This window comes from Meriones unguiculatus, chromosome 6 (genome assembly GCF_030254825.1).
Source record: "Meriones unguiculatus strain TT.TT164.6M chromosome 6, Bangor_MerUng_6.1, whole genome shotgun sequence".
Lineage (NCBI taxonomy): Eukaryota > Metazoa > Chordata > Mammalia > Rodentia > Muridae > Meriones > Meriones unguiculatus.
This window is the reverse complement of record NC_083354.1, coordinates 89045847-89167742: the sequence shown is the minus strand read 5'-3', so window position 1 is coordinate 89167742 and position 121896 is coordinate 89045847. Positions and strand designations below refer to the sequence as shown.

Genomic DNA, 121896 nt, shown 5'->3' with positions numbered 1-121896 from the left:
CTACTTAGAGGCCTGCTCCCAAAGGATTTTTTTTTAATGTCTCAAGCAATAGCAAGGACCGTTTTTCCAGACTGGAAAGTGGGGGTGTGCAAGCTCCAGGGCAGCGGATCTCAACGTGTGGGTGGGTCATGACCCCTCTGGGGGTCCTAAGGGACTGTGTCAGAGGGGCCGCCCAAGACAACCGGAAAACAGGTGTTTGCTTTACGATTCATAACAGTAGCAACATTGCAGTCGTGAGGTAGGAGCAAAAATAAACGTACGGGTGTGGCTCACCACAACCTGAGGAACTGTCTCAGTGTCAGGAAGGCTGAGAGCCGCTGCTCTATAGGAAGAGTTTTGAGTCCTACCGACTCTTTGTACTTCACACCTGTTCTGAAATAAAACATTCACTTTGGAAATGAACAATGCCCCCCCATACCCCTCTGGAGTGCAAAAATAGTACCTCGGGAATAATCATAGCTTGAGAGAGCAGCTCTTTCTGATGACTTAGCGTCAAACCCGGTCATTCTGAGCTTATTTCTGTCCCTCTCTCCACCCACTCAGGAAAAGCGGAGAAGGGCATGCACGTCCAGGCCGGGAGCTGCAGCTCGGGTCTCCTGGCTCCTCTGCTGAGCCCTGGAGGGTAAGCCTGGTACAACTGCGCTGGGGGCCTGGCTAGGAGTGTTCTGTGTACAGAGGTGAGGTCCTGCGTTCTCCGGTCCGATGTGCTAGGACAGTTTGCTACAGGGAAGGAAAGGCCACCAGGCTGGGGTCCCATCCGCCCTGTCTGCAGGACGCGAGGGTTGAGTGGGCGTCGCGGGGTCTACGTGCGGCTCCCAAGAGGAGCTGCAGAGCCGCTGAGGGGCTGGGCTCTGTGGGGCGTGGCGGGGCAGATCCAGAGTTTGCCCAGGCTGGAGGGGCGGGCAGGGGCGGGTCCTAGCTCAAGCGCCGCCGCGAGCAACTTTTCCTTGCTCTCATTCAGGACGGAGCGGAGTCCTCCGGACAGCTTCAGCAAAGTCAGACTTCTGGGAGTCCTGCGCCAAGGGTTCCGTGCGCACCCCGGGGCACCTTAGATTCTCCAGTGCAGACCCAGGATGGGGCCGGGACAGGCAGGGGGCGCGCTTCTGCTGTGGCTGCTAGCGCTCACTCAAGGTAGGTCCGAACTCCACCGTGAGGCTGGCGGGACCCGCAGTGGTCCTGCGACAGCGGGGAGAGGGGTCCGGTACAGCTGGGGAGCGGCTGCGGAGTCCGCTCTGCAACCAAGTGGACTCGGGATGCCGACCGCCTAGAGCCGCTTGGGCACACAGGCGCGCGCGCGCACACACACACACACACACACACACACACACATCCGCATTAACTCGAGTTTCACCCAATCTGGCACACGTTAAGACGTTAAGGTCTTCTTTAAACACTCTCAAGTTTGGAGCGGTCGTGGGTGGGCGGCCCCGTAGACCGCGCGTCCAGCCTCCCAGCTTTCCGTAGATCTGGCAGGTGCTGAGCTAGCCTTGAACCAGCGGGGCTGCAGCTTGCAGCTCTCAGAGGTGGCTTTGCAGGAAACGCTGATGTGTATTTTCACCCCGCAACGCCCCCTATTCTTATTTCAGGAAGGAGCACTGATGTTTCTTTCCAGAGGAGGCAGAAAAGCCAGTCACCTCTTAAATACTAGGTAGAGGGGAAGGAACTCTTCCTTCCTTCCTGACTTCCTCTTACTGTTCTAAAGTCTTTTTTTTTTCCAAAGAAGGTAAAGTTAGGCCAGTTCTCTCCACTTTCTTTATCTTAGACAGGTGAAAGGATTAGCTGAGGCCTGAGCTAGGCTGCCTCGCCTTACTTCTTTGCCCTACGTGAGGAGGGAAGGGTCAGGATCCAGTCTGATGGGAGACTCGGAGAACTTCCAACCTTTATTTTATCCACAGCCTGGCCCCGCCAAAGATGCAGGATTTTAAGTTCCTGAGGGGAGACAGGGCCACTGTATCTGGATTCTAAACAGCTAACAACAACAACAACAAAAACCATTACGGTCATTTAAGTTTACAAAGAAGGAAAGCATTCCCTAAACTGCGCCACTCTGAGGCTGATATTTCTGTAACGTACAGAAAATGTAGTTCAGGTTAGCCTGTGGAATTGGCAGAGAGAAGAGAGAAATTGGCCACTGTCCCGACTCTCTAGCAGACACAGGGCACCCTTAGGTTGAGATGCTACCTTGTACCCAGTACTTCACCTATGCTCTGTCCTAGTCCACACACAGTTGATTTGAGGGGACATCAGCTCTCAGCTACTTGTGTTGGATTCTGAAACTCAGACTCTGGAACTCTCCTAAGGGGCACTAGAAACACAAACTCGGGCCTTTCATCTCCTTTTACTCGTTGGTGTTATTAAAAGGAGCCACTGAAGCACAGATAATTTTCCAATCTGAAATGTTGAGGCTTGTTCTGGGAGGAGACATGAGAAGGACCTTGCTGGAATGTGTAGCCGAAAGGCATAAAGTCAGGTACCCGGGTTTTCTTCCGTACTTAATAAGGATGACTCAGTGTAAGCAGGCAGGATTCATACAACATCTGTAAAAATTATCCTAGGCATTTAAGTCCCTGCTTCTAGTTCAATTATTTGTATACTCAAGGAGCATATTTTCTCTTGATTTTAATCATCTAATTAAATAAAATCATATAATAAAGTTTTGCCATTGAGAGATCAATGAAGATTCTTAGCAGAGTAGCATTTCTGATGCCTTGGATATCTAAGGTTGACATTCAGTTGAAAGCTCTAGGTCAGTAAAGCTTTGAACTTTTATTTTACCCTACTTGGATAAACTTTTTTTGTTGTTTTTTGTTGTTGTTGTTTTGTTTCTAATTTATTTTATGTATATTAGTGTGAGGTTGTCATATCCCTTGGAACTGGAGTTACAGACAGTTGTGAGCTGCCACGTGGGTGCTAGGAATTGAACCTAGGTCCTCTGGAAGAGCAGACAATGCTCTTAGCCACTGAGCCATCTTTCCAGCCCCTGTGTAAACAGTTTTTAACTTAGCACTAAACAGACACATATATTATTCTTTATAGATCATGGGCATGCACATTTGTGATGCAAACATATCGAAAAGTTAGAAACTCAAAGGCATGCAATGTGTGTTTCTACCTCTCACATCCGCTCCAGCACACAGGCAGACCACCTCAGAAGCAAGTTCACCTTGGATCTTACTTTAACACTTAGATTCGCATTTGCTCTAGCCTCACTCACCTTTTGAGTTCAAACCACAACATTTCCCTTCCTAGGTGGCCTATTAACACCCCAGGGTCAATATTTTCTAGGCTGAGTTCACTGCCTGTCTTTCGGGATTTATCCTTTACAGTCCACTGGGCCTTAGAGGCAGTGTGCCGTGCAAGCAGGAAGGCTGGGGAGGCCTCTCTCAGGTTTTCAGTCTCACACCCACACTCTGGGTTCTGTCCTTTTCCCCACCAGTCTACGCATCCTCCACCACCATCCAGTTCAAGCTCATCTCCTCGTGTCCAAACACCTGTAACTCTTGAAACTGCCTTTCCCATCTTGTTTCTTGTCCTTTCAGTTTATTGTTTTCACTGCTACCTCTCTGAAATACTTATCAACCCCCACCCTTACTTCAAACATTCAGTGCTTCCCACCACATCTAATATAGGGCAAAGTCCAAATTTCTTAGCATTCATAAAAGTCCTCTACCATCTTACTGTAGTTTCCTTATCTAACCATTTTCCCCCTCCACTTCCCAATTCTACATATAAATACACACAGGTGCTCCACACCTGTACACACTTCAGACCTTATAAATACACATTCATGCACCATTTTGAGTACAATGGATGATAATGAATTTATATTAAGCTTTTCCCAGGCTTTATTACCTTGACCTTCACTAGATTGTTGCTTCTCTTCTCTCTTTGCAACCGCCTATTCCAAAAAAAAAAAAAAAAAGGAAAGTCAGACTCCTATCCACTTCAGCCTCTCAATGGCTTCAAGTCACCCTATCCCTCAATTTCTTTTAAAATTGTTATAGTTATGTTTTATATAGCTGAGAACTGTAACGTGTTTCTGTGACATAATAAATATCACATTTGCATACAGTTAATGGCTGATATTAAACAAAATGTTGAGCTTAGAGAAAGAAATATCACATGACACTAAAAGCCTCCAGGGAAGAAAGGCCTCATTAGAGTTTAGATCTTCCATGAAAGACTGTGAAGGTCATGGGGTCCAGCCCATCAGCTTATGTGGATGGAAGCAGTATCATGGCAAGATAAGATAGACAGAAAGGTTCCTAGTTTAATTCCTAGGTCAGAGAGGAATACTGACACAAGGAGGGTGGCTCACTGCAAAGAGAATACAAGTCCATGGTGTTAACGGATTGAAAGGTAAGAGGTCAGCAATCATCTGGCCTTAAGGATCAGCTAAGGCAGAACTAGAATCCTATCTGGAGGATGGGGGAAGGCCTCGAAGGCACTGAGCCAGGAAGTGACATTCTCCTAGCTGCTCACTGCAGTGAAAAGGAGGAGGACAGAGAGATAGAGACAAGGTAGAAGATGTCATACACATCTAAGAGAGAACCAGTTTCAGTGTTAGTTTACTACACAAGGAGAGAGATAATGATAACAACTTAGTAGCAGTAGGGGAAGAAAGTGAAGTACAATTTAAATGCTATGAAGAAGATGAGCCAGGATTCAGCAGTGGACTTAATTTTGCCACAGGGCGAAAAAGATACAGCAGATGTTTAGATTTCTGGTATGACCCGTGATAGCTCAGTAACCAATTGGTTTCCCAAAGTGAGGGGAACAAGGACTATTTCTAACAGGAACTCAATGACTGGCTCTTTGACCTCCCCACCTCCCAAGGGAGGAGCAGTACTGTTAGACCACAGAGGAGGACTTTGCAGCCAGTCCTGAAAATACCTGACAAAAGGGAGTCATATGAAAGGGGAGGAGGTCCTCCCCTATCAGTAGACTTGGAAAGGGGCAGGGAGGAGATGAGGGAGGGAGGGTGGGAGTGGGGAGGGAATGAGGGATACAGCTGGGATACAGAATTAACAAAATGTAACTAATGAGAAAAATAAAATTAGAAAAAAAAAGACAATGAACAGCCATTTATTGAGGCAGGGAGCCCTAGAAGATGCCAGTTGTAGGAGAGAGATGATCATTCTGGAGAGGTTGAGTTAGAGGCATCGAGGGATAGCCTCTAGTTAGTTGTACAGAGACCTGAGGATCAGTCAAGTGACTGAGAAACGGAGAGATATGGGAGGCATTACATCTGGAGACAACTGAACCCATGGGGCTGATGAGTCAGGCAAAGAGAGAGGAAGAGGTCTCGAGCCAGCTTGGGTGCTACCATAGAGGGTCAGATGAGGAACAAGTGGTAGGGGAAGAAAGCGAGAACGATGGTTGGAAACACATCCAGAAGTCTGTGGAAAGTGAGGAATCACAGAAGGACTTGGAGACAGAGTACAAGATCACGCTATAGAATGGGGGTGGCTGCTTGGCTAGCAGCAGTCTCCTTGGAGTGAATAGGTAGAAATGAGAAGTAAGTGAAGGGAGGTTGTGTGAACAGTGAGGAGCACCTGGTAGAAAAGAGGAGGAGCACACAGAGAGAGGGGCAAGACAAGGAAAGTCACTTTATCCTTCCTAAGCTGTGAGCCTTTAATAAAGTTCCTCATGTGTGGTGACCCCTAAAAATTAATTTATGTGACCATAAAATTATTTTCGTTGCTACTTCATAACTGTAATTTTGCTCCTGTTGTGAATCATAATGTAAATATTTTCAGAGGCAGAGGTTTGCCAAAGGGGTCATGACCCACAGTTGGAGAACTACTGATCTAAACAAAGATAGAAACACTCACATATAACATAATAGTCAGATTCCAAATTTTCTATTCATAATCCTACATGGTGCATGTATAATTTTTTCAGAAGTGTGCTGTGGCATCTGTGCGTATCAGACACCCATAACCCAAGACTGAAGAGGAACAACTTCAGCGTCTTTGTAAAGACCTTAGAGAAGGGAAAGGAGGGAGACAGGAAACCCTGGTATTTCTTAATTGAGTGTATGTGGTGTGTGTGTGCGTGTGTGTGTGTGTGTGTGTATACATATAGGCACAAGGATGTGTTTGCTTGCCCATGTGTTTATGTGTGGAGATCAGATGTCTATGTTGACTGTCTGCTGTTGCTCTCCACCTTTTTGTTGTTATTATTATTTAGGTTTTTTGTTTGTTTTTTCTGAATCTGGAACTCACTTTTACATCTAAAGTGGCTAGCCAGCCATCTCCCTGGATCTACCTGTCCCTGTTCCATCTTCCACCTCCGGGCTGGGCTTATAGATGTCTGCCACCATGCCCAGCTTTCATTACATGGGTACTAGGAACCCAGTTAGGTCCTCATGCTTACAAAGCAGGCCCTCTAACCACTGAGCCATCCACCCCTGCTCTCCTCCTAGTATTGTTAGAGATGTGGGTACTGCAAATTGCTTCTATTGAAGGTTTTTATCTGCTCTATGCCTGTTGATTCATGTACAGAAAGATTATATTCACTATGCTGTACAAACTTCAATCACAGATTTCTTCAGTCTTTTCAGTTCACAGAAGACCATGGCAGCCAATCATTTTAAATACATTGTAGCTTCTCTTGGAAATTGGTCTGTTTTCATTGTTCAAATAGTTAAAAGAAACCGTAGAGCTGTAGGCAAAGACTCCTGCCTACCATCCTGTGCTCTAAACCTACAGCTGCAATTTTTGCTTTTATTAGTTAAATATGAGTGGAGACAGCTTTTAGTACAGAAGTTTTCTGTATAAAAATGAGGTTAATGCTTAAACATAGCAAGGCAAGTAAGAGCACATGAGAGGCTGTATTGCCAGCATCTGAGATTGTTTCATTGTTTGTTAAAAAGCGTGAGAAAAGCCACTGCTCCAATGGCCACCTTGCACACTGGCAGCTGTCATTCACCGAAAAGTGGCCTTTGTCTGTCTTTGTGCAGGGCCGAGTTCATTTCCATGACTACCATGTAGCCAGCTGGAATCTGGCCAGGGTATCCAGACAGCTCTGTTACAATTGTTTCCAAGATACATTCAGTTCCTGTAGCCCATAACTTCTTGGATACTTGGTGGTATAAGAACTGTCTTGGGCATGTATAACCCTAAGTCTCATAGTGAAGGCTGAGTGCATGAAGCAGGTATTTTGCAATTATTGATTTGGTTATCTGGTTGAGAGGGAGGCTAAAGAAAAGCTTCAGAATTTATAAATAACAAGTAATAACTCCATAATAAAGGGAATTATAAGACTTATGTGATTTTTTTTCATTCTATTTTTTAATTATTTTGGTTTTATTTTTAAGGGTGTTGTTTCTGTATATCTGTGTGAGGGTGTTGGATCCTGGAGTTGCAGACAGTTGTGAGCTGCCTTGTGGGTGCTGGGAATTGAACCCATGGCCTCTGGAAAAGCAGTCAGTGCTCTTAACTGCTAAGCCATCTCTCCAACCTGATCTTTTTTTTTTTTTCTTGATGAGACCTAATTGACTAGGATCAGAAAAGAAGTCCTCCCCTATCAGTGGACTTGGGGAGGGGCATGCATGCAGAGGGTGGAGGAAGGGAGGGATTGGGACTGGAGGAGGGAGAGAACCAAGGGGGGATACAAAGTGAATAAACTGTAATTAATAAAGAAAAAAAGATTTCCTAAAAAAAAAAATAGTAGAGTCCTAATGAAAATATAACCCATGATTGAAATGGTCTATGAAAATGTCATAGTAATTAAGAAATTCCTTCATTACTACAATGCTTAATATTTGCTCCCAAATAACAGGATGAAATAGTATCATTGTATTAGTAATAATAAACATTAATTATCAAAATCAATAATTACTTATACTACAATTAATTACACTACAATTATTATATAAAATTAATTGCACAATGCTATAATTATTAATGTTATTAATTATAGATATTGTGTTATAATAATATAAACACATTTACATATTATTATAATAGTATTATAATAATATTACAATATCATAATATTAATTCTGGCTATTGTTTGAAAGAGGGTCAACGATTTATTTGTTGTTGTGGTTGTTGTTTTTAGAATTTATTTTTTTATTAAATTTTTATTTTTTATATTAATTACAGTTTATTTATTTTGTATCCCAGCTGTGGCCCCCTCCCTCTTTCTCTCCCAATCCCACCCACTCTCCCTCATCGCCTCCCTGCCTCTCTCTAAGTCCTTTGATAGGGGAGGTCCTTCTCCCCTTCCATCTGATGCTAGCTTATCAGGTCTCACCAAGACAAGCTGCAATGTCCTCCTCTGTGGCCTGGCTAGGCTGCTCCTCCCACGGGTTGGGGGGAGGTCAAAGAGCTATCCACAGAGTTCATGCCAGAGACAGTCCCTCTTCCCCTTACTAGGGAACCCACTTGGCTACTGAGTTGCCATGGACTACATCCGAGCAGGGGTTCTAGGTTATCTCCATGCGTGGTCATTGTTGGAGAATCAGTCTCAGACAAGCCCCTGTGCCCAAATATATTTGGTCCTTGTGGAGCTCCTGTTTTCTCCAGGTCTTACTATCTCTCCCTTCTTTCATATGATTCCCTGCACTTTGCCCAAAGTTTGGCCATGAATCTCACCATCTGCTTTGATACAGTGCTAGGTAGAGTCTTTCAGAGGCGCTCTATGGTAGGCTCCTGTCCTGTTTCTTGTTTTCTCATACTTTCAATGTCCATCCCATTTGTCTTTCTAAGTAAGGATTGATCATCTTACCTGGGTCCTCCTTCTTGTTTAGCTTCTTTAGGTGTACAGATTTTAGTATGTTTATTCTATATTATAGCTCTAGTATCCACTTATAAGTGAGTATATACCATGTGTGTCTTTCTGTTTCTGGGATACCTCACTCAGGATGATCTTTTCTAGATCCCACTATTTTCCTGCAAATTTCATGATTTCCTTGTTTTTAATTGCTGAGTAGTATTCTATTGTGTAAAAGTACCACAATTTCTGTATCCATTCCTCCGTTGAGGGACATCTGGGTTGTTTCCAGGTTCTGGCTATTACGAATAAAGCTGCTACAAACATGGTTGAACAAATGTCTTTATTGTGTACTTGAGCCTCTTTTGGATATATGCTTAGGAGTGGTATGGCTGGATCTTGAGGAAGCACTATTCCTAATTGTCTGAGAAAGCACCAGATTGATTTCCAAAGTGGTTGTACAAGTTTACATTCCCACCAGCAGTGGAGGAGGGTTCCCCTTTCTCCACAACCTCTCCAGCATATGTTGTAAATTGAGTTTTTGATCTTAGCCATTCTGATGGTGTAAGGTGAAATCTCAGGGTCATTTTGATTTGCATCTCCCTGATGGCTAAGGACATTGAGCATTTCTTTAAGTGTTTCTCTGCTATTCTACATTCTTCTACAGAGAATTCTGTTTAGCTCCGTACCCCATTCTTTAATTGGTTTACTTGATTTTTTGCTTTTTAACTTCTTGAGTTCTTTATATATTGTGGATATGAGCCTCTGTCAAATATAGGGTTGGTGAAGATCCTTTCCCAGTCTATAGACTGTCGTTTTGTTTTGACGACAGTGTCCTTTGCTTTACAGAAGCTTTTCAGTTCCATGAGGTCTCATTTATTGATTGTTGATCTTAGAACCTGTGCTGTTGGTGTTCTGTTCAGGAAGTTGTCTCCTGTGCCAATGAGTTCTAGGCTGTCCATCTTCGTGTTGATTCATAGGGCAATATCAGCCAGTTATGTGTGATCTAAGGGCAGCCTTCTACTCTGTGGATTTTAGTCTGTTAATGATGTGTATGGATGACATTCTTAAGGGGAATGCAGTGGAACTTAGATTTTGTGCTTAGTTGCTTTCATTTTATTTTAAATATAACTTCTGGGTCATAAAGATATCATCCTGCATTCCCTGAAACAGTATTTATTTCGTATTTTCATGTAGGCCTATGTTTTCCTATAGTGGATTTTTGTGGATGATGAAATAGAAGTTAAAAATCATACAAACAACCTATAATCTTGGTAGCATTTGTTCATCCTGCAGTCCCTACTTTATTACAAGTAATGTAGGTACTTCCTTCTAGCCCTTGCTTCTCTGCTGTGTTCCATGATCACTCTGTCTTAATTAGAGCAGTGGCATAACTCCAATAGGACATTTTCCCTATCAGTTTCTTCTTCAGGAGTGTCTTGGACTTGACATTTTAATATAGCATTTGGAATTAGTTTAATACCAATGCACTTCTTTAACTTTTAACATATTTTGAATATGTAACTGCACTGGGTCTGTAAATTAATTTTGGAATAGCTGAGGTATTTGCAATAATGAGTTCTCAACCCACCGTTCTAACAAATTCCTCCTTTGCTTAGGTCTTTCACCTTTCCAGCAATGATTTCTAGTTTTCTGTACAGACAATGCTTGTAGCATATGTTAGACTTTGTTAGGAATGTGATACCTCTGATATTATTATAAGCCTTGACTTCTTAAGATGGTTTTCTAAGTGATATGAGGGTATTGATAAATTGGAATGCAATTTCTGTATCATTATTTCATGTAGTGCATAGGTCTCAAAGCCTGAGTTCTGTCCCAGCATCTGACAGGATGGGAGGAGAACTTACTTTCTGAGAGAGTTGTTTCCTAATCTCCAAACAAATAGCATGGTGTGTTCACATGTGTGCTTGTGAACATGCACACAGACACACACACAAACACATGCACACATATGCCATGGTGGGTGCTCTTAGGTCTAACATCTTTTAATCTTCTTTAGTTTTCCTTGTTCATTATCCTGTCAGGTACGCAGTATTTCCTTCGCAAGGGTTTTTGTTTGGTTGGTTGGTTTGAGTCTTCTGCTTTTTTTGTTTTGATTTTTACCTTTTATAATCTTTTCTTGACATGCTGAGCTAAACAGAGCCTCTAATATAACGAATACTGTGCTGACTATTGAAAAGAAAAGGCAAGGGGAGACTCATTATCACGAACAGATTTCAGCATCTTGGTGTTCTGTGTGACGTTTACTGTGGGCTACTCAAAGACATTCTTTCATCATATGATTCTCCTTCCCTATCACTTTGCCAAGACTTTTCAAATTGATAACTGATTTGACTTTTATAGAAATTTTTCTGCATCTTGATGATAATATAAATTTTCTTCTAGAATCCATTAACATGGTAAATTACATTAATTGCTTCTTAAATATGATGAAGGCCTTGTATTAGGGGACTGATCAACATTCATAATGGGTTGTTGGATTACAGTTTTAGTATTCAGGTTCAGGGCTGGGATTAGTTTTTGATTAGATTTTTATGCACTCTTCCTTTGGATTTTGATGTTAAGACTGAGCTGTTGCCATCAAATGGAAAACAATTCCTCATTTTTTAATCTCTCTCTCTCAAAAAAAAATTCTATGATCTCACAAGATGGTTCACTTGCTGCCCAGGCTGCCTTTGGGTTCCATGCCCAGCGCCCATGGCAAACCAGATATAGTGGCTTGCGTCTGTCTTCAGCACTTCCACTGGAAAACTGTAGGTGGAAATAAGAGAACTTCCTGGAAGCTTTGAAGCCAGCTAGCCTGGAGTACAGAGAGCAACAGAAACAGCAAGATAAGTCCTGCCTCTGCCCGGGGAAGGAGCAAACCAACTCCTAAATGTTGTGCTCGGACTCCCCTATTCTTACTGTGTCACGTGTGTGCAAGCGACACATACACAAGCACTGCATTAAATTTAGCTCGTATTTCCTCATATTTTAAATATATGTATACATTACTGTGTGAGTATGTGTATGTGTATGTGTGCAAGTGTGTCTGTGTGAGTGTGTGTGTGTGTGTGTTTCTGTGTGTGTGTATACCCTGGAGGCCAGAAGGGAGTGTTGTATCTCCTGGAGCTAGGGTTGTGGGCTACCCTATATCTTGGAAACTGAATTTAGGTCCGCTGGTTGAGAAGTAAATGTTTTTGAGTCTTTTTATTATTGTTATAATATATGTATTACAGTTTATTCATTTTGTATCTCGGTTGTAGCCCCCTCCCTCATTCTTCCCCAATCTCACCTTCCCTCCCTCTTCTCCTATCATGCCCCTCCCCTAGTCCACTGATAGGGGAGGTCCTTCTCCCCTTCCTTCTGGTCCTAGTCTATCAGGCCTTATCAGGAGTGGTTGCATTGTCTTCCTCTCTGGCCTGGTAAGGCTGTTCCTCTCTCTCAGGGGGAAGTAATCAAAGAGCCAGGCCCTGAGTTCATGTCAGAAAGTCCCTGTTCCCCTTACTAGGTAATCCATTTGGATATTGAGCTGACATAGGCTACATCTGTGCAGGGGTTCTAGGTTATATCCGTGAATGGTCCTTGGTTGGAGTACCAGTCTCAGAAAACACCTCTGTGTCCAGATTTTTCGGTTCTGTTCCTCTCCTTGTGGATCTCCTGTCCCCTCCAGGTCTTTCTATCTGCCCCTTCTTTCGTAAAATTCCCTGCACTCTGACCAAAGTTTGGCTATGAGTCTCAGCATCTGCTTTGATACCCTGCTGGGTAGAGTCTTTCAGAGGCCCTCTGTGGTAAGCTCCTGTCCTGTTCCCTGTTTTCTTCCTCTTCTGGTGTCCATCCCATTTGCCCTTCTGAGTGAGGACTGATCATCTTATCCAGGGTCCTCCTTCTTGCTTAGCTTCTTTAGGTATACAGATTTTAGTATGTTTATCCTATATTATATGTCTCATATCCACTTATAAGTAAGTATATACCATGTGTGTCTTTCTGCTTCTGGAATACCTCACTCAGGATGATCTTTTCTGGTTCCCTCTATTTGCCTGCAAATTTCATGATTTCCTTGTTTTTAATTGCTGAGTAGTGTTCCATTGTGTAAACCACAATTTCTCTATCCATTCCTCAGTTGAGGGACATCTGAGTTGTTTCCAGATTCTGGCTATAATTAATAAATCAGCTACAAACATGGATGAGCAAATGTTCTTGTTTACTTGAACAAATGTTTTTAACAGCTAAGTCATGCCACAAGCCCCCTTTTAATATAGTTGATAGGAGGCTCTGGGAAAATTGTTTCTCTTTATATTTTTGCTCTGAAAATGTAAATAACAGCTTAGATATTTGAATTAGTTTTAGGATGTTTAACAGTTTTTTGCCCAATACATTTTTTTATCTTTCCATTACGTCAGACTTTTTTTGCTTTCTTTTTTTTTATTTTTATTATTAGTTACATTTTATTAACTCTGTATCCCAGCTATATCCTGCTCCCTCATTACCTCCCAATTACATCCTCCCTCCCTCCTCTCCTCCCTTCCCCTTTCCAAGTCCACTGATTGGGGAGGACCTTATCCCCTTTCATCTGACCCTGTTTTATCAGTTATTTTCAGGACTGGCTGCAAAATCCTCCTCTGTGGCCTGGCAGAACTGCTTCTCCCTTGGGGGGGTGGGGAGGTCAAAGAGCCTGCCATTGAGTTTCTGTCAGAAATAGTCCTTGTTACCCTTACTAGGGAAAACCAATTGGTTACTGAGCTACCACGGGATATATCTGAGCAGAGGTTCTAGGTTATAGCCATACATGGTCCTTGGTGGAGTGTCAGTATCAGAAAAGACTCTTGTGTCCAGATATATTTGGTCCTTGTGGATCTCCTATCCTCTCCATGTCATCTAACTTCCCCTTCTTTCATATGATTCCCTGCACTCTGCCGAAGGTTTGGTTAAGAGTCTTGGTATCTGTTTTGATACACTGCTAGGTAGAGTCTTTCAGAGGCCCTCTGCGGCAGGCTCCTGCCCTGTTACTTGTTCAGTGGCGCACGCATCTAATCCCAGCACTCGGGGAGGCAGAGGCAGGTAGATCTTGGTGAGTTCGAGGCCATCCTGATCTACGTCAGATTTTATTAAGTAATAATACATTCACAAAATGTTCAGTTTTGTTGGCTGTAGTTTGCCAATTCCTCTGAATAGTTGGATAGTACCAAACAGTGGTTTCAGGGTTTGTTTATTTTTTAATTATTATTCAAATTGTAATTATTGACTTGAACCCTCAAATGTCTTAGTTACTTTTCTTTCATTTTGACTAAACACCATGACCAAAGCAACTTATAGAAGAAAGAGTTTGTGGAGGAATCATAGTTTCGGAAATTGTGTCTATGACTATCATGTCAGAGAACATGGGAGCAGGCAGGCATAGCATCAGAGCAATAGCTGGGAGTGTGCATCTTCATCTACAAGCACAAAGTGGAGAGAAAGACATACCTCGGAATGAAATGGGTTTTTGAAACCTCAAAGCCCACTACCACCAGTGACACACTTCTTCCAGCAACCCCACACCTGTCATGCTTCCCAAACAATTCTGCTATCTGGAGACCAAGCATTCAAATATATGGAAGACCAATCTCATTCAACCACCACTACATACTACATATACTACATACACTCATACTACACAGTAATTATATCTATATATGTATAGGTGTATGTTACAGAGTGTGGTTAAAATGCTTCATCAGAATTCAAGGCTGCTTTCCAGGAGTCAGAGACATGCAACCAGGATTTTTGTGAGAGGTGAGGTAGTGAACCCTTTGGAGGAAATGCTGGAGATGCTGCTGCAGAACCGAGCTGCACATTCACAGGCTTGAATTAAATGCTAGGGCTGAGTTGAGCTGCAAAAACAAGGTACAGAACCATGGAGACAGCAGAGCTGAGTTGTAGGGCTAAATCCAAACAGATGAGCACCTGGCCTTGTATTTACAAGTTGTTCTTATTTATGAATCTGTTCATTTAAAATGTCAGTGGACACAAAATAATTTTCATCACCAAAGCTTTTTAATTAGTGTAAGATTTATAGTAACAACTTATTGACTCTCCTGTTCTTGATCATTCTCACCAAAAGGTTATGAAATTCATAAATGCTGTCAGGGACATTTTCAGTTTTACTTATTATTTACATATTACATTTATGTCCATTTCAGTAATTTAGGGTCTTATTTTCATAGTTTTCCTTGTCTTCCTCATGAAAATTCTCAACCAGCATGTTTGAAAATGTCAAAATATTCCTTCACCTCACTTTTTATTTTTCATTTTATTTGATTTCAGTCACACATAAAATTGATGTCCATTTCTCACATTTTTATGTAGAAATTTACCTAGTAATTAATGGGGGTTTAAAGTGTCCTCTGTCATCCTCAAAGGTTATATTTTATCTCCAAGAGATGTCTGAAACTACACATATTACAAAACCTTTTATGTACTGTTTTCCCATATACATATATACGGCAGTTTTTATTTATAAAACAAGCACAATTATGGTGGTATACACCTTCAATCCCCAATACTCAAGAAGACAGAGAATTCATTCACCTTAATCTAAATGACATATCGAGACCATAATATCTTCTTGCGAACAAACAAGAAAATACGCACAGAAAATGCTAAAAACTTAAGAACGGTGCCTAATAATAAAAAGAAACAATTATAAACATGATATAATAAAGGTGTGTGAATGTGGTCTCCCTCAAAAGAAAATGGCATCACTCTATCTTTTCCTTTGTGGTGACGCAATGCCTATGTGACAAGTTGGTGGTACATGACTAACACAGACCTTGTGATATGGCATTAGACTGCTCAGGTAAGGACTACCTGAGCACAATCTGCCAGACAGTCATGGATAAGAGATGGCTACTGAGTGGCTAACAGGAGAGCAGCTTGGCTCTGCTTGAGAGAGGGATAATTTACACTCCTGGAGTGTGGAGGAGCAGAGCTCACGGGGCCACGCAGGCTAGCATGCAAACTGAGAATTGTGAGTTGTTTCTAAGAATTCCCGTTTACCATTCGGATCACGGCTCACTGTGGGAATCTGAAACTGTGAAAGAGAAACTACGGAAGAGGGCGAGGTGCTATATTTAGAAGCCCAAAATCAATAGTAGAGGAGCTTCTGTGGTAGAACAGGAACTCGGCAGCAAAAACATGGGGTTTTCCCAATGCCCATTTTCCCAACTTAGGTCAGTAGGCAGGAGAGCTGCCTTTCTGTCTCAGCTGCGCTGGCCTACGCAGAAAGCATACTCCAGTCACTATTTCTTTGTTGTTTGACTTTGTTGTTTTAAAACTGATGCCAGACACAGTGCTGACCTCTTACTGGATGCTAAGTGTGAAAGAGTCCATGCTATGGCTGACAGAGAAAATCTGTATGTTAATCAGTGTTTCTTCAGGCAGGAATCAATGTATCCTGCCTTCTCCTGGTTAGCTATTATCCCATTGTTACATATTTAGATTCTTCCTGCGGGATTTCCCCTCAGCCTCACTGCTGTATATATGTAGCTATAAGGTCATTATACAGGAAGAATTTTTCCTCTGGTTTCCTTCTGGATCATTCTTAAAGTGGCATTGCAGTTTCAGAGAGGGTCTGTGTCTCTGTGTGTGAGTGTGTGTGTGTATATGTGAGTGTATTTTTGGGTGCGTGTGTGTGTGTGGTGTGGTATGTGTCTATGTGTGTGTATTTGTTCCTGCCACTTATTTTGCATTTACTTTTCTGCAATTTGTTTGATAGAAAGTGGTACATCACCCTCTTTATTCACAAGGGAGCACTGCTTCCAAGCTACAATTGTAGGTGTATATTTTGTGGAAAATATACCTATAGATTCAGGTTAAAGAATTAGAGCCAGGGCTTTCTGATGTGAGCCTAAAATAAATCTCAAAAGCTTTTCTAGTTCACCACCACCCTTCATTTTTACACATTTCAAAATACAAAATGACTAAAGCCCAGGAGCTCAACCTACAGTGTTCTATAGGTGCTTTAAGATGCTTTTTGATTACCCTGTGAAAATTTGTTTGACAAAACCTCCTTTTTGTCTCTTTCTTTTGTTACAAACAGTCCCAAAGCTGTCACAGGGAGGGCAGACATTGTGTTTGCTACAGCACTTCACTATGACCGACAGTCTGTAGATGTGCCCTGTTTACCTATCCCTGTGGGAAGAGTCACCCGAAGCCAGTGTCTTCACATGTCAGTGATTATGTCTTGTAGTTTCTTAGGTTGGAATTTTAAGTGTGTCTGGCTCAGGACGCTGGCCATTTGCTGCTCTCAGAGAGCACCCAGCGTCCTCTTTCTGTGGAACATCCTCAGTCTCCATAGCACGGCACCTACTGTGTAACCTGACTCCATGTGTGTTGTGCCTTGTCTCAGAAAGATATTGGGAAAGAAGTTGAGAGGCCTGGGTTGGCGAGGTAGAGCACATTCTCAGGCCTGTGCAGAGGGCCTGAGTTCGGCTCCCAGCCTCCCTCTTGTGAGTGGGATGGCTCACAGGCTTACAGCCACATGTGTCTCCAGATCCAAGGAGACCTGACACCTCTAACCTCCAAGGACTCTGCATTATACATATACATGTACACAGAGACACTCGTATACACATTCTCAAAACTAACAGACACTTTAAAGAGATGCTGCAGTCAGTTCATGGTCTTCTGTCTCTGCCTTGGTAATCACATCCTTGCATCTATTCGTCCAAGCAATGAGCAAGTTCCACTTCCCATCAGGGCGAGGAGGATGAGAATCAGCCTCCTGGTGGAAGCATGTCAAAATAGTCCACCACGGAAACTTAAACAACCTGATGTTGCTTACAAGACCTCACTCACTGTTTAGACTACAGTCCAGAGATCAGCTTTACTGACTTCTGAGGCTTGATAATTCTTCTAGAGCGGGGGCTGGGGTAGACTGGAAAGTACAGGATGCGTGCCTGACCTCCACCCACTAGATAAAGCAGTCCCAGTGTGACAATCCAAAATATATCTATCAGACATTACCAAACATCCCCTGGAGGGGAACCACCAAAGAAAGCAAGCCAGTACTGAGAGCATTTCCAGCTCACGGCCACATGGAACTGTAGTTGTGAGGACTAAGTGACACGCCATCACTTCTGTACGTAGCTTTGGATAATTCACACGCAGATTGTTTTCTGCTTTGTTGAGTCACAGGGAGGATCAAGTTTAGTTAGTATAAAGGAGAGAGCATTTTGCATATCATAAATCTACAGACTGGAATTCATTAGTTTTTATTATCATTTATTTACGTATGGTGTCCCTATCATATTCCACTTGACTGTCAGACACTGGGGAACTGGGAGAGCCAAGGCAGCCTCTCTCTCTCTCTCTCAAATGCTAAGATGAGCGTATGCAGCTCTCTCCCAATGCAATTTTCTTTCCTCATGAAAGCCAAGAACAGGCGATGCTGCCACTTTCATGAGAAGTTGAAGGGATCATTTCCCACATTTGGCTTGTATACTTTTTTGTGCACATCATATCTTCAGCCAAACATTACAGAAATTCACTGAACATGCCATGTGCTCATTTTCATAACCTAACTTGGTTGCTTTTGTGGGAAGAAGGCACCCTCTACCTCCATTTATGACCCTTTTCATCCTGAAGACAATTCTACCAAAACCCAGATCTCCTATAGTTGTGTGTGTGTGCAGAAGATCTTCTGTCATCAGTGACTACTTCCTGTAGCCATTCATATCCTAGGTAACGATTTAGATGAAGTTAGAGTTGAAGTCTGTTTGCTTAATTCCATAGTAGGGTCTGCATCACCACTTCCTGCCCCTGTGGCTTCCTGGGAGGGTCCAAGGACTGACACTATTTTCTTGGGTTTTATGGTATGCTTTTTCTGCCTGTCAGCAAAATGCAGCCACACTATCATCCAGCTGCTCATGGTGCAGCAGGAAAATGAAATGGAAATTTGTTCAGGATATGCTCTTTTGTTGTGTCATAAGTGGACGTGTCCTGTTAAGTGGTATGGTTTGTGAAATTTCCCAAGAAGCATGTGCTAGCCTCAGTCACGCTCAGTGATACTCCAAGTAAACTGGCTTCCCCGTGTATCCATCTGGTCAAGTGCTTGGTTTAGAGTTTCCCATGCATTTTTCGATGTACGGAAGGTACATATGTTGACCTATTGTAGGGTGAGAAGGAAGCAGCTGTCACAGATGAAGAAGCTTGATCACAAAACTGCTCAAACCTCACAAGCTAGGCTCTTAGACACCTGGACATACTACTGCCCTTGCTCCACCAGTAGATTTCTTTTAACATTAAAAATAATTCACTCATATCCTCAGCATAATCTTGCCATCCTACCACGGTCAAACAATCTTCTTTGTGGGATTCTTCTGCAACTGCATAAGAAGAAAGATGTTCTATAGCAGTGGTCCTCAGCCCGTGGGTCACTGCCCCTCTAGGGGTTGCATGTCAGAGATCCTGAACATCACATATAACATCAGACATGACAATTCATAACAGTAGCATAATAACAGAAGTAACCACAAAATAAACTTATGGTTTGGGGGTCAACACAACATGAGGAACTATATTAAAGGGTTGAGCAGTAGAGCAAGTGAAAAAAAAACCACTCTGTTTTATAGATTTCTAAATAGAAATAAACTATGCTAATCTGCAAGAACAAATGAATATGCAGTATATACTTTTAATGCATGCATTTTTTGTATTTATACAAAAAAATATGTAATGCAGAGTCATTCATGTACCTACTGATCTGTCTCTATAAATCATCTCAGCACCCCGCATTCTCAGCCCTTGCTTTGAACCAGCCAGAACTCTTGAGTCATTTCTTAATTAAACATGTCTTTGTTGCCCATCCACTGTTACATAAGCTACAGGAAAGCAAAATAATTGGGTTTTGTTCATTCAGCAATTACAACTGATAGTCACTACTCTAAGTTCTGGAACGTCTGGCATGAGCCCCACTCTTATAGACAAGGGACGCTAAGCATAAAACATGAAGCTATTGTTTTAGGGATATCTGTACAAGCCCTGTCCCGCACATTCACACAGCCTGATATTTTTGTTAAAAATGAAAAAGTTAAATTACTGTCTCTCTTCCAACATATTTCAGCAACAAAAACATCAATCACAAGCTAATGATTGAGTTTTGGAACCTAGAATTCTGGATTAAGCCCTATAAAAGAAAACTTAAGATGCCTTGTAACGTCCTAACTTACATATGATTGGAAAACAATCCCAGGCCCTTACATGACATTCAAAATAAAATGTACAGAGGAAGGGTATATACTTTTTTCTGTTTTGTTTTGTTTGTTTGTTGTTAAGAAAGGGACATACTTAAATGGTGTAATCACACCATGCTAAAAGAAAGGAATGACCCTTTCACAGTGGTTTCCAAGACCATCAGAAAATAGAGGTCTTTACAATTCTCTTCATTGACAGTAGCAAAATTACAGTTATGAAGTATCAACAAAAGTAATGTTATGGTATAGGGTTTAAAGAGTCGTGGCATTGGGAAGGTGGAGAACCACTGACCCAGAGGTAGAGGGTGCCTGAGTATGAAGCTGAGAAACAAACTACTTCCTGAGATGCAGGTGGAGAGGACTGAGGGCTTATCAAGGAGATACTAAAAAGGTGTGCAAAGGAAGGCTCAGATGACCAGGAAAGACTTCATGCAAAATGCAATCTCAATAAGGATGATACCAAGAGGTATGAGAAAGTGGATGGAGAAAAACCCATGAGGCCTCAGTTCTACACAAAGAACTGTGGGCAACAGCAGACAGCTGGGAGAGGAAGAAGTGGTTTCCCACAGAAGAACACACCAACTGATTGTCCAGTGCCAGAGTCAGCCCTGAAAACACACACAAGCAACGTTATACAGCCTGAACCGGCTATGTTTAGGAATTTACATATATATATATGTAAATTATATTACATATACACACACATATATGTATGTGTGTATAATATATATGCAATGCAACAACAATTAGTGGAAAATACAAGCCATGAATTTGAAGAATGTGGCGGGGGTATATTGGAGGGTTCTCAGGAAAGGAAAGGGAGAGCTGCAATTATAGTATAATCAGAGGAACAAAATTAATTTAAAAAGACTGTAGAGAAAGAAAGGGTGTGGAGTTGGGTAGGAGGGGAAGTGGGAAGCATCTGGGAGGAGGTGTGGAAGGGGTGATCAGAATATATTGTACCAAAATGAGTTTTAAAAATACTTTAGAGAAGTTCCCTCTGGACAGAGAATTAACAAGCAGTGCTCATTTTACATAGGATTGTTTACATCATGTACTATGTGAAGATGTGTGAAACTCAGTTTGTGATAAGCACGTTAGGCCCAGCTTGCCAACTGTAGGAAGCAGAGAGAGGTAGTTGGGAGACCAGACAGGAAAGGGGTTCCTCTTTCACACAGAAGGCATTTAGGGAGAAGACAAAAACAGACTTCAGTGAAGGAAGTTCAAGGAGTTCTCCCAGCATGACTTGGGCCAGTAAGATTATTTCACCGTCTCCAGCTCAGCTGTCAGGAGACAGAGCGTATGCCAAATGCAACCCTCCCTCCAGCATCCCTTTTGAAAATGAAGAAAATCTATCAAGTTGCTAGACAGCACCTACTTACAGTGAATGGATGCAAGGAACAATTAGAGTGGAATTTTTGAGATGGTTTTGCCTTCAAGATCGAACCGTTGAAACGTGAAAAGGCCTTGAAATGCCCTGAGCACATGAAGCCATTCTCCAGGATTTGATGTAATTTCTCTTCTCTTTCTCCTCCCTTGCTACCCCTCTAACTCCTGTAAACACACACATACACGCGCGCGCACACACCTTTGAATTTTTCACAAAATATGAACTTTATGTGAAACATCTGGAAATCCGGAATATATTTATATCTTTCTTCATATTTGTATGTGTGCCTATATGGACAGAACCTTTGCAACCTAGAGCCATAGGTTGAAATTTTCTGCTAGAATTAGACTTCACCCTCACTGGTCTGCTAACGCTTCGTAACAAATACTGCAGACAAAGTGGCTTAAATAACAGAAATTTATCTGCTAATAGTTACAGAGGCCAGCAATCTAAATGCTTTGGGGACAATTACTGAAGTGGGTAGGATTCTTGAAGATGGCCTTCCTCTCCTCACGTGTTTGTGTGGTCCTCTGTATGTGTGTGTGTGAGAACAGTAGCCCTGGTTTCCCCTCCTCGTCTTGGAAGGACATCGTGGATTAGAGTTCCTCATTCAGTTTGAGTCACTTTCTGTTAGTCCCTGACAACCTCTAATTGCACGCACACTGAGAATGAGGGCTTCCCTGCAGGGCTTTGAGCAGAGCCCACGGCACTTCCTGAGCCAGCCAGGATAATACACTTGATCGTTGATTTCTGATTATGCAGGTGATGGTATTTTCCTTGTGTGACATGGGCTAATTAATTGCCTAGTATGTGTTATATGCGTTCATTGCAAACAGATATTTGTGAACCAAAGAAAACAGATGTCACGCCTCGCAGTTTAGCAAGTAACATGAGTGTGCTGACCTCGGCTCCCCTTGGTGCACTGCGCGTCCAGCTAGGATCACAGTGGCGTGTGAACAGGCTAGGCCAGCATCTATGTGTACAGCGAGCTGCTCAACAGGAAAGAGGCAAGGAAACTGTGAAGCTGGTTTTTCACCGCAAGGGTTTGCAAACCTATTCTTTGTCCTGAGGCGATATATTCATCTGCCGGTGTCGCTCAACGTAAGCAGAACCTCTGAAAAACAGTGCGAGGGTTCTCCTACATCCTTACCATACCAGTTTTATTGCGCTGAATGGTGACTCCTCAAAAAAATAAGTCACCACGAGGTCTCTAAAACTACAGCCGTTGCTGCACTGGCCGGTTTTATGCCAGTTTGGCACATGCTGGAGTCATCTGAATGGAGGGAACATCAATTGTGAAAATGGCCCCATAAGGCTGGGCTGCAGGCAGGCCTACAGGGCGTTAGTGAGTGATGTAGTAGGGCGCAGGCCGTTGTGCTTGCTGTAAACCCTGAGCTGATGGCCTTGGGTAAAAATGCAGGCTGCACAAGTCCTAGCAAAGAGACAGAGATAAGCAGCACTCCTCCATCGTCTCTGCATCGGCTCCTTCTTCCGGGTCCTGCCCAGTTTCACTTCCTCTCCTGACTGCCTCTGAATGTGAATACGTTATACAAAGTATAAGCAAAATAAGCCCTTTCCACCCCCAGTTACTTTTGGCCATCACAGAATGGAAACCTTAATAAGACAACCGCTTCATCACAGCAATACAAATCCTAAGACAAATGTCTTATCTGGCAAGAAGCTCTTTATAGAGCACTTTGAGGAGAGTGTTAAATGTCTTTTCCTTGCTAACCATAGCAACTGTGAAAAGAAGAGACAAGTTAAAGAAGAAACAAAAAATCATCATCCTTGGTGATCCAGAAAATCCTCAGCCTGTCCAGATTGCAAAACAAAACCCAGCACAAAACACTCAGAATGGTTGTGTCTCTACACACTTTGTGTATTGAAATCCTCAATGGTAGCATTTAAAGGTAAGCCTGTGGAATGTAGTTAGGTTATAATACAGGAGGCCTTGTGCAAGGAACTGGTGTACTTGTGCAGAGACCAGACATCTAGCCCCCTCTCTTTGTGCCTAGTAAAGCAGAAAGAACAAGAATTTGGCCCTCTGTGAGCTAGAAGAGGGCAAACTGAAACTTAGCCATGCCAGCACCCAGACATCAGACTTTCAGCATTTACAACTATGAGAAATAAGCTCCCAGGCCAGTGCCTTGTAGAAGTCCAAGCAAAGCAATATTGTGAATTTCACCATTACAAAAGCATATCTAGCAAGAGGGCCAGTTTTTGGCTAGACAAAGTTTTGCTAAATGGACTAAGATATTCATGTCTTGGCATAGCCTGGTTATTCAGCACAGAGGATGTTACCCACAAAATGTCTTTTCATGATTGTTTAACTATTGGCACATATCAGGTGACATGTATTACAGGTTTACAAGGTTTGGAAGGACCCTGTTCCGGTAGAAATGCTACCATTTTAAATGGAACCAGCAAGGACCCAAAGACCATTGCTGTGGGTAGCAAGGACTAGAATGCCAGTAGTTCATGTGACAGTCATGAATAACAGAATTATTCACAGACCGGAGATCTAATGAAAACTTCCCTTCTAAAGTCAAACTTCGTTGAGTCTGGCAACTCCTTTATTCTCATTTCTGCCTTTGAGAGGAATTGACTTCCTATGTCTGTCCCACTATCCTATTTTAGAAATAGATAACTGATTTGATAAGTTTGGAAGCCTAGAGATGAAAAGAAATTATATTCCAGGATACAATACTGAAACTTCACTCATATCTAGTTTAGATGAGAAATTTGGGACTGTGGGTTGATGATAGCTGAGATTTGGGGCCTGTAGTTAGTGTAGAATGGCTTAAGGATTCTGGACAAATATGAGGTATTTTACATGAAGCATGGATGTGAGTTGGCAGGGAAGCAGACAACAGAGCATAATAGACTTGGAGATCAATTCTAAAAAAAAGTGTCAATGTCCTAACCACTAGAACTAGAGACTGTTATCTTATTTGGTAAAAGGCTTCTGCATATACACTTAGTTTGTGGCTTTTGAAATAAAGCATCCTTTTTTTACTTACCTGGGAACACATTCCTGTTGTGTTAAGCCATTGGCTTCGTAGTAATCTTCTGCAGTGGCCACTGGAAATTAGTATATCCATTAGGATGTGCACATAGAACAAGAGACCCAGAGAGACTGTTTCCCCCAACGCTAATCCTCTGCTAGTAGCCTTATCTTGACTAAAATCTTGAGTCATTTACCACAGACTCTCTCACTTAGACCTTTCCTGTGTAGCTAGGTAAGATAAAAAGCAGGCCAGTGACACCAACACTGACTAAGCCACAGTGTGTGACAACCCCCTTTCTATACCATTTCACACCTATCACCCTATTGTTGTCTTTTCTTTCCCTTTCTTCTACGCCCTTCTCACCAGCTCCACAGTCCTGGTGGCTGTGTCTTCCCTCGCCCTGCTTCTACCGTCACTGTCCTACAAATGTCATCTTCTCAGCAGTTAAGACATTGCCTAAGCAAAGATAGTTTTCCCATAAGGTATATAAGCATTCCTCCATTAAACAGCAATTGGTTGCAGCATTGATATGTTACAGTTTTTACTTATGTATGTGTGTTTGTATGTGTGTATGTGTGATCTTACATACAGTGTGCATGCAGGTACCCTCAGAGACCAGAACGGGGCCTCAGGTTCTTAGGAACTGTAGATGCAGGTGTTTGTTAGTTGTTACCATGGATGCTGAGGATGAACCTTGGGTCCTCTGCAAGACAGTATTTCTTTTCTTTTTTTTTTTTTTTTTTTTTTTTTTTTCTCGATGCAGTTTATTCAGGAACCTTGAACAATCTTCTGACCCTGGGGAAAGCCAGCCCACAGCTTAAATAGCCTCTGGGTAGCCAACCCCAGCGTGCCACGTGGGCAATGCAGATAGGTCCACATACACGGAAGCAAGCCAGATCCTCAGCCTTAGCCAAATATGGAGTTGTTTGTGACAGAGAGCACTCACCATCGGGAAGGTGGAAGGCGGAAACCAGCTCCATCTTTAAGGCGCGGCATTACGCAGCTCTCTACAGTTCCCCCTTTTTGTTTTAGACACATCAGGCAAGAGTAGAGGTCTGATCTCTGATATTAGAAATAAATTGGGACTTTGTACCAATGTTCATTGAGGTGTCATGCACCCAAAGAGCATCAGACCCGTCAGATACCTTTTTCTCAGAGGCGGGACCTGGGGTATCAACCCGCATGCAGTAAGAAATGCTCTTCTCTGGGTCGAAAGCGGCTGACCCTGAGTGCAGTGCTTAGCCTCGCATCCTGAGCATAACATTTTAGCTCCCATGCTTGAGGAGACTGTCCTGCTTCAATGGCTGTAAAGGCCTGAATGATCGTGGCTGCATTACACTGTTGTGAGACTCTAATCTTGCATAAACACCACAGGCAAACCAAGGAGACCAACACCAGAAGGCCTGCTAACGCTCCTATGCCTGCCCATTCCTTCAGATGATTCATGGCTGCAGCAACCCATGATGATAATCCTGTGGCTAGTCCTGCGTCCACTCTGGTAGAATTTTCCGTAACAATGGCCACTCTCAGCTGCTCCATCATAGTATCGAATTCTCCAGTCCAATTACCTGAAATATAGCTACACAATTGTTTAGACAGATTTGCAGCACGGGAAAAATTCTTATATTGTATGCTAGTGACACAAAGTCCAGCATACTTCCATTGACAGCCAAGTTGAGTGATTTGCCATAGGGTATCAATTTGCTCCTGTACGAGGTCAATCCTCTGATTGAACACCATCAAGCCTCCTTTTAGTTGAGCATTAATTCCTTTTTGTACATCTAATGCATGAGCTACATTGGCTAAAAAATTATTTAGGGTCTGAGCAGTCTGCACAGTATGACTCATGGCTAATGCCGCGGTGGTAGCTCCAACAGCCGCCAATGAGATGGCAGTAACAATGGCAGCTGTAATTCCAGGATCCCTTTTCTGTCTGAAGAGAGTCATAGCGTGAGGGGTATCAATGGGCACAGGCACCCAGCGAGGCATGCGAGTAACCAGGGCATACCTAAATTCACTAGCATTCCAGCATTGGGCAAAAAAGCAAGTATCATTACCACAATTACTTGGCTCTATCTGGCTAACAATGAATAAAAATGGGGGATATAAACAAATGGGTGTGGACTTATAGGAAATATTATGAAAAGCCATTTCTTTTTTTTTTTTTTTTCAATGCAGTTTATTCAGGAACCTTGAACAATCTTCTGACCCTGGGGAAAGCCAGCCCAAAGCTTAAATAGCCTCTGGGTAGCCAACCCCAGCGTGCCACGTGGGCAGTGCAGATAGGTCCACATACATGGAAGCAAGCCAGATCCTCAGCCTTAGCCAAATGTGGAGTTGTTTGTGACAGAGAGCACTCACCATCGGGAAGGTGGAAGGCGGAAACCAGCTCCATCTTTAAGGCGCGGCATTACGCAGCTCTCTACAGTTCCCCCTTTTTGTTTTAGACGCATCAGGGAAGAGTAGAGGTCTGATCTCTGATATTAGGAGAAGCCATTTCTTAACCACAGAAAAATCTCTTTAACCCCCAGCACTGGCATTTTAAATCATATCAGACATATAATAATGTTTAAAATAACTTTATTGATTGAAAACAGTGATGGTGCATATATGAGGGAAAGATGAACAAGGGATGATAATGAAGAAAGTTAAGCTGAGACCAGGAAAGCCAGGAGATGGAAGAATCTTGGAAGAAGACCTACTCAGCTCTCAAAGGCAACCTCTTCAAGGCTGAGAACACAGTCCCATGGGTTTGGATAGCAGAGTCAAAGAGCAGGATTGGCAAGTACAAACATAGCTAGCTGCAAGTGTCACCACTGAGTTGAGCAAAATTGTGAGTGGAGTACAATGAAAGCAAAGCAGAACAGTTTTTAGAGTACTTGAACAATAAATGGTTGTTTATTACATTATTTGTATATTATTATAGTGTTATATTAATATATAATTATAGAATATTGCAGTGTTTTATAAGCATGTAATTATAATAATATAGTATAGAAGAATATAAAATATCACATTATTAAAAATTATCATTACAAATTTAGGATGTGTGAGAGCTGCCTGTTCTTCCTTCTGTACCATGCACAGGAGCAAGGAATCACAGGCTGAGATCTCTATTTTGAGATTCATTGATGGACTGAAAGTTTCTCTAGGGTAGGAAAATATTTTACTACTGTGACCCTCTTGTTGGTGATTTCTGTTGTACTCAGGATGTACTTATAATTTATTCAGATTAATTTGTTTATCATGTACATGACATGGGTTTTGTTTAGTTATTGGTACCAGGTACTAATATTAAAAATAAATAAATAAATAAACAAATAAATAAATAAATAAATAATAGAGTCCTGGAGTTTTGTTTGTTGGTGGGTTTGGACAAATAATCCTGTCTTAAATATTCATATCCATTGCTTTCAGGCACTGTTATTTTTAGACATTATTAAGGCTTGGATTTGACGATGAGGTTGTGCTAACTCTGCTTAAATTAGTCATTATACTTAACATTCTCCTCAAAACATGTGCCTTTGAATAACACAAGAGCATTCAAAGAGTGTTCTAGAAATTTGAAAACCAGGGCAGGAGTGACTCGGTGATTAAGAGCACGTGCTGCTCTTGTGGAGGGCAGGAGTTCATTACCAGTATCTATGTCTGGTGGTTGGTGACCACCTATCACTCTAGGGTATCCAATGGTCACATCTGACCTCCATGCACATATATGCATATATATATATGTATTAATCCTTTAAAAAGAAAACATGAAACTATATTTAAAATGGACTCTATTCTTGCAGGATTAATTTCTTTTTTTTTTTCTTTTTAAAATCATTTATTTATTTATTTATTTTACAACCGTAGGCACCTTTCTCCTCCTTCCAGCCCTACCCTCCTTCCCTCTTCCTCGTATTCCCTTCCCTTTCCCCTCAGAAAATGGGACCTCCCAACCCCACCTACTCATCCTAGCACATCAAGTCCCATCAGGACTGAGCACAAAGGCAGCCACCAGGGGCAAGTGATCGAAAAGCATGCAAGAGATTTCTTGTCAGAGACGGTTTCCACTCCCCTTACTAGGGTACCCACAGGAAGACCAAGCTGTCCATCTATACATATGTGTAGAGGGTCTAGGTCAAGTCCATACATGGTCCTTGGTTAGGACATACCAAATTCTTTTTTTTTTTTTTTTTTTTTTTTTTTTACCTTTTCATTTTTTTTTTTAATGCAGTTTATTCAGGAACATTGAACAATCCTCGGACCCCGGGGAAAGCCAGCCCAATGCTGGAAGCTGCAGGATTAATTTCTTACTTTCATGCCCCATTACCGTGTAATACACCCTGACAAAAACTACTCAAGAAAGAGAGAGTTATTTCAGTCCCCAGTTCCGGGGTGCAGTCAGTCACTGCAGTGGGAGTTAGAGGGACCTGGTCACATCACATCTACACTCAGGGAACAGAGTCTGGTAAATACTTGTGCCCCGTTTCCTGTCTCCTTTATACACAGTCTGCGACCCATGCTCAGTAAACGGTCCCACCCCCACACTTAAGAGGAGTCTTCCCACATTACCTAATCAATTCCTCATATTAACCTAGTCATGACAGTCCCTCGCAGGCATGCCCAGAGAATAAATAACCCTTCACCTTTCTCTTAGGTGACCCCAGATCCTGTCAATTAAGACTAACTACCAAATATCAAAAAATTGCTTTTGAAATGTAGCTTTAAACTATATCTAATCATTTAAATAAGGAGGCAGTTCTCCAGGAGCAGCAAAACATAAAATGAGAAATTCATATATAATAAGCATCTCCAAATTACTTTGTATTATGAGAAAATGCATTAGTAAAATTTCTATATTTAGAAGAAGTCTTAGACTAAGTCTCTCTGTTTTCAAATATTAAAATTATGAAGCTTTAAAAAGGAAGTTTCCCTGCACAGCATAGCAGGTGATAGATAAGTCTCAGGCTTCCTTACTCCCTGCACTGTCTTCTTTTATATGACTCATCTACAATGCTCTCAGCTGCGGAATGTAACTCAGATGAGCAAGCTGGGCTGAGCACTGAGTTATCAGATTCACTCCAGTCTGTTCCTTCAGAGATATGCTGGAATGTGAGGAGGAAAGATGTCTCCTCTAACGAAGGACCAGCAACAGGCAGGCTGCAAGGCCAGGATCTCCAAATCTCTGGGTGCAGAATACCACTGTTTTAGGAAGATGCAGCCCAGCTCTTAACTCCTGGGAGTCCTGGCTGGTAGAGGCTGCAGATGGTTTTTTCAGGAGCAGAGGGAAGTCACTTGTGCGTTGGGGTGTTATGTCCACAGCTCACCGCCTCTGTGAGAAACTTAGAACAGAGGTTGTATTTCATTGTTCTCATCTTTTGTGGTTTAAATGAGAATAGCTCATATATTTAAATGTTTGCTGCCTAAACAATAGAAACTGTTTGGGGGAAGGAGAAAGAGGTGTGAACTTGTTGGATCAGATGTAAACTCTTAGCTACTGCTCCAGGACCATGCCTGCCTGTCTGCTACCATGGTCCCCAAAATGATGGCCATGGACTCACCTTGTAAGACTATATGCAAACCCACAATCAAATGCTTCTTTGTATCAATTGCTTTAGTCACAGTGTCTCTTCACAGCAATAGAAAAATTAACTAAAACACTACCCTATACAAAAAGTGGTGTGAATTATGCAGTAAGCATTTAATAAATGTTTGTTGGCTAAATTAAAAGTTTATTCAAGTGAGATAATGAAGTCTGCTTAGTAAGCATGGGTGTAAATAAATCCATCAGTTTTGTGTCATGCACACCTGTGACTAGGGTAAACCAAAGGTCAGATGGATATGACCAAGTTTTCACAGAGCAATATGTCATAGACTTGCAAAGAACTGAAGAGTTGACATATAGGCTTTTGAACTATAAAAAGCATTTATGTTTTTAACTACTGTCCTTTAAATATGGTTATGAGACACCATGTGGTTGCTGGGAACTGAACTCAGGACCTTTGGAAGAACAGCCAGTGCTCTGAACCTCTGAGCCATCTCTCCAGCCTCAACTATTGTCCTTTAAATATGAAGACACTTATTTAAAAAATCTGACCCCTAAATCATACCTATGACTAAGAATTAAAGTCACTCCGGTGGAGTCGAACTGTCCTTTACATTTATACCTGATATGTACAAGGGTATGATGCTCAGATGAGACGCTGACAGTTGAGGAAAACTGTTCATGTGTGTAATTCTTACTGTACAGAGTAGGAATGGAAAGAACTGTCTTGTCTCAACCTTATAGTAACTTATTTCAAGAACCTTATAATACAATGCTGAAAACTTGGACAGCCGGCAACCTCATTCACAGTTCTGTTACGTGCTATGTTAATATATTGTAGACTTTTTAAACATTTCTATTCTATCCTGAAAGTCATTTTACTCTATTTTTCATTGAGCATTTCCATTCCATCTTTTAGTCTTCATGATTATTGTTTTTAAATAGCAGTATCAAATTCTGTCTAATATGCTACAATTTGCATTCTCACACACTTTATTTTGAAAATTTTAGTTTTTTAATTTTAATCTTATTGCATGTACATTAGTGTAAGGGTGTCAGGTCCCTTGGAATTGGCATTACAGACAGTTGTGAGCTGCCATCTATCACTCGGAATTAAACTTGGGTGATTTGGGAGAGCAAACAGTGTTCTTAACTGCTAAGCCATCTCTCCAGTCCCCAAAATTTTAGTTTTGATGACGATTTTTTTTATTTTAGTAGTGTGTGTGTGCCTAAGTGTGTGCATGTTTGTGCATGCATGTGTGTGAGTGTGTATATGTGTGTTGTATGTGTTGTATGAGTGTGTGTTGTGTGAGTGTGTTTGTGTGTATGTATAACTGTGTCTGTGCATGTTCATGCAGAGGACAGAAGAAGTCATATCCACTGGATCTGGAGTTATAGGCAGTTGTGAGCCACCTATGGGAGAGCTGAAAACATAACCCAGATCTTAAACAAGAATACCAAGTGTTTTTAATGCCTGAGCCATTTCTCAAGCTCTTTAAATACAATTTTAAAAATGAATCCTTTTGATTGGTAGAAATCATTAAATGCTTAAGATTCACAAAATACATTTGCTTATATCACCTAAGAAATACTATAAAATACAAAACCATGATTACTAGCCCAGTACTTCTGCAGTTCAATCATAGTACACAAGGGAACATGGGTCCCTCGGCACTGAGTTTGCAGAATATCTCTCTGAACCTTGAATACTGTTCAAGAGGGTCCCCATAGCTTAGTCATTGCTGGTCCTTCTTTGGACATAAATATTGATACATCACTTGCTTCTACAGTGGCTGGCCATTGGGCTCCTCTGGCATCACAGAACTGTTCCATCTCATTAGGACATTGGCAGTCTGTGCTTTAGAATTCATGGAGAGCTGGATTTATGGTCCTTCTGTTGTTAGTCATCCTTTAAAGGGATCAGCTCTGCTCCTGAAACATCAGCATAGCTCTGTAGGAATTGCTTTGGTACATCCAAAAAATAATTGTGAAAACAGCTTTGCTGAGTCTAAGTTCATCTCTCACTTCCAGTCTTGATTCCTTTCTTCACTTTTATTATTCCTGTACATTTCTTTGAGTCTTCCTTCAAAGGATCCCTTCGGTGGAATCCCTGCCCCACTTGTCCTTCAGTGCCCATAAATAGTCTTAAATCCATATGGTTAGACTCACCTGTCAATCACTGCTATGAATGTGTATCCATAAATTCTGCAAAGGACATCAACAGAGTCAAGTGAGTTCCCTATGAGGTTAAATCTACTCAATCCCCAACCACATTCAATTATCTGGTCACTTAAAAATTGAGTTCTGGAATACGGTAAAAAAAAGAAATTCCTCATTTACCAAAACTTAATTCTTAAATAGTTGTGGTTTCTAAGAAAACTATTTCAGTAGTGGTTGCAAACTTTCAGCGAAGGAGGCCTCATAAAAATATTTAAATGCGAGAACAAAATCTGCATGAGTTAACTTATGCTTAACTATCTGGCCCACACTTTCATATTAAAACAGCAGCATGACAAATAAAATTCAAGGATGGAACAGTATCACCTTTTTATTGAATGTAGGGGAAAGCAGTTACCACTCCCCCATCCCTCAACCCGCACATGCCAGAGAGAACCTGTTGATATCTGTAGTGCATTTTGATGAAATTTACATGAATGCTTTGATTGGTTATTGTCAACAATTAGCTAACAGGGTCACCTTTGCTTAATGCTCTGAGAATTCTTCTTGGACAGGAAAGATTTATAGTCTGGTAATAATACGCTCCTGGTAGGACAAAGTTCAAATTTGGTTTGACACCTACTGCATCTGATGGAGAACTGGAAACATTTGTGTAAATGAAGTAGGTTATGACTTTCTGAGCCAGACTATCCAACACTAGCAGTCTTCTTTTCCATACCTGTCTGGATGCTGAACACAGTGGTCCTGTGCATGGAGTGAGTTTGTCTTCCTTTTCATGGAGTGGACTCCCACTCATCCGTCACCACCCAGGTTAACTGCCACCACCTCAGTCTTGTCACAACATCTAAGTTATTTCACCTGAACTGAGGATTGGTATACCTTGCTCTGTTTCTACATTTATCATGTTACGATGTAATTTGATTGTCAACTTGTAAGAACGGAAACTTAGAGAGAGTAGCGATAGTTCTTGTTTTCTTTAGCTGTTACATCCTCAGGATGTGGATAAGTTCATGGCACAAAGGTGCTACATAAGTGTTTGTTGAATAAGCCATTTCTTAATGGGTATACACGTGTAGACATGGTTGAAAGGGAAGTTCGAAATTAATTAAACACGGTTCTTAATATCCATATGGTCCTAAGGAGGTAGTAGAAAAACACCATTTCAAATGCTGGGATTACAAAGAAGAAATAGACATTGAGTTGACATAATATTATATATACAAGTATTAAACTGAAAAAAAAATGATAAGGTAGCTTCTGTTCAATGTTAATTGATGGCACAGATGATGAGATGTAAATATATTTCAGAAGTGAAATAAGAGCATTTGATAATATTTAGGATTACCAAAAGAAGCAGAGTCTCAGGGGAGTTATTTAAAAAGCAGAAAAGGAAAGTTTTAGGATCAGTAGAATGAAGGGATGATGAAGAGTGACATATTTTGTGAGAAAATAAGCAGATTACTTATTAATAAAATGTCTAAATGGAAGTACTGGAGAACATGAGCCATGCCAAGACTCAAAGAAAAAACTTAGACATAAGCAATAAGAACATTTAAGCTTCATGAATTTCACTTTATTTGTTAATTGGTGGTTATAGGCTTTGCAGTCATACGAGGTTATTCTGGAGTTCCAATAAATCAGGATAAGTCTGCCATTGGCGTGAAGACTTAATCATTAGGATGTAGCAGGTTTCGGTGTAATCCTGGATACAGTGGGATAATGAATAATATGATACGTCTATGACTTAAACTATAGAGAGAAAAAAGTAATTGTACTTACTTGAGGAATATGACTCCTGATTGTCATTTTTGTTTATATTCAAAATTGTCGTTGAGAGATATGTGTTCATTTGAACTATGTTTTGTTCAGTAAACTATGTTTTGTTCAGTTAAGTGCTGAGGTCGTAAAGAGAGCTAAGCGGGTAAAAAACACTTCTTGTGCAAACATGAGGGTTTGAGTGCAAATCCCCATGACCCATGTAAAGCCAACACAAAACCGGCCATGAATCCAATTTCCCTCACCAAGGAGGGAGTGGAGACAGGAGAATGTTGGGCCTTCATAGCTGCTGGTCTAGCTCCAGGTTCAGTGAAAGACTTTCTCAAGGGTGTGATACAATAGGATCCCTGACGTTGTCCACTGGCCTCCACATGTGCATGAACTTGTACACTAGCCATGTACATCACCCGTGCGCGTGCCTGCACACACACACACACACACACACACACACACACACACACGCATTACCTTAACTGCTGAGAAATATGGGTTAGCAAAAACCAGGCCTGTTCTCTCAAGGAGCTTGCATTTTAGTTGGCAGAAGCAGAGACAAAGAAATATCAACACATGAGAAAACTGCAGGTAATTGTCATTGCAGGGGCATAGCATTGGAGGAGGATGCTGTTGCTAAATAGAGTGATCAAGGAAGTCCCTACCAGGGGAACAGAGACTATTTGGCCATAGGTAAACACAATGAAGGATTTCCAAAACATAAATCTAGAGTTTGGAGAAACTATGGTCAGGAAGGCAGGTAGCAAAGGCCATGACCAGAATGTTCTGGACAAGGTGTGTTCAAGGACAGAAGGAAAAGGGATGTATATGCCTGGGACTCAGTGAAGCAAGGGGAAAGCTGAGGGATGAGGTTAGAAAGCTACATGAGCACCAGGTAGGGAAGGACCTTAGAAGCTATGTGCAGAAACTGGATTTTGTCCCTGCTACAAGACCTTGGGGAGTTTTAAACAGAAACATGAAATAATTTCTTCCATTTTTGAAAATTTTGTCCAAAAATGTTAATATATGTACATTGACAATATAGACTGCTAACATGAACTCCAGTTTCTTTATTTGTAAATCAATCATAACATACACTTATATGCATATATAATAATGTGCATGCTATATGTGTAGATGTATATGTATATACTGTATAACAGCATTTTATTAAACAACAACTGGATAACATAGAGTAGGGTGGACTCTTAAGAGAGAGGGAAGCCAGGCATGGTGGCTCATGCCTGTAATCCCAGTACTCAGAGAGGAAGAGGCAGTTGGATCCCTGTGAGTTTAAGGTTCAAGGCCAGCCTGGTCTACAAAGGGCAGCTAATGCTACACAGAGAAAAACCTGTCTCAAAAAAATCCAAAACTAAAAACAAAAACAAAAGGAGAGAGAGAGAAAGAGGAAAGGATGGGTAAAGAGATGGAAAGGAGTGGGGAAAGGAAAGAATATGATCAAAATATATGAAAAAAAGATAAAATTTTGTAAATAGTTTGTTTGCCAAGAGTGTAATAGTGATCTTGCATGTTTATTTGAATTTTTGATTGCATAGTAACAAAATCACAGAACAACACATTTCTTAAAACATACACTTGTCATTAAGTAAAATAAAGCTGCTTATACACACAATATTTCATAAAATTTAACACTAAGTAACAAAATGAACTCCATCCTGATTCTTTTTCCTAGTACATGATTTGTTAAAGTTTAGTTTAATAGTAGGACACAGTTGCATTATTGCGTGTCCAGCTACATACATTCTTTCCAGCGGTAGACATGTTTAAAATGAGAAGAGCTTGACATCACGTCCTCAAGCTTTAACTGATCTATTTAAAAACTGACTAACATTCAAACAGCATTTGCTAAGTTCTGCCTAGCGGGGTGAAGACGAAGTACTTATCAGAAACAACAGCATTCTGAATGCCAGTTTCAGTGTTCGGCTTAATTTGTTGTGATTTTCTTCGGCATTTTGTTTTCTCAGTAAAAAGGAACAGTGGTGCCTAGGAAGAGACGGAAGTTACAGGTCAAACTTGCAAATGTGCAGATTGTGTCACAGAGCATTTCAAAATTAATGCTTGCCCTTTTCTTCCTGGCAAGTTTGTATTTCTAAGAAATAATGAGCTGGGCTTTTTTGAGTGAGCGAACGCCCAGCAGAGTATTTTTGGCACTTAAAAAGACACATTGACTACTCCAAGTCCCCAGAGTTTGGATGCTGACTTCACTTTTCCTTTGGAGCTGTCTAGAGGATCCCCTCCCCTAAGTTCAGAAGCACAGTGGTAAAAAAAAAAAAAAAAGCCATTTTGGCTCTGTTGCTCTCCTTTTGGAGCTCCCGTCCCTTCCAGGTCTTTCTGTCTCCCCCTTCTTTCATAAACTCTACCCAAAGTTTCGCTGTGAGTCTCAGTCTCTACTTCAATACCTTGATCAGTAGAGTCTTTCAGAGGCCCTCTGTAGTAGGCTCCTGTTCCCTGTCTTCTCCCTCTTCCAATGTCCATCCTATTTGCCCTTATGGATGAGGACTGACCATGCATGGAGAGGACCTAAAACCCCTGCTCAGATGTGGCCTCACTTCAGGTGGGTTTCCTAGTAAGAGGAACAGGGAGATGTGAACTCAGTGGCTGGCTCTTTGATCACTTCCTCCTGGGGGGAGTAGCCTTACCAGGTCACAGAGGAAGACAATGCAGCCGGTCCTGATGAGACTTGATAGGCTAGGGTCAGATAGAAGAGGAGGAGGATCTGCCCTATCAGTGGACTCGGGGAGGGACACAGAGGGAGAAGAGGGAGGATGGGTGTGATTGGGAGGAGATGAGGGAGGGGCCCACAGCCTGGATACAAAGTGAATAAATTGTAATAAATAACAAATAAATAAATGAAAATTTAAAAGCCATCTCACCCAGGCTTTCTGTGCCTGGAACAATAGACCACACAGCTTCAGGCTGTCCCAAAAGTAAAATCTTCTGAGGACACGGGGTACAGGAACTGTGTCCACTGGAAGAGTTCACTCTTTTTTAGGCTCTACAAAGATTAATGTTGATGCCATGCAAAATCCACAAAGATCTGCTTCTACAGAGCAGAGGACTCCCAGCATTCATGCTTCCAGTGCCAGAGGAAGTTAAATCTACTCTTCTCTTCCTTGCCATCAAAAAAAAAAAGTCTATCAGGTGTTGTCTTCTTTGGTCTTTGTTCTATTTTTCATGATGTCAATTATGGATCATTAAGGAAGAAAAATCAAAAGACAAAAGTGCTTTTGGCAGCTTACACTGGAATAAAAAGATAATGCACCATTCTCTTGACCTTAATCTTGCAAAGCATCATTTTCTGAAAAACAAATGATACTCATTTTTCTGGGCTATGACTTCTCTCCCTCGCCAGCACTATGTCTCTAGCACACATTTCATATGAAGCCATGTCAAGAACAAACCCTGTGCATGATTAGCTTAGAGTCTTGCTCTGTGAGAAAGGACAAATAGAATTTAAATCATTTCATAAGTCTTAGAGACAGTACAATAGTTGCAGAGCCCAGTGTCTTGACCAAATCCTGGCCTTACCACTGACTTAAGAGACCCTCAAAAACCTCTGTGAAGTGAAAGTATACTTGGTGACTGTCTCCTGGGACTGCTTTGAGGATGAGTTGTATATGTGAGTATCTAGTCTGTTGCCAGGGCCCACAGAAGTAAGTAGCTTAGATGTAGTAGCTATTCTTATCAACATTGATAATGAGCATAGTTATCAAGTCAAACAAGGTTTTTCTTCCTTTTCTTTTAATTAAACATGTTCCTTAACAAACATATACTCGTTAAAAAATGTAAATCTGGACTATGTTTTCAATTTGAAATAGGTATTTTAAGTTGTCTGGCATACAATGTTGGCCTCCCAGGAGCAAAAATATTTTCTGGATCTTCAAGGGAGCAGTTTGGCTATGCAGTGCAGCAGCTTATAAACCCACAAGGCAACTGGTAAGACTATTCTCTTTCTTATTGTTTCAAAAGAAATATTGTATAAATGTAATATTTTAATCCATTTGTTTATCCAGATGAGTGAATATAATGTTGATGGGTAGTGCTTTGAAATTGTTCTTAGACAGTCTCTCTGTGTAACTCTGGCTGGCCCAGACCCCACAAAAATGTGCTGGCCTCTCCACAGTGTGTTTGGGTGGAGTGAAGGGCACATTTAGTTCTCTCATTTGCTTTATTTTTTTATATTTTTTAATAATTTTTTATATTAATCACAGGTTATTTACTTTGTATCCCAGCCTTAGCCCACTCCCTCATACCTTCCCTCCCTCATCTCCCCCCCCAGGGGAGCTCCTCCTCCCCTTCCATCTGTCCCTAGCTTATTATTCAGGACTGGCTGCAATGTCCTCCTCTGTGGCCTAGCAAGGCTGCTGCTCCCTCGGGGGAGGGATGGTGTCAAAGAGCCATCCATTGAGTTCATGTCAGAAATAGTCCCTGTTCCCGTTACTAGGAACCCACTTGGATACTGAGCTCCCATGGGCTATATCCGAGCAGGGTTTAAATGAGAGTTGGTTTTTTGTTTTTTGTTTTTTGTTTTTTTTTTTAACAAGTTGATTACTGTAGACTTATAATGGAATACTACAATGGCACTTTTTAGTGGGGAGAAAGCCCAGATAGAGAACTTTCTCTAAAAATTCTATTGACAATACCAATGTTAAACCATTAGCCTGATAGATCAATAATAGACAGATATTGCCTTCATTCCTTACCATTTGAACTAACCTTCCTTGAACTTTAAAAATAATCATCTTCTAATATTATTTTCTTATATATGTAATGATATTATATATCCCCATTACTATTTTTCCCGTGAAAGTAATAAAAAGTTATATATATGAAATACACACACACACACACACACACACACACACACACACACACATATATATATATATATATATATGTTTCCTGTGAAAGCAATAAAAAAAAAAAACTCAAGGAAATTAGATGACTCTGAAAATTATATTGAGGATGGCAAGTTCCTTCCCTGTTTACTTTGATGCCCATTTGTGGAGGACAAGTTCTTGGAACCTACCTCCCTGTTGTGGCACAAGGACTTAAACTCTACAAATGCAGCCCAGGGCTTTGGGGCCTAATCTTCACCTTCTAGATGCTTTTGAACAATAACATGGACTTCAGGTGACTTTCACATGAGAACTGCTATTCATAACCTTCACGTTGTGAACTGATGTTAAATTCTTTAATCCACCGAGTTAAAACCAAAACACAACAAAACAAAACAAAAATAAAACAACAACTCCTTTAAGCCATGTCGTTTCTACATAGGGGCATGCTTATCTGTGAAACTAGGAAACAAAAAGCTATCATGGTTCATCTTAGAAGGCACTTAGAAGAATCAACTATTGAGCTAGGATTAAACTGATGGAGACAGGTGGGCTGGAGAAGAGCCTGGACAACTTCCTGTGAGGGCATCCAGAAAGCAGTCGAGGCTGGAAATAGTTTGTCATCCTGAGAAGGAGAACAGTCAAGCTAAACATACAAGGCCTAACACTTACTGCAATCCCTTGGAGTACAGGAGGGAGCCGCAGTCCTTCCAATTATAATTTTTTTCTTTGATTAACATAGAAAAGAAGGCAAGCCATAAAGGTGATACAGGTCAGTTTTTGACCTTTTTATACAGTTCATTGTGTTGCTAATGAACACCAACATTGAATCTGCTCCCAAAGGAATTCATAACTATTTTGGGGAATGGAGAGATGCTTCCAAAGTTAAGAGTGCATACTATTCTTGAAGAAGACCCGAGTTTGGTTTCCAGTTCACACACGGGATGACTGCCAACGGCATATAATCCCAACTCCAGGGATCTCTGACTTCTCCACTCACATGCACATATTTGAACACAGATATAAACACATAATTAAAATACATCTTAAAAAATTTTAAAGAATAACCATTTGGTGCATGTCTTAATAAAAGGCCTACTTCCAAGTTATTCGCCACAGATAGCCTAAAAGGTAAGCTATTTGAGACTACTTTGAGATGTATAGGCTAAAGAAAAGATCCTGTGAACTCCAGTGGTCGTCAGGAAAGGCACAGTCTAGCTAAGAGCAATCTGGCATTGAGTTTGAGGTGTGTTTTTTTTTCCACCCAGTATCAGCTTTGCTGGGGTATAATAAGTCTAAGGGGGAAAACCACCATCTGTAGTAGATACTATTAGAGATGATAAGTCAATTGGCTTGGAGAGTAACTCAACCACTGGCTACGTGGTAGAACTTGAACAAGACTAAAATGACAAAGAGCGGACAGGGACCTAACAGGCAGAATCCTGGGAAACTGAGTCATCCCTGTGGTTTCTCTCTGTAAGAATTGAAGACATTGTTAAAAGGCATTGGTCCTAGCAGATAATATTGAAATTCTGGTGCTGCTGACCTGGTGACATCAAAACCCGGGACATCGGATGATTTTAAATCCTGCCTTAGCCTTCCTGCAACGTCCCTTATAAACATGAGACAATGGCTTATTGGTAAGCAAGGCTTTTCCAGGACTGCTCAGATTAATGCCTTACCAGCATGGAGCTTTCCAGTAAGGTGAAACTTTTAGCTAAGATCAGGGCCTTCCTTCCCTTTAACAGGTATCTAACCGTCAGCCTGTACAGATACAATGCACCACACTGATAAGACAGGACTTCTGTCTGAGGGGCTGAATCCTAGGAAGGTAAGAATGAGAGAGCTGGTGGGCTGGCTTATGTGAATCGCTCACTGTCTCAGTCGTACCAAGAAAAGAAATAAAACATGCCAAGCCATGGACAAGAATTATCCAGTCCATCGTGGACTGGACACTGAGCCTATATGGGGTACAGAAAATGCAGAGCATGGGGCTCACGCGCCAGAGTAGAACAGTCTAGGAGGAAGATTTATATGCAGAATAGGAATGTATGAACAAGAGAGAAGGGGCAATCCAGTGCCAAGCCTTGTAATTGCTAGTGTTTTTGTTGCTCTCATGCCTCTACCTCCATTAGCTCAACAGTAATGGAGCATTTTTTTTTCTTTCCGAGGCCTAGGACACTAGTGATTAAAGATTTCCTCATGGACCACGTCATTAGCCTGACTCTGCCGTCGGGTCTTCCTAAGGACAACGTGCTAGTGCTCAGTAGTCCTCAGTCAGGGCAGGTGACCTTCACGGCGAGGAGGAAAAATAATGTGAAACCTGGGCTGTTTGTTTTGACAATTGGCGCTGGGCCCTTCCCCACTCCTAATTTATGACAATTGCCCAGACGTTATGGAAGTAGCAGATGTGGAGAAAACTGTTTAAACATTAACTTTCCTTCTGATCCTAATGAAGTTAACTTTTGCTAGGAATTCTTTCAATAAATTGTGAGTCAATACATCACACACACACACACACACTCAGGACCTTTTAACTCATCTGTCTCTTACCACTTACTCTGAAGCAAGTTTTACCACCTTTTTTCTTTGCTTCCCTTAACTTTCTTTACAATCTGTTTCACCCTGGACTCTAGCTCCGAGCCCTTTTCTTCTAACATGCTGAAGCCTCTGGAAGGAGTGTTCCTAAATCACACTTATTTTAGAACACAGTTTGAGCTGTCCCGCATGTCCTGCATTGCCAAGAATATAAGCATGTTTTACTTCAAGATCTACTAGATTTCGATGAAGCAAACGCGGCTATCTTAGTAGCTTTATTTATTAGGTTTTTATTGCACTCTAGACTACGTTAATTACAGAAGTAGCCTCTCTTTATTACTTGGTGAGCCTTTTCTGCCATTTCCTATGAGCTGCACAGTTTTCAAAGCAAGGTGACCTCAGAGCAGAGCTGCTGTGCAGCCCTCTGGCTAAGAGCAAAGCCTCTTCCTTCTGTGTAGGCAGAGGAGGGCCAGCCTGCCTCCAGCCTGAAGTTCATACACAGGATGTTCAACATAGATGATGCAATCCTTATCTGAAACAAATCGACAAGGGCCCGAGCCACGTTTAAGATCATTTCCTGGAACTGGTTGTGATATGCACTGTTTCTCTGTGTAATCTAAAGGCTTGCCCCAAGAATAATATGACTTCATTACATGATTCAAAGTCATTGTAACTGAAATCACTTGTGAGACAAAGACTGACTAAGAATGAGTGTTATTTCCAGTCATGGAAATATATTTTCTTGTTGTGTAAAGAATGGACACATTCTACTTCCTTATAAAGAGAGGACTATGGATGAATATAGCAGCAAAAAGAAAAACCAGTTCATGTACATACAGGCACAGACTATTGCTTTAATTTTTTTTTTGTTTGAGAGAAATTTTAGTAAAGTTCTATATTTACTATACATGTGATAGCCTTCCAACAAATGTCTCTGTAGAAGAAATTTAAATAAAAGTCAGATAGAAAGAAGAAATGTTCAGTTTTGTAGCAAACATCAAAGTGTGTGTGTGTGTGTGTGTGTGTGTGTGTGTGTGTTAAATATTCCTTGCTCTAACTTGCTTCTCATATCATCCATTCTTGAGATGAGTTTGTGGTGCTCATACACACACAAACACCCCACATATTTGGGACTCACACCTGGAAGATGCCTACTGATCTAGAATGCTTGGAATAGATCATATCAATGAGTTGTGTAAAATCTTCTGCACTCCCAAGAAATCCTGTCAAATACTCTCCCATGATAATTTTGAGTGTTGCTCCAGAACAAAGTTTATTTACAAGAATATAAAGAGCCTTCGCATACATACCTTTCTAGCACCCAGCCATCTCCAACATTTTCCTCCTTCAGAACATGGATGTGGGAAATGCCAAGTGGCATAGATAGGAGGTAGTTGCTAATGACTTTAGTTTCTCTATGATGAGCAAGCATTGAGTTCTTGTCTAGAGAGTTCTATGTGGACCCAGCATGACAGAATTGTGGATTTAGAAGGAAAGGAAAGTGCCACCGAGAGACTGTACTCATAGCTTTTCTGTTACTGTGGTAAAATACCACGACCAAGGCAACCTAAAGAAAGGAGTTACTTGGGTGATATTAACTGAGAGGTGAGTCCATTATGAGGAGACATGGCAGCAGGCAACAAGAGCAGAAAGCTAAGAGGCCATGTCGCCATCAAAATCAGAGAGGAAAAAAAAAAGCAAAGTGGAATTAGGGTGGGGCTATACATTCTCCAAGCCTGCCCCTAGTAACATACTTTCTCCAACAAGGCCACACTTCCCAAAATTTTCCCAAAGAGTATTACTAACTGGAGACCAGGTATTCAAATGCCTGAGTGTGTTGAGATAATGCATATGAGTCCTTTATAAAACATCATGTGATTTTACGTTGCTGTTACTATTCTAGTGTTTATCTCTGACGAAAGAAAGAAAGAAAGAAAGAAAGAAAGAAAGAAAGAAAGAAAGAAAGAAAGAAAGAAAGAAAGAAAGAAAGAAAGAAAGAAAAGCTGCTGAAGCACCCAGAAGAGAGCTGGGATTTGTTGTCTGAAATGTAGCAACCTTAAAAACTATACTTGTTTCTGTAGTATGGGTAAAAGTGAAGGGCTCTGTAGCATCATAACGCTTTATGGTGAGTATCTCAGCATTACTCACCATAACATTTTTAACATTGGAGGATGAGTTGCAGCAATAATCAGTGTCTCATTGGCTCCTTTGTTTGCAGTAAGAAAATTAACTTCTAGGAATTTCATGAAGCAGAACAAGTTTAAGATGCTTTAGCCATAGGGAGGTTGGTAGACTCTGTTGTGACCTTGAGAGACCTTGAGGGCCTTGCCATCTCACCACTTCGGGAATCAATTTGGAAGCTGAAGAGTCTGTGGTCACAGCAGGAGGCTGACATGCTAACTTTGCTTTTAACTTATGCCAAAGAGCTTGATGCTGAGTTTGGAATAGCAATACTACTACCTAAAAGATGAAGTCTACCTGCATTCCCCTTTCCCTGAGGGGCAGCATTTCCTGGGTGACGTCCTCCATTCACAAACACCTTTTCCATTTACTAGCAAGAAGCAAGGATCTATTTAGAACTTGCCAGATACCCTGTATTGTCAATAACCTTGAATGATAAAGGAATGATAATCTTATTCATGCACTGCGGGCTTTGAAATAATAGTGTTGATACAGATATGACATAGAGTAGGCTTCTAGTCACAAGCAAGGAGTCCCCTTTGGGGTTACAGAGCTTCTTCATCTCATAATCTGCCTCTGCTGACAGTATCCTTTTGATGATGATGCTTATTCTTAGTTCTTAGGGACTTTTCTTGATCTTGGGATCATCTCTTAACCCCTCCTTCCTCCTGTCCTTCTGTCCCTCTTTCTTCCTTCCTCTGTGTAATTGTTCTTTGAAAGACAACCTTAAGAAATCCTGCGGGCCCTACTTTGACCAACTAGTTTAAATGAGACAAGTACTCACCACCTGCAGTTTTCTGAGCCTTTCTGAGCCTCCATCACCTTTTACCTAGGAGACTGCAGAAACCTTCCAAACACTTGGCCCATTTCCGCATGGCTCCAATGCAATTGTTTCAAAGAAGCATCTATTACAGTTCCCAAAAATATATCACGTTGTTCGCTCTACTCAACCCCCTGAAGCCTTTCTTACTGAGCTAAAAAACAAAGAGAGAGACTTTCTACTTGCACACAGTTCTGTATGTGATCTGGTCCCTTGAGGGCTGAATCTGTCCCCTGCTCTTTTCCCCAGCCATGAACTGTTATTCTTATTGCAACCCTAGGCTACTCTTTCACCGAAGTCTCCTGACTTTTTTTTTCTTTTAGTCTTGAATATCACCTTTTTTTTTTCCCCAGTGAGTCCTTTTCTAGCAATTCAAATAAAGGTTACTCTCCATCCCACACTTCTAACTTTATTCCAAACATCTTCCTTCCAAAGCACCAATCTCTGCCACCACACGGTTCCCTTACTAGATTTATTATCTATCTTCTCCCTAGAATGTAAATCTGAGGCCAGAATTTCTTTACGGACTTATTCACCAACGTGTCCTTAGTACCTACAATTGAGTACGGTCCATAGTAGGTGTACTGGCTACTTTTATGTCAACTTGACACAAGCTAGAATTACCAGAGGAGAAAGCCTCAATTAAGAAAATGCCTCCACAAGATTAGGCTGTAGGCAAGCCTGTAGGGCATTTTTTAATTAGTTACTGATGGGGGAGGGTGTAGCCCATTGTAAGTTGGGCCATCCCTGGGTTGGTGGTCCTGAGTTCTCTAAGAAGGCAGGCAGAGTAGGCCATAAGGACCAACCCAGAAAGGAGTATCCTACCATGGCCTCTGCATCAGCTCCTGCCTCCAGGTTCCTGCCTTGTTTGAGTTCCTGCCCTCGTCCTCCAGTGATGAATAGCAAAATGGAAGTGGAAGTCAAAGAAAACCTTTCCCCCTCAGTGTGCTTTTGGTCATGGTCCTGTATCATAGCAATAGTCACCCTGACTGAGAAAGTAGGTCTTGTCACCATTCACAGCCTCACAGATGGTCTGCTGTACAAGGCAAGGACATACAGTTTACGTAAGAACGGTGACTCCTGGAGTTGTGTAACATGTCCATCCCAAAGGCACTCAGTAAACATTCTTCGATGATACTATACTATTTTCGGCAATCACTATAAAAATCTGTACTGTTAAATAAAGCCTGAAGAGCTTAGAGACCCAGAGACCAATAGAAGGCATTTTTAGTAGCTCCTCGACTGTCGGTTGGAAATTGACCTACACCTCCATAAACAATGTTTACTAACTAAACAAAGCGCTTTGAATTCCACTGGAGGTGGGCAAATTGGCTGCATTCTGGGAGTCTGCATAATGACTATTTTACCATGATGTAATTGAACAGTAAGTGTTAGTTAAGATAGTCTTGGAAGAATTCCCAGTTTCACTGCAGGAAAGGAGACGTTTATATCCTGAGCTTTTGTTTAATTTGTGGAATCATTGTGGTTATTTACACAGCTCTATTCTTTTTCTGGCTGAGACTCAATGAAATCTACAACTACGGAGCGGTCTTGTCATGTTTCCACACGGTTTTCCCACCTGTGGATGCCGTACCTCCCTTTGTAACATTTGTCCCGGTGTACCTCTCCCTCTTACAGCTAGAGGTCCATAAAATTTTATGGCTGACAGTGCTGGTCTCCTTAACTTCCTGTCGGCTACTTTAAGAGTGTCATGATTCCCTGGGAGTGGCCTCTGGTGATGTCATAGCCTCCCCTCATGAGGGTGAGCTGTCAGGAAGAGGATTCCATGAGAGCCCGTGGGTGTGAGGAGATGTCTGCCGCAGAGTGGGGGAGTGTTTTCAGTAAAAGCTGTGGAAGTGGTCTAGACCCTTCCCTGGAATTGCTGGCTGTAGGTGAACTCCAGGTGTGCTACAGTGTTTATGAAGTGAGTCATGTGTGAACTGGGGACCAGGACTCCTTTGTGTTTCAGGTACCCCTCAGATGGCAGGTTTCGTACTGTTTCCTCCTGTCCTGTGTTAAGAATTTGAGAGAGCGAATGAAGCAGATGAGTTTATCTGTGGTATTTGTCTGCCATTCCACTCCTTTTGTGGACTCCTTATTGAGTGGCACACAGCGGTACAGAAGGAAGCCTCCCCCTCCTCCTCGTGTCTGCTCACCTTAGGAGAGCCACAACAGTCTCCGTATCAATGGTGGTGGTGACATCTTAACCCCTCTGCAATTTCAAGGTTAACCAATCCAGAATCCTCAGAAGAGGTAAAAGCAGGCGAGGGAGCTGCCCATCAAGGTGCTCAGTGGGGCAGGAAGCAGCAGGTATCTCTCGCTTCTTCTCATGGAGATTAGCAAAGAGCTGGTGCTGTGTGCTTGCTGCTGAAGGCACTGGAAGACAGAGCAATGAGAAACACTTTACTTTCTCAGTGTGTCTCTCATGGGCTTTGATGAGGCGATGTGGAAATGTGCAGAACAGAAATCATCAGTATGATCAAATCTGGCATGTACTGAACATACTCTGTCCTTGACACTCTTTGCAAAGAGCATGGCCTGGGTCTTGGTGCGTGCGTGCGTGCGTGCGTGTGTGTGTGCTCTCACAAGGATGACCCTGTCAGGGATCTGAATTATGACTCCCTTTAATACAACACAGCCTTTTACCTGTTCCCAGTGAGTGTGTCCTGGCCCTCTGCTTCCAGTTTCTACCCCATCCAATTTCTAGAGCTTATCTCATCTGTTCAGATAGATTTCCCAGACTTGTGCTAAGACTCCATGCATGGAAGAAAAGCGAGTGCTGTCTGGAGGTGAACAACCCGGCCGTCCAAAAGGGCACAGTTGACCTGACCAAGCGTTTGATAAGGGTCGAATCACTCATGTCTCTCTCTCTCTCTCCTCTCTCTCTTTCAGTGCTTCCATTTGTAAAATGCTGATCATGTATTCTCAGATTTTTCTTGAAGATTAAATAAGATAATTTTTTTTTAAATCCTCACGTAAATTCCAAAATATTGTAAGATTTACTAGAGTTAACAGAAGTTCCCAGAGTGGCAAGGCCCAGAGCCACACTTCATGTAACTCGTTGTCTTAATGTATTTCTGTTAGTTACTTTTCTTGCTCTTGTGACAAAATTCCTGAGGAGTATCTTGAGGAACAACAGATCATTTTAGCTCACGGTTTGAGGTGACAGCCATCATGGTGAGGAAGGCTCGGGGGGAGGGAGAGGAGCATGAGGCAGCTAGTCACATTTCTCTATGGTCAGGAAGCAGAGAGTAAGGAGTACATTTCTCTTTTCCATTGGCTCGAAGGCCCTGGCCATCGATGGGTGCTGCCCATCTTCAGGGTGGATCTTCCTGTCTTAAGCCAACCTTCTGGGAAATAACCTGTGCAGACACAGCCAGAGGTGTTGTTCCATGGTGACCCTACATCCAGTCAAGTTTGACCGTGAAGATTAACTATCATGGGTTGTTTTCTCCCTAAACAGACTATGCAGTCCATACTCCTTTATGCTTTCAACCTTGACCACCAGAGAACCTTCTTTTCTTTTTTGCAAGGAGACTCATAACTGGTCAAAGTGCCAGGTGTAAATAACACTGAGTGCTGAGTTTCTCATGGGTCATTTACATCAACATCTCGACATGAAACTATGCAGACTGGGGAGGAGACAAAAGAATGCAGCGGCCAAGGGGGTGGGGGAGTTAAGCTGGGAGATGATGGCTTCTGGATGTGCGTAGTTACGGAACACATCAGCCCCCAGCAGCTGTGTTCTATCTCCACATGATCTGCATAAGATCAAGCCAGTTAACACTCCATCATGGATGGGGAAAGACACATGAGAAGCCCCTCCTAGCTGGGGAGCTATTGGTAACTGCTGGGAAGGAAACATCAATTTTCTTCAGGGATGTGGGCTCCACACCCATGTGCCTGTGGGTAGCTCTAATTGGAGTCAGTAGGTTACTTTTAATAGGACACTCGGGAGAAGTACTGGGGGATAAAGGTGTTGGCTTGGGAGTGGAGGGGGGTTAAGATCAAGACAGGTAAAAAACACACTGTTTGCATGTATGACATTTGCAAAGACTAAATTTCAAAGATTATATTTTTTAGAAGTATAACTCTGATGCATTGTAGAATGAGGACACTGAATCTAAAATAGCTTAAAACCAGTCAGTATATTCCTTTCTCTTGGCTCTGTATATTATATACAATATATTCATATATAATTATTATTTTTTATTCATTTGTTCAACAAATATTTAGACCTCCAGGCACAGTATCTTTGGCCTTCATCAAACTTTATATCTACTGGAGAAGCTAGTCCTCAGGGTTTGGAGAGTCAGATGGCTTTCTGGAGGGAGGGTTCCCCAAGAGAATGGATCTGGTGGATAGACCCTGCCATGGGTGGAATTGGCATGTCATGTATGAGGGTCTGGAAGCAGAAGAAATTCTGGTCTGGAGAATTGAGTTCCATAAGACCAGACTCTTCAATCCCAGGATAATACGGGAATAAGACAGAGCTGGACAGGAAATCGGGGGCCATATTGGCTGCTTCTTTAAGATATCTCTGTGCACAAAAATCAGAAGAATGCTGTGTTCTTACCCCGTAAGTGAACAATAGACTAGTAAAAGCGGAGAAGCCTGAGCTATTGTAAGACACTTTTCACAGTACAAATGAGACCCTAATTTCTTCTGAGTGGTCATGAAGAACACCAGATCTGCTCAAACATGCATGCCAAATTCTCCCAGCAGCCTCAAACCATTAAAGTGAACATGGTAGCAACTTTATATCCATCACTCAGATTTCTGACTGTTCAAGAATCTATGTGCTTAATGTGATTGAAATGTTGAGTACAAGTAACTTTTTAATGGGTGATGCTAAATTATTTGTTTATAAGAGGACTAAAATCTTTCAAAACTTAACTGAATTAAAATATCCAGAATGTTATCTAAGAATAATTCTACACAATGAATAAGATAAGTTTACTATTGAACTATAAATTGTTTTTTAGCCTTCATGTCTGATTTTTTTTTCTTTTTGCATCCTTTGACCATTTTAAGTTTTGTTTCACAGAAAAGCTTAATTCTTGTCCTTCATCTCTCTCTCATATAATTGTTTTGTTGGTTGTCTTTGTTAAACAGTTTTGCTGGAGATAGTAGGTAGCAGTCTTTCTTAGATTTCTATGTATCTACTCTGTAACATTTAGCATGCAGCACAAGTGTAATGGATAATGACAAATTATCAGCAGAGAATGGAAAAAAATTATAGATAATCTTTTTAACTAACAGTATAGCAAATGTACTTCCTTAGCAACTGGGTGTTTACCAGAAGTAAACTGCTCTGGCCTCTGAAGATCAACCTGACAAGGCTGGGCAACAGCTCTAGTGGTAAAGTATTTGTCTCCTAGCATGACCCTGATCCCCAGTCCCCATGTGAAAATGCTGGGCATGGTGGCTCCCTTATTTCCAGTGTTAGGGAGGCAGAAACACGTGGATTCATAGGGCCTCCTGGCCAGCCAACACAGCCTAACTGAGGATCTTCTAGCAGATCTCAAAGCAGGTCAGTAGTGTTTCAGGTCACCCTCTGGCCTTAACATGCACACATGCCCATAATCACTCGCACACGTGCATGCATCTGCACACATGAACACACATGCATAAGAGAAAAATGGTTAAGCAGCACATGGCCTCTTTCTAGTCAGTACCCTGTGAGCATAAACATCCAGTGTACGTTTCTGTGGGGAGGAGAAGCCGTCTCTAGGAGGAAGCGAAATTAACCAGAGGAAGGATGTGAGCACCGCATTCTTCCTGTACTGGAGATGCGCACCCGGTATTCCACCCAGCCAGATCTCCAAGGTGCTAGCGCTCAGTACTTCTGCTAAGTATCCTCTTTACAAAGGCAGCAACCGTAAAGCCACCTCGGTAACTCACTCACTGCCTAAACTACGAAGGCTGTGACAGCACTAATGGCCTAGAAAGAACTCTAAAAATGTCAGTTGTCACTCTTGGGTAGGAATGAATATGATGTCATTCTTCAGCATACGCCAACACAAAGAGGAGCCTCAAGCCCCACGTGCCCTTTGGCTACTTAAAATGTAGCTTGCATGTACATATGTGTTCCCAGTACAAAACATGCACTAGATCTTAAAGACATTGTGGGTGTGTTGGGGGGGGGACTAAAAGTACTTTTATTGAAAATTTTTATGTTGACTACACACTAGTTTGTATCATGGGAAGTTAAAATACTTCATGAAAATTAATTTTTCCTGTCACTTTTATTGTATTAATGTGGCTGACTAATAGAAAACTTGAAATTTCTTGTGTGGCTCATACTGTGATATGCATTATGCTTCTCTGGCTGCTGCAGAGAAACATCTCAGGGTGCTTTGTAAAGTAGCCATACCACAGACATGCATTAAGTGTCCTGGTTGGCTGTGAGGACAGGAAACCACTCAAATTATAAATGAATGCCTATGAACTGAGCATTTGTATAAGACTGAAATTAAATGTGATTTTTTTTTTGCCAACCTTTAATAAAATGTCCATACCATGATATGACTAAGGAGAACATCCTCTTTCCAGGCTACTGGTTGGTTCCCCATGGAGTGGCTTTCCCGAAAACCGCATGGGAGATGTGTACAAGTGCCCTGTGGACCTACGCACTACCGCGTGTGAGAAGCTGAATCTGCAAAGTGAGTTGTATTTAGCAGCGTGATCTTTCTACAAACAGCAAAAGCTCATGGGTCAGAAACTCAGTCAAACAAGGACAATAAAAATAGGTCCTGATTTTGCCGTAAGAAATGCAGATAGCCTTATGCCTTTGTTTATTTAATCGTATGGACACCAGTTCAAATCCAAATTTTTAAGCGAGTTTGAACACACACATGCGCATGCGTACATGCATGCACACTCATCTTAGATCAAAAAGCAGAAGCACCCCCTATAGACTCTCCATGCCAAATTTGTAACTTCATTTCTGACTCAATAAGCGTAGGTACTTAATAAGCGTATTTGCAGTGAGTCGTATGGTGAGTGATGGCAAATGCTACAATGAAGTATGAGGACAGAGCAAAAAAATTTCAGTTTACTTAAAAGGGGTGTGGTAATAAAAGTCCTGAACAGTCACGGTACATGGAATTGATATTCAGCATTTTTATTATAACAACTGGGCATGTAGCTGAATGGTAGTTCCAAAAGTCTGAGAGGGGCTAGGTTTAATCTTCAGCACTACAGGAAAAAAAAAAAAACAACCCACTAATTTTATTGTATCACCTCAATCCACCGTGTCATGCTAGTGTTTGAGCACTTCGGTGGTGGCTTTCTAGTAAGTTTTCTTCTCAGAAGCTCGCTGCTCATTCCTCTGGAGAGAATGTGTGGCTGGTGTCTTCCCAGTGCTACTCTTATTAAAGAATCTGCAGATTTAAACACTGGGGTTTGCTTTGGGGTCAATTATAGTTTAGACAGCAGAGGAAAAATAACAGTGTTGATGTGTAGCTGGATATTCAGCAAAACAATCCTAAAGTATGTGCAGTAAAATGTGAGGAGTTAAGAAGACGGATACATGTATTTAGTTCTAAGCTAACACGTGACCTGGCACACTGCCTTATTATCAAAATGTTTACATAGAAATAAATTTAAAATAAGAGGATATACATAGGCGTTCCCTTATATTCTTTCTGTACTGTTTCAAATCCTATGTAATAACATAGTTATAAGTCCAAAGGGGCTGTGTGTGGGGGGGGGAGCAAACAAAAGAAATTAGAAAGAAACAAGTCCAAGGAGTGAGGGACAGCCAGCCTCCATTTCTAGAAGCCAGTAGTGCAGGAGACGTGGGAGGACATCTGTACTGGGCAACAAGATTAATAACTTTCCAGAAAGAGACAGTGTCCACAGCGGGGGCAAGAAGGAAGCAGATACTGACAAGGATAGTGCAGCTTTCATCTCGCCAGTCATTGGTGCCTGGGAGGATGGATCTGAGGAGAAGGTCTCCTCCTCTAAGGCAGAAAGGAAGGGGGGTGGGATGAGTTCCATCAGCGAGTGACCCTCACCCTCAGTGCTCACAACCAACCTCACTAGAAAGTGTGATTCCTCACCTCAGAGTGCAAGCTTCTCGCTGAGACTGAGAGAACGGGGGTCAAATTGAAGTTTTACAACAGTTGCCCTGGGAAATGAGGGAAGCAACCCAGCTAAGGAGTAATGAAAGTGATAGTAATGGCTTGCCTAAAACTGGAGAACATGAGTAAGTCATGCTACCAGGGAGAAATGTGGGGTTTAATGGCTCAGGAGAAGAAATAGTCAGGTAGTTGCTTGGTGTCTTGGCTTAGAGGGACAGATTCATTTATTATTTCACCTGGCTGGTCCAGCCCCTTTTCTCTTTTAATCCTCCTACTACTTTGAACCAGAGACTATCAAATGGTGTTCATTAAGAGCATTTCAAACACTCCTGATTAAAAACAAAACCCCTGAGTCAGGATGACAAACGGAAGTGTGTGGTGCCTGCATGGTGTCCTCATGTCAGGACACTTTGCTTTTAAAACTACCTATTTAAATTCCCTGGCAGAGCAGCTGTTCCATAGCCTCATGTTCAGGGGTAAGCTGTGAGTGGCTGCAGGCACCACAGCCTCACTCATCATTGTACAATAATTGTTCTGGGATATGTTATACTATACCCCAACCTATGTAAAAACATAAGTCTGCCTGTTTGCTTTATTACGGCCTTACGTAAGTGGTAATTATTTTTTAAATCTCTTTCTCTTTGAAAGATTCAGCAAGCATCTCAAATGTTACTGAGATAAAAACCAACATGAGCCTGGGTTTGACCCTCACCAGGAATTCGGGGACCGGCGGCTTTCTAGTGAGTGTTTCCTCTCAGCTCCTCACTTCTCTGGAGAAAATTTGTGGTCAGTGTCTTCCTGACATCACCCCTATCAAACATAATCTGCAGACTTAATCACTGAAGTTTGCTTTTGGATCAAGTTTGCTAGCTGAGTGTTCATAGACAGCCTTCTTGAGTATTAATCGAAACAGTAGAATGCTTTGAGTGAGGTGGGGAGAGTAAAAAGCCTTTTGCCCTGGAAAGTTGTGCTTAGTGGGTGTGGAAACCATCAGAATCCCAGGTCCTGTTTCTGCCCCCTCAAGGAGCATGCGTGAGGACCTTCCATCCCTCGGACAGGGCTCAGAGCCAAGGTCTGGCTAATGTGAACCTCTGTAAAGTGGGAAACTCTCTCTTGTGTCATATATCTGCTTCCTCTCTGACTTATTTCCTAATACATTATGAAAGGAAAATTTCTGAAGGGAAGAAGAATTTCTGGGCTTAGATTTAATACAGAAAATTGTTGAAAATATTTGTATAAATAGTGAAAAAAAATCACATACCCCACCCGCTAAAAGTCAGAAGACAAGTAAAAACTAACTCATATCTGAAATTTCTTCTGGCTCATATAAGAATCCTCTAGTTCAAAGGTTCTCAACCCATGGGTCACAACCCCTTTAAGGGTTAAACAATGCTTTCAAAGGGGTTGCATATAAAATATCCTGCATATCTATTATTTACATTACAGTTCATAAGAATAGCAAAATCACAGTTATGAAATAGCAACAAAAATATTTTTATGGTTGGGGGTCACAACCAAACATGAGGAACTGTATTAAATAAGGTCACAGCAGTAAGGAGGTTGAGAACCACTAGTCTAGTTAAGACAGCTCTGCAAAACTTATCTTCAAAAGCCCAGGTTGTCTTTGCTAATGACATACTGAACTAAAATCTTGCTCTTTTTGAACTGGATTTTTTTAATGTAGCCAATATTATCATTTTATTTAGACTAACAGATATTTACATTCAGACCACTTTATTTCCACTAAAAAAAATTTAAATGTTGGTTATCATATGTGTCATATCAGTATACAAAAGCATACAAATAACTTGCTAAGTGTCCTTGTTACATTCTTTGATCTTTATAATCGGGTTGATTTCATGCTTTTTGTTTATTTTTTGTAGTTGGCTAAGTCAGAAGAATATCTTGAGAATTATGGATTGTGGATGTACTTTAAAAGTTTTAGTCCTTAATTCTAGATTTAAAAAAAAAATCCTACAGGAGAATTAGTAGTCACTGCAATGGAGTTGGGAGGAAGGAGAGACCAAGCTCTTTACACATTTAAAAGGTCAGAGACTTGAGATCCTCTGAAAAATTATGTGGAAAAGACTGACAATCATCACATATTTCTGAACCTTCTTAAGTTCTGGGCTTAAAGCAAGAATGTTTTGGCATTAACAATTGGCATATTGTAACTTCAACTTCTTAATGCTCTTTTCCATTGCTTGTGAAAAAGAGCTTCTATTCTTGCATACTTAATGTGTTATTTTCCAAGGTGATAAAACAATTGACAGTGCAGAAATGGCATCAACGATTGTCATCCTGTGCGTGTGCGTGTGCATGTTCATGTGCATGTGTGTGTGTGTGTGTGTGTGTGTCTGTGTGTGTATGTGTACTTGCCAGAAGCAACAATGACTTTACTTTTTCCTAATTGGCAAAATGTTCCAGTTTTATGGGAGGAAAACCATGCTTGCTCACTGAGCATGAAATATGAGCACAGCTGCTAGGATTAAGCCTCTAACAGTGGGTCAAATAAATTCTTTTTGTTTTCCAATCGCTTCCTATAACTCCACACTTTTCTATTCAGTTTTAATAACTGATGTGTTCAATGTTCTATGTATAGATCACAGCTTTACATAATGTGAAACTCTTTAGGTAACTTTTAATATCTCTGGACTTGACTTCTCTTTCCTATTTTTCATCCAGAAAATTTAATATTGTAGAGTCTAGTATCTCCTGTGTGCTTTAATCATGATTCATTCAGCAGCTCTCAGCATTCATCAAAGAGCTGTGGAGGAGAGAATGGGAGCTGCGTACATGGCGCTCTTAAGAGTTAGAATATGTATGCTATGAGCAAGGAAGCGAATACCAGCCAGCTTTGCTGACCTGGTAGACAGAAAGTGGAAATGAAAGAACTTGAAACTCGATGTAAGGAAATAGTTTATAGCAAGGTTGAAGTTCACAGCCTCAGTTGTGCTGTTTAGTGTGTTAATGTGCTTTACAAGTGTAGTTTTTCACTCAGATTTTTCCTTTATAATCTCAGGGTCAAATACACCAGGTAAATAGGAACACAGTGGCCTTCCCTGGAATGCAAGAAATGTGTTGTTTGTTTGCCACGGTGTCTACATGGCTGAGGCACTCTGGAGGATGCCTCCTGCCTGTCCTTAGAGGTAGTTGGGTTTTTGGTTTCCATTAAAAAAAAAAGTCCTGGATGGAAGGGATAAGAGGTTATGTGATGCTCAAACAACCACAATAACAATACCAACGCAGCACGCTCTTCCCCTGACTGCATTCTGAGTGTTTTATGTTTATGGATCATTGAATAGTCAATCCTCACAGCATTTAGCTGCCCATTTAGCTGCCCATTGACAGTTACCCCCCAATGGTCCCATCTCTGCTCTTGAAGGCCCATCATGTGGGTGCACATCTGTTCCCTTCTGTTTGTCCTCACAGCCTTCCAAGAGGATGGTCACTCAAAAGCATTTTAAGAAGACTTTTGAAAGTGCATTATTATTTCAACCACATGAATGAATCTCTGCACACCAGGTGCATACCAGGTGCCTATGGAAACCAAAAGAAGGGGTCAGATGTCCTGGGACGGGAGTTAGAAGGTTGTTAGCTGCTGTGTGGGAAATGAGAGTTAAATCCAGGTCCTCTGGAGAAGCAGCCAGTGCTCTTAACCACTGAGCTATCTCTCCAATCCTTCAAAGGCATTTTGGACTTGCTAGTTTTAAAAGCTGGCTAAGCAGGTGCTATAAAGATGTCTCACTGATGGAGACCACTGGCTGCTCTTCCAGAGGACCGAGACTCAATTCCCAGCACCCAACATTCTCTCCTGGCCTCCAAGGACACTGGGAACAAAAGTAGTACAAAAACATGCATACATGTCAAACACACACATACATATTTATATATCTTGTGAATCTTAGCAAAGAGTGGACAGGTTGTTTGTTCCGTAAATGGAGAGGTAGAAAGTCACATTTTCTGTGTGTGTGTATTTTATTTTCTCCTTTCTTTGAAGACCTGTGGTCCTCTGTGGGCCCATCAGTGTGGAAATCAGTACTACGCAACTGGAATTTGTTCTGACGTCAGTCCAGACTTTCTGTCCTTGACCAGCTTCTCACCTGCAGTTCAGGGTAAGTCATGAATGTAAAGGAGGTCTGAGCAAAGTTAAGGGGGGAAGGCTCCAGGATCCACCCATCCTCTCTGTAGGTCCGAGGTTGACATGGCTGTGAGGTTTGACTTACCTTTGGAAATTGTGTTCTCTTTCATCTCTTCCTGTGCAGCTTGCCCTTCACTTGTAGACGTTGTGGTTGTGTGCGATGAATCAAACAGTATTTATCCCTGGGAGGCCGTAAAGAATTTTTTGGAAAAGTTTGTACAAGGCCTGGATATAGGACCCAAAAAGACACAGGTGAGGACATCATAAGTAAATTAATGAATAAACAAACAAATGGATAAACAAACAAATCAATGAGCCCATGGCTCACTTTTGGAGAAAATAATGTTAGATATGAAGTTTTAAATTTCTCATTTGTCAAATATTTATCTTAAATGAATTAAATGGTAACCTGGATAATTAATTGAAATGTATACTTCTTTTTCCTTTTTTGCATTTTTATTAATTATTATTATTTATTACAATTTATTCAATTTGTATCCTCGCTGTGGCCCCTTCCTTCATCCCCTCCCAGTCCCATCCTCCCTTCCTCATCTCCTCCCATGCCCCTCCCCTAGTCTACTAATAGGGGAGGATCTCCTCCCCTTCTATTTGACCCTAGCCTGTTAGGTTTCATGAGGACTAGCTGCATTGTCTTCCTCTGTGGCCTAGCATGGCTGCACCCCACAGGGGTGCCAGAGAGCCAGCCACTGAGTTCATGCCATAAACAACCCCTGCTTCCCTTACTAGGGACCTCCCTTGGAGAATTAGTCTATGGGTTACATCTAAGCAGGGGGGTTTAGGTCCCTCTCCATGCATGGTCCTTGGTTGGGTATCAGTCTCTACAAGTCTCCAGGGCCCAATTTTTTTGGTTCTGTTGGTCTCCTTTTGGAGCTCCTGTCCCCTCCAAGTCTTTCTGTTTCCCCCTTCTTTCATGAAATTCCATGCATTCTTCCCAAAGTTTGTCTATGAGTCTCAGCCTCTGCTTTGATACCTCAATTAGTGGAGTCTTTCACAGGCTGTCTGTGGTAGGCTGCTGTCCTATTCCCCTGTCTTCTCCTGCTTATTGTGTTTGCCCTTTTGAATGAGGATTGAGCATCTTCCCTAGGGTCTTCCTTGTTGTGTAGCTTCTTTAGGAGTATAGATTGTTGGGAAAAGATCATCTTCAGTGAGGTAACCCAGAAGCAGAAAGACACACATGGTACATACTCACTCATAAATGGTTATCAAACACATAAGATAGAAATGTATATTTCTTAGGTCATTATTGTGCCTATGACTTGTGTTGTTAATTTTATAGTTTTATTTTTGACACAAGCATCAAAAATAGAATACAGCACTGAAGTCTCTTTTAAAAGCTGCTTATTTTAATTCTTTAACCCATGAGTTTAGTAAGAATACATTTTAAGGGAATGGAATGATGGTGCAATGGTTAAGGACACTTACTGCTCTTGTAAAGGACCTGGGTTCAGTTCCGAGCCTTCAGCTCCAGTTCCAGGAAATAGAAAGTCCTCTGGCCTCCACAGGAACCTGTACATACTATATGCACATAAACTCACATAGGTACACACACACACAAATAAAAATAATAATTTTAAAATTGAACACATATTTTTTCTTTATTTTGCCCAATAGTGAATTCCTCTTTTTTATATCTTTCTAGTAATAGAATTACCTGAATTCTGTGAAATTTAAAAATAATCCTATAAGCATAATTCTAACATTAGTTTACATCCTTTTGTTTACATTCTAGTCTAGCCTGCCTTCTACTTTTACATAGGAGCAAATGTTTTCAATAATTTGAAATTCTTTCCTCTATCTTCAGAAGCCTGTAATTAGATGCTATTACATCTTCTTAATGTAGGTACCTAAAACTCAGGCATAAAAGTTTCCAAGACTGGGTAGCTTGTACTTTGAAAAGTGACAGCTACTCAATAAATAAAGGCAGAAGCATTTCTGGAGCCCAGGATCCTGAGACTGGCCTGGACAATACAGCAAGACCTGGAAGGAAGGAGAAAGTGGGAGGAGGGGAAGAAAAGAGAAAAGCAGGGAGCAATTCCTACATATTTTAAATTGCTTTTTTCATCATCACCCTCTTTTTTTTTTTTTTTTTTTTCCAAATTTCTGATTGGACCTACTGCTCATAGATCCAACTGGCTGAAGCAACAGTATCCCAGGGTGCAGTTCACTGATTTCCCAGCACATGTTCTAGGTAGCTTCTGATAGGCGAATACCTTGCACCTAGTAACAACTATTGGAATCGTTTTCCCGATTCTTTGTAGCTATCTTTACTGAAACCTCGCTTTTCTAGGTTCCTTGAAAATACAATAAAATTTTGACTATACTATAAAAGGTTGCTTTGCCATAGCAGGGGAGTGAGCAAACAGTGGAAATTCCATTGTGGAGTTTTACTAGAAACTTCTATTAATGAAGACTACATATCACACTATTTTCCGGAGAACAACACATTTAAATCTCTTAAGGAAGAAAGCTTCCCCATTAATCTGTTTCTTCTTTTTGTCTCTGAATTAGTTACCACACGTGATTTAACAATCTACAGGATTCATCACTTTCCTCTTGTGTCTTCTCCCACAATCTACAGTTTCCTTGTCTAGGAAGAGCTGAGCTCAGTCTCTCTTCCTACAGCCCATTCTTCGTATACACCTAATCTTTACACCCTACTCTCCTTGCACTCAGATCTGTGGCTGTGTCACAGGGACCATATGTGGCTGACATCCACAGTCAGTTTTGAATCCTTGCACATCTTCGAAAGAGCATCAAAGGATGATCACTGTGTTTTCTCACTCCTTCCCAGTGGCTGTCATACCACCTCCCAAACAGAACCACAGACTGGACTCAACAACCAAGGCTGTCCTTCCAGTCCCCTTATATCCTGACCTCAGGGAGTCTTGTGTCTTTCAGAGAGCCTCTTGGCACTCATTTCCTATTTCCTGCTCACACAATCCCATCTCCTGGGCTGGGAGAATTCTTTCAAAGCTCAGGAACAGGCCTATTGATAGAAAGATGTAAATTTCTTAATCTGAAGGAGAAAGCACCCATTCCCCATACCATGTTCAGAAGTTTATCTTTCTGTTAGCTCTCTCAAGTAAGTTTTCTTCTGATGGTGTGTCTTCTGTGGGCCCAGAGTTTCCTGTGCCATATCCAACAATGCTCATGCCCACAACAGGGGAAATCCAACAATCATTCAGGCGGAGTACACAGTTTAGGAGTACATGACCTTTTCTTCAACTAAGTTCTGATACTGTTACATAATTACTCTCAACTAACAAGATGTTACCTTCCATCTAAGATTGCTTATAGCTGTTTTCAAGCTAGTATCCACTGACACTTAGAAAGCTTATTTATTTGTATCTGTTTTAATCTTTGTGTTGGAAATCTGAGCAAATATTCATTTGCATTAAATACCCTAAGTGCTTTAAGGATCTATAGTTACTTCTGAACCAACACTGTAAGCTGTAAGAGGTTGTCTTGCTTGGCAGTCATGCCCCTGTCCCACACTGATGGCCTCGAACAAAGATCATCCCACAGAAAGAATAAGAATTGTCAAGCACAGAATTAAAAGTAGTCCCTTGAAGCTCTTAGCCCACATTTAAATTCGCCTCAAATTCTTATTATATGGGCTAAACATAAAATTATTTATAAGCTAATGATAGATAATAAATAAACGTCTGCTCCTTTGAAGGTGGCGTTAATTCAGTATGCCAATAACCCAAGAGTTGTATTTAACTTGAACACTTACAAAACCAAAGAGGAAATGGTTGCAGCCATGTCTGAGACCTACCAGAACGGCGGGGACCTCACGAACACCTTCCAAGCAATCAAGTTTGCAAGGTAAGCTTTGATGCTATCTGGTCAAGTTTTTGACAATATGGAAGTGAAAAAAAATAAAAAATAAAATTTTAAAGGAATGGAATCGAAGAGGCAAAACAAAAGTAACAAGGGCAGAAACAAGCTTGAGATTTCTGTGACATGTGTACCCTGGCAAGGGACAGAGAAAATGAATCAATCACAACAGTTCTGGGACTTTCAGACATAGGAAATGATTTTACATGCTCTTTCATGAATTACGTCAAACTCAAAGATCTTAGGTTAAAATACAATAAAATGGAAGACTCTCACTGTTTGTTAATCCTGGCTTTAAACAAATAAAACTGATAGGGTACTTTGTACACATTAGTGAAGGTCATGGAATATTATACACAAACATCTGAACGTTGAAGTTATCGGGCCTGCTGCCACCCACAGGGAGCGTGCCTTACAACTTCATGGCACCCACACCCTTCCTCCCTCAGTTTCTCTTTTTCAGTACGTAAGCTAAATGTTTGACTGTCATTTTTGAAAAAATGAGAATAAATGTGCCTGCCCCCCAGCCTTTTCCATCTTCTGGTTTTATTCTCTCAAAAGCCATCAAAACAAGTTGTCTTCTCACCTCTTCCTTAAAACCTGTAGCTCTTCCACTAGGCGAACATAGGCTCTGCCTCAGCTAGCCTAATGTTCCTGCCTCAAGCCTCACTGTCCCTAGCTCCTCTCGGCATTTGATAAGGACGCACACACACACTACTATGAACCCAGTCTTCACTGAGGACCATAAACTTCTGAGATCCTCACCAATATTGGGTCAACAACTCTGGTCTCTTCGCTGGCTCCTTCTCTTGGCTTTTGTTCACTGAACAAAGACCCTTCCCCTCTCTTCCACAGCCCTCTCTGTTACAAATAATGTCACTGCCCTTGCTGTGAGTGTCACCCCTGTATGGGTTGCCCATTGCTTTGTATCATCTTTTAATTCTCTCTTCAAAGTCATCAGGCAAGTTCAGCATCTTTATTGGGAGTACCATCTCACTTAGCAAATTCAGTACGTCCTAAACAGCCTTGTTCCTTTCCCACGCTGCTCATGATGCAGGCGTCTTGTTCACCCGTTATCAGACAAAAGCCTCATTGTTATCTCTCCTCTTTCCTCAGATATATACATGGCCATCATCACATTTGCCACTTCCATCTCTTCATTCCCTGTTTTATCTGTCCCTTCGTCTTCTCTTTCTGTGTACTGAAGTTGCTGCTTTCATCAGCTGGTGAGATCTTCTTTATATGTATCAAAAGAGACTGTCCATAAGAGAAGACAGGATTGGTTTCATTCTCCTGTGTCTCTAGCTCTTTGGGGTCTTGACCATCTCATCAACTGCAGGCCGTAAAAATGAGTCACCTGTCATTAAACAGAGACGTTTCCCGTCAGACTGAGGAAAAGAATGTTGTCAAGATAACGCCGGAAAACTCCTGTCTTTAGCAGAGAATGTGTTTGGGGCCTATGCCCGAGGAAGGAATCTGAGTTCCCAGCAAGCTTTCTTCTCAAAATAGGGCATGATCACTGCCTGTTTAGGTGTGGCTGTTTGGCTTTTATAACCTTTTTAAAAACCCCGGATTTTTCCCCTACCACCATAATTTTCCAACGAACAAGAATCAGGACTCACCCAAATTCTAATTAACACCCAGAACACACACACTTATACACTATAAAATTATTGAAATACTGCTAAATATGAATTATATTTTATATTTTTGTGAAGATGCTACTAATAGAAGAAGGCTCTTAAATATGGCACTGGTGTTGACACAGACAGAAATTGACATGGAAAGTACAAAATGGTTTGTGATTGATGCACTTAAAGATGCTAATTTCCCGTTTCTATTTCAAAGCAAGGGTCTACATCTTAGCTTCTGTTAATAATGAGTAATCTGATCTGTCACAGAGACGATGCTTATTTACCAGCTTCTGGTGGGCGCCCGGGTGCTACAAAAGTCATGGTAGTTGTGACTGATGGTGAATCCCACGATGGGACAAAGCTGAAAACTGTGATCCAGCAATGCAATGATGACAACATCCTGAGGTTCGGCATAGCAGTAAGTGGCTTCATTTGGGTTTGGATGGCTGTTGAGGGCTATGCATCCCTGCGTGCTGTCGCTTTCCAGGGCTGCAGTTCATCTTGTCCCTCTGCTTCCTGCCGATTTTCAGTCCTGCCAACTAAATGAACGGTTGCGGGGTATGTCTGCAAGAAGGTTTATAATGACCGGAAACACAATGAAATGACAGACAGGAAAATTCAAGTAGAAAAGGAATGACCTTTTTTTGTTTGTTTGTTTTAACCCTGTGCTCTCTCTTTCTCTCTGTCTTTTTTTCCAGGTTCTAGGGTATTTAAACAGAAACGCTCTTGATACCAAAAATTTAATCAAAGAAATTAAAGCAATTGCTAGTACTCCAACAGAGAGGTACTTTTTCAATGTTGCTGATGAGGCAGCTCTTCTGGAGAAGGCTGGGACTCTAGGGGAGCACATTTTCAGTATTGAAGGTAAGTCCTTTCTAGGATTTTTCTTTCAAATACTATTTTTTTAATAGAATTTGTTATTTTATATAATATAGGTGCTATATGGATATTGAGTCATAGGCCAGGCAGAAAAACTAACTCAGGTATGTCAGCAAGAAATGGTAGACAAGGTACATGAATACATAGCTCATAAGAGAAAATGAGGGTGGTTAGCAAGCAGAGCAAAAATGTGAATCCAACCACGCTTGTGTTTTGCCTGAAAGATGTCACATCAGTATTGTTTAATTTCCCATAATTATCTGAGGTGCACAGAAGCTCACACACAGTTGATGAGGTGATAACACTTTTAGTTTTTGAGAGAACCATCCAGCAACATCTATCATAACAATGTTTTTTTTTTCTTTTTATGTTATATAGTTTCAGAAATTCTTAAATTTGTTTATAATAACTAAATGTGTCTTTAAAATAGCGAAAATACAGTGATGGTCTCCAGCAGTTTAGTTGGGGGGAAGGCTTTCCTTATTGCAGCTCTAGTAGTGTACTTCCACAGGCTTGGAATGTCCTCAGGGCAGAACAGCCACCCACTCAGACACGCAGAAACTGGAGAACTGAAATACTCTTTATAGTTGGTTAAAAAAGAGGTAACATGAGACTCAAATCCTGGTTCTAAGTGCCTAAGTTAAATAACTCTCAGCAAAAAAGCTGGTGTCTAGATATAGAAGAAGAGGGAGATAGAAAGACCTGGAGGGGACAGGAACTCTATCAGAACAACAGAGCCAAATAAAACCTGGGCTCAGGGGGCCCTGCAGAGACCAATACTTCAACCAACGACCTTGCATGAAGAGGACCTAGACCCCCTGTTCAGAGGAAGCTCATAGGCCACTCAGATTCCAGGTGGGTTCCCTAGTAACGGGAACAGGGGCTGTCTCTGACATGAACTCAGTGGCAAGATCTTTGATCACTTCCACCTGGGGAGTGCAGCCTTGCCAGGCCACAAAGGAAGATGATGCAGCCATCCTGATGAGACCTGATAGGCTAGGGTCAGGTAGAAGGGGAGGAGGACCTCCCCTATCAGGGGACTAGGGAAAGGGCACAGGAGGAGATGAGGGAAGGTGGATGGGACTAGGAGGAGAGGAGGGAGGGGGTTGCAGCAGGAATACCAAGGAAATAAATTGTAATAAATAAATTAATTAATTTATAAAATTTTAAAACACTCGTGTTTAATTGTGCACCTACATATCAGGTGCCTTAGAAGCTGGGTGCAAAGGTACTGCATAGGTGCCTGTTGCTGTAGTCTAACCTGTCACTGCACTAGAAATTTCTATCCCACCACAAATTTGATTATGTGAGTGTAGTGTTTTCAAGTTATTTAAATCTTCACCAAAAACTAAGGCCTCTGGCAATAATTTGAAACTACTAAGGCATCTGTACCAGCATGCTCGCTTGACATCCGTGAGTAAGAATAATTACAGTGTAATTTAAGGATACGGTGAAATTATTTTGGACATTTTCTACTGTTGAAGACTTTCAAGGAGCACATTCCTCCCCCAACTTGTCTCTTTGGCATCTATGTAAATTATGATATCTCCTACGGAAGAGTACACCTCACAGCGGTGCATTCTGTTATTCTATTAAAGTTGCCTATGCAGGAATTTGGCTTGCTTCTGATGAACATTATTGAAACATGCCTACCAATAGAGTTCCACAGCATTAGACAGTGACAGATACTTAAGTACAGTTAAAAACAAACTTCCCAGCCAGTAAACTCTTTAGTCTTGAGTCCTGGTTGCCAACAGAACACGGATTCCCTCCATCCAGTCTATGGGGTGGAGTAATCACCTACTGTTCTAATGCACTGAACTATTTGTACATAAGGAACACCAATATTAAAAACAAAACCCAAATGGATTTTTAGCTAGTCATGGTAAATTAAAAAAAAAAATATCCTGATCTCAATTTCCACATTAACTAATACTCTTCCTTCACTGGGACTTATGTGACATCAGGAATAGCATAACTAGTACATTAAATTAATTGATGCATAATTAATTAAGGCCAATTTTGAACACTGCTCTGGAGACTTTCTTCCTGATTTCCTCTTCCTAGAATCCTCCAAATTCTAGTTCTACATTGACACAAAAAAGTGTGTGTGTATGTGTGTGTGTTGTATGTGTTTGTATACTACTTTTATGCCCAGTGCCCTTGGAGACTGGAAGAGGATGTTGGGTGCTGGGAATTGAACCTAGGTTCACCGCATGTGTGAATGCACATGCATGTATGTGTGTGTTCGTGTTTGAATGTTTGGTTGAAAATCACTGGCAATAACAGAATTTTTGAAAACGATACTTTCTAGGCACTGTTCAAGGAGGAGACAGCTTCCAGATGGAAATGGCGCAAGTTGGATTCAGCGCAGATTACTCGCCTCAAAATGTATGTATATCAGATACGTTTAAGCCATACTGTCACTTGCCAGAACACACACATGCACAATAGCTTAGACACATGGTAGGAAAAACAGCCATGATTCAGCAATGATTCAAATTCCTGGGCCCAGTGGCAAAGGCAATATACTAATCCAGGCATCACCCTTGCAAAAATGTCATGGCAATCAATTACCTACCTGAACCATCTGTCAAAGAAGCTGCCCTTTTTATCCCTTACACAGCTGAAGTCTACATTGCCATAGTACGTCCCCAAAGGACAGAGACAGTAAGTTGTTGAAAATGGAGGATTTGTGAAATCTGGGAGGGGGCTGGAGTCCACAGTCTTGTAGCTTAGGGAGTCTGTTCATCCAGTGTTCTCAGAAACAACCTCTAGGTCTGGACCCTAACTTTGCAAGGACATAGAAGGACGAAAGACACAACAATACCAGATTCTGGGAAATCTTTAGGAATTGATTTGAAATCAGATGGTCTAATAAACAGATTAAAGGATCAAGAACAGCTCATCCTCTGTCTAGAGCAGCGGTTCTCAACCTTCCTAAGGCTGTGACCCTTTAATACAGTTCCTCGTGATGTTCTGTAACCCAACAAGAAAATTATTTTTGTTGCTACTTCAGATATGTAATTTGGCTACTGCTGTGAATCATAATGTAAATATCTGATATGCTGAATAGCTAGCTGATAAGCAATTCCTGTGAAAGAGTCATTCAACCCCCAAGGGGGTCAAGGCACAAAGGTTGAGAACCAGTGGTCTGGGATAAAGGATGCTAACTTTACCTGTTCAATTACCCTTAGAGATGTTGACAGGTCAGAAAGCTTTCCCATGGCAAAAGGTGAATAAACACAATACTATAGACATATTTTCACACAATTACATGAAGAGACTCTATTTCCTAGAACCCATTCATCCTCCCTAATCTGTGCTTACATCATGCTTATTCTCAAAATTTTATATTTGTTTTTTCTGCAGAATGGGACATGTTTTTCCCTATTTTTTAAATTTATTTATTTATTTTTATTAATTACAGTTTATTCACTTTGTATCCTAGCTGTAGTCCCCTGCCTTGTCCCCTCCCAATCACACCCTCCCTCTTCTTCTTCTCCTATGCCCCTCCCCCAGTTCACTGATAGGGGGTCCTCCTCCCCTTCCATCTGACCCTAGTCTATCAGGTCTCATCAGGACTGGCTACATTGTCTTCCTCTGTGATCTGATAAAGCGCTCCCCCCTCAGGGGGAAGTGATCAAAGAGCCAAGCACTGAGTTCATGTCAGAGACAGTCCCTGTTTCCCTTACTAGTGAACCCTCTTGAACACTGAGCTGCCATGTGCACATCTGTACAGGGGTTCTAGATTATCTCTGCCCATGGTCCTTGGTTGGAGTATCACTCTCAGAAAAGCCCCCTGGGCCCAGATTTTTTGGTTCTGTTTATCTCCTTGTGGAGCTCTTGTCCCCTCCAGGTCTTTCTATCTCCCCCTTCTTTCCTAAGATTCTCTTCATTCTGCCCAGTTTGGCTATGGGCCTCAGCATCTCCTTTGTTACCCTGCTGGGTAGTCTTTCAGAGACCCTCTGTAGTAGGCTCCTGCCCTGTTCTTATTTTTTTTATATTAGATGTTATTTATTTCTTTTTTATTAAATTTTTATTTTTATATTAATTACACTTTATTCACTTTGTATCCCCCCTGTGATTCCCTCTCTCCTCCCGTCCCAATCCCTCCCTTCCTCCCCCCTCTGCACGCATGCCCCTCCCCAAGTTCACTGATAGGTGAGGTCTTCTTTTCCTTCCATCTGACCCAAGCTTATCAGGTCTCACCAGGACTAGCTGCAATGTTCTATTTTGTGGCCTAGCTAGGCTGTTCCTCTCATGGGGAGACGGGAGGAAGGTCAAAGAGCCAGCCACTGGTGGATCAATGGAACCAAATAGAAGACCCAGAAATAAACCCACACACTTACAGATACTTGATTTTTTGGACAAAAAAGCCAAAACAATAAAATGGAAAAAAAAAAAGATAATTATCCAACAAATGCTGCTGGTCCAACTGGATGTCTACATGCAGAAAAATGAAAATAGATCCATATTTATCACCCTGCACAAAACTAAAGTCCAAGTGGATCAAAGACCTCAACATAAACCCAGACACACTATATCTGTTAGAAGAAAAAGTGGGGAAAAGCCTAGAACTCATTGGCACAGGAGACAACTTCCTGAACAGAACACCAACAGCACAGGCTCTAAGATCAACAATCAATAAATGGGACCTCATGAAAATGAAAAGCTTCTGTAAAGCAAAAGACGGCCTACAGATTGGAAAAGGATCTTCACCAACCCAACATCTGACAGAGGGCTGATATCTGGAGTATATAAAGAACTAAAGAAGTTAAAAGGCACAGTGCAGGGAGGGACACGTGGCTGCCCATGTGTCCTTCACCCTAGCACTGTGGGGAACACAGAGATAGGAGGTCCATCTCTGCTTCAGCTTCAGTGAGAGACTCCAAGGCAAAGAAACAAGGCAGAGAGTGAGACAGCAGTGCACCTGATGTCCTTCTTTGGCCTCTGTGTCCACAAGCATGTACATCCAAACCTGCAATACATACCACAAACATACAAAGAAGAGAGCTGGAAATACAATCTCAGATTCCTCATGGGCCTTTCCTGTAAATACGTGGGAGAGAAGCTCTCACCTGATTCTTCTATAAGCTCTGAAGGCTCAGCCCTTGCAAATGATGCCTTTGAACTGAAGATGATTAAGCATTCGTCCTGTACCATGGCCTATTGCAAAGATTTCTACATACTGCATTATAAAAAGTTCTTCAAAGACAGAGCAGCTCAGTGGCTCTCAACCTTCTCAATGCTGCGACCCTTTAATGTAGTTCCTCATGTTGTAGTGACCCTCACTCAACCATAATATTATTTTTGTTGCTCCTTCATAACTATCTGATATGCAGGATGGTCTTAGGTAACCCTTCTGAACTGGTTGTTTGACCTCCCCAGAGGGGTTGTGACCCACAGGTTGAAAACTGATGCCGTAGCTCATAGTAAGCTTGTTCTCCAGGAAAATCAAAACAATTCTAAGATAGATAGATAGATAGATAGATAGATAGATAGATAGATAGATAGATAGATAGATGGATAGATAGAGATAATTAGCTTACTATGCAAATTTCCTTAAATTTTGATAGTTTACGTCAATGTTTTTACTAAGCTGAATTCATTTGCATTAAGGGTGGTTTGTTCTAATCTTCACTTCTCCAATTATTTCAGGATGTGCTGATGCTAGGTGCAGTGGGAGCTTTTGACTGGAGTGGAACTGTGGTCCAGAAGGCATCTCACGAGCACTTGATCTTTCCTAAACAAGCCTTTGACCAGGTTCTGCAGGACAGAAATCACAGTTCGTTTCTAGGTGAGGCACGGCAGCAGTGGGCACACACAGTTCTCAGGTTCTTATGCATTAAACGCTCAGGTCAGCTCAGCCTGTAAACTGTCCTCTAGTTAACTTGTTTGTAACCCACAGCTGTTACCTCTTTGCCAGTCAGGCCTCATCCCTTAAGTAAGAAAAGCTAAGTTTTATACAGAGGTCTCTGTAGATGTCTGTTAAGCTCATATGATCTACGATGTTGTTTAAATCTAGTGTTTCTAAAACAAGCAAATCTGCTCAGGCAGATATCCTTGGAACATGGCTGTTTCCCTAAAACAGAAGTTGTTCCTCAAAGGCAATACAATAAATAGTGGCCTTCTATTGTTTTAGACTCCTTAGGGGGTTTTGTTTGTCATCGCTGATGTTCATATGATAAGCATCCAATGATGTTCATTACTGCTGTGGGGTATTCTGTCTACACAAATCCTCCCAAATCCTTTGAAAGCCAGTGACCCCTCCAACAACCTAGCAAATTAAAAACCCAGAGCACAAAGCTAGACCTCTGTAACTCCAGGGCCTGCATTTTTTTCCATGAAATAGCATTAACATTTCACTTATTCATTCATTAAGCAATTGTTAAAAGCCAGTGTATTTGCTTTATTTCCTGTTGCTATGATAAGTTACGCTGACAAGGGCCACTTAAAGAAGACAGGGTTTAGTTGGCTCACAATTCCAGGCCACAGTCTATGATTGTGGGAAAACCAAGGCAACAGGAACTTGACACATTGCATACACAGTCAGGAGCAGAGAGAAGTGATTTAAGGGATACATGCTTGCTCTTAGCTCACTTCCTCTATCCTTATCCAGTTCAGGATCCCTTCCCTAAGGAATGGTGACACCCACAGTGGGAAGATCTTCCCACCTTAATTACTCATTTAATGTAATCAACCTAATTTCTCACAGCTATGCCTAGGGACGTACCTACTCTAGCCAACACCTCACTGGGCCACTTCTCCCAGGTAGTAAGAGATTGTGTCAAGTTGACAATTAAAATGAAGAGTTAGCTAGGCTTGTAAGTAGCTGAGAACAACCCAGGACCAAGGGACAGCCTTATAAGTGGAATTCCTGTCAATGCTACCTAGAACTACCAAGGAAAAGGCACGAAGACTCATCTCAGCAGTATGAGTAGTCATCACAGCTAATCAAGACTTCCGAGCATCTCGGCTACCTCTGAAAGGCCTCTCTGGCAAATCCAGTGATGCTCTAACTGCTTCTCCCCTAGGTTATTCTGTGGCTGCAATCTCTACTGAAAACGGTGTCTACTTTGTAGCTGGTGCTCCTCGGGCAAATTATACTGGCCAGATAGTGCTGTACAGTGTTAACAAGCAAGGCAATGTGACAGTGATTCAGTCTCACAGAGGGGACCAGGTAAGCATCATTACTAAGCAAGTGAAATGAATTTTATAGATAACAGGGGTAGGCGGACAGCTGAGTGAGCAGAGACTAGTATTTACTGAGCGGTTCCTCCGTGTCTGAATATGTCACCCTAATTGACTCATGTCTGTGTTAAACCCATACAATAGAAGGCTCACTGGGATTAGGTCTGATCTGCTTTTGCCACTGATTTTCTAGGAGTAAGGGGACCAGAAACTAGCCACAAACTACCTATCAGATCATACTTTTGCCTTCTTTTTCATAGTTTAAAGAATGGTGTGCCTATTTTGAGAGAAAAACAATGACAGCATTACAGAAGAGATCACTCATTAATCTTAAATCCTTAATAGATGTTTACACAGGCACTCAACGTTGATGGATGGGATGGCCCTCAGATGCCCTCAGATGGCCCTCAGATTTTACTTTACCTCTACCTAATTCTCTCATCTTTTCTACCTGGCAACATCACTTTGCTGGACTATGACGCTGGCATCACAGCATTCATGTTTCTCTTCACGTAGGAAACTCCTTTGGTCCTTAAGATGCTATTCAAATGACACTTCTTTCCCTGAGTTCCCCACCACCTCCCTACACTCTGACATGGTCCCTTTAATGCACTTTCTTTTGTTTTTCATGGTAACATAGATGTTTGCTGTCCTTGGCTGGCCCCATTCCTCCTCTCTTTCTCTAAATCACAGCTCACATAGCTTTTAGGCGTTTCCCTTCTGAATGCGGCCTCTGGGTCATTACCATCAGTAGCATGTGCTAGGATACGTTTGTGGTTATATAACTCCTGAGATGAATTTGCTTTAATACCCCAGATCGGCTCCTATTTTGGTAGTGTGCTGTGTGCAGTGGATGTGAACAAAGACACCATTTCAGATGTGCTCTTGGTAGGAGCTCCCACGTACATGAACGACCTCAAGAAGGAAGAGGGAAGAGTCTACCTGTTCACAATCACAAAGGTAAAAATCAACAAACTAACAGCATGAATGACTCTAGTACTAATAAGTAAGTTAATGTGAACTTTGAAGGACAGTCATTATTCTAGAAATACAGCCAGTTTTAAGGCATAGTATATCATATATTTAATAAAATTCAAAGTGTTGCCATCATTATAATTTTTAAATCATTAAAAGGCCCTGAGTTTAATATCTAATGTATCCCATTTTCCACAAGAGGTCTATGGATATATGTTCCTATGCAAATAAAGCCATTATAAGCACAAATAATTTTTGGCATACATGTATGTATTAGTTCATATTCTAAGCATCTTGTGTCATTCCTGTGAAATGATAATACTCACAGGGCCTCTGACCTCTTCATTTCACAGTAAAATCCACTGTCCCAGCCACTCTAGCAACCTCCAGATGACCTAGAGTGCTTTCTACATTAGTCTGTCAGAAAATTCCAGTGTTTAGTGTCACATTGAGGTACACGTCCAAGACTTGGAATTTCATATCCTTGCCATAAAGCTGAGCTTACTCAAAGAGAGAAGGCACAGCTTTTCTAGCGTGGAGACAGAACTCTAAATCCATTTCAGCAGGAATCTGGAGCTCAGTGAGGACAGGAAGAACAGCAAATGAAAGCCAGGGGTGGACACGGAAAACCAGACAGGTGTAGGGGAAGAGAAGTCAAGGCAGGGAAAGTTCCATTTAGTTGTTATGACAGTTTGTGTGTTTGGTGCTTGCTATACATTATTGTAAAAACTGACCCTCTAACATAAGCAGTTAAAGTAATTGTAATTCTACATGCACGCCTGCAAAGAAAGGAAATAGTTCCTTCTTGAAGGGTTTTTTTTTTTTAATCTCTAGTTTCTTTAGTGTTTCTTGTTTGCAAAATAGTCCGAACTATAATTAATCGTTGGAGATAAAAATAGCTCTTTAAAATTTGTTCTAGTTGATATTTTGATATGAATGATTGCTTTGCCTGCACGTGTATATTATGTTCACCACATAGCACCTGGTGACTAAGGAGATCAGAACAGAGTGTTGCATCTGCTGGAACTAGATGTAGTAATGGTTGTGAGCCACCATGTTGGTACCGGGCAGTGAACACAGGCCCACTGCAGAAGCAAAAAGTGCTCTTAGCCAACTCTCCAACCCCAATAATCCTGTCTCTTAATATTTTCTCTAACTCATGAAAAATTAATCTTCATACAATTACTATAAACTAGAAAGAATCAATACTCACAGTTTCCTGCTTGAGGCACTTCGCTTGCTTGCAAAGCCATTAATTATTTCCATACTTGAATATAAAATCTGAAGGAAAAAAACATTTATAAGAAAATGTCTTTTCTTCTGCACAGAATCATTAAGTATTGCTTGTTATAGAATAATACAGATGGAATTCATTTCTACCTCTTACCCCGTTACAGTTATGTTATTGTTCAGCCATTTTTAACTAAAATCTAGATTATCATGTTTCATTGTGTTTTGTACCTATCCTAATTTCATTCATGATATTAGAGTTCCACCAATTTTAAATTTTAAAGGTTTGGAAAGAGGTGATGATCCTAATACTGAGAGACAGTAGACAGAGAGAGTCGGACATTTTATATAGGTTTTTTGGGCACAGAAAAGAGAATTATTACCTCATATAATGTTGGCAGGAGCAGATATCTTGTTACTTTAATTAATGAAATTCTTATTTGTAACTCTCATCATATATCGAGAATTATACTTCCTAATATTAAAACCCTATCCACTTTTCACATTTTGAAATCTTGTCTGGACATGGTTGCTGTGGTTTTAATGATACACACTGAGGGTTTTGCTGTAATGGCTCCTCTCCCTTGACCAGGGCATCCTGAATCAGCACCAGTTTCTTGAAGGACCTGAAGGCACTGGAAACGCTCGGTTTGGTTCAGCGATTGCAGGCCTGTCGGACATTAACATGGATGGCTTTAATGATGTGATCGTTGGTTCACCTGTGGAGAATGAGAACGCTGGAGCTGTGTACATTTACAATGGTCACCAAAGTACCATTCGCACGAAGTATTCCCAGGTAAGCCAGGGACAGTGTGGTGATGTATTGTGTACATAAGTGCTAGAGCTGAATTATATCATCCAATTAATTCCATGCCACTTCCATTACATCCAGATTCTTTTCATCAAAAAGCATTTAGTGAAACCTGACTACATGTCAAATGCTATTCTAGCTCTGGGAAAGCTGTACAAAACATTCTTCGCAGAACAGTCAAAATCCTGCTTTTTGTTGATCTTATATTTCAATAGAGGAAATATGAGAAAAAGAAATGTTGCCACGGTCAAGGGCCAAACATAAACTCAACTAAGGTAAATTTGCAAAGATAATGGGTTTGAGATTGCTGAAGGATGATGAAGGATTTCTCACTAATAGGAAAATTTGTGCCAGTCCTGAGGAAAGCCAGGTAGGATAAGAATCAAGACCTGAACTGTTCTCAGCCCATTCTCCACCTACAGACATCTCACCATTTTGTGATGGTTTATGATTACACATTAAATGTAATTACACATTCTTTTCCCTTGATGAAAGAATCATTGTAAAAAAACAATACAGAGATCATATTAAAATGTGGTTAAAGAAAACAGTAGAATTTCCTGAACCAGACAACCTGAAAAGATGACCACACGGAGAATGTAAGGAGCAAAACGAAGGCTGTTGTTCTATGACTCCACTGTGTACTCTACAACTTCGTGTTAAATTTGCTCTTTCAGAAAATCCTTGGATCCGATGCAGCCTTCAGGAGCCGTCTTCAGTTCTTTGGAAGGTCCCTGGATGGCTATGGAGATTTAAATGGGGATTCCATCACTGACGTATCCATTGGTGCTTTGGGGCAAGTGGTTCAACTCTGGTGAGTCAACAAATGCAAGACTCAAACTAGCTAATTAAAATTACCTGCTTTATTGTGTAATATGGGTCATGCCCAGTGTGTTATATAAGACTGTAGATATGTGTCTATCGTGGTTTGCATAAAGGAAAGAACATTCATGGTTTTTCCTGAGAGTTGAATATATATATATATATATATTCTTTCTCTCTTAATATTAGTTATGTTTTTTATCCTTATATGAAAAGATTCAGTGTACAGGAAAAAAAAGCCCTTGAAATGGTATCCCACCTATTTCTGAATGTTACCTTCTTATAAGCAGCCTCGTTTCTCCAGTCAGGAAACCTCATGAGAACACACTCATAAGACACAAAGTGAAACACCGTGTGCTTAAAGGGCATATTTTAAAATCATTTAGTCATGAGCAAGAACCATTATTTTGGCTTAGCTGACCTCTTCACTGACCTGCATAGATGTAAAAGTTGAGGGAACAAGAAGGGATTCAAAGACAATGTGGCTCAAGAGTTTAAAAAAAACTAGGTGTAGAAAGGGCTTGGAAAGATAGGCCTGTTGGCCGAAGAGCCTGCTGTGAAAGAGTGAGTCCCCAGGAGCAGTCCCCAGAACCCACGTGAAAAGCCGGACATAGCCAAGCAAGGTAGCGCATGCCTTTAATCTCAGTACTTGGGAGGACAGCAGAGGTGGCTCTCGGTGAGTTTGAAGCCAGCCTGGTCTACATAGAGTGTTTCAGGTCAGCCATAGCTGAATGGTGAGACAATTTGAATGAATAAACAAATAAAAAGCCAGGCATAGAGGCATGTGCATGTAACCCCAGTGATGACAAGGCAGAGAAAATACCTGTGGCTCACTATTGAGCTAGCCTCGACTAATTATCAAGTTCCAGGGCAGTAGAGACCATGTCTCAAGCAACAGGGTACCTGAGGAATAACACCCAAGGTTGACCACAGGCATCCAGATGTACATGCACACACACGCACACACACACATACACACACACACACCACATACACACACCCGTAGATGTATTATCCAATGAGATACTGGTATTGAAAAGAAATTGATTATCCACTCAGGAATACTCATGTGTTCATTTTTTCTGTTGAAAATACATGCTTTACCTGTGGAGACATAGCAGGAACAGAAACACACCCACCAGCATTTTATGATTTCTGGGCCTGATGCTACCCTGTACACACCCGAACTGTGCTTTTCATGAGTGAAATGCACCTTTTGACAAGTCAAACTATCATGTGGAAACTCAAGGATATCTTCAAGACTGAGAAGCTAAAAAATACCTTTACTGAGTAAAGTCAGTTAAAATAATTGGAGACAGGCAAACTCAGAGTGTTTCAGAGTTGCGTGGCTTTGTCTGAAATACTGCACGAGAACACAGACCTGACAGAAAGCTGCTCTGTGTGAGCCTCCGGGTAGGTTTCCCATGCGGTGCCTCTACATTTATTAGACTCTGACATGCTGGTTTAGGCACCACTCACTGTTTTAAAAGGTGGGTCTAATTCTTCAGAAAAGTCAACACATGTGGCATCAAATGAATGTGCTGAGCCGAGCACACAAGCTAAGCTAATATTCTGTGGTCACGTTCCTACAAAGTGCTGACCCGCTCTCTCTGGATAACTCTGAGAATAATGTGTGGTAAATTTACCAAACATGCCAGTCGATGTCAACTGTATAAGAATGAATGCTCTCTTAAACAGTTGCCCTAAAATACACGTAAGCATTTTAGGTTCTAAACCTGTAGGCATGCTACATTTCTTATCAGACATGACGTGGTTGCTTATTAAGAGAAATCACAGATACATAGTCACTTTTGAAGTTGCCTTCCCAGCGATGCCTAAAAAGAAAAGAAACGTTTTTCTGGACTATCTGTGGGACTTTTCAAAATGGTGAAATCAGTGATCCGTGCTTGCTGCCTTATAAATAGCGGAAGGTCGCACAGGGCTCACGGAGGTGAAGTTCAAATACTAGCAATGGAGGAGCTCAGACTGTAGGTTCCACTTCCTCACTGACAAGTACCCAGGGAAATTTAAGCCTCCAAGTACCTGTGTCTCGGGTATTTTCATTCATAAAATGGAACTAGTGAGATGTTACCCGTGATAGCTCAGTAATCAATTGGTTTCCCATAGTAAGGGGAACAAGGACTATTACTAACAGGAACTCAATGACTGGCTCTTTGACCTCCCCACCTCCCAAGGGAGGAGCAGTACTGTTAGGCCACAGAGGAGGACTTTGCAGCCAGTCTTGAAAATACCTGACAAAAGGGAGTCATATGAAAGGGGAGGAGGTCCTCCCCTACTAGTGGACTTGGAAAGGGGCAGGGAGGAGATGAGGGAGGGAGGGTGGGATTGGGGAGGGAATGAGGGATACAGCTGGGATACAGAATTACAAAATGTAACTAATGAGAAAAATAAAATTATGGAAAAGAAAAATAAATAAATAAATAAATAAATAAATAAATAAATAAATAAATGGAACTAGTGTTTGTTTCACTTTCCACCAGGGTTGAAGGAGCAAATAATGCCTTGGCTATACAAAGAGCCACACCAGGGTCGAGAACTCTGGTACCCAGGGATGGACATTTCAGTCATATTCTGCCCTCACGCTAGTTGCCACCATCGTGGACAGGTGATGTCAGTCACGGAGGTGGCAAGGCATGAAACATGGTGATATTCATTAGCTCTGCCACCCCATCTTCCTACCTTCTCTCTCTCCTGCCATTTCAAGGAGTGAGATTAACACTGACCCCAGCTGGGAAGATATAAAAGATATAAAGGATATAAAATGACTTAACATTTCGTTTGCAAAGAGGTTTCAGGCTTCTATTCTGTATAGGTTCAAGTGTTATTAAGATAGGTGGATGGATAGATAGATAGATAGATAGATAGATAGATAGATGGATGGATGGATGGATTCTGTACGCTACACAGTTACCAACCATCCATTCACCCCTGCTGCCATCTTTTGCTTTCAAATAGAAAATACTGCTCTCAAGTTGTAGACAACAGAAAGAAAAATTCAACAATACTGGCCCCAGGCAGTTTATGTAAAGTTCATATGTGTGTTAAACAATAATGTGTGTTTGTTTCCATTTGTGTCTTTTAGGTCACAGAGCATTGCTGATGTGGCTATAGAAGCTTCATTCACTCCAGATAAGATCACTTTGCTCAACAAGGATGCTAAGATAATCCTCCAGCTCTGCTTCAGAGCCAATTTTAGACCTACTGGGCAAAACAATCAAGTGGGTGGGTAGACCTGACGATGGGTTGGCCATGATAGCTTTTGCTAGAGGTTTTGGTTTGCAGAGCAGAGGAAATAAGGATCTTTACTGCACATGCTTAAATTGCCATGAATTCAGTACCTAAGAGTAGTTCATTAGGCATGGGAGATCTGTCTGGAGCATCCTTGCTCGGGCCTAGATGGTGGCATTCTTCTATAGATTACTGGAATCACTGTGGTATTATGATGGGCTCTGCCTTTGAGTCTCTCTTACCCACAGATCCCTTCTGTAGATCCTCGACTGTGCAGAGTTCTAAATGAGTGTGTCTACACCATTGCCTATATATGTGTGATTAGTAAAAGCGCTGAGTATTATTCCTGTTCTCAAGGAGAAAGAAAAATAGAAAGGAATATGTAATTTGTAAACATTGCTTTACCATTTCTATAGTAGGAATCTGAGAGCATCCTCTCAGATGGGAGAAAGCAAAAGTGCCTACTGGTACTGAATTAAATTGCAAACAAATTAACTTAGAGGCTGAAAACAATCAGGTCAGTTGTTTGTCATGATTCATAGCAAGAAATACATGAGCATGGAGACAAGCCAAAGTGAGGTTCACAACTGGCACAGTTTCCAGGTTTTCCTACTTTTGGGTATTCAAACATTGACCTACCTTTGAATAGCATACCTCACAGGCATGGCCTAGAGCACACATCCACCTGAGTAGACACCATAGTTAAATAAAAAACCACCACTGAATGAACATTTTTTAGTCTGCTTAAAAGATTAAAATGGAAAATGTGTTCTCTGGCAGACATGGCTGGCTGCCCAGCTACCTTGGCCCAAAAGCATGAATTCATGCTTGTACATCTTCCACATTTTGAATGCTCTTCATATATTCTGTTGGCATGCACTTAAAAGTCTGTACTTTGAGAGAATTCTCTTTACACTGATTGGATGGTGAGGGCTTGGGGCCTTTCTTGCCATTTGGAACCTTTTCCTTTGACTCTATCCTACTGTGCTCAGGTGCATGCTGAAGAGCTGGTCATAATTTCTCACTTCATTGCTTGGCAATAACAGCACATAAGAAATAAATCCCATCTTTAAAACTGTGTAATCTATAAAACTATATATCTATTTCACCAAGCTACTTACAAGTGAGAGAGAGAGAGAGAGAGAGAGAGAGAGAGAGAGAGAGAGGTGTGTTCTAGCTTCATCCAGTTTACAGTGACCTGGGCCCACTATGTGTTTTGTATCATCTATTTTTAGTCGGGCCATTCAAGTGTTTCATGTTTTCGACATGTTTATTGGTCTCGTTAAGTCTCTGAGACTCAGAAATTCCACATTTCTTTAACAGATACACTAAAGATGATATAGATAGATTGTCTTAGGAAATATACTCAACTTTAAAATACTGAATAAATCTAATAAAACAATTGCCAGTAAGGCAGCTGCTGTAAACATCACGGAATAGTCTGAGTTTCTGAGTGGCCAGCGGGCTTCCTTAAAGACAGCTGGCCCGATTATTCAGACTTTAGTTGCTGTCATCCTTCTTTATCATACAGAAGTTTTCCATCTCCACTCTCCTGAGCTGATATTCATAATTTCTGCTTGCTTAAGAAACAGAGATTCAAAGGCAGTAGGACAGTGCTCAGAGTCAATTAGGACATAAACTGTGGAATTACTGCTCAGCCTAAGAATGTCTGACTCAAGTGTCGGTGCTGCCATGTTGCATGTCTTTGTCCACACAAGCACCCAGAATATGCCAGGCACAGGACACACTCTCTTAGACAATCACACTTGATTATACTAACAGCTAGTCCTTGTAGTGCATGGGGCGGGGGGGAGAAAGAACATGACCATTCTTTCAAAATTACTCAGATTTTATTTCTGACCTTATCCCAGCTGGGTGAACTCATGCCAATTATTCTGCCTTATGTAATCTAGTTTGTTATCTCAAAAATAGCATCATGGTTCCAAGTGTCCAGGCTTATTGTAGACTTGATAGCATACGAGGATGTGTTTGGGTGGAAGTGTTTCATATGACAGTCTTCCCTGTGTGTGGCCCGTGATATGGAGGATAAAGCTAATACACAGGAAAGGATCTGTTTGCCCAGGTTTATTCAATAGATTTCCCAAAAGTTGTTTTTTACTGCTACAAGCCACATTTCTCTGGCTCACTGTTTGTTTGTTTGTTTTTTCTTTTTCTTTTACTTTTTTTTTCTTTTAGTATTCACAATCACTTAGGCCAAATCCCAAGAAATTAAAAATGCCAGACCCTCCTCCTCTGTGCATAAACCACCAACATAAAGCCAGTTTCTTCATCTTCTTGATATCAGGGGCTTTTCCCAATAAGACACAACGAAACAGAATGTTCTTCTTCAGAGCTCACTTGACTCGTTTCTCCGTAATTTTATTACAGCCATCCTGTTTAACATGACGCTTGATGCTGATGGATATTCGTCCAGAGTAACCTCCAGAGGGATGTTTAGAGAAAACGGAGAACGGTTCCTGCAGAAGAGCACGGTTGTGAACAAAAACAAGAAGTGTTCTGAGTACCACATTAACATACAGGTGAGGGCTCAGGGTTTCTGCCCCTCTGCTCTCAAAAGACTACTGAGCACAGGAAGACGGAAACGGAAGGCGTACGTCAGAACACACTGGTCTTTCTCATGACTGCATTTCTTGTTCTAACTCTGTGAACAAGAAGCACATTTCTTCCCTGTTAATGCTTATGGTCACATTCCTATTTTAGAGGTGTTAGTGACGTGACATGTTATTAGGAGTTGCAACCGAAGGGGCTAAAATACCGGTAAAGAGACTAAGGACTCGGCCTAGAGGGATGGCTGAACAGGAAGGGCACCTGCGGTGGAAGCATGAGGGTCTGGGTTCAGCTCTCCAGCACCTAGGTTAAAGAGCCAAGTGTGGCTGTGTGTGTGCCTGAAACCACAGTGCTTTGAGCATCAGAGACACGGTCTCTGGGACTTCCTGGCTGCAGCCTAAATTCGGGATTACCTAGAGCTCTGCCTCAAGGAGAAAATGTAGAATATGATGACAGAGAAAACCTGATTTTCTCCTCTGGCCTCCACAGGTGTGCGCACATACAGCATACATATGCATGTCTGTAGGTGAGCATACACGCGTGTGCATACACACGTATACACACACATTTAATAAAGAAAATAGATTAATAAAAAAATACTTTTTTAAAAGATGAAAGAGTGTTTTCTTAAGTGACTAACAGGGCAAACTTACCACTGACAACCTTATTTTGACATCTTTTCCATCAGGTAAAAGTTGTATTCATCTTTTGAGATTTTTTTCTGTGCTGTCTCATGGCCCATTTTTTTTTTTTTTAATTCTTTATTAATTACACTTTATTCACTTTGTATCCCCCCTGTGGTTCCCTACCTCCAACCATCCAATCCCTCCCTTCCTCCACCCTCTGCACTCATGCCCCTCCCCAAGTCCACTGATAGGGGAGGACTTCTTTTCCTTCCTTCTGATCATAGTCAATTAGGTCTCATCAGGAGTGGCTGCACTGTCTTCTTCTGTGGCCTGGTAATGCTGCTCCCCCCTCAGGGGGAGGTAATTAAAGGGCAGGCCAATCAGTTCATGTCAGAGATAGTCCCTGTTCCTATTACAATGGAACCCACTTGGATACTGAACTGCCATGGGCTACATCTGTGAAGAGGTCTTAGGTTATCTCCATGCATGATCCCTGGTTGGAGTATCAGAAGAAGAAATGCAAATGGCTCAGAAACACTTTAAAAACTGAAAACTTTTTTTTTAATTACCAGAGAAATATAAATTAGAACTATTTTAAGATACCCTCCCAATGTACTCAGAAGAGTCACCAGGAATATCAATAAAAACAAATGCTGCCATGGATACAGCAAAACAGGAAGTTTCACACACTGATAATCAGGGCATATAGTATGTCACCACTTAAGAAAGTAGTTTGGACAGGAGCCTACCACAGAGGGCCTCTGAAAGACTCTACCTAGCAGTGTATCAAAGCAGATGCTGAGACTCATAACCAAACCTTGGGCAGAGTGCAGGGAATCATATAAAAGAAGGGGTGTTAGTATGACCTGGAGAGGATAGGAGCTCCATAAGGACCAAATATTTCGGGGCACAGGGGTCTTTTCAGAGACTGTTTATCCAGCAAAGGACCATGCATGGATATAACCTAGAACCCCTGTTCAGATGTAGCCCATGACAGCTCAGTATCCAAGTAGGTACCCTAGTATGGGGAACAGGAACTATCTCTGACATGAACTCAGTGGCTGGCTCTTTGACCTTTCCCCCCTCCACAAGGGGAGAGCAGCCTTGCTAGGCCACAGAGGAGGACATTGCAGCCAGTCCTGAAAAAACCCGATAAGCTAGGGTCAGATGGAAGGGGAGGAGGACCTCCCCTATCAGTGGACTGAGTGAGGGGCAGGGTGGAGGTGAGGAAGGGAGGATGGGATTGAGAGGGAATGAGGGAGGGGGCTACAGCTGGGATACAAAGTTAATAAACTATAACCAATATAAAAAATTAAAAAAATTTAAAAGTTGTATTCATTTTAAGCTACTGAAAAACGAAAAATCTCAATTTTGGTTTCTACCATTGCTTTCACACTAGGGCTGTGGTTCCCAACCTTCCTAATGCTTCGATCCTTTAATACAGTTCCTCATGTCGTGGGGACCCCCAGCCATGAAATATTCTGTTGCTACTTCAGAACTGCACCTTTGCTACTATTGTGAATCATAATGTATCCATCTGCTATGCAGGACAGCTGGTCTGTGAACCCCTAAAGGGGTCATGACCCACAGGCTGAGAACTGATGTACTAGGGGACTAACAGTAGATTGTGTAGTAAACACCGAGTGTTCTAACATCAGTCCAGAATTGCTGGAGCTCACACAGTTTGGGAAATTTTTAAGGTAGGAAAACTGCTTCTTGGGAGAAACTTTCCAGCCAGAAACTTAAGTTATATAGAACCCCCTCAGCAACTGTGTAAAAATACCTGATAGAAGAGGACACCTAGAGTGGAATCCTGACCTGTGTGTATACACACACACACACACACACACACACACATATATATATATATGAGAAGAAACGTTGCCCCATTCTTTCCTGACATTGTCTATTAGGGGATCAACCATGGAATTACAGATTTCCAAGGAATGAAGAGAGAAGATAGCAGGCAAGGCCACCCAAGGAATCTGTTGAAGATGAAAACTAGCCATGTCATCTAAACATTTATAATTACTTCTTTGTAAACAATGAGATTATTTATCATCCCAGTAAGAATTGCTGCTTCAGATTTTTGTTGTAACAGAGTCTTTAGGTTTCTGAATTTCGAGGCTAACAACAGAATTGGTACTGAAGAGAAAGTCTTCACCATTCAGAACAAGATGATTCCCTGAAATTGAAGCTCCTCTTAATTATAAACACATTTGTGGATTTTTGTTTTCAAGTTACCCTGACTAAGTAATCACTCAACTCCTCCTTCCTTCCTTTAGAAGCCCTCTGATGTTGTCAACCCTTTGGATCTCCGTGTGGACATCAGTTTGCAAAACCCTGGCACTAGCCCCGCGCTTGAAGCCTATTCCGACCCTGTCCACGTCTTCAGTGTGAGTGTGGCTTGCCCTTCTCAAACGCAGTTTGGCTAACAGCTTCAGGAGTTGCTGTGGGTTACAGGCGTTAAGGGTGCAGCCTGGATGCAGTGACACACCCAGTACGCTGGCATATCCATTCCACAAAGCAGAGCTTCCTCCTTCACGCCTCTGTCGCTGGCCCCAAACCTGGGGCCAAGCCACCATAGGTGTTCAACAAATGCTTCTTGCAGAAATACGTAAGGAGAAAGCCTGCCAGATTGCTTGTGCTCGCAACCCTCTTAAAAAATTCAGATGGCTGTGAAACTGCCTGTCTCTCTCCATCATATCTGCTTTAATTTACCTTGTAGCTTCCTACACAATCTACTGTTAGTCCCCTAGTACATCAGTTCTCAGCCTGTGGGTCATGACCCCTTTAGGGGTTCACAGTAGCTTCCCTACTTTAATTTACCTTGAATTTTGTATTTTTCAATATTTTTTATGATTATGCTCACCCTGTACAAGCTCTGAAAACTTTGTTTGGCTTCCCATAGTTTTGACCTTTGTGTAAATGGGATAAGGCTGTGTAAACTCTTTTACACTTTGTTCTTAACCAAGAGGATGATGGGTTTTCTTTTTTCCGTTTGTTGTAGGTCCCCTTCTATAAAGAGTGTGGCAGCGATGGGATCTGCATCTCTGACCTGATCCTGGACGTCCAGCAGCTGCCAGCCATTCAGTATGTTTGACTTTGCAGCTCTGTGTGAAATGCAGATATAAAAGGCACATTACACCCCCCCGTTCAACAGAAAAGTTTGGATTTTTTTTTCTAAAGAGGAAATACTCAGAACATAGTTAAGACATTTTTTTTTAAACTGAATTTCAACTTCTGCCATTCACCTAAGAGTAAAGCAATGAGAAATACAAAGCTGCTGGATTTGTGGAGGTCTCTTCCCTGCCATGCCATTAGAGGCTACAAAGAATGTGATCCAGCAGCTTTTGCTTACTTGCCAGCATCATTTTCCTGTGAAGAGAGTCTTGCATTATTAAGTAATCTTCAAGTAAATGCAAAGAATATCTTGAATCAACGAAAATTCTGAATAGTGGGGTAGTTCTAACTTCAACGGCTTTATCTTTCTTTCCTTGCTTTAACAGAAATCAACCTTTTATTGTCAGCAACCAAAACAAAAGGTTAACGTTTGCAGTCACACTGAAAAACACAGGGGAGAGTGCATACAACACTGCAGTCGAGGCTGAGTTCTCCGAGAACTTGTTTTTTGCTTCTTTCTCCATGCCGGTATGTGAGAACAACCCCCCAACCCCCCAACACACACACACACACACACACACACACACACACACATACACACACCCCTACACTCCCTTATACATCATCTCTGCTACCCCCAGACCCCCTCATTCCCCAAACCCCCTCAACCTTCCCCTCCATCCTCCCTGACAATCACCATCTCTGATTCCATGTCCTCCAAATTGTCTGAAAAAATCAGTTGATCTGGAGCATGGTTTGTCCTACCCTGTGGCTTCCAGTTAGTTAAGCCTCCTGAGAACACAGCCTGGCTCCAAATCCAGGGCGGCTCTGCTTCCAGTGAGGGTCACTTTTTCCTTTACCCCAGGCCTTGGCGGTGGCAGCTCATAACCTTTGCAGCCATCTGTGTGAGGAGGCCGCCTGTCCTTGTGCTAGACAGATGGAGTGCACTTGCTCAGGGGCATTCCGACTCCCACCGCGTCATTCTCAGGTTTGCAGACACTGCTGCTGCTGCCGCTGCCAGGAAGACACATTCCTGCAAAGCTACTCTATCCAGCTGACCTCATCACCGAGCCAGCCCTAATTCCTATGCTCCAAGGCATGAAGAGACAGAAAAAAAAAAAAAGTAGAAAAAGCTATTTTCCAAGTAGACTGCTTGATTAAAGAATATAAAAAATAGTTTCTTCCTATTGCCAGTAAAGGTGAACATTATAGACTTAGAATTCCAAACTTCTACTGACCTCCTGTTTAAATGGCCTGTGCCACATGGAACCTTGTACGTTAAAGACAAAATGAACTGAGGAAAATTGGCAGAGTCTGTTAGATACTTAAAAGACAAATGCTGCTGGGAAATGGTGGCACACACCTTTAATCCCAGCACCCAGGGTCAGAGCCAGGTGGATCTCTGAGTTACAACACAGCCTGGTCTACAAAGTGAGTTCCAGGACAGCCAGGGCTACATAAAGAAACCCTGTCTCAAATGAATGAATGAATGAATGAAGCAAACATGCTTTTTTCTTCTTTTGAAAATATACATTTCAAATTTTTTTCCTTTTTTCCTTTTAATTTTTATTAATTATACTTCATTCATTTTGTATCCCCCCATAAACCCTTCCTTCTTCCCCTCCCAGTCCCATCCTCCCTCCCCCTTCTCCACGCATGTCCCTCCCCAAGTCCACTAATAGGAGAGGTCTTCCTCTCCTTCCTTCTGATCCTAGTCTATCAGGTCTCATTAGGAGTGGCTGCATTGTCTTCCTCTGTGGCCTGGTAAGGCTGCTTCCCACTCAGGGGGAGGTGATCAAAGAGCAGGCCAATCAGTTCCTGTCAGAGACAGTCCCTGTTCCCATTACGATGGAACCCACTTGGACTCTGAACTGCCATGGGCTACATCTGTGCAGGGGTTCTAGGTTATCTCCATCAGTGTTCCTTGGCTGGAGTATCAGTCTCAGAAAAGACCCCTGTGCCCAGATTTTTTGGTTCTGTTGCTCTCCTTGTGGAGTTCCTGTCCTTACTATTTCCCACTTCTTTCATAAGATGCCCTGCACTCTGCCCAAAGGTTGGCCATAAGTCTTAGCATCTGCTTTGATACCCTACAGGGTAGAGGCTTTCAGAGGCCCTCTGAGGCAGTCTCTTGTCCTGGTCCCTGTTTTCTAAAGAGAATATATTACTAAAGATAATACTTCTGAATATTATAGTTAAAATATTTGTGCTTCTGGAATACAAAAGTTGATTTCCATAGTGCATAATTCACCAATCCTTTGGCTTCTTGAGTATATCTTTAGCCTTGACAGTAAAAACAGCTAACCATTTGGATACTACAAGATATTCAATCTTATTCAAGTCTTTGAGAGCAAAATATATATACATAAATAGAAACCATTATCATGGCTAAGGTTTCCTCATGAAACTTTCAGTGTGGGTACACACACACACACACACACTTCATTGTTGTTTCTTTGGTCCTGTTCAGGTCGATGGAACAGAAGTAACGTGCCAGGTTGGTTCATCGCAGAAATCTGTTTCCTGTGATGTGGGATACCCAGCCTTAAAGAGTGAACAGCAGGTAAGTCAAAGGCACTCCTCACAGCACTGTCTTTCCCAGGCATCATCCTTTAACAGACATCACAAAATAGCTGCCCACACACGGAAACGGGTTACCCCACCGAGGCTACTTCCTTTAAGTTGTTAGCACAAGTGGAGTTTCCTCCATGTACCTTGCAATATGGAATGTTCTTTTGTGTGACCAGGTTGACCAACACTGGTCAAAGTGCTGTAAGTAAATTTCAGATCAGCACAAAGCTTGACAGTTCTAACAAATGTAGCCAGAGAGGGTATGTACCCAACAGACATTAAGCTCAGGTTCTCCGGTAAGCCAGCTAAAGCAAGGTGGACAGACTTGGTCTACAGACTTAAAATTTTAAGACATAAAATTCAGAATTACACGAGAATGGGTTCACCTTGCAAGGGAACATTATTTCCTGGTACAGACCATCGCTGACTGTTGGATTTTAATATCGTGTGTAGGTGACTTTCACCATTAACTTCGACTTTAATCTTCAAAACCTCCAGAACCAGGCATCCATCAATTTCCAAGCCTTCAGGTAAGATGCAATGAAATCATAAACCGATGGTCAGTAGCTTTTTATGAGATTTCTCTTTAAGTAAATGTCTAATATTTGTTTTAAAGTGAGAGCCAAGAAACAAACAAAGCAGACAATTCAGTCAGTCTCAAGATCCCTCTCCTGTACGATGCTGAACTTCACTTAACCAGGTAAGTAGAGCCTGCTCCACGGATGGGTGGCGTCTAAGTCCTGACAGCATTGCACCCTGGCACATAAATCACGTAGCTCACTACTGTCTCCCACCTGTTGAGTTTTAGCCCATGGGCCAGCTAGATTAGAAATATCCAGAAAAATCAATGCCTGGGAACACTTGGACCTTTTAGGTTTATTGACTCAGAACAGCACTGAGATGGCAGAGGAAAAATGTGTTAGTCACAGTCATAGATTAACTCTCCTGAAAGGGGTGAGGTGCCTGTGATCTATTAAAAAAAAAAAAATCGGGCTGGAGAGATGGCTCAGAGGAAGAACACTGGCTGTTCTTCCAAAGGTCCTAAGTTCAATTCCCAGCAACCACATCGTGGCTCACAACCATCTATAGTGAGATCTTGTGCCCTCTTCTGGTGTGCAGGTACACATACAGACAGAATGCTGTATAAATAAAAAATAGATAGGTAGATAGATAACTATTTTTTAAAAATCTATCTTAAGACAATGAAGTATGCCCTGGGGGCCTTGAGGGCTGCCAACACTTCTCACTGCTCCTTCATATTATACATATTGGATGCCAAGCAATATGCCTGTTCTTGGACAAGGAAGTCCCCAGCATCCTGTCCTGGACATCAAAGGGGAACAACAAACATAAAATGGAGTCACAGGCTGAATACACTGATATGGAAACTAGACTAAGTCTAGCTCCTTAATGGAAAACCCCAGAAATGACTGGTGATGGTTTTCTTCCAACCAGGAGGAAATGAGGGATTTTCCAAAGGAGATCATCCATGAAGGAAGACTTTATTCCTTTTTCTTGCCTCCCAAATACAGGTCACCCAGAGGACAGTGGTTAAAATGTTACTAGCAGACAACAATTAGCTTGAATTCTTCCAAGGAGCAGGTGTCTTGGGAAATGGATCACATACAGATCCTACAGGTGGCTACAGGCAGATTCTACCTCTCACTCTCAGAACTGAGGCCAATTCCCTGTGTAAAGGCCCCTGAAAACACCATGGAACATACAGCTCATGCAATAAATCACAAAACAAAAATGAAAATCTTCCTGTTTGAAGCTTGAGACACATGAGCAAAGATAAAAAAAGAATGTGTCTGTATCCAGTGAGTCAGAAAGCCAAGTAAAAACAAAACCTAGCCTATGTATCAGGTTCTGAGAAGTATATCGGTAGCTACAATTTACAAAACTATCTCTTCAATAAAACAGTAATTAATGACAAAGCTACCATAATGTGTATTGCCACATCATTTGAGCTTTTTCCTTCCAATGTATGCCATTCTGTATTCTTAAACATATTTGGTGAAAGTCAATGCTTTTACAAGCATGTTAACATGGAATAAATTGAGGATTGAAATAGGACTTTACTCCTACTGACATCTTATCTACGTATTTTTGTGAGTGTAAGCTTTGTTCTAACACATTCTAGTATTAGAGTCTATAGTATGTACTTAAAATGTTAAGCTATATAGTCAAAAATTTTATTGAGGAGAATTTTAAAGTAATGATTTATGATCCTACACCCAGACAGTTTCCCACAAACTTTTTTTTAAAGCATTACCTCTATGTATTTTGAAGATACACATATTACAATAAAACACAAAAGGAAAAGTGAGGTTAGCATTCTCTACCATCTTGGTAACAATCTACACAAATTAACAAGACTGTTTTAAAATATCTTCTGCACAAGCAGTTCATTTATCTACAAGGTTGTTTACATATACACAAACGTTTTACTTACTCACAGTGAATGCTAACACGTCCTTTTCTATCATTAAGTGGTTTTCATCTCAGGATATAGATATCTAGTTTACTCTATTTCTGGATGAATCATTATTCATGTAAGCACTCTAGTATTAACTGATATTTGGTTGTTTCACATTTTTGTTAGTGTAACCACCAAAATCAATACAGCAAAAAAAAAAAAAATCTTTACTATTTTGTAAACATTTGAGGAAAGTGCTACCTAATCATGATGTCCCTGAGCAATACTGTAATACTGTATAAATGTACAGCTATATTCTATGTATATAATAATGTAGGATTATTTTAACAGGTATTTAGATCACTGCTAGTGCAACCCTAAAGCAATCTAGGGAAAACTTATGCAAAATGTGGAAAAGTGTCAGATCTCCTTAAAATACAAAAAGCAGACCATATCAATCAATTCAGGAGCTGGCTCTGTTTAGGGGCTTACATAAACATCTGGAAAGCAAAGAGGATAACTCATGCACACATAGCTGGGTTTTCTGTTTTAAATCCTCATCAGTTTCCCCATTTTCCATACAAGGCTAGCACATCACTGTTCCCTCTCATGCACATAAAGCCTTGACAAATACCACTTATTCTCAACTCTCCGTGTGATAGATTTTCCTTTTGAACATTTTGAAGAACTTTCTTAAAAGAAGAAGAAAGATGAGGGCAGACAGAGAGAGATAGATAGAGGGAGGCAAAAAAAAAAAAGAGATAGATTTGATTTCCAAAGTGGTTCTTCAAGTTTACATTCCCACCAGCAATGGAGGAGGGCTCCCCTTTCTCCACAACCTCTCCAGCATGTGTTGTAAATTGAGTTTTGGATCTTAGCCATTCTGATGGGTGTAAGGTAAAATCACAGGGTCATTTTGATTTGCATCTCCCTGATGGCTAAGGACGTTGAGCATTTCTTTAAGTGTTTTTCTGCCATTCTACAATCCTCTACAGAGAGTTCTCTGTTTAGCTCCGTACCCCATTTTTTAATTGGATTGCTTGATTTGTTGCTTTTTAACTTCTTGAGTTCTTTATATATACTGGATACTAGCTCTTTGTCAGACATAGGATTGGTGAAGATCCTTTCCCAGTCTGTAGGCTGTCGTTTTGTTTTGATGACAATGTCTTTTGATTTACAGAAGCTTTTCAGTTTCATGAGGTCCCACTTATTGATTGTTAATCTTAGAGCCTGTGCTGTTGGTGTTCTGTTCAGGAAGTAGTCTCTTGTGCCGATGAGTTCTAGGGTCTTCCCCACTATTTCTTCTCTGGCGCTTTCTCAGACAATTAGGAATAGTGATTCCTCAAGATCCAGCTATACCACTCCTAGGCATATATCCAAAAGATGCTCAAGTACACAATAAGGACATATGCTCAATCATGTTTGTAGCAGCTTTATTCATAATAGCCAGAAGCTGGAAACAACCCAGATGTCCCTCAGTTGAGGAATTAATGAAGAAATTGTACTTTTACACAATGGAATACTACTCAACAATTAAAAAAACGAGGAAATCATAAAATTTGCAGGCAAATGGTGGAACCTAGAAACAATCATCCTGAGTGATGTATCCCAAAAGCAGTAAGACACACATGGTATATACTCACTTATACAGACCTACAAGATAGGATAAACATACTAAAATCTATACACCTAAAGAAGATAAACAAGGAAGAGGTCCCAGGGTAAGATGATCAATCCTCACTTAGAAAGACAAACAGGATGGGCATTGGATATAGGAAAAAAGAAGTAACAGGACAGGAGCCTACTGTAGAGGGCCTCTGAAAGACTCTACCTGGCAGTGTATCAAAGCAGATATTAAGATTCATAACCAAACCTTTGGCAGAATGTAGGGAATCATATGAAAGAAGGGGGAATTAGTAAGACCTGGAATGGACAGGAGCTTCACAAGGACCAAATATATCAAGGCACAGGGGTCTTTTATGAAACTGTTTCTCCAGCCAAGGACCATGTATGGATATAACCTAGAACCCCTGCCCAGATATAGCCCATGGTAGCTCAGTACCCAAATGGCTACCCTAGTAAGGGGAACAGGGACTATTTCTGACATGAACTCAATGGCTGGCTCTTCGACACTCCCCTCCCAAGGGAGGAGCATCCTTGCCAGGCCACAGAAGAGGACATTGCAGCTAGTTCTGAAGAGACCTGATAAGCTAGGGTCAAGATGGAAGAGGAGGAGGTCCTCCCCTATCAGTGGACTTGGAAAGGGGTAGGGAGGAGATGAGGGAGGGATGGTGGGATTGGGAGGGAAGGAGGGAGGGGTCTACGGCTAGGATACAAAGTAAATAACCTGTGATTAATATAAAAAATTATTATAAAAAGAGACAGAGACAGAAGTGCCCAGAAGATAGAAAGCATTTTTGTCTCAGAAAATGTTTAGTCTGTTCTTTTAGGAAACGAACTGAACATCCTATAATTTAGATAAAGTGTCTCCTAGGAACATACAGAGGGGAATGCATGAAGCTTTTCAGAATCCTGCTTCCAGCTATCAGCATCTCAGCACTCCCCACAGTGCAACAGTCCATGGGGAATCCTGTGGCCTGGGCATCACTATGTTTGCAGATATGAATCAGGAATCCTACATTGTGTGGTCAAGATCTCATAATAACATCTTTGGATTTTAGGAGTAGTTCGCAGTGATAGAAACAAATGTGCTCAACCTTCAACTCACTGCCAACTGTTAGAGTTGGTCAAAACTACAGAAGATTAATAAAGTAAATCCACGTCCTGTTTGAAAGGCATTTAGTCATGTAGGAGCTAGTAGCGGGCACCCGTCATTGTGCCACAGCCACAGCAAGTGAAAATTCTTGGCTTAGCAATTCACGCCAACCATCACAGCTGGAGCGTGTCTACCTTTTGAACACACTTGCCAATGTAACAGCAGTCTGGAGAATAACGCAACCGTCAGTTTTAAAATAATACTTTTATACCTAAATTAGAAACTTGACAACTGGTAGACACACAGACTTTCCTTAGAGAGACAGTGAAGGGGTAGAACTCAAAAGAAAGTTGTTTTAAGTTATTTTCGTGGTTTTTTTCAACTTTTATATTATGATTTATTTTATTTAGTGTTTAGTACTTTTAACTTTCAGTATTAACTTTCGTGTTATGGTAATAATTTGCTGCTGAAAATAAACAGTATCGGACTAATATCTTTATTATTAGCCTTATAATTATTGTGGCGGTATTTTCTAACCCGCTAACACAATCAAATAAAAACACAGACCCCTGTTAGATTTTATAATTGCCTTATTTACCTTGAGCTGCGCAGATGCTGTACCTAGGCTATCTCATATCTTCCAGTCGCCATCCCACGCCATCCGCCTTAGCCATTCCTACCTGGCACCTCCCACCTATAAATCCTTGCATATTCTTCATCTGGGTCACTTTCTCCTTCTATGCCATTCTCAGAAGCCTTCCTTCTGGACCACGTGATTCTCTCTCCACCTCACCCACGCCGGCTTCCTCCTTCCTCCTCTCTTCCTATCTTCCTCCTTCCCAAGATCCTCTCTCTCCCAAGCCCGTGAACCTTAGCTCTGCCCGCCTCACCTTTGCTCCACCCAGGTCAGCTTTTTATTAGTCAAACAGGTATAATATCTTAAGCAGGGTTTACAGGAAGACAGTGAGATGTGAAAATCATCCAGGCAGGGGCCAGATCTCGGGAGCCAATAATTAGCATTAAAATATGTAGCACCAGACCAACTGCAAACAATAATTAATAATTCTATATTAACATATATGCTGCATACATTCCACTAGCATTGGAGGTAGGGAGCATTGCCATCTCTATTCCCCCACAGACACCAGCCTAGCAGAAACACAGATGCTCATATTTTCTCGTGTGGAATGTTAAGAAGTTGATGTGAAGGTAGAATAATCATTTGGTATAAGCAAAACTGAGCTGTTTTGATAATAATCCAAGGTAGAAGACACGTAAGTAAAATAAATAAGATGCTTCAAGAAAAAACTCAAAAACAATAATAATTGGCTTTTACTGATGTCACCCAACAGATCCACCAACATAAATTTTTATGAAATCTCTTTGGATGAGAATGTTCCTTCTGTCATAAACAGTATTGAAGACATTGGTCCTAAATTCGTCTTCTCCCTCAAGGTTGGTAAGCTTCTCATGTGGATGACAACCCAGGAAGAGAGGGAGAGAAATAAAGGGATCTAGGATGAGAAGAAAGTCAAACACAGCTGCAGTGAGGCACCGGTGGTCGCTCTTGAGTGTGCAGTAGCCTTGGCTGAGCTTGTTAACATACACACAGCACCTCAGCTCCGAGCCTTGGACTCAGAAGGGCTGTGGTGAGCCAGGAAGTAAGCATCTCTGAGCAGCACACAGGCCATGCTGCAGAGGCTGCTGGTGTGGGTGCCACGCTTTGAGAACTCTGAGGTAGATGACAGATAAGTAGCTGTGCATAATGAGTAATGGAGAAATAATATACATTTCAAAGCCAACAAGGCATCACCACAATGGCATTACTGTGGGTGAGCATCCATTTCACTGTTTTACACTTGGAGACCAGTCCTGTTTGAAAAAACTCACCAACACGGTACAAATAGGGCTTTTATACAGTCATGCTAAGTAGTTCCTAAAATGTTTCAAGTCAATTCAATACAGCATGACTGTATCTTTAAGTAAGTAACTATTAATCTGAAGATTGGGATCAATTACCTAGGGAAATTCACAGAAAGACACCTGTAATCCCAGAATTTAGGAAGCTGAGGTGAGATTGCTGTAAGTTTAAAGCCAGTCTGAGCTACAGAGTATGACTAAACAAGAGAGGGAGCTTAAAATATGAAATAACAGGTAAATCAGAAAAGAATGTTGTAAAAACTTTGGAAAGTAAATAGCGACTCGCTTGCCTCCCGGAGTCAACACCATTCTGTCTGTGCATTTCCACTCAACAACAAACAGCTTCAGCTCTGCAGTTTAGATCCGTGTCTTTAATGACAAAAGAATCCTGATTGGTTATCAAGATTTGATATTTCAGAAAGTGAGGAAGGTAAGCACATTGCTTTATAGGATTTTCAATCAATACATAGTAAAAGAAAATAACACTATTAAGAGTAAGTATCAGCCAGGGAGTGGTGGTGCAGATGGTTCTGTGAGTTCGAGACTAGCTGGTCTACAGAATGAGTTCCAGGACAGCCAGGTCTACACAGAGAAACCCTGTCTCGAAAACCCATAAAAAAAAAAAAAAAGAGTTTAAGTATCAGCCATTGTAACAAGTGTTTTCCACACTACCAATTTAATTCCCACCAGTGGGAACAGACAGGATGGGAGTGCATGGCCAGTGAAAAGCTGATTTTTAGCGAGGTTCAGTTCCTTGCCCTTCAGGCCAAACTTGCTACTCTTCATTCCCCTCCTCACCAATAGCATCCCCGCATGATTTTTATGGCAGCATTTGTGTCACATGTTATTCTCTACATAGGTAACCACGGGAAATGCTCCAGTAAGCATGGCATTGGTGACCATTCACATTCCTCAGTACACCAAGGCGAAGAACCCACTCTTGTACCTGACCGGGATAGAAGCAGACCAGGTAAGGATAATACATCTGGCCACACAGACAGAAATGGCCTAAGACTTAAGGGTGATTGTGTATGTTCCTGAAAGGTGGAAAACAAGAGAGCTCATAACGCATCCTGGATCCCAAAAACTGGCATCAAACTTCTTATGGCCTAAGAAAATCATCATCCTGGTCTAGGTAGTTAAAGGTGGCTGAAGTTATTCTACAGTCTCTGTCTTGGGTAAGGAAAATTTGACTCAGTCAGATCCCTGCTACAAGAGAAAACCAAGAGGTGAGAGGTTCAGTCTACCGTGAGCCCAGGGTAGGTCTGGAGAGCTGCAATTAGAAGCTGGTCTTCAAGCAGCTGGCTAGGACTTCCAGCCGGTAGTTACTCATTTCAATCACCCTAATTACTTTCTAAAGCGAGACAGCAAGACAATGAAGTCAGAATCTAGATAAGATAAGGCCACAACACTGGTATTTTTCTTTGAGAGCCGTTACAGGGCTTTTTCCATGTAGCCTGGGCCAAGAGGTAAGTGCCTTGTCATAGTCGAACTTCTTAACACTCTCTAACACCTCTTCACACTCCTTTAACTGACCACCAGGCTAGTCTGACAGTAGTCATTTCTGTAATTTATACACTAGACTTAAAGGAGTTAAAGTACTGAACTGTTCCAGAGAAAAGAACACTAAATTGAATCACTCATGGTTTTTTATTTTTTATTTATTTATTTATCTATCTATCTATCTATTTATTTATTTTACTTATTTATTACAAATTTATCTCATGTCATACTGGCAAAGTATTAGTTCATTTTGCATTGCTACAATAAAATGCCTGAGGTTAGGTTAACTAATCCCCAGTTCTTGAGCTTCTGTGATATGATAGCAGCAGCATTTCAGCTCTGGTGAGTCTCATGGGAGTTTGGTACAAGAGAGAGGAGAAAATGGAAAGAAAATTGCCAAGTAGGAAACTGGAGAGGGCCTAGAATTCTGCAGTCCCTTTTTTAGGACATACTTCCAATTAATTAACCTGTAGATGTTCTACTGCGACCCAACTCTTAAAGGTACGATGCTCTCTCCATACTGCTACTTTGGAGACAACTCTTCCTCCACCTTCTCCTCCTCTTTCCTTCCTTTCCTTCTTTTTCCTCTTCTTCCTCTTTCTTTTCCTCTTCTTCCTTTTTATTCCTCTCACATATTATATCCCTACTGCAGTCTCTCCCCCATCTCCCCACTCCCAGAGATCCATGTCCCCAGCCCCCACCGCCTCCCCTCAGGAAAGATCAGATCTCCCAGGAACATCAACCAAACATGGCATATTACGCCAAATAGGACCAGGCACATACCATCACATCAAGGCTGGACAAGACATCCAAGTAGGAGGAAAAGGGTGCCACAAGCAGGCAAAAGACTCAGCGACAGTCGAAGCTCCCACAAAACACCAAGCTACTCAGTCATAACACATATGCAGGGACCTACGTCAGACCCCTTCAGGCTCCTCATCTTGTGAGCCTCCAAAAGTCCCAGCCAGTTGATTCTGTGGGCCATGTTCTTGGGTCCTTTATACCTCCAGTTTCTCTGATCCTTTCTCCCCCTCCTCAGCAGGATTCCTAATGTTTGGTTGTGGTACTCTGCATCTGCTCCCATCAGTTGCTGGATGAAGTCTCTCTAGTCTCTTTGATGAGGATTCTGTTAGGCTCTGGAGAGACCAACTCTCCCAATGTGTGAACTATGATGAACAAACCATACTGAAATCGTGACAAGCTCTGAGAAGCTGGCCTGTCTCATCAGGTCACATCAGCTCACTGCAGTGAGCTGTACTGGAGAACAAACGATTTGGCCACTGAGCTACTGAGAAAGGAGCCCCTCCCATACCCCACATGACAGCAGGATTTCCTGGCAGGCTAAAAGGAATGACACATATCATTTTGCTTTCCAAGTCTGATGTGTTCTTCTTCTCTGTAGGCTGGTGACATCAGCTGCGCAGCAGAAATAAATCCACTAAAGCTAGGACACGCGCCCTTTCCTGTATCTTTCAAGAGTGAGAACTTCCAGCATACGAAAGAAATGGTGAGAGGTCAATGTTACACCGAACCTGCCTTCAGCAATCTGATGTTTGTTGCATCTAGAATCGGGGTTCTTGTTTTTTCCCAGCAGCCAACAACCTAGAGCAAGGGTTCTCAGTCTGTGGGTTGCAACTCATTTGGGGATCCAATGACCCTTTCACAGGGGTCACCTAAGACCATCAGAAATATCAGGTATTTACATTAGGATTCATAACAGCAGCAAAATTACAGCTATGAAGTAGCAACAAAAATAATTTCATGGCTGAGGGTCACCACAGCAGGAGGAACTTTACTAAAGGGTCACAGCATTAGGAAGGTTGAGAACCACTGCCCCAGCGTGTTCTCCTTTTGCCTTCGATGGCGAGTGTGTATTAGGATACAGCAAACATGTCTTCAAGTTCAGGTCGCCAGTTCACAGAATCAAGCTGAGGACATGTGTGATGTGACATGGAAGCTCCTGGAAGCTCCTGGAAGTGCAGGGTGCAGACGGGTTGGGGGATGGTGAGTAGAGTAGGGGGAACCAACAGAGCAATGCTCCCTCTGCTAACCTACAAAGGAACTCCGTGTGCTGACTGCCCCTGCTCCCCATGCACCCTGCTCTCTGGGAAAGAGGTTAGCTTAGCAGCTGGCACAGTCAGCGCAGACTCAGTCACTGGGTAAGTAGGCAATAACTCTAAATGGTACTAAGTTCTCCTGGGTTGCTTTCTTTATTTGTAACTGTTTTATTTTGTGATGGGTGGAATAACTAGAAAAAAAAAAAGATGACATAAAACTTTTTCTTCTGTATATGTTAATACATAGGTACATATGTCTGTTGTTACATGTTATTGTTTTTATTTTATGGCCTTATATAAGCCAAGGTCATAGACTGGTTTTGGTATCTCAGGGTTTGTTGTTGTTGGATGTTGGATGTGTGTTGTGGTTAATTTAAGGGTAGGTCTAATGATGTTTATTATTAACCTAGAGTTATTACGGCTGTATTATCTAATCTGCTATCACAATCAATAAAGACACACACATCTGATAAATTTTAGACTAGCCTATTTTACCTGGGACATGGCAGATATTACTTTCTAAGTTACCTTTACCTCCCAAGCCCCCACTCCATCTGCTCTAATAATTTCTATTTGTCCCAAAATACTTGTTAATGTTCTTCATCTGGACTGTTTTCTTCTGTCCATGAAGATCTGGACATATGCTTCTCTCCAGGCCAACCCATCAAAACCTCTCCTTCTTTCTCTTCTGGTACCTCTCTCCTTCTCCTTCCCATGATCCTCCTCTTCTCCAAGCCTACAAACCTTAGCCACACCCACCTTCCTGCCCAGATGCGGCAGCATTTTATTATTAACTAACTGGGAATAATTTCTTAGGCAAGGTTTACACAACAAGGACAGGTATATGTGAGAATGTGCTTGCGTGGGCAGCAACCAGATCTTAGGGCCAGTAATTACCATAAGAATGTATACCACCAGACCAACCCCCACCATGTGTGTGTTTGTGCACAATGTGTGTTGGGGAAGCATGGTGAGCAGCCTATGTGTATGTACAATGTTTATGTCTGTATTATGGTATAGTCTGTGCTCCTGTGTGTGGTATAGAGTATGCATGCATATGTGTGTGTGTGTTTCTATCTGTGTGTGTGTAGCTGTATGGTATATTCATAGGAGTATCAGGAAATGTTGTCATATGAATGATACATAGGCTGGGGCACTTCTTTATTACCTTGAGACTTCGTATTACCTTGAGACAGGATCTCTCACTGCAGTGGATGCTCATCATTTTGACTAGGCTAGATTTCTGGAGAACTCCCAGGATCCACCTGTTTCTGCACGGTCTCCCCAACACTGGAGTGACAGGCACAGACGGCCAGGTCAAGCTTTATATGTGGCTGCTGAGGACTTGAACTTTGGTCCCAACGCTTGCAAGTGCTTTTATCCACTGCAACATATTTCTGGTCCCCATCGACTCTTCCTAAACAGGCTTTATTTTTTTTTTTTAAGCAATACGTAACAAAATTCTGTGAAATGTAAAATAGTTCCCCATATACCTCGCCGTCAAAACCACATGACAGACTGGTACATTTGTCACAAGTGACAGGCCTACACTAACATATCATTGCTTAAAGCCATAGTTTACATTGACGTTTGTGGTGGAACTTTCAAATATTCACAGTATGGACTTCGAACACGTAAATGGCCTGTGCCTGTACATTCTGGCAGCATGTACAATGATTTCCCAACTCTAAAAGTCCACTGTGCTATGTGTACTCCCTCTCTCCCAACCACTGATAACCACTGATTCTTTTGCTCGCATATTTTAATCTAAGAAGTTCATTATTATCATTAAGTTTAATGATTAAATTATACTACTTGCTGTTTCTGTTCAACAATTTACCTGCCTAGCACATTGCTTATAACGTGAGTTAGTTACTGTGTTTTGCTTTTAGGGTCACCAATAGTATAATGAATAGGTTGAGCCCTTCTTTTTGCAGATTTCTGTTATCTCTGAGTCTAACCATATGAATAAGAAATGGCTCAGGGAAAACAGTCAGTGTTCTTTATATTCTGAGACATGATTCCAAAATCCCTTGAAGAAGAGTTATAAGTACTAGTACAACAATAGTTCTCAACCTTCCTAGCACTGAGTTTATCTTTTTCTAAAGTTTTAGCATTCTCTCTCCTCCCTCCTTCTCTTTCTCTCCTATCGACTCTAATCTGAAAGGACTGCAGAACCACCTCGTGCAGCAATGTCACCTGCTGGCTGAAAGACCTTCACGTGAAAGCTGAGTACTTCATCAATGTGACCACCAGAGTTTGGAACAGGACCTTTGCTGCTGTAAGTATCAGCTTTACCCAGCGGGTTCATGGAGAGGGCATGAGAATGTGCAGCTTCATTGCCAAGAGTAGTATTCCTTTTTGATGAACTAGCACCCTGCCTTCAGTCAGCAGTGCCCAAGCAAACCAGAACAACCCTACTTGAAGTAGTAAAGTTCACATCCTTTTCCAATGCTCGCCGTGCCTAGCCTTGCCTGAGAATCACCCAGAGAGCTCATCTCGAGGTCTGCCTCTTCAATGCTACACCAGCCCATGGGATCTCCATGAATGGTGCCAAAGATGCCTTTGCTGTCTTTGCCATAACAAAGCTTCTTCTTGGTCTCTCTTGAGATGTCCCCACAGTTCTCTTTTTGCAGTCAAACCCAAATCGGGATGTTCATACCTCTGTCTCTCCTCTTGGGTTCTCAGCTAAGGGTATTATTGATCTTAAACCATGCAGAAGACAAGTCCAGCAAGAGGGTCCATTTCCCTCTATTAGAAGAGGCAGGCCCTCTGCTCTTCTGGTTTCCCTTTAATTTGATGAGTGAGCCCAGAAAGCGCACAACTCTCAGGTTACTTCCGTCTCCGTGGAAAAGAAAGCGCCAACAGAACTGTCAATGTTGCTTCTCTGCACAGCAGGCCTGAAGAGAGCACAGAATGCACAGCACCATTTGGGCAGGGGTTGGGCAGCCAGGCTTGTAAATATATCGAAGGAGCAATGTAAATACAGGTAACATAAGAAGGGGAAGGCCTCAGCCTCCTTGATCCTGACTGCAGGAATGACTAGCTAGTCCCCCTTCCAAGGCCAGCTCTGATTATTGAGAAAATATCTTAGTCTGAATCTTTGGCCGGGGGCGGGGGAAGATCTATAGGGCTCTCAGTGGATCTTTTTTATACTCTGGTCCTTCGATTTTCACCATTGCAAAATCAGCAATAATCCCCACTCTCTGATTTGGAGTTCTATGTTAGATTAGAGAGCACCTGCCTAACTTGGCCCTGGAGTCTAAACATAAGCAATAAGATTGAGGAAAAAAGTGGTGAAAGTTTAGAGAAAGATTACAGAACTGGGGAAGTGGGGAGAGTGAGGGGTCGGGATTTGGCTTTAAAGCCTCTGGGACAGTTCTAAGGCCTCAGGTGTGAGGCCTGCTGCTGGAGGCTCTCCATGGTCCCCAGCTGCTGTGGCACAGTACTCAGCCTTACCAATTTGTTCCTGGCTCCTTAGATCTGAAGACCAAATATTTTCATAACAAACTTTGCCAAGTGAGAAGGAAGGCTGACTTTTGCACATCAAAATATTGTCACTTCAGCTCTCCAAAAAGTTATTTGGATTTTCTAGAGTTTGCTTGACACCACACAATTTTAACTGTCAGGCTTTGTGGATGTGCCTCTCAGACTCAGAGGCAGCCTCTCCCCCCCCCACCCCTCTGGGAGCCAAGTTCTTAAGCAGTAGAGAATTTATCGTTTTCCACAATAGTTATGGTCGTTAAAGCGAGAAAGCATGGATCAAAGTTACTGGGTGTGAAGCAAGCCCAGCATGACTTCCACCTACTAGAGGCCAACTGTTTACCTCTTCCTCACTCTCCCCTATTTTAACAGCCAAGTACATGCTCCAGTCTGAGATTCGGGGCTCATTTCCAACATGGGGCTCACTATGTGGAGCCTTGTTACTCCCTTTGCTGACGCAGTGCACGTCGGCCTAACGTTTCAAGTATCTCATCCCATGCTGGCTGCTCGGGCTTGTTACTTTGTTCTCCTGGGCGGATGAGGTACACCTGCCTGTGCTAGTTAACATTGCAGGGCACCAGGTGTATGTAAAACCAGCCAGCTCTGGGTGGGAAGCCATATTAGCACTGTAAAAACAATTATTTCATCACACAGTCTACAGGGCTACAGCCCAGCATTCACTTTACTGCAAATTTTGTTTAAATTTCTATCATCGTCAATTTTTTTTAAAAAAATGAATTAATTTGTATGTGTCTGTGCGCGTGCATGCACACACACGCATACATGAGTTCATGTGTATGTAATATATGTATATAGGTGTCCTTGGAGGTCAGGAAAGGGAATTGGATCTACTGTGATTGGAGGTGGTAACTGAGCTGGAGTCCTCTGCAAGAGAAATAAGGGCTCGCAACCACTGAGCCATCTCTACACACACACACACACACGTGTAACTACTCTTAATGTTTCACCTATAACATATGTTTAAAAGATCAGAGTTTAGGGTTAATGTATGATGCAATCTTCCATCTTGAGAAAATTAAGAATAACCAGAGACTGGGCCAGCAGAAAGGAAACAGATTGCTCACTTTTTGGAAATACATTCTCTCTAGCTGGCTCCTGGATATAGTCTGCAAATTGCTTCATGAAGATGTCGTACCCTAGTAACCAAAACAGTGGGGCACTAATCGCCACAGCTCATGAAGATGGATCTAAAATATTCAGGTCGGGTTCCAGCTCACATAACCATGAAGCCCGCAATTTGTTTCTGTTGTATAGCAAGTGCAAACAGCAAGACATCTATCTGCATCAGTCAGGTTCTCACAGAGCAGACTTTTTCCGTAAACACATTCACGGTGGCGTGTAAACTTCTCTTATAGCCTTACTCGTAGCATCAGCAAACGTACATGTCCTTCTCATGCATCAGTGTCATCTGATAGAGACACTGAGATCAGGACATGTGAAGTCATTCTGAATGTGGTACAACATGTCAGGAGGCTCAGGGTTTCTGCTGCCAACACCCATCATCAAGCTCAGGTATATTTTTTAGAGAGTGGTATTTTATGCATGTGCAGCCAAGAGGAAATTCAGATGCTGCTTTTCCATTTCACTGTGTGTCTTGATCAGGCACAGATAAAAAGAGTACCCTGTGAAATTTCCTTTCCTGTATTAAGTTTCACTAAACTTAAGGGAAAACAATTTTAGTGACAAGCTTTTCCTTTTAAAAACAAGTCTTGTAAGCCTTCTGTTTAAATCCTTTTCAAATTTGAATAACGTAAAGAGGTGTTTCCAAGGCTCCTGTCTGGGTGCCACCCTGAGGTTTGGTTTAGTTGGCAGAGGCAGGCGTCAGTCACTGCACATGTCAAAGGCTGCCCAGCAGCTTTGGATGGGCCCATGCAGCGAGTACAGGCTTGCAAAGGGCTGAACCTTCAGGCCTGGGCGCCAGGAACCGAATTAATCTTAAACATCCCAGGTTTTCTGTGGTTACTGCTGCAAGGGTAAAAGGTTTTCCTTCTGTGTTCCAGTCGAGTTTCCAGACGGTGCAGCTGACGGCAGCAGCGGAAATCGATACGCATAACCCTCAGTTGTACGTGATTGAGGAGAACACTGTCACGGTGAGTTGTGTTGCATCCCTCCCTGAGACAGACATTCGAGTGTGTGAAACACAGTCATCTTCTCATCTGTGTGCAGGCAGAAGGTTCTTACTGAAATGCTGAGGCCCGGGCTTTCTTGGGTTGAGATCTAACAAGAGTGTCTTGTCTGCGACTCAGAAAGTCCAGAAACACTTGCCTTCCTCCTATCCTCTCACAGCTCTCTAAAAGTGATGATTCTCCAAAGAGGTACAAACAGAGGCTCTGTCATATTTAGACACCATGCCTAAAGCAGCATTACCACTGCTTCCTGTGCTGGGAGAGGCCACCGGGATCTGAGAAATACGCCTAAGTTATCCTGACTAAAATCCTAAATTGAATCTAGAGCACTGTAAAAGAATGTGTAAATAAGTCATGTATTCAACTTTTTAAAAGTACTTCTTATATGACATGTCCATTCATGACCTTGCATTCTAGAGAACTACAAACCTAACCCTTCATTTAAAAGGGGGGTGGAGGGGTGCTATGGAGAAGTGTCCTTTTACACGAGACAAAGGCTGTCTGTTCCAAAGACTGGCACAGGCAACCTTCCTTAGCAGTGAGCCTCTGGTTAGCCTGTGCCATTTTTAGATATAGCAGGATTTCCATGCCCAGCTAATCTACTGGCAGAGGCCCCAAGCAGTTTCTTCCCAATGCTTTTGTTTAAGAACTGGAAGCCAGTTCATGACTCTGCCCCCAAGGCCAGCTGGACAGTTGGCCTCTGTCCAGTTCTCCTGCCTACAGATCAGTTAGAAAAAGGGCCCCGTGAACTCTGGGCTTCGCTCAATGCCTGTGTTGAGTTCACAACACTGCCATCCCACTTTTGTCCCAGAAAAAAAAATGATCCACACAATAGAGGCAGCTTTTCTGCCTCTGATTTGGAAACCTTAATGAAAGCCCACACCCTCTCTGCAGAGGCTGGGCATGGAAAGCCGGAAATAGAGCCAAAGGAAGCACAGGCTCCAAACTCGAACTGCTGCAAACCCAGGAATGGGAGAAAGCAATACAGACTGTTTTCAAAGCACATTTTAGGAAGATTCAGCATCCGAGTGATCGGTGAACTCTGCTAACATCTATCTTTCATAAAAGTAGCCCTTGGACGTATTCATTGAAAACTGAAAGTTTCATTTTCATGAACAAAACAAACTTTTTTTCTTTTCTTGGTTTTTCTAATAATAATACTAATTAATAGCAGAAGCTGACTTCTTAGGTGTGTCTGTGAAATTATTCCATAATCCAAACAATTTAGATCATCTTTCGAGGACTACTTGGAATCCAAATCATATATTGGCAAACCCCTACATCAAGACACCCAGGCCCATTTCAAAATCTGATGCACAAAGGTGTTCCAGGGTATAGGGAGACCCAGATTGGTGACCTCAGGAATAGAACCTTGGGACCACGCTGCTACACAGCAGTGAATTGTATGAATCTATAGTAATTTTATTAAGAACATTTCAGATCTTTCAATACAAACAAGGGGAAACACGGTCACTGACGGGGCTCTCTAGTTATCCCGCCTCATCAAAAGCAGCTTGTCCGTCACCACAGTCTAAAACACTATCAAGTAAATGAGCTAATTTTTGTCCCCTTTGGCTCTGTAACCCTTTAAGACTATTTTGTGAAGATCCTTTTCTCAACTAAGGAAAAGATTATCAAGTGTCACTGCTCAGGCCCCTGGGGCTGCCACTGCATGCCACTGCCACCAAGATCGCCATGGGATGTGGGCATCACCAATACACTCAAGGGCAATGTGACTACTGAAAATGTCAACATCACCCCTGGGCTACCTGTTCCACCTTTTCAGTATTTTATGTCAAACTTCAGTGAGACTGAAATCAGTACTTTAAATGCTAATACAAAGTGACTGAATGAGAGGTTAGAAGAGGCAATGCTTGGCCCCTTCCTAAGATGCTTTGGTCTCCTTTGAGCACAAAATTCTGTACCAGAAACTGTAGGGCCTATTTTTTAAAAAAGCATCTGAGACCTTCGGCGCAGTATAGCCATAGGGTGCCAATGCATCTGAGGAAGAGAGGAGAAAGACTGTGCTCATCTGAGGCTTCAAGTTATCTTCTCTACAACATGCTCTTCATGATGCATGAGGAATGGCGAGCTCTGACTCCCCTCTAGAATTGTGGATGGTTTTTATAAAGTGCTGTATTGCCTTGGGCATTTCATTTTTCTGCTAAACAGATAACTCAGTTTGAAGCATGTATTTATTCACAGATTCCTCTTATGATAATGAAACCCACAGAGAAAGCAGAAGTACCAACAGGAGTTATCATTGGAAGCATAATTGCTGGGATCCTTTTGCTGTCAGCGGTGGTTGCAGGTTTGTGGAAGGTAAGAAACTATCATGGCTAAAATGTGGCACTCCCGAAGGGCCCCATTTTGAATTGCCCTACAAAACAGCAACTTGAATGAGGCATGGTATACCTCTTGCCATCCAAGAAAAAAAATACATGATTGTTTGTACTTTCTTGCTCAAGTCTTTGAAAACCAATAAGGACTTTGATTTTGTTTTAGCTTCCCTATCTTCCAGCACCCTGAACATTTTGTTCAGTTTTAGATAAATAAAATGACAGAAACTCAGTTTCACACAATGAGACTTCACTCTCTGGGCATAGTGTTCCTCAGCACATGGGTGTGAAGACATTGGCCAGTGGCTGTGCACACCCCCAAACTCCAGGCCGTCCAGAGGAGCTGCCGGGAGTGTGCAGTGAAGCAGGGCAAAGGCACCTGCTGAGTAAGCCATAGGTAGTAACATCATTCTTCTTAACTGTCGGTACTTCGCGGCCACAGCGTGATGTGGGTGCATGTGTCTGCTGGCTAGTGAATGTAATCACGGGGTGATAACTGGGTATGTTGTCATCTTACAGCTCGGCTTCTTCAAAAGACAATACAAAAAAATGGGCCAAAATCCAGATGAGATGGAGGAGACCACGGAACTCAACAGCTAAACCAGCCGCAGACACCACCGCACAGGGGCCAGTGGAATCCCAGCGAAGGTTCACTAGTGTGGTGGATGGATTTCTTTTAAAGTCCACTTTTAAATACTTTAATCGGTAAACTAGCCTGATAATTTCAGGGTAACTGCTGGTCAGTTGGGAATGAAGAAGTGGGTAGTGACAAGGGGCGGAAAGACAAAAGACATTACATAGAAAGGGAAAAAAGGGACTCTACAGACTGTCTAGTCCACTGTCTACATTCTACCAGGAAGGTGGGATGCTTCTAGGGCATGAAAAAACTTCAAGAAAATTGTAACGGTTTTCAGATTTGGGGGTGGGAAAATGTTATGGGGAATGCTTTTTAATTTAATTAACAGTGACGATAAAGTGGAGAGTACCTGGCGTGAATATTATACATAATATATATTATATATGTTATAGATTATAAATATAGCATATATAAGTATATATTATATAACTGACAAAAATAATATTGTGGATTATATATATGTATCATATATGTATATATAAGAACACTGAGTACTTTCCACACACATATAATCATATTACTATTCTAATAAATACGAAAGTTTGCTGACAAGAGAGAAAACCAGCATAGATTGCTTTTCAATTTATGTTGCTCATCCAAGGTTGCAGCAGAAGATACTTTTAAGTGATAATCTTATTTATAAACTAAGTTAAAAAAAAAAAAAAGTCCTGCTATTGTAGGACAGTAATCTCAGCTACTCAGGAAGCTGAGACAGGAGTTGGGAGTCCAAGGTCTCCCTGAGCTTACAGTGAGTTCAAGGCTATCCTGGACAATTTACGGTTTTAGACCCTGTCTAAAAGGAAAAGATGAATGATGGCTGGGGCTTAGCTTAGTGGGACCTCTTAAAACAATTGGAAAAACAAACACAAAAACAAAAACGTGTGCTTTCCTTCGGCCCCTGACTGTCTCTTCTGAGTCATATCCTATTATAAATATGCTTGAATAACCAAGGGAAATACACACATACACATACACACACACATACACACACGCACGCACACACACACTATATATAAACACACATATTGAATATTTGCAGATAAATATACCATCTACTAAAGAAACCTCCATAAACCTTAAGCTGGAAGAGGTTTAAAAACCAAGGCACCAAAATTTACTTGTAACCTATAATATAACAATTTATAGTCTAACTGTCTGCTAGGGGTCATTCCTTTTAGGAATCTTCTAATCGATGAGCTGTCTGGGAGATACCTAGTGCATTTGCCAAGGATGAACAATTTCTTCCACAAACTGCCTCCCTTACCTTTCCCCTTTCCTGCTGCCCTAATGGCAGAAGGCCCATGCAGCCTTGCCTTTCTCTCCTGTAATTATCCACTTTCCTTTACTCAACACCCACGGCTCCGACACCATGAATCCCAACCTCCCAACCCACCCATGCCTACACACACCCCAAGTATTAGGATGAGAGTATCTCCTGTTTCATTCACACACCTGTGTTACACACTCCTTAACTTTAGGGAGTTTTCATTTGCTGCTAAACAAGAAAACTGAACCTGAATTTATAGCTGTAGATACACACACACACACACGTGAAAATGGGACAGCTCAGGGATTTGTAAGTTGGAGCAGCAGCAGATACCACTAGCTTAGAAGGGCCACCCTCTGTGCTGGATTTAGGCAGGCAAAAAATGTTCAGCCCTAACTGTTGAAACTCTTACAGGCTGCCAGGAAGCCCAACACCCAGTCCTTGTGATGTAAGCAGTTCTTTTAGCACTCGTGTGGAGTCACCGTGCCACTCTAACCAAAATTTTATTTTAAACAGTGGAGAAAACAGTCATTAGGTTGCTAGAGAACACTTCACACGCTAGGCTAACCTACACACACACACACACACCCAGTTTCTTTATTGTACGGCCTCCCTCTCCAACAGGCAGTAAACTAGGGTTATCTACTATACACATAGGCTTGAGACCTCTAGCTAGCCTTGGCTTATGTCATCAGCCCTGATTAGTCTATAAGGGGTAAGATGCTGGCTTACAACTAAGACTTAGACACAGACTATAACCCATTTCTCTTTCTCTCTCACACACATGCACGCACGCACGCACGCACACACACACACACACACACGCACAGCCCAGGGTTTGTGAGCTTTAGCCATATTGTCATTTTGGAGCAGACAGTTTTAGGAGGGAAGGGGCTGTCTCGGGCCTTTTAAGCAGCCATCCCTGGCCTCTACCTACTCAAAGACAGACTTCATCTTCCACCACGACCCTGACAATAACAAATATCCCGCCTTTGCCAAATGACTCTTTTTTTTTTTTCAAGAAATTTTAGGCAAAGTATTTTTAAAAAATACTGGGGGGGGGGGGAGATCGAGTAGGTGGAGTTTGCAAGGAATTTATGTGGTCCATTGAACGATACCTCTACTTTAAAAGTAAGTATGGGACTCAAAAGATGTCAGGTTAAAAATTCCATTTCATAAATGGTAGATCACAAAATGTGATCTTAAAACCTGAGTCACTTCTTGCATGGTCAGCACACAACTCTATAAATAGCAGCAAGGTTAAATAGTGTAATAAAGAAACCAGTCTCATTTAGAATTATGCAACACTCATTTGAGCAGCAAACTATGAATGCGTAACTGGACAAATGTTTTTTTAGCTAGCAGTGTTGTTTTTATACATCAGTGAAACTTGCCTTTTTAACTGTGAAGAATAAAGAAAACTAAAGTCAACTTAGGATAGTCATGTAAGTGACTACTCTAAATTATTAAATACAATGTTATACTGTGTCTATCCCGACACATAGCTGAACCCAGCATGTGAAAATCCCATTAAGATTTCATTAAACGGAAGGCAGGATTCTCAGCCGAGCTCCCTCATCTAGATTCTACACACGGTCTCCTGGGACTATGCCCTTCATGTGTTTCCTGGAAGCTCATTTTCATCAACATGAAAGGGTAAACATCCAGGGGTAAAAGATAAACACGGGGGTAAAGCTGGAAGTAAAATATTTACTACTTTGAGTTTTAATGTATAAAGATGTAGTCATTGTGTAAATATATAGATTGTATTGTTTGTACTTGATTTTGGCAAATGAAGCCAAAATGTAAATGTATATATTGGACAACTGTATTAGAATTGTCTATTTTGTAAAGAGGAAATTGTCTTATTTCCTTTACATGTGATGAGTAATTATAGTGAGAGGTAATGTTTGCTGGTCCTAATTAAATGTGTTTTGTCCTCCATCAAACGTATATAAGATGAATGTATTTGTTTGTACACCAACTTGGTGAATTTATCTGACTTCTTAGAAACAATCAAATTGTAGTAATTGGCATAAATAAAAGCCTTTTCTGATATCAAAGCACAAAAACCAGACAGAAAAGTTTTTATTTAGTTGTCAGTCATCCTTTTCATGTTGTTAAATATCATTAAAATTGTTTTTGAAAGTTAAGCTACTCTCCTTGGGTTTTTATTGCAAAGACACGTATTTCAGTATGTCTTCAGGGACTCCTTTTGCTTCAGAACACAGCAAAGGCTCAATTTAGAAAGACCTAGGCTATCAGTAGCAGACATTTCTGGCTGGTTAAAGAATGAAAGCAGCTGGTGTGCTGCAACATGCAGAGCCTAGTTAAAACATTTGAATATTAAGTGAGGGGGACCTAAATGTTTAAAGAAACTAAATACACTGAAGTGAACAGACTGAAGAATGAAAGCTACACATATTTGCATGTACAGACAAGGCAGATTGCTGCAGAGTGTGAGTGTGTTGCCTTCTGTATAATGTAAAAATATCCCGATTTGGGTATCAGGCATTTCTTCATGTGGATTCCTAACCCCCAAAAATGTACAGTTTTCTATTAAAAAAAAAAAGCAACAAAAACAAACACACACACACACAAAAACAAAACCCCTGGAACATACGCTTAAAATACAATGCTGGAAAAAAAAGAACATTTTTATTGTTGTTTTTAGTTTTCTGGGTTTTGGATTTTTTTTCCTAACAGAAAGACTTATATTGTTTTTTAGTTTAAAATAGTCATACAAGATATTTTGAACATATTCTTCCCTTTCATCCAACTCTTCCTAGAGCCTCCCCACCTCCCTACTCATCCAACTTTATGCACACACACACACACACACACAAAAGCATAAAATCACTTTTGCGTTGGCAACATGGGATCTGCCCTGGAGTGTTACTGGTATGCTGAGTGACATTTTATAAGTTTTCCATTTACTCACAGGTATCGATTGCAAACAGCTAATTGGTTAGGGTGGGACTCTGTTCATCTCCACTTCTCAGTGCTGGCATTTTAAAATCTATACTAAAGCCATCATCTTGTCGCACACAGGTAACTGCATAATAATTTTATGTTTGCTCATTTTTAAAGGGCGGTTCCTTTTACTGATTCTATGTTAGTATTAAAAACTACAAACAAAATTTCTCTAGCAGTCTGTCTCTCACCCTATTGCAACCCTTAATTTTTAAATAAGATAGCAATTGAAGAGCCAACATTAGATCACACTTAAGGACCACGCCAGCCTTACAGAACAGCTACACTAAACTACACTTTTTGGTTCTAGTCCATTTAAAATCTTATTTGAAAGTAGGTCACAGTTATAGCCCTGGATCTACTGCCCTCTGCTGGACAATTCAACTACTAACAACACACAATAGACTAGAACAGCTGCTTTGCTTGCCTACTTTAACCAGATGCTTTTTCACATCTGTATGTAGTACAACTTACATGCCAGTTGTATTTAATTTGAGACACAGTATGTGAAACCAAAAGCACCAGTATTCATTAAACAAGTATCTGAGTACACACTGTAAGCTCCTGAACTGGTTAGGAACTTTGGGGACAAACTATTGGATGTAGATAGTACTTGTGGTAGCATTAGCTATCGTGACAAAATATGAGGCAGAAGAAATGGGCAGGATTCTGTTTTTAAGCAAGGTAGTCTATGAAGGCTCTCTGTGGAAGTAACCTTCAGAGATCGGAACAAAGAGTAGAAACAGGGTAACATAAATCTCAAAAAGAAAGAACAATCTAGAAAAGGCAGGAGTAGCCTGCCCACACCAGCCACAGCAAAGCAGCAAGCCTGGAGCAGAATGCAAGCGGGGAGGAAGGCTATAGTGTTAGATCACAGAGGTGAGAGCTATGGATCTAGGGATCCCAGCACCTGTGAGAAGGCTCTTCCTAGAAAGATGAGTGAGTTAGGCTACAAGTGGTAGAGGCAGCATGACCATCAGGTAACGGCTGTGGTTCACAAGGCCTGGACCATGAAGTGGAAGAAAGTGGATACAAGACTCACCCAGAAATCCTATAAGCCAACGGGTTTACACTCACAAAGTCAAAGCCAAGATCCAAAGGATTGCTTCTTAATCACTGTCTCTCAAAACATTCTGAAGGCATGTTGTGACTATACAGACAAGACAATAAAAAATCTAGAGGCTACCTCAACGACTCAGTCTCTGATATTCCCTTCATGTGAAGGTAAGACCCTTTCCATTCTCTTCTCATTAAAGCACCCAAGCGTAAACATGACTCATGGCAACCGTGCCTCGCGAAGGAACTCACCTCACCGTCCCAATCGCAGGCCAGAGCAAGCAATGTGTTCAAAGTCGCTGTTCGTTGTAAGGTTTAACAGCCAGCTGGCAACGGCTACTCATCAGGCTCACTCTCTCCACAACAGTGAACTCTGCCACCCCTGAGACTGTTGGTATTAGGGTGCTCCTGGCGAATCCCGGTGCTGTGCACTACAAACTTTCGAGGACATTCCATTCTGGTTCTTCCGGCATGTCCGAAATCAAGTCCTACATCTTCACATTGGAGACTTTTGAGCAGCAGTCTGGGCCCCACCTACTTAAAGAAGGCACGGTTCTCTAAAACCATTTTTAATGACTTCTTTAAAAACATAATTCCTTCAATAATGGCCTTTTAAAAGAGCATTTGAGCCAGGCACAATGGCAGGCACCTGTAATCCCAGCACTCAAGGAGGCAGAGGTTGGTGTTCTCTGTGAGTTTGAGGCCATCCAGGTCTAAACAGAGAAACCCTGTCTTGGAAAAAACAAAAACAAAAAAACAAAACAGCATTTGAATAATCTTTTTGTCGTTGTTTTATTTGTTTGTTTTTGTTTTTTGAAACGAGGTTTCTCCATACAGACCTGGTGTCCTGCAACTTACTATGTAAACCAGGCTGGCTCCAAATTCAGAAATCCTCAATAAATGCTAAATTTAAAGGCAAGGCATGCACCACCACTCCCAGCTGTAATAGAGCTATCTAAAAACTTGAATGGATCTCACATTAAATGCATTAAATTAAAACACTAAATGCAACATATTAGCATCATGGGTGCAAAATCCTGATAATTTACAGAATGGCCTACTAGCATAATGTATTTTCAGGGAGAGGGCAACTGATTCCAACCCCCAGCTCTTGATCCTCACAGACACAAACTAAAGCTTGGTGAAAGGACAAGAAGGCCATAATGTGAGAGAAGGATGAGACATACAGAAGGTCAAATCGCTAACAGAAGTGGATAGAGGTTTTACTCTCTCCCAGTGTCCTTCTTAACCCAGTCACTAGGGCGGACCAAGGAACCAAAGGATTCCTGAAGGTACGTAACTGTCCTGTCACCCACAGCCACCTAAGACAGATGATCTTCCCATGGCAGGAAAGGTGAAGGGCAGGGGAGGGAATCTGTCACAAGAAGGGCATTCAGAAAACACTGCTGAGTATATGAGCCAATAAGGTAAAATACGTTCCCTGGATATAATAAATAGGAATATTAAGCTACTCAGGAAAAAAAAAAAAGCCTTCCAATCTTCCAATCTAAGTGTTTCAAAGTAGTTTTCACTCTTACTATGATCAATGCTACTTCTAGAATGATGACAATTACCCAATTATGCTGATATGTACAGATTTAGAGATAGGATTCTCCATGTAGCTCTGGCTGTCCTGGAACTCATTCTGTGGACCAGGCTGTCCTTGAACTCAAAGATCCTCCTGTCTCTGCTTCTTGAGTGCTGGGACTAAAAGTGCTTATCACCACCGCCCAGCTGAATTAATGTGTGTGTGTGTGCGTGCACGCGCATACGCACACGCAATGGTGTTTTGTCTGTGTGAGGATGTTAGAAGTCCTGGAACTAGAGTTGCAGAGAGCTTTGAGCTGCTGGGAATTGAACTCAAGACCTCTGGAAGAAGAGCCAGTGCTCTTAACCACTGAGCCATCTCTCCAGCTCTGCTCATATTTTAATTATTTATGAGTTCAGAATGCATCTTAATTCTCCCAGTGAACCTGTATGAAGTGATGGATATGTTAGTCATCTGGGTTGTGATGATCACTCTAAAATATAAGCATCACAAAACCACAATTTGGAGCTTAAATGCATTTCACTTGTCAAACAGATGTCAATAAAGCTGAAAAAAATTTTCAAAACATATTATATGGGACTTGTATACTCAAACCTGCCATGAGAGACTGACCAATCAAAAACTCGATATTTGGTATAAAAATCTTGCAGAAAAATTGTTTACTAATAACTTCACACAAGCTATAAATGTTATATAGACATTATGTGAGCTATCCAAATCACTTTAGTAAATAATCACACAATCTACTTAAATAGCTGTAGGCCAACTTTTAAACACCATACACCATTTTTTACACTAACCACCTGCTAGTTAGTTTTGTAACAATTTTATGCTAATTTGTATAGTCATCACAACATTCACAACTAATGAAATATAAAAAGCTTTATTATATAATTATAGTTTCTGAAGTCACAGTGGTCTCTGCAACAATAAAATTCTTAGGGGTTATCACTGATTATAAACAGGATCTGCTTTAAGCTGCTTAAATGATGATTATGATTTATTTAGGTTCACTTTTAAGCTATGTAAAATATGTAATATCAAAGCTGACAATGACTTTCTGATTCTGCCTTTTATACAGGCCTGATAACAATTCTGGTCTTCCTAAGACAGCTCATGTGAGCTGGCTACCATTAGCGGTTGGTCACAGAAGGACGGGTCTGTCACAGACTCCTTATCTCATGTCTAAATTAAGGCATTTCTTCCCATCTTTAGTTCCTAGGTAGCGCCTCATTCATGCATTTTGCTATTTCTCCTTTCATTTAACCTAAGAGATGGTTTATCTAATTTAAGATTTAGCGCACCAAAACTTGACTAGTCACCAGCTGCCCAGAAGCATTCTTTGTTTCTTTTCCAAGATGAGCCTGATTCTTCATATATTTCCTAAAGAAACAGAAACACAGCAAGTATTCAAAATGCATTACGTTATTAAGAGAGAATAAAATACTTGGAACAAATCAGACAAGTGAATAGCACATCTATTTCTACCTCCCAGGAACTCCTTTTTAAGGACATAATCGACAGTTCCCTGAGGCACCAAGAGCACAAACATAAACACACGTTACTTTCGAATTAGCACTGTAATTCAAACCAGGAAGTGACAGGCCAGAAGCTATCACAAGACAAAATGCAACTACAGAAAAGAATAAACAACTCCATTTGGGCCACACATACCCCCACCTCTTTTAATAAAACTTTTATTTTATAAATAAATTACATATGATAAATTACATATGAGAAAATGGAAAGTCTTTAGTTTTAAACCTTTCTTCTTTCCAAACTCACCTACTGGAACATTACTTTAAAAAGAAAAGGTGGACTGGATTTCCACTGGCTGTGAAGTTGCATGAGTCCAGGGGTTTAAACAGGCCTGGCTGCAGTTAGGTGTGACCTCTGTGAGGTATCCTAACTTTCCTGCAGCCCCCTTCCCTGTGTCTCAGATGATCTGCAGTGTGGGCTAGGCAAACAATCAGTTTGGAACTCAGACAACTGTGAACAGGAAGAAGAAAATCATCACTTCTTCCCACACTGACCATATTTCATTTCTCCAGTGAGAGAAATCCAAGGTCAACTGTCCTTAAATTCACTCCTGTAGTTTTCATCTCTAAGACTCGTCTCTTCTCCTTTTCCCTCTTCCTTTCCCCTCTCCTCTAATCTCTCTTCCTCCTCTCTTTCCCCTGTCTCTCCTCTCTCCCTTTCTTTCTCTCCCCATTCTCTCTGTTCTCCCTGTCTCTGTCTCTGTCTCTCTCTCTCTCTCCCTTCTCTCCCCTTCCCTCTCTATCTCTGCCTCTGTGTGTCTGTCTCTCTTCTCTACTAAATTGCTGAATTTCTTTTTCCAGGTTTTTTTTTTTTTCCAGTTTCCTCACCACAGCCATTTCAAAGCTTGGTCTGTAAGGTCTGAGCTGCACCTCAGAGGGTGTGTCACCAGCGTCTTGTCTGTTCCTGGATGAGGTCTGGGTTCCTTGCCCTATCGATTGCCTGTGAGACCTGCAGTTTCCTATCCCTCTACAAAGAAAAGCCTCTAGAAAGGTCCCCAGTCCTCAATGCATAAAGGAAGAGTGTGTGCCCACTTGTGCCTATTGCTCTCACTCGCGGGCTAGGTCCTCAGCTGCTGCTTGATGGTCCTCTCCTCTCCAGTAGAGAAAGCTACCATTGCCATCTGGCTGGAACCTCATTTTGAATGTTCTCAGCTCCTCTCCCTTGTCCAGGCTTGCCTCACGATCTCTCAGAATCATGAGCTCCTCACACACCCTATCCTGCAATCCCAAAGGAGTTCCTAAAGTCTTTAGCCCACAAGGAGGATCAGGTTTTACTCAGAAAATATGTCCACTAACTCTCCCAGACCCTGGTTCAGTGTCGCACTTGCTCATCTTTCTGCTGATTGAGGAGAGCCACTCCCTTGAGGATAGTGCTGCCCTTGACTCTTTGAGCTGTCATTAGTTCCTCGGCTTTGGGAACAGCCACACTGCTGAGGGAAGCTTGAGGATTCTGGACTCAGATACATAAGGACACATTTCCAAGTGCAGAACTATCTGCCCGATGCTGCTACACTACTTGGGGGAGGAGAGGTCGTCCCTTCAAAATGCCCCATTTAACCAGAGAATTACTTGTTCTTGTTTGACTAATGGCAGAAAACCAGCCAGGATGTCCTCTCAATGTTTCTATTTTTACGTACTTTTGAGATGGGACCTACACAGCCGACAACAGACTAGAACTTGTGGTTCTCCACAGTGCTGAGAATGTAGACGCGCAACAGCATGTCTGGTGCCTATCTGTTTTCTAATCTACCCAGCAAGCGTTTTCTCAGACACAGTCTCCAGCCTGAAGAGAAGAACCATTAGGCAAATGCTCTTTTCTCTTGAGGAATTACTATCTTAACCAGACACTAAAAAGCCAAAATTAGCCTACCTTTCCAAAGAAAAGACCTCTAGTTGAATAGAATCCTACCTGAAGGGAAATTTCCTTATAAACCACAGGAACAGTGAGGATTAGAAATTCTAACTGCCAGCACTTGTGAAACCCTACTCTACAGCATACACTTCTTGGGATATATGTATATTATATATATATATGTTACATGTTTTATATATAACACACATATATAAGATATATATATATGATGGTTAAACTTAATAAATAGCCACTACATAAATGCACTATTTCCCAAACAAGGAAAATATGATGCTTTGGGTAAGCAAGGCATATGAAGCCAAATTCAAAAATGTGCTCTTAATTCCCATCCTTTATCTAAGAATAATATCATGTCCATGTGGCAAGAAGAGGTATTTTTCTCACTTACCTTTTTCCATATGGGCACCTTGGCTTTTAAAGAATCAATGGCGTAGCTCACGGCCTCAAGGGACGCAGCTCTGTGAGGCGAGGACACAGCAATAACTGTGCTTGCTTCCGACACTGGAACCAAACTTTAACAAGATGATAAAAGTTACCATTATCTCTGAACTAGCATATTAAAGAAAACACTTAAAAAGTGAAAAAAAAAAAAACCTCTCTGTGTGTATTCTATTACATTTAATATCTAGTTTAACTAGAGAACAATAATTCATGTCAGCTATATTCAGTGGAAGTTAGCATCTATCCATAAACATTCTTTGATGGGGACTAAGAAGAAAAGGTACTCTCTCTAATTCAACAAACATTGGATTCAAACAAGGTACAGTGTAAGATGTGTCTAAAGGCTACAGAGTGACCACATACACTTAATTTGGCATTACAAATAATAAATATCAATTCATCTTAAGCAATAGGATTGACAACACCTAGTAACATTACCAGTTAGTAATAAAATTATAGCTAATAACAAAATGACAGATGTCTTAATTGATGGCTTCCTTTAAAATCCTGGATCACTGCTCTTTTTGGTTGTATAAGAAACAAACTCTTTTTAATGGCTTCAGATCTGCAGCCAACTTTCAACTTCAGAAAAACTGTCTAGAGGCCTTGAGGATTTAAGTAGACATTCTCACAGGCACTGAGGGCCAAGACCTGAAGGTTTCATTATAGCAAAAGAGGCGATGAGGGCATCTGACGCTGTAACCCAAGAAGCAGTCAGACTAAATGCTGAATGCCCTCTCCACTGTCCTCTGGAGAAAAAGCACAAGCTCCTTTCTGGGCGAGAGTGCATCTGATTCAGTATCAACACACAGACGGAAAGCGAAGCATCCCTTTCTTGTTAAGAAAGTGTCTTAGTCAGTATCAATATACAGATGGAAAGCCACCATATTCAACATCCAGAAGATAAGGAGATCCTACCCAAGTCGATGGAACACCGCTATGTGTCTGACTGGCCATTTTTCTCTAATGTCACTACAAATTTTTCTGATTTCATTTTCTGCCATCGGTAGATATGCTTCATATTCTAAACTAATGACTTTTTTGCCTTCAAAGTTATTTCTTGTAGTCCCTGAAAAACAAAACAAACAAAAACCACACAATGAAAATGAGGTTTTTCTCTATAACAGAAATACTTCATTTACAGATATTTTTAAAAAGGGATTATTTTAAAAAAAATACATATTTTTCTTGTTAAGTCAAAGAGGTATCAAAATTAAAGCAAAACTTACCCAGTAAGACTTCACAAAACTACTAAGGCGCATCAAACAAAGTGAAAATGGAACTAGGCACAGGTCAATTATGAATTAATGAACACAGAAGAGGGAGAAGAATGAGAATGTGCTGAAGATACTAGGGGGGGGAGGATGTGGTGTCACTTTGATCTCTCATAAGCGCCCAGGTAAATGAATAATGGGATAAGATTTCTAAACTCCGCTTTGTGCTTAAGAGTCATCCTTCCCTTTGGTGCTGTCCCTGTCATCCTCTCCTCCCTCAGACTCTTTTTCATCATCACTGATCGTCTCCAGCTGGTCACCCCCCCCCCCCATCTTCATGATCGTCATCATCCAGCAGGGCACCCTCCTCAGCAGTCGACTGCACCTGCCCCAGACCCCATCTTCACATTAGTCTCACCCTTCTTCACAGAGGCACTGCTCTGCTCTTCTGCCAGCTTTCTGTTCTTCATCTCTAGTGGGGATGAGAAGGACAAGTCTGCCTGTTTGCTCTGTTCTTTTTCAATTTTTTCCAAGCTTTCCAGCAGAGAATTCACTTTTTGATTTATCTGAGTGGGCTCCTTCTCAACACCCTGAAGGTCACCACCTTTCAACCTTTCAGACTTGGAAGAAGATCCCCGTTGTCCACTCTGAACTGAATCCCACTTTTGCCCCTTTGTGAGGTGTTTCCCGACACACGTTGGCATTTAGAAGGCACCACAGCTCGAGCAACAGGAGGAGGAACATGCGCTGGGTAACCATACATCCTATCATAACAATCCCACTGAAAGTCATAGTCCAAGTCAAATGAGGAACTCTACATCTCCGCTGCAGATCGTTTCATACCTGCTTTTCCTTGATTCATTTTTGACTCTGCAAAGAACCTGGCCAGCAATCATTCTGCCATCCTCTTCAGCTACGGCAGCCTGGGCATTTCCTTCATTAACATATTGGACGAGGCAAAGCCCTTATGCGCAGAGCAACCCACAATTTTGCCATACTCTGAAAATATGGCCTCCACATCAGACTTCTTGACCACAAGAGTGTTCAGATTCCCAATGAGTACACAGGATTTCATGGAGTGAGGACCTGTCTTGTTGGTAACATTGCTAGCCATCTTTTTTGTGGACAAGGTTTCTCACAAAGCTGAAAATGTAGCTAAAAATCAAAAAAGAAGTAGAGAGAGAGGAGGCTGCCTCTCCTATTGCAGGTTTGTGTCGATGCCGAGGCTATAGCAAGAAGGGAGCACATGACTGTTCGCTCTCCATCTCCATCTCATTTCTAACTTACAAAGAAGCACTGTACATTTGTCTAAAACCTACTTTAAATTTCCTACAAGCAAAATTTGATTAGGACAACCAAAGATGATTATCTCCAAGATGATCAGGAATAACAGTAACTAAGCAAGCTCCCTGAAAGCATTCACATGACAAATTAGCTGTATTCCTCTTCTTACCAATAATGTTTCATACTTAAAAGGAAAATATTTTTGTTCCCAGTATTATCAACAAATATATGTTTTATCTCAACATTTGGAAAGTACAAAAGTACAAAAGTAACAGTTGACTTTTATCATGCTTGTAATTATTATGCCTGTATTATAAAGCCTGTGATTTAATATGGCTTGTTAATCAAAAAGTAACTAAGATAAAACTAAAACTGGAGCTGGGAATGGTAGTGCATGCCTTTAATCTCAGTACTTGGGAGCACCCAGCCTCCAGATGCACAAGGGCCAGGCTGATTATGATTCTCATTGGTTTCTCTTCTCTAAGAGAGACTGGAGCGCCTCCGGGAAAACTGCCTGAATAAAGGTATAAAGAGGAAAAATTAAAAAAAATCCCAGTATTCAGGAGGCAGAGGTAGGTGGCTCTCACTCTGTGAGTTCGAGGCCAGCCCAGCCTGGTCTACAAACTGAGTCCAGGACAACCAGGGCTCTTTTTTTTCTCTTTTTTACAGAGAAACCCTCTCTAAAAAAGAACAAAAAACAAACCTAAAACTGGCAAGTTTCTATTCACTGCCATTGGCAGTGTTTACTGCTCAGCCTTTGACTGTGGACACCAACATAGAGAGCACTTATGGGTTTCCACTCTGTAGAAGCAGAGAAAATCACAAACTCACCTACAAAGAGAGACACTGCACCACACGGCGGGGAGATCACCAGCTGAGACACTTCATCCACTGAAAGCTTCTCGGCAGTGAATCGTATTATGTCTTTGGGTTTCTCTTCAACCTCATCCTCATCTTTCCTAGAAATAAGATGTCAACCACCTTTAGCAAGAGGAATGCCAGAAGTAATACCTTCAACTTATACACTGTTTCTGGCTCTACTTTTCCTATATTAGGTGAGAAGAGGAGGATTTGACTTAAATTTAAGTCCAAAGTTTTAACAGAGTAATACAACCATTACTATCCTAGCCAGGCAAAAGGACCTTACAGTATATGCCATGAGAAGTACAATTAAAAGTCCTGTGGAAGTTCATCTGAATAAAAAAAGGAAAGGCGGCTCAGGGAAGTTACTGAGGACATGCTCAAAATGCTGAGAGTCCAGAAAGTCTTAATCCAGTGTTCGTTTCCCTGTCTCCAACTTTAAAAGACCCACACCTGGCTCCCAGGATTCCTCACCTTCTCTCTGTGACCTGGAGAACTGTGATCCTCTACACCAGTGGGCCAACTGTCCTAACACTTTAATACAGTTCCTCATGTTGCAGTGACCCCCCCCCACCATAAAATTACTTCTTTGCTACTTCATAACTGTAACTTTGCTGCTGTTACGGATCATAATGTAAATATCTGATACACAGGCTATCTGATATGCGACCCCTGTGAAAGGGTCGTTCGGCCTCCAAAGGGGTCACAACCCACAGGTTAAGAACCACTGCTTTTACACACATTTTTCTTTTTCTGACAACACTGAACCCAAATGCTGCATCCAACCACAAACAAGTTACCACATATATGCTGTACACAAGTTATCACGTGTGATGACCCTTCACCAAGTTGGCATGCGGATGCCCCATACCAAGACCGGCTAAGAAGAAGGAACGGCACCTACCTAGATGGCTCAGAAGCATTACCCTCCACTGATTGGGGGGATGATGGCAACTTCGTCTCCGGGCTGAAGCAGGAGTGGCTTATCTCCAAGCTCGACATACTCTTGGCGAACAGCAAATATCACCTGGTTTCTAACATCGGCCAGTCTGAAGGAGAAGCGGTCTGCTTAGACGAGAGCCACATCTCATACCTCCTCCGCTGCGCCGCACACCACATCACTCGCAAAGGCATTCACCTGACTCGCATTCTGTAGAGGGTACGTCCCTATGGCATGTCAGGTTCCTCTGCACCGAAAGCCGTGTGTTTGGGGGCAAAGAAACAAACATCCCCAAACTAGACATGGACCAATATTTAAAGCATTGAAAAGCAACAACAACAAAAACCTGCCTACTTAGTGCATGGCCTTTTCACAGGCCTGCTAAGTGTAGACACATGGTAAGTCTAGGTAAGTCTCCCAGGAGAGCAGGTGTGCCCCTGCAGGTGGGTAAAACAGCACAAAGGTCTTGCCAACTTTCCCCTGAAAGTACAAGAAATCTGTGAGATTCCTAGGCAGGGAGGAGTATTTCCTTCCCAGCGTACCGTGCAGCGTTACCTGCACCAGGCACCAGGGTCAGTGTGAAACCTCTCTGTGCAGGCCAAAGCAGCACTATTGAGATCCTGGGACATTTTCAAGTAAGTCCCTTCCACATTTCAGAAGGAGGTAAAACGATCACAGTTCAAAGTCAGAGTTTCAGGGACCAGGAAGAAATGCTGAAACATCATAAAAGCCAAGCCTAGCAGCCTATCGAGTTTGCCAGGCTTCATTTTTCTTTTAATCTCGCAAACTTTTGAGTATTCTAAAGAAAAGGACAGAAAAGTTTATGGTGTCCATTTTTTAACATTTCATCTTGGGTTATAAAACGCAGAACTTACATTTTCTGCCTTAGAAATTATAAGAAATGATTGTAAATTATATAAGCATGTCCAGGAATGTCCACTTTACTTATCCATTTTAGTAAATTATCTGTAATGTTAGTAAATCATCTGAGCATTGCTAAATAGCAGAGTTTTAAGAATTCAAGAAAAACAAATTAGTACTCTTGTTTTATAGCACACACACAAATTAACACATTGTAAAAAAAAAAAATTTACGTGTTCATCATATGCATTCTACAACTTTACCCAGGATGGAGAATCTCTAGCTCCTTCCACAGCTGCAATGCTTGGATTTCTTGAGGCACGGAAATGGTCTCTGAACGAACTCCAGTTATTTCAGCACTCTTTGCAAAATACAGCACTTCAATCTGAAAGGGGAGGCGCTGCTTTAAACAACTCACTGAGAAGTATCTTTACTTTTCAAAAGCAATGTCTCAGAAACCTTCAATTTAGCCCGTGGTGGTTTGGGTGCACATCTGTACTCCCAGCATTTAGGAGGCAGAGGCAGGTGGATCTCTGTGTCTTCAAGGCCATCCTGGTCTACTTGAGTCCCAGCACAGCCAGGGCAACACAGAGAAATCCTGTCTTGTAAAAAAAAAAAAAAAGGCTTCAATATATCCACAGATTCATAATTGAGAAAAAATTTTTAATCTCAATTCTGATTTCTGCATACTTTTTAGACCTGTCACAAACTTGTGGGGCACCATTAAAATCCTAGTACATGGAAATCCTTGGAAAACACAGTAAGTCTGTAAGTCTGACCTCAATTAACATGGAATTGATTCTTCCATAAACCTGAAACAGTGA

General features: G+C 41.5%; 2 protein-coding genes, 2 long non-coding RNA genes and 1 pseudogene across 5 annotated transcripts in view; 1 reads left to right on the top strand and 4 right to left on the bottom strand.

Annotated features, from left to right (window-relative positions):
* Positions 1-943: 943 nt before the first annotated feature.
* Itga2 (integrin subunit alpha 2) lies at positions 944-108635 on the top strand. The gene is made up of 30 exons (XM_060385731.1): positions 944-1131; positions 37668-37785; positions 50782-50891; positions 52962-53053; positions 56314-56428; positions 56579-56706; positions 60155-60303; positions 62217-62367; positions 62648-62813; positions 65143-65219; positions 68490-68628; positions 69866-70011; positions 70839-70982; positions 72820-73023; positions 73716-73852; positions 76964-77103; positions 79498-79649; positions 82589-82699; positions 83314-83396; positions 83813-83954; positions 85894-85986; positions 86448-86524; positions 86611-86694; positions 92482-92584; positions 93909-94019; positions 95955-96059; positions 98777-98890; positions 102114-102203; positions 104445-104561; positions 105098-108635. The coding sequence occupies exons 1-30, from the start codon at positions 1074-1076 to the stop codon at positions 105176-105178; spliced, it is 3537 nt and encodes a 1178-aa protein (XP_060241714.1). The 5' UTR covers positions 944-1073; the 3' UTR covers positions 105179-108635.
* On the bottom strand, positions 35340-60148 carry LOC132654724 (uncharacterized). 2 transcript variants are annotated; one of them, XR_009592418.1, is made up of 5 exons: positions 57898-60148; positions 57446-57614; positions 56540-56679; positions 46383-46602; positions 35340-35832 (listed from the first exon to the last, which is right to left on the bottom strand). It is a non-coding gene; the product is annotated as an uncharacterized LOC132654724 (long non-coding RNA). The 2 variants fall into 2 exon arrangements; XR_009592419.1 differs by having other exon boundaries at positions 57446-57581.
* On the bottom strand, positions 60513-62368 carry LOC132654725 (uncharacterized). The gene is made up of 2 exons (XR_009592420.1): positions 62234-62368; positions 60513-61672 (listed from the first exon to the last, which is right to left on the bottom strand). It is a non-coding gene; the product is annotated as an uncharacterized LOC132654725 (long non-coding RNA).
* Positions 108636-112927: 4292 nt separating the features above from the next.
* The window catches only part of Mocs2 (molybdenum cofactor synthesis 2), a 9555-nt gene continuing 586 nt past the window's right edge, over positions 112928-121896 (bottom strand). The window contains exons 2-7 of the mRNA XM_021657349.2: positions 121336-121457; positions 120176-120320; positions 119242-119369; positions 116831-116981; positions 115860-115983; positions 112928-113443 (exon numbers count right to left, since the gene is read on the bottom strand). Coding sequence (XP_021513024.1) covers positions 113375-113443; positions 115860-115983; positions 116831-116981; positions 119242-119369; positions 120176-120273 — 570 coding nt within the window. The 5' untranslated portion in view covers positions 120274-120320; positions 121336-121457 and the 3' untranslated portion in view covers positions 112928-113374. The remainder of the gene's footprint in view (positions 113444-115859; positions 115984-116830; positions 116982-119241; positions 119370-120175; positions 120321-121335; positions 121458-121896) is intronic.
* Positions 116988-119223, bottom strand: LOC110561082 (heterogeneous nuclear ribonucleoprotein C-like; annotated as a pseudogene).

Bases quoted from the DNA above. Each gene is read 5' to 3' on its own strand.
- Itga2 (XM_060385731.1), top strand. From the start codon at position 1,074: ATGGGGCCGGGACAGGCAGGGGGCGCGCTTCTGCTGTGGCTGCTAGCG. The intron at 65,220-68,489 runs GTATGTATATCA...CAATTATTTCAG, and splicing joins CAGATTACTCGCCTCAAAAT to GATGTGCTGATGCTAGGTGC. The intron at 79,650-82,588 runs GTGAGGGCTCAG...TCCTTCCTTTAG, and splicing joins AGTACCACATTAACATACAG to AAGCCCTCTGATGTTGTCAA.